This window comes from Penicillium brevicompactum (genome assembly GCF_028827555.1).
Source record: "Penicillium brevicompactum strain IBT 35665 chromosome Unknown utg000001l_segment0_segment0, whole genome shotgun sequence".
Taxonomy (NCBI): Eukaryota; Fungi; Ascomycota; class Eurotiomycetes; order Eurotiales; family Aspergillaceae; genus Penicillium; species Penicillium brevicompactum.
Window position 1 is genome coordinate 346,604 of NW_026623203.1, and position 139,624 is coordinate 486,227.

Consider the following 139,624-nt stretch of genomic DNA (forward strand, 5'->3'; position numbering starts at 1 on the left):
TGCACACCTTTCGGCATTACAATCTCAGCTCGAAGAACGGACATCTGCTCGATCCGCTTCAATGAAGACAGCCGTGTGCAAACAGGAACTGACGAAAGCTCAGCTTGCCCCGGGCCGGATGTATCTACTTGGATATTTCTTGATCCAGCATTTTCTCAAGAAATATAATGAGGGGCGAGTTGATGAAAATCTAGTGAATATGCCCGATTTGGCCGCTCTGCTGATTGACCAATTCCATTGCCTGCGCGAGTGATTTTATTCATTTCGTGTCTTTTGGCAATTTTGGGTGGAAGTGAGGTCGACCTATCGCTTTATGGGTCATGTAGTAGAATGATCGTCTTCCAAAGAAATACACCGAGAAATGATCTGATTACGGCTGATACTACTTCTCCACGATTTCATACGGCAACGCGACGTACGATGTTTCAAGTACTCTGAAGTATATTTCTTAGTAGACAACAGCCTTTGGCATAGTAGGGGAATCACCAGCGCACAGGATTTAAAGACCACCTCCCTGCTACAATTGACTGTTGTATCATTGTCGCCTCCCTGGACGGTAAGCTCTCCCGGGCATATACGCCAGAACAATGCACTCGGTTTTAGTGAATTACAGGAGACAGTACCTCATTTCACATCTGATATAGAACCTTTCATAGTGCCAAGAGTGCGGGCTTGAATAGTACCGCTACGTAGAGATAGAAGTGAAGCTCGACTCATCAAGTTCGTGATGGCTATGAGACAAACTGCCTCAAGTGTAAGACAACAACGTGTAGAACAATCAACCTCAATACCGAACTTCTTCCAAGCTTGTTCCCAACGAATATCCATTCAACAGCGAGCCACACTATGTACGTCTCACTAGCAATTACGCGCATAACGAATTGTCTATGAAGAAATCCGAGGAGAATATACTAAAAATTGCATAATTCACTCTATTTTTCAAGAATCAGTGCTTCTATAGATTTCTTAGACAATAACAGAAGCGTATTAAATATGCTTGAGATACAACAGAGGGACAACAGAACATTTATCACACACCTCACACACGACATCTTACCCTTTAAAGCTCTCCTTCACCACTGCCGTCTCGATCTTTCAGCTTGGAGATTTGCTCTTGCAACCAAGCCATTGCTCTAGCCATCTGCTGGTCATTTTCACCGGTCCTCTGTCTTTTACTCCCGATGCCCATCTGCGAGGGCACACTCTCATACTCAGGATACTGATTCTTGAGGTTGGCATGAAGCTGCGACGATGGATAACCCACGTAATGCGAATAGCACTCGCTGGGATGTATGTGTCGCCCATCCATCAGTTGGACACTGAAGTTATTGTTAGAAAGACCCGACGAAAATTCCTCAAAGAAACTCTCATCGATCGGTAGTCCGACGCTTTGTGTATTTTCCCCTAGAGTGATATTCATGACACAGAACACCGTTGGCTGATTCGCTGCTGGAGTAACAGTTACCACATTGTGAGCCAGAGCTGTTGAGGCGGCGAGAGGAATCTCTGTGACACTGCCAGAATCCACATCCATGTCTGGAATCGCTGACACGTTCCTACCAACATCTCCTTGATTGAGCTGCTCGCCGTGATTCTGAATATCGGTGTTGTTATCGGCAGGATCACCACCGTGTATTTGGCCATTGCTATTCCACAAATAGCCAAAAAATGCCTTGAAAACAGACTGTCGGAGGAAGCCTGCTGTCACGCGAACTGGAATCTGGCTTTGCTGCAGCGACTCTGCGGACAGGGCGAATCGATCGGCCTCGACGGTATTCGAGTATGGCTTTCCGCATCTTTTCGTGACATCTATCTCTTCGGATATGTCTTCTGGGTATTCACACGGACTGGGGGATGGTAGCTCCACTGTTGGAAGTGAAGTGTCGTTTGGGACCGGTGCTTGGAATGACCTTGCTCTCATCAATGCAAACAAATAGCGCCATATTTCCTGGTTCGGGATAAAAGACGATTCGGAGCTCTGTGGATCAAACGGATCTTCGGGATCAAGGTCTTTTGGCCATTTCAGGCGTTGGTGATCTGTCAATTCAAATCCGTACTGGAAACTAAAGCGCCAGAATTCGAGTAGGTCGTCTCCTAGCCATCGCTGTCTCAACTCCATCGAGATGGGAACCGGATGGTGAAACTTCCTATACAGACCTTGGTCAATGGTAACCTTTTCGCCCCGCGGCTGGACGAAAAGTCGTTTCATGACACATTGAGCGACCTCAAGATAAAGCCGATCTTTGAAGAATGTTTTCAAGGTTGGGATTGGATAATCAATCTCAGTCAAGCGCGCCCATATCCCCCGTTGGTCTGCTTCTGAGAAGTTCGGAAAAAGCCTACCTTTCTTCATATTATCCTCAAGGAACTTCAAATCTGCGCTGGAGACCTTAGGGACGCGAGATTGGAGCAGATCGACCGTGACTCCATCTATTAGTGGTAGAAGCTCGTCTCTTCCCCCAACCAATGTCGAAAAAGTGCTGAAGATCAATCCCCAGTAGCATGCGATTGGCTGTATTTGCAATAAAGTTAGCTGAGATGAATCTGATTGGATTCGGACATTCGATGAGACTCACCTCGTCGCAATGCATGGCTGTCACTTTATGAAGCAGTCCAATCTGCATGCCTTCCCAGAGACCCGGAATAACTAGCAATGAGTTGAGCTTTTGGTGTAAGGTTTCATGCTTGAAGAACAGTCTCAAATATTTTCCCCTCTTACTTCCCGCGACTGCTTCCAGCACAGCCCACCAGTTTTTCGCAGCGAGTGGATCCCGCGGTGTGTTGAGATGGCCCTCGTAGAGGTTGATACGCTCGTAGATCAGTCCATCGGGTGGCCGATTGTCGTTTGGATATCGCTCCTTTAGGGAGGACGAACTTGTGATGAAGAGCCTCCGCTTCATTTCTGTGGTCATCTGGCGAGGCTAAAAAATAATCAGCGGGCATATCCGAGTACTTGGGTTGAGAAAACTCATCTTCTTCATTATCTGTCAGATACAAATCTACGATCCACCACTGGTTGTCGTGATCAAGAACGCTCCTTGCAGCCGTGATCAGGTTCTCGTGGTCGTATGCGCGCAAACGATAGTCCAACTCTACGTCCAAGCTAGGAATCATTCCACTGCCAGATCGCGGGCGTACGTAATCTTGCCAATGAGTTCTGGGAACTATCACTGGCACATGGTTTTCCCTAATCAAACGCTGACAGCCTTGAATCTTCATCATTCGTTTCAATCGATAGATGTTTTTCCGGCTGTCCATCCGTCTTCTGAACCCGGTCTCAAAGACAAGGTGCGAGAGATGCACTCTGGCAGATAATTCGAAGTGACGTTTTCGATAGTCGTATAACTTGCGCTCCCAATGTTCAACTTCTGACTGTCTGGAAGATGACATGATAAGCGCGAACAGGTTTTTGAAGTGTACAGATAAGTAAATGTATAGAATTGCGAGAGGACAAGTCCAGACATTGGGGAAACCATATGCGATAGGTTTTATAGCAGCTTGAGTACTGACGCTTACTTGATTTGTGAGCCTTAGCCTGATTCCATCGACCTTATCTTTTGGTATTGTATATCCTTCTTTTTCGGCTGTCAAAGTAGTCAATTAGTTGCCTGCCCAAATGCAGCTGATTAGTATGTGAAGCTCATGTTTGCTGGTTTATCCGCCGCATTTACCTACTGCCCATGGAGTGACACGAAAAATTGCATCAGCCTCAGGTATTGATTTGCCGAAGAGGGTTGAGAAACCATGAGCTGGTCATATCTTAGTATTGTATATAAGAGCCTGTTTTCCCTGATTGTCGAATGCTGGCACGCGGTTAAAAAAGACTGCTTCAGCTTATCGCTGTCAGTATCATGAAGTTCTCCACTAGGAGCAGATTGGATCAGCTAGTTTCAACCACGGCATTGTCATTTTCCGTCGCGGTTTTGGTCTGTCTATCTTTTGTCTTTGTCGGATGTTCGTCGCCTTCCTCTCCAAGAGGTCTACATTTTTTGAAAATAAGATACGCCTGAAAACATTTCGATTTATTCGCCTGGCTAAGCATTTGGCAGGTAGACCTGGAAGAGTTTCCAAAGCTCCGTGATTTGCGCATTCGGAATTCATTCAATATTAATGATGCGCCTATCACCAGAGGGGGAGAAATGCCGTCGAAGGCGTGTTGTCTAGCATCGATACCAGCCCAAAAGACGCAATCAATGCAGCAACATCGTCTGCCAGCGACACCATTCAAGCTCAGATACACGATTTGAAGTCTCATCTTCCTCGGTACTATATTGTTGGTCTTTGGAGCTACTGCAAAGCCCAGAATGGCCCGGAGATGGTTTGCTCCGATCCTAGCACCTCATTCTCTTTTGATCTATCTGCGGTGCTTGACTCCGCGCCCAAAAAGGTCAGCGACATACTTCCAGATATAGACCAGAGTTTGATTTTTGGCTACCGTCGATTTTCCCAGAGTGTGGTCTGGTTGTATATTTGCGGGTTTGTGACAACCACATTAACGCTGGTTTTGGCTGGCCGCAAGCTTTTTTTGTCAAAAGGCAGCAGGCTACTTGCTATATTTTGCGCGGTATGTGATACTCGAAAAGATATTGGAGAAGGGTGCTAATAAACCAAGCTTTCCTCGATGCTGATTACGACTGCCACATTTGTGGTGACCGTGATGTATGGGGTTTTTACTTCGAAGATAAAAAGCACCTTGCAGTCTTATGGTGTCGAAGTTACCCTTGGAGCCAAGATGCTTACCACAGCATGGCTGGCGGTGCTTTCTTCCATTGGCTGTTCAACCATATGGCTAGTCCATCTTTTCTGCTGTTGTATCTAATTCCCAAGCCCGGAGACCGTCATCAGGCTGGGAGAATTTGCAAATTGTCTATGTGGTCCATAGCTGTTGAGTCATAGGAACAGGTGTTGGTGAGCTCCTAATTAGTATATAACCAAACTACTGTGGTATATAGGATTCATTATTGTTGTCTTCATGCAAATAAATAGAAACACGGAGATTTCGTCTTTGTGAATATTACTCAAGTAGAGCAAGTCTCCCTCCATCGACCCAGGCTACAACGCTACCTGCAGATGTTCCACAGTCAATCCCTGCTTTGCGATGAGACCTGTGGGTCGGTGTACATCCTTCTGATGGGCTCCAAGACATCCCGCGCTGAGAATGATGCATTCACTGAGCAAAACTCTTCACATTCCGCTTGGGCTTGGCAAGCCTTTTCAACCAAGGTGCAGATTGTGTCCTGGAAATTTTGGAGCACTTGATGCACAGAATTGTTGGAGCGCTCGGTGCCGGTTTTGTGAAGCCGTTGTAGTTCGTTGGACGTGTGCTCCGTGAGGTCTTGGAGTAGCTTAAAGAGGGCATAGCAATCACGGTAATAAGCATTCTGTGCTTGCTGTTGACCGATCTGACGTACAATTTGTACAATGTCTTCCATTCTGTTCGTTTGTCCGAGGTGCTATCATGCAAGAGAGAAGGAAGAATTACATTTGATTCTCAGGCCCTGCCTTGCATAATGAGGAACATCAATTACACATACAGACGTCGAACAGTTTGGATATCGTTGAGACTTAGACACTCTTTGGCAATTCAACATAAAAAATCTCTTTTCTGAGGCTCTATCCTACCCTTTGAGGTGGTCATTAAAAATGTGACGGTACCTCACTTATCGTTCTGGTGATCAACACCGTACAAAGCGTTACCCCAACACTTCAACGGTCATAGCAAACACCTATTTCCCAGTTATGAGTACAGTCTGAGCTCCACATCTGTCTATAAAACCACACCCTTGCCCGAAGAATCCTACCCGAAGAATCCTGCCCAAGACGGCCAGTACATTTACTTTGACTTCGCAAAATGGACACTCTCGGTTATCGAAACCTGCGCAACTACGCCATCGGTGCCATCATAGGAATGCTCGGGTTTTTCTACTTTGTGATTTACCTATTGATGTTCTTGATTTTTCATTTCCCTTCAACTCAAGAGTCAATCCCATACGCTCTAGCAGTGATCGCGTTTGGTGGAGGTATTGCCCTGTGGTATCTGTGTGTTGTCTTCCAGAATGGCTTCTATGCATTGCACAAGGAAGAAGCTGCAAAGGAGCAAGATTCCATGTGGTCTGTAGGTCTGTTTCTGGTATGGACCACAGCACTTCCGACGATCGCTTTTCTATTTCCGGCCCAACCGTTGCTACAACTTGGATACGCATCGGCTTTCACCGTGATTGCTGTTGGAAGCCTTTCAGACGCTTATCTCAAAGAGATGAATACTGGGACGTTTTCCGGTCGGTTGTCTCTCCAATTTTCGTCAGTGGGCCTGTTGGCCTTGGTGCCAACCATCCACGCATTAGCGGAGCCGCTCCACGCTCCCTCCCCACTGGCCGCTGCATTCGGCCGACTGGTGCTCAGCAACCTATTCGGCTGTGCTCTCTACGCTTTGCGCCCTCTTGAGAGAATTGGAATAGCCCGGTCTTGGCAGCCGAGTCTCCACGGCATGTACTCGGTTTTGACATACAGCCTCGTGGAGTATTCCAAAGCGGTCGTGCAGGTAGCAATTCCTTACATGTCTTGATGCCGAGCTGCGGGCAGTCAAGAGCAATAGTGGAACTGAAAGGCCAGTACGTGTAAAGGCCTATTTGCTGTTGTCTGATGGAGGGATTATTGCCGGTGTTTCGCCTGGATCAACCACCTACCTACACCTACGTGACTTCATCATCACTTGGGATATTTGATCCATTTTGATGATACTATTATCAATTTGCTTTTTGCTTGCTCCTTATGTCATTTAACTTTGTCCTAGTTTTGGGGTTCCGCATTCATTATAGAAGCAAGCAAAACTGTGAATAATTTGACACAATATAGTTTCGGAGCAGATGAAACCAGATCTGAGATAGTAGAGTCATTTGCGTCATGTTGATCGACGCTTATTTGCATACGACAGGCTGTAGATCAGGGAAAATAATTAACAATACCCTTTCACCAGTTACCTGAAACCTATTGAGATGTAGGCGAGATGAGAGAGAGTAGTCTTAACCGTTTCAGGGTTTGGCCATTTGGCGCTGTTAGAACAAACATTCATCGGCTAACAAGGTATAGGGGCTCCCTGACCCATCATTAAGAACAACGAGATTCCAAGATTGAACCAGCAGCGCGTGTTTTGTTTTCTTTTGAGACTCTATAATGTCGCTATCCATTTTGTCGCATTCCATGGTGTCCCGACGGGTCTCGAAGCACTATAACGATGGTGAATGAAGCTTGTAGCCTCTGATTCTGCATTCCGATCCCAAGCCCTTTAAAAGAGGGAAGCGTATTGACTTTTGCTAAAGATGAAACTCCGATTAAAACATGGACCATCAGATAAATGCCTCTGTTGTTTCAGTCTCGAGCTGATAGATATCCCCTGGAGCCGAAATGAGCAATGGCAGAGCGAAGTTGCGGGTTACATTGCAGTTTGAGTCAAAGGATCAATGATGATAAGGTGATAGATTTTCGGCACAGACAGGTAACCATGGCTTGCTAGAACTGTCAAGGAGAATGTTCATTACATGTATCCATTCTTTGGGGCATTTTATTCAAAAATTTGTGAACTTTATACTATTAACCAGCCATATTAAATGATGGAATGCTGTTTTATCAGAACCTTGGGAGACTTCCAGGCGTCGTATCTAACACGGACTGTGTTTTGGAGGGTTTGTGGGCTGAGACCTGGAAGAATAACAATGAACTTCAGCGGCAGGACTGGTATTCAGATATCTATCAACCTGCCGCATTTCTTCGATAGCTGCCGGATAGGAAAATGCTGCAACAGTAATTCGCAACTCTCAAATGTTTTCTAGATACAGCTTTTGCGTAATAAATCTAAATTTAGATGGTCATTTGCTTTTGACGGCTTGATTAAGCATGATACATATTGGATAAAAGATTATACCTAGGCTTCAACACGAAGTCTATTCTTGGGTCCGCACAAAGACTGAATAGACTACCGCGAAGCCTCAACTGAGGGGCCTCAAATTCGTCTTTCAGTGCCAAAAGGTTGAGGGCAGCTATTTTTTTTTAGGTAGGAAGTTGAGTACGCTATCCGTCAAGAAAATTTTACAACCAGATGAAGCGATCCTGGGAATTACACAGTACCAATTGAGCATTCTATCTCTGTTTGAGTATATAAGCCTCAAATGCTCAGTCAAAAAAATGCATTGGCTGCAATCAATCAGGGCCATGATTTCAGAAAACATCGTTAGATCCGTTCTAGTGACCGTTCTTCTGATTCTCAGCCTCGGAAGACTATTTGTTTTGTGTCGGTATCCCTCCAATTGGTCATGGCACAAAGCCGATTTAGCTTTGTGTGCCTTGTCTTGTGTTTTCTTCGCTCTTCTCACTGGATTGTTCTGGAGCAACAGGTTACCAGCATGGGGTGAAGTGCTCTTCTGGGTTACTTCGATCTTTCCACCGCTACACGCAGTAGGTGGACCGTGCATGGAACTTGATTATGAAGAGTCTCATTTTAGGCTAACCATGCCATAGTATCTCCGTATAATCTTCCAGCAGCGGGAAAATACGAACACGCCTCAATCACTACGCATCATATACCCGTGTTTTGCTGCTCTCTCCGCTGTGGCTAAAGTGGCATTCTCTTTCATTGGAACCTTTCTCCTCAGCTCTGTTCATCTGGGTGGCCTTTTTATTCTCTCTGTGGACTACCTCGGTATAGCCGCATGGTATTGGTGGTTGTTTCAACAGTCAACACTAGGCCGAGCTCAGCTGCGGTGTATCTCGTGTTACCTCTCCGTCCTAGCACTTCTTTTGCTTGTGGTTGCCATCATAGGCATGCTAGGTGAAACATGGATATTTGCACTGGAGGTAATCACAATCATTCCCACATTACCAACAGTACTGACACTCGGCAGATCGAACTGGTCCTTGCCTTGGTATCTTCTTTGCAGTTGACCAGGTGAGCCACGGAGATGTAACTTTCGGTAATCTGAAAATGGATCACGCCATGTCGAGGCCATGGGCAGGGTGACTCAGGCAAGGCTTTTAAACCAATATGGGTTTTCGCCTACATGTGAAGAAATTCGCCAAGGAGACTCAAGGATAATTAGAGATCCAGCCTTCTCATTAGCTAGAGCAAATTAAATTTCCCATGAACTCGGGAGATTTACCGTAGAGTACTTAGTGCTTGAGGTTGCTTAATCACATATAGTGTTATCACTTCTGAACAAATTTGTAAATACATGTACGCTCTTTCAGAATCGTGCATTTAGATCGCAATGTACTTCTTTTGACAGCTCAATGGTGTTCCCAATCTCCAAGACCTTTATATTTCGATATGCAACTGTCTACGAAATACACCACAAAAGCAGAGCAAGGATCTTCTTACCGGCTCTCAATTTTATGTACAGGTCCGCTCGCAATGACTTCCACCACTTGATTCTTTTTGCTTATTCTTGAATTTTGGCCAGACCCACTTTAATCTATACCCTAGATCATCTTGAACTGTCGAATAGGAAAAAGGCTATGATCGAGGCCTATCTTTACTAGCTACATTCAGACTGGCGCCACCAAAGATAGTGCTTGCAAAACAATGAAACAGAACAGGATAGTGGAACTGATTCCGAACCGCCCTATGTACCAATCGATAAAATGCCTGGCACGATGAGCTTCTTAAAAGAGAGTCCCTCTTGACGGGCTCACCTATCGTGCACGGTAAACCCAATTCATACTCATTTCTTAAGAGAGATTTTCATATAAAATAACACACGGACAAAACTAGACATTGAGATATGCCACCTACTGGGTCTTCATGCGTGCCCTGTATTTGCCTGACCTAACAACGTCTATGGGGCTTGGGACGAAGTCGTCGCATCCAATCCAGTCGAGTTGCCTCTCGTTCGGAAACCGCTCGCTTCTGGCGCCAGCCTTTCTTGGCACTCTTTCTTTGGGATTTGCCAAGCTGTCCTGCTAGGAGCGTAACACGCGAGCCATGGGGTCGATGATGAATCCTCACTCGAAGGATTTTGTTGGCTCGCCGCGAAGAAGGTGGGCTCGGCGAGTCAGCGCGAATGTTGCAACCGGCATTTGTATCATGGCGAGTGGCCATCGTTGATGATGGAAACTCTGAGAAGTCACACAGCAATGGCGTCAGATCGCAGTCGCTTGCTAGGTTTTGGTGGCGCAGCCGGCGAACTGTTGCAGTGTTTGCCATTTGAACAGAGAAGCGGCAAAGGCAAATGGCATTGACCTGGCCCTGTGCATTATATATCTCAGATGCCTTGGTGAATATTTTGAGAACTATGTTAATGAACCCTACAGTCTGCTAAGTGGCATCAGTTTTCAACCCGCCATCAAGTCACTATGGATTCCGCCGGAGTTTTGAAGGCAGGAATGCGAGGCAGCGTGAAGAGGACCCAAGTAAATATATTCTGGTGTTTTGCTATCAAATCGCTATTAAAGCGATGTTTAGCAGAAATTGAGGGTCGCGGGTTGTGTTGTGTTTTGTTGACGCGTCTAGTTCATGAGGCATCAGTAGGTGAAAAGTCTTATTAGAATTCTTTTGGAGGACCTGAATCGTCCTGCATCTCACACATCACTTTCGCTGTGTCCACGACGTGGGGCGCCCCATTTTTGCCTAATAACTTTCAACCGATTCTCAACAAATTCAGGTTCATCACAAACTTTGATCTCATCCAATAGGAACCGACAACTCGGAAAGTGGGGCACCCTACCCATGGGCATCACTTTCTACCTGAGCAAAGAACGAATCATCGATCCTAGACCGAGCCAGTCGAGCCAGAAGTCGATTTCTTAAACATAAATACCCGCGGAATCTCTTCCTTAAATTCGTACATACCAAACGTACACCACAATGTCTAAAAGCAGCAACGAAAAGCGTTTCAAACTAAGAAAGCAATGTCGAGAAGCCCTGGCGGCTCATATATGTATTTGTAATCCCATTTTGCCTCTAACCCAGCTAATATTCCTAGATGATCGACTTCGCCTCGTTGTCCCTCCCGAAAAAGTCCGTCTTCAACCGCGGCCTGAAGATGGATACGCTTGGTCTGTCGCGGGAACGAATGCCGATTTGCTCAAATCAAGTCTAAGCAGTGGCTCGACCAGACTTTACCAGTTGATTTGCAGTAAGCTCGGTCGCTCACTCGAGGCTGTAAACCCGCAGTCCTTGGACACCTCGCAATCCAATACTGTCGGCCTTCCAAAGGAGGTGAGCTCTTTGCCAGTTGTCCGCGATATAGCCATCTGACGGAGCATGAAGGCACAGTATTTCAGTGAAGGAACAGTGGATGGTTCTTTCACGGCAGAGATTTGCGAGCTCAAATCTACCAAAAGCCGCATAGAAGAGGAATTAGGACGCACTCGTTCTCGACTGGATGACAGTCGTCGCGAATGTTACACGCTCCGGGCTGAGGCCAACGAACTTCACCACGATCTTCAAATTCTTCAGTCACAAAATGAAAAATTGCATGATGAGCTAGTGCAAAATAAAGTGGGTATCGCTGGGGCAATACAGACATTGAGTTCGTTGCGTACAGAAGAAATTGAGATCACACTTGGCACCCATGGCAGCCAATCATCAGCCATTGGGGCTCACGCGGTAACAAACTCGGCCTGAGCTCAGATAAAGAGCAGACGACGGATCAACGATATGCGCTGAAAGCGCAATGAATATCCCATTTTTCATCCATTGCATAGTCTGCATACCACCGGTGATACGCGCTACATGTTGACACCAGACTTATCAAGATTCAAGCCGTCGCCAATGTTTTAGCAAAGAAAATATGTCAATAACTTTTGAAGGAAGACCGCCAGCGAATGAGTAGAAGCAGTCTCGAGTCGGGTGCTTGACAGACACGATTTTCTGAATGATATAGGCTGAGGCCAATGACGTATGTGTAGCTTATAAGGATAATTGTAGCATGGTTGGCTTCCGTGGATTTCGCTTGTGATTGCTATGTTGTGTCTGAAATTCCAGTCAGTGAGATGTTCGGTCTATTGAGGGCAGAAGTGATAGTCAACTTCGTCCAATCAAGGACATATTTGGAACTGTCAATTTCATCACAGCATCAAGGCAAGATTCTGGTTTCTGCTCAAACTATTGTTTTGTGGTAGAATTACAGATCCTTGCGCCTCAGTAGTGTCTCTTGATGATTACCCCGCTTAGCAAGAAATGCGTCCATAGTTGCACTAGTATGGAGGAAAATATGTCCAATGATCCTTGCTAATCGAACCTCATGTGTAACCACAGGTAACGCCTTATTGGAAACCCCTAAATATGCGGACGTAAATCTTAGAATTGTGTGAACGTCGCAGTTTCTTAGATTCAATCTACGAAGTGTTGTGGAAGCTAGCGACAGTTACAAAACAAGGTTTTTTATAGACAATATTGAGTCCTAGAGCATCTGGGTGGTATCCCGGGGCGACTCAGCTTTTTATCATGAGATAGAGTTGTCTGCATCAACGTGCGTCTTTGTGCGGATCTGTTGATCGCGTACTCCATGATAAAACGGCAGTTATTTTTTGCGTTCCGCCTACGCCCAGCCCTCAATAATTAGGTTTGCGAACCTGTTTTTGGCACAGCTGCTGGGCAGGAGGAAGAGCACCTTCATTTATTTTCAAGTCTGCGTCTAGGACTACACCCATTACTATATAATACCATATTCTCGACCGTCACTGCCGATAGTTCTCTCAACCATTCTACATCCCATTGCTCATTCTACGATCGAACAGACCGAGCATGGCAAAGGATCACAGGCCTTCTGAGGAGCAGACAGGCGACAGGTCTGACGAAGTACAGCTGCGTGCTGCACCGTCGTGTTATTCCGTTCGGTCTACTGTCTCCAGATCCAAAGATGAGCGGAACCCTCTCAAACCGGTGACTAGGTCGCACAAGTATACGGTACCAATCCCTACCTTTTTACCATATGCTCTGACTCCTTCGTGACCAACACTATGCTGGCGGCGTAATCTGATGTACTCTACTGACTATGCTAGACCTCCTGTATCACGAAAAATCATGCACCGAAGCATGATAAATCGATCCATAGAAAATGTCTCCAGATGATGAGCAATATTGAGGAAGAAATGCAAAAAGCACAAGAGGAGAGGGATGAGGAGAGAAGCAAGCATTGTCTGTTGCTGGACCAACTTGAAGCCGAGAAAGTCGAAGAAAATTCGAAATTGCAGCTGGCTCTCACAGCACGGGATGCAGCATTATCCGAGAGTCAGCGGATCGGGCGAGAGATAGGCAAGTTGCAGCAGCAGCTGAAGTCCACAAACGCCGCTCTGGAGGACCAGGTTCCGTGGAATGATATTCAGCTGGTGTTGGATCAGGCACACGGAGACCTGGTGTCGACGACCACTCGATTTTGGAACACGGTCGACGCCCTCCAGAACAAACGATTAGCATCTTATTTGCCGGGATCTGGGGTCATTCACGCAGACTGGCCCGAGCAGGGATGCGTGGCTACTCAGGGCGACGATTTCCCCTTCAGTTTCTCCGAACCGAATGTCCCGCTTCCCGATCAGCAGGAACCCTCTGGAACCAACCAAAATGGATCTCTAGAGGGATGACTATGTCTCTTTAGGCCTTCTTACTCATGTAGTAGAGCTGGCTATTTAGCATATAGCCAGTACACAAGTAGTTTATGACAAATACCTGGCAGCATTCGCAAAGTCTGGAAAGGACAGCTGTAAGTGCTTTAGTTCTAGAGCTAACGTTGATGGAAGAAGGTTCTCGTCTTTAAGAAAGTGTCGACCGATTTCAAGTTATTTGCAAAAAAGTGTGATCTAATACTACTCTGAACTTTCGTTGCTCCGGGCAAGTCTTTCGATGATCCAAACCAGAGTATGGAACTGATGGCCAAAAGTACAACTGGTCAACAAGGCTTGAACTGAAAAAACTTGGAAGGCTTGCCTAAATTGTCTTATTCTATATTCGGTTGGCCTTGGGAAATCCTTTCGGTACGCTAAGTTACATTTCACTCCTAGTCCTCAGATGTTGCGTACCTTGGTGGGGGATTGGCGAAACAAGAGATCCCAAGGCACAATGACAAGATATCACAGGAGTGGGCACATTGTCAATTTGAAATAGAGCCCATCGAGACATATTCAGCGGCCGTCAATGGACGGGCTTCTATTGGCTTGCTCGCAGTTTATTCCATTTGATCTCTTGCAGTCGAGCCATGTACAGATATCCACCTCAGGACCAACACGAGCCGATGTCTTGCTTCGGTCCACATGGCCACAAATCAAACTCTAATCACCGTTGCCCCGACGCAGGGATCGGCCGGTGCTCTGGCGCCCTGTCGCTTTGCTGTTGCTCTGCTTTGCAACTTTTTTCATCTCCGTCTCCACGATCGCCAATCGAGCAAAGATATCAGCCAAATCGTTGCGAACGGTTTCGTTGCAGGTGCTTTGGGCGTACCATGAGCTCTCAATAGACCTGCATAGAAGATTAGTGATGAATGCTACCACTCGAAGGTTGATTCACAACTGACTTCATTCGGGTATTGAGTCTGGACGTTGTCAGCAGGCAATCCCGATGTCATATTTTGTGATGAGCTCAATACTTACTCCGCCACACATTCGAGTGCTACTGCATTGCCTTCTCCGTGGAGCTGAGTCTGTTTGGGTGTTTCCAAGTCTTTATCACGTTTCCGCTTCATTCTCCGCTCTCGTGGAGCCTCCTCACTCTCGTCGGCTGAGTGGCTGTTTTCCTGGTCGTCAGAGTCATTTGTGTCCTGCAAGGCCTCGTCCTCTGTTGTATCGCCTGCCTCAGATGGCGAGGGAGTGCTCGTTTTCTCAGACTCGGAGGACGACAGGGACAATGCACGTTGCAATCTGCTCCGAAAGTCCTGTCGTTGATGAGTATGCGACACTTTTCGAATTCCACCCATGCTTGCGTTTTAGCCACGAGTAGATGGCGAGTGTTCCCGATTATGTTCGAGTGTAGAATAGAAGGAGAAGGTCCACCGGATTTAATATATATTTGTAGTAAAACGGAATTGAGTGCTTTGCTTGCTTACATTGGGAGGCGCAAGGTCAATCAATTCCCACCCATACTTTCCACAACCGGGGCCTTTTTTTGAATGAATCTTAGGCCATGGCTCACTAAATGATCTTCGACTTTCATCGTTGACACAATCATATGAATTCCACATTTCATGTCAAACCAACGTTGGTAGATGATTCAATGTGGACGATGGACAAGAAGGCAACGAATGTTGTACGAAAAGGCGGCCTAGAAGCAAATGCTCCAACAAAGCGGTAGAACTACGCTGTATGGCTAGGAAAGAAGGGCCCCAGCATTGTTTTTGCTTCAACGTTCCTGTGCCTCAACAGCCCTCTTTTTCCCAGGGTGCAATAAAAATTGAGGACATGTTTGGACTGGTCAACGATGAGGGCCTAAGACCAGCTCACCAGACTGAGCCATGGCTCACAATCAAACAATAGTCTTTTTCAATGCAACGGTAGAGTCTTCCCCAGTTGACTCGGCAATAAAAAGATTGTTCAACTCAACAAATCTGCACCTTTGAGTTCACATTGTGTTGTCTTCTCCACCCGTTCTTCTCTTTCCTACACCTTGCCTGAGCATCACCATGTCACCGCGTAGCGCATCTGGCTGGCCGGAATGGGAGGAGAAGAATCTTCTCTCTTGGCTGGATGCCCATCAAGAGCTATCATGGAAAGCCCGCTCCGACGCATATTACGAACAACACCGGGTGGCCCGAAGCGCTGAGTCTCTAAGGGGGAAGAAGTACCATATTCTGCGGAAAAGCCGTCGCACACGCGCCGGAGCTTCTGATCGTTCAGACAATCAAAAACCATCAAAAGGCGCTCGTCACTCAACCGGCCAAAGGGCTTCATTGGCGGCCCTCCCAATCAAAATTTCTGCCAAAAGTCACATTGACAAATGGTTTGAAACAATCTTAACGGCTGAGGAGACCGACAGCAATGGATCAAGTCAAACAGAAAGCTCCAGACTAGGTACGAAATGAATTTCCTGTTATCACCTTTTATCATTTACTCATTACAAGCTGAGCCTCTGTCACAGGTCGTGCGACGCGAGTATCAAACCCGTGTTGGCCTGAAGAAACTCGATCGTCATCTTTGATGTGGGACTATGTGCACCGTGTTTGTGCAGCCAGGAAACTTAAATAGCAGTGGACAGAACGCCCATGCTAGCAGCAGATTGTCGACACACGGTTTACACCGGGATACCGAAGCAGCAGTGGCCAACTATCTCTATAACTAATCCTTGTACAAGTTGCTATAATGAACGGCTCTGATAGCTCCGCAAGGAAGCCGCAGCATGTGAAATTCCGTCGTGGCTGTACATATCCCTTCATGTAATTATAAATACAACAGAAATAACTCTTGAAATCACAACAGCATCAAGAGTGTCCCAGATGTCAAACCTAGTCAGATGGAGCACTTTTCCGTGTGCCTTCGAAACAGACCCGTCTATAGTGCTGTTATAAATCAGCTATACTTGCACATTCTTCATGTTTGTCTCCAATCCAGGCGAATGTCATCGGAGTCCCATGCGGCCTGGAAAACGCTTGCGGGTAGTGTATACAGTCTCACATTACTAGGATTGTCCTCGGAACAAGACCAGGTCATGGTAGCAATGGGGCCCCCTGTAAATTTTCAAACCCCACTTCATTCTTGTCAGCTGGAGGTATTATCTTTGCTTGCATCTTCAAATGGATTCGGTTAGATGGGTGGTCGAAGGCAGAATGATCTGTAGAGTAGAAGCTGAGGTATACGGTTTATTTTCGAACTACGCACTAGTCATATTTGCCGAGAATCAAAGGTTTTCCGAATCAGTCCAAAACTGGCAGACTCGAGTCATAGGAAAAAGTTAGAGTCACAATGACCTTGGAATAGTGGGCGGGACCGTCGATCAGTAACCAAATCCCAAGTCAATTCGGCAACTAACTTTCGATGAACCATGGAAACGCTCGCTCGGTGAGAGAATGCGGTTGTCAGAGGAACTTGATCGAAAGCTTATCTATAGTGTTGGATTGGCGGCGTGATTAAATCTATATCATAGTCCGAAAGTTCAGAGGAAAGCTCGTGGTACCCTCTCCAAACTTAGTACATTGTAGCAGGAAACGACTTTATTCGTAAATTATCTCGCTCGCCAGGTTGATGGTCAAGATGCACCGGGTGCTTGAAATAAACTTTGTGGGTCGGCCGGGACCAATCGGTTTCTCGGCCTTAGTGCACACACCGGAGACTTTGTTTAGATCTACCATTTTGTCCTTGCATAATTAGCATAGTTTCCACAAGCTATCTGCTAGCGATATCAGACTGGCGATCGAATTTGGCAGATGGAGAGGATGGGTCGGGCTCAAAGAGAGTCTACTTTCTACGAGGAAGGTGCAGGACAGAAGACATAGCTTCTAGAACGTTCTATAGGCCAGATAGAGAAAGCAGCAGCTTCCCACTTGACGGGGGACCAATCACTCTCTTGCGAGGGCAACTGAACCGCGGATCAGATCTCTGTTGCCGAAACTCTGTGTGATATTCCAAATACTCTCCTGCCCAGCAATACCCTTTAAATAACAAAGACCGCTGTTCCATCAGGCCCTAACGACCGTCAGGTTTGGGTTTGCGGATCGTGTCTGGACCCCTGCAAATTCTTCCAATCTCTTCTCCGGGCCACAAATAGAACCTCCATGATCTACTGTCCCGTGGGTCGTCGCCGGGATCTACATCGCAGAACCGTACCTGCGTCTATCTAAATTCACGCGCGGTGTTTGATTGGTCCGTTGGGTGCTATTTGTATCTAGGGTCTCATCAGTGTGATAGCAGCGTTGCAATCTGGCGAGGGGGTGGCGATCACGAGAATCTAGCTCGTGAGCCATGGTAGCTGAAATAGCTCGCTTCATTGTCCTGGAAATTGGACTCGGGTTTCTATTCTGGGCTTTGCAACCAGGTCTAGACTTTGATTCTCCGTCAAAGGAAAACAGCCAATAGCCTGGATGTGGTAGTATGTTCATAGCGTCTGTACCGACAGTTAGCAGAAGTATTAGTAGAGGCAACATCAGTTGGTTGCAAGCAACACGGAAAGTACCTTTCGAGTAGCGCGAGGCTAGAAATAGGCAAAGAGGTTTGTAGAGGGATCAATGGGAGGCACGTCTTACGGCCAACCACGGGGACATTCAAATGTGACTATCTGCCAGTCTCCAACCCATTATTGCGGCATCTGTTGAAGCACTTCAACCCTCATGAAAGAGACGGTGACCGTGACTAGTGACCGTGATTAAAACGGGCAGATGTAGAGTGCCACCGCGTTGAGCGATATAACTGCAATTTCAATGATGTGAGAATCATTTTCATGCGGTATTACAGTCTTCTCAACAGTTGATGAAAGTGGTTCACCATACTCAACGCAGGTTTTTGTAAGCAATGAATCCAGGTTGAAAATTGAGTCTATAGGCCACAAGGTCTCCCAAAACCATTTCAACGATGTTCAAATGTCTTCAACGCCAATAACAAAACAGTGGTTCTCGCTACCATCTGCGCAAGTGGCTCCTTGGTCGAGACTTAGCCGAAAAATTATAAAAGGAGCCGGATTCCCAGCCCCAAAAAAATCAGGACTTCGGTCCTCACACTCCGATGTGTCATGGTGTCCCTCTTGCTTACGGGCTTGAGCGTCTCCGTGGCCACGGCTGTCGCTGCCACGAGCCCAGCGATGTAAGACTGTGCTCCCTCGCTGCCACAAGCCCTGCGAGTGTAAGAAGGTGCTTCGCAGGATAGACTCTGCGTTATCAACTGTGTCTCGCAGGATAGGCTCTGCGATAACAACTGTGTCTCGCAGGATGGGCTCTGCGTCAACAACTGTGTCTCGCAGGATAGACTCTGCGTTATCAACTGTGTCTCGCAGGATAGGCTCTGCGATAACAACTGTGTCTCGCAGGATAGGTCTGTGTCAACAAAAATCCTCGCAGGGGGGGCTGCGTTACCAAGTGAACTCCGCAGGGGGACGCTGTGATGACAAGTGAGACCCGCAGGAGACCGCTGCGTCAACAAGTTCTCCGCAGACTAGGTCCTGCGTCAACAAAGCGCCTCGCAGGGACATCTGCGACACCAAGAGTCTCCGCAGGGACATCTGCGACAAAAAGACCCTCTAGCCCGTGCAGGCACCTCTTCGTGGTGCTAGGGACCAGTATTCGAGTATCAAGAGTACTCGAAGAAGCAAAGACCTGCGCACCATCTTCATGACGTATTTCGTATTTCAAAATCAACATTGGAGAAATGAAATGAGCCTTAGATAGAAGCAAACTAATTTTAGAATCATAACTTCAAGATTCAACCTTCGTTATCGAGAGCGGTATTCCCAACCCTCCTGTCTTCATGGTTTGCGGTCGGCTAGTCTTCCCGCCGCAATAGAATGTATCTGCCATCAGGGCGTGGAGTGAACAAAATGGTCAGATTTTGGTGCGTCGTGGATATGTTGACCGGGCGTTGATGAACGTTGATGAACGTTGATGGTCGTTGATGGTCGTTGATGGTCGTTGATGGTCGTTGATGGTCGTTGATGGTCGTTGATGGTCGTTGATGGTCGTTGATGGTCGTTGATGGTCGTTGATGGTCGTTGATGGTCGTTGATGGTCGTTGATGGTCGTTGATGGTCGTTGATGGTCGTTGATGGTCGTTGATGGTCGTTGATGGGCGTGGACGATAGTATGGACGAGGTGTTGATGTGTGTATTGTGGTATATGGCCAGGCGGTGAAGTTGAGTGATGGTCACTAGACTTAGTGTCGGAACGTGGTCGTTACAGTACGGACTAGTACGGGCATAGCCAATTGAGTACTTGAGTGTGTGATTTTGATATACTATAGAAAGTGCAGAATGAATAGGGGATGAGCTTACTAAGGTCGTTGAGAGCCTTAGGATCATCAGGCAGAGGGAGTGCTGAATCTTCCTCGGGCGCACTAGTAGCATTGCGACCCTCTTTTGTTGACAGTTTCTCGTAGAGCTATACCACGTGATCTCATTAGCGTATCTTATCACCACATGACTATAAGAGAGTTTTTTGGGACAAGCTCGAAACAAAACAAATCCCTCTCAGTACGATAATGTCGCTAGAAGAGAAAGAGCCCCAAAAAACCGACTCCTCCGCCGAGACTCCTCCCACGATTCGAGAATCATGGGCGCCGTTGACCGAAACCCTCGAGCCTATCCCTACGCAGTCCCAGCTCACGGATGAACTCGACACTCAAATTAGAGAGGCCCATGCGCAGCTCGCAAATCTCATACGGCAGCGACGGCTCATTGAGCTCAAACAGCAGGTTTTTGATGAGCAGGTAGCGCTTGAGGTGGCCCGGAAACGGCTCGCGGCCACCTCCAGCAAAGATCGCTCGCCCACTGTCATGAACGACAGACAAGACAGGGTATTTGTTACGTCGATGCAAACTGGGTATAGCAAAGCTGGTATTACCCAAGCTCCAAACACTGCTCTTATTGCACCATCTGAGCAGACTGTCCGTCCTTCTTTCCGTACGCCCCAGCCTAATTCCTCACCCGTTAAACCTGAGAATACCGCTTTGAATGGCCCCGCGAATTCAAAATTGGAAATATCAGGGGAGCCTGCTACAGCTAAAATATTGGCCACATTACCTCACCAAGCCCCCACCAATTCAAACAACCAAACTTCTCCAGTCCCGAACATACCAGTGTACCATGGGCGTGCTCTCGGCGAATTCAAAAATTACGCTAGGAGCCTGGAATGTCACTTTGAGAAATATTCAGGCTGGTACATCACCGACGAGCGCAAAGTCACCCGGGCCCTAAAGCACGTTGCCTTCAATCTACAGAATGGGTGGAAGCGACAGGTACGCGACATGTCCAGTGAGCAGGTTACATTTGGTGGGCTTTGCACTTTTCTTATTTACCAGCTCCAAAATGGAGTCTATCCGGAGGTGGCCAAGGCGCGCTACATGGATAGCTACCAGCGCCCATCCCAATCTGTTACTGATTTCTCCAACTGGATACAGCAGTGGGAGCCACATTTCCACAATAATTTGTCAGAGCGTGACCGCATGCGCCATCTCTTCGAACATCTGTCGAATAGAGTCCGCGAAGAGGCTGACAAAACTCACCTGGACTTCACCCATTATTATGATTTCGTCGTTTACCTGCAAAGGATCGAGGACTCCATTGATAAACGTGCCGGACCACTACGCAAGAAGTATAGCAACCCCAGGAAGCGACCTCACTCCCGCAGCTGAGTCAACCCCATCGACCTTGGTTGCGAGGCAGGTGTTGAAGTGGAGTTCGAAGGTTTCGAAGGCCGCTGGATTGATGGCTGCTGGGCGGAAGGTGCGGGTGAGCTGGCTAATTGAGCGGACGACGTGGATGGCCGCTAATAGAGACGTGGTTTGTTGGCTGTCGGGGATCTTGCCTCTCTCTATGACATATTGTTCGGCCACCAGGCATGGAAGATCGACAATGCAGTCTTGGTCGCTGACCAATGCCGACGTCTCCGCGTTCAGTTACGTTGCCGTGGAGAATCCACATCTAGGTGCCGGAATGTTAACCGGCTTCCCTTTCGGCACACGGCGCACGAGGGCGTCTTTCAAACGGAACTTCCCTATGCCTTAGGATCGACTAACCCATGTCCAACTGCTGTTCACTCCATATGGAACCTTTCCCCACTTCAGTCCTCAAAGTTCTCATTTGAGTATTTGCTATTACCACCAAGATCTGCACTAGAGACCGTTCGACCCGGGATCACTCCCATGGCTTCGTCACGGACCTCCACGCTTCGAGCGCGAATAATCCATCCCAGGCATATAGCCCCCACCATACGTGCTTTCGCATCTCCCCTTCGACTGCAGGCCAGGGCCCGGAGTCGATATGCAACCCAATCTCTTGGGCCACGCGCACGGCTGAACCAATTCACACCCAGCTGGCCGACTTTGAGTTGACCTCGTAGAGAAAGATGCTTGCCAGCAAAGCGGCCCGAACTCGATCCAGATTAAAGTTGTCATGCCAGGCATTGATAATTCCACAAGATGTGCGAGTGTATTTCTTACCTTCCTCTTCGCTGTTTTGCTCCATCATGTGAATAGCACCGCAGGCGAATACGCCAAATAGAAGAGCCGCCCATTCAAATGAAACCCCAATAACGAGCCAGACCGATAAACCTTCTCATACTCCGAGATGAAAATGGGCCAGTGAAGCACCGGCAGAACTGAATGGATACAATTAAAGTGCGCCAAGAGACGGTCTGCCAGGTGCTTCTGTGGTAGATCCACCGCATCACCTGTTACCAGTGACTCTGCACTCCGCACGCGGCAAGGGGTCGGCACATTCAAGATGCCACGGCCATGATAGCGGAGATTGGAACGCACGTCAGAGAAATCCTGAGAAATTGGCGCATCTGACCGACGCATGGGGCGGTGCTCGATTTCGGGCAACTTAATTATCGTCTCCGGAACGTCTCCATCCATACCGGTCATGCAATCCGGCCAGATCATTCTAGTCTGCAGGTGCTGTAACTGCTGTTTGGAATTCTGCAGCTGCTCCTCAAGATCTTGGACGTGTTTGATGGACGACATGCGACGGTTCGTCTCCTTGGTAAACTGACAGCGGACCCTGCGATTGTTGCATTCAGTACAACTAGATGACCCCGAAGCGTCGCATTTGACCTTGCGCTCGCGACAAGCATCGCAACTAGAATCCTTCCTACGCTGGCGATGTGCGCGCTTCTGCTGTAGTTGCGTGGATGTCGGTTGGCCATGACCGACGGGATTGATTTGGTAGAGATTGCTCGGTGCTGGCCACAATGGCGGCACACCAGAGATCGAGCCACCCTCATCGGGTGAGCATAAGACGGAGTCGTGGAAACGCTGGTATGGTGGTGTCACTGGCGCGACTGATGAATGGTGTGGCAAGGGCTGTGATAGATGAGCCTTTTGCATGCCACTCTTTGGTCTGCTCGGCGGAGTCGCCACGCCGGCTCCTTCCCGATTCGGTTTTCTATACAGTAACGCCGCAGAATTCCTGCCATTGTTCCCATAGTACTAATTTATGTTTCACGTATCAAGGATCATGCTCTTGTTCCTAGAGGCTACGAATAGTCTGGGATCGGTGTTCAAAAGCTCCAAGGGGTGGGCATCCAAAAGAATCATCTTCAATAGAAAAGCGAATACTAGCGTGAAAATTCTTTTGTAATTGACATTGATTCCTCGTTTTTCGTACGCAGTATAGTAATGTGATGGCCACCCACGCACCACCACAGCTTTTCGCCAAAGCACCCATAACAATCTGTTGAGTAGTAGTTCACAGCCCCGTTGGGCAACCTTCTCAAATGTTTTCACGCAGAAGACTGGAGTTCGGTGATGAGTCTCTCGATGCGTTGACGAATTTCGTGACGGATAGTCCGTACAGCATCTAAGCCTTGCCCGGCGGGGTCATTGAGTTGCCAGTCGAGGTAGCGTTTGCCAGCGAAGAAGGGGCAGACATCGCCACAGCCCATAGTGATGACAACATCGCTGTCTTGAACCGCGTCGGCAGTAAGAATCTTGGGTTTTTGGTTGCTGAGGTCGATGCCTTCTTCGCGCATAGCTTCGACAACGATGGGATTGATGGAGTCGACTGGGGCCGATCCGGCAGAGCGGACTTCAATGGTGTCGCCAGCGAGATGAATGAGATAGCCGGCGGCCATTTGGGAGCGACCGGCATTATGAACGCAGACGAACAATACGCTGGGCTTAGCCATGATGTGCCTTTATTGTGATCGGTTGGGCGGTCGTTGTGGAACGGTTCGTTGAAAGAGGGACTCGATTGTTAAAGTAGCCTATAATTGGCGGGTACAAGTGGCAAACGTCTCTTAAGATAATCATGAAACGAAAAAAAGCTTTATAGGCGATGCCTCAATTCTAGTATAAGTAATCGTGCAAGAGACTGAATGGAGGCAGCGCTTGGGGTTTATATACCACGTGCTAGCTTGTAAGAGAGGGAACTCAACAATCCATTGATCTAGAACATTCTCTTATCTAGCGGAAAAAGCAGTTTTTTGTAATACCTCATTCACGAGAGGCCGTTGCCCCACAGTTTATCAAAGCGTTGATTAGTGATATCTGTGATATAGTCACAGTGTGTGCAAGGTTGCATCTTGCCGACGTTGCTGGATTAGAAACCAAGCCCGGCCATTCGAATAATAGCCTCAGATCTTAAGTAGTAAGCGATTTAAACTGGCAGCAAGCGGTCTTATTCTGTTACGAGGCGAGAGGACACTGCTATTGAATCCTATTCTAACATGGGCAAAGTTCTGTGCCAGCCATGTACATGTCACTCGAACAATATGACTGGTCGAAGTTTGTAAGAAACACAGAGACTGCATTCTATTAATAATAGTGCTCTGAATAAGGTTGAATGGCTCGTTCGAGCTCGTCTAGCTTGGTACTATTTGTCAACCACAGGCTGCTTGCCACTATTCAAATGGCCACTTAAAGCCCTCATTTCATAATTTCGTAGATAAAGTTATGTAACATGCGTGTGGAACATGGAACAAGTTCGAGCCTCGGAATCTTACATGCCAATGACAAGGCAAGGGTCGCCAAGAGCGGTATGTCACTACTTTGTGGTGATTGGCTAATGGTAATAAAGTGTCACTCACCTGTTTTGATTGGCCACCAAAATGCCCTTCCTGAATTAATTTGGGCTAGTGTCGCCCTTCTAGGCAAGTCAAAATCTACATATATTACAGACCACTCCAGGGGTTTCTACAAATCACTGGCGTACTTTTCGATTTTCCTTCGAAGTATTCATTGAGAACAATACCTTCGCAGATTCCAAACCATATACGCTTTTTGAAGCTGGATATGGCCGCCCCAACTCATCAGACAAGTCTGCGCGCGACGGAGGAATCGCAATATCATAACCCAATACTGGATAGCCAGCCGCCAATACCTACTGCCGAGGATGTCGAAAAGCAAAAATCGGAAGAGACTACAGTCAAGGAATCAGCCTTCAAAGGTCTTGGCTGGTTAGATCGTTTTCTGGCCTTGTGGATCTTCCTTGCCATGGCCGTCGGAATTATCCTAGGCAACTTTGTCGAAAACACGGGTCCTGCCCTGCAAAAAGGGAAATTCGTTGGGGTTTCCATTCCAATCGGTATGTGCGCGTGAACTGTGAATTTATCAGGCCTTGGCTAATCGGTGTAAGCAATCGGCCTCTTGGTCATGATGTATCCTATCCTTTGCAAAGTACGGTACGAATCTTTGCACCATGTATTCCGAGAGCGTGGGGTCTGGATTCAAATTGGGTTCAGCATCTTCGTCAATTGGATTATTGCTCCTTTATTGATGGTGAGACTAAACCCACTCATCATGGTGATGTGTACTGATATGATCCAGCTTGCACTAGCATGGGCTTTCCTGCCGGATGAGCCAGAGCTTCGGGAGGGTTTGATTCTCGTTGGGTTAGCCAGATGCATCGCTATGGTAAGCTACCCCTTTCTATGTTTATGTTGTACTGGAGTCAGACTAATTGATCATGATAATAGGTTCTCATCTGGACCGGTCTCGCTGGCGGTGATAATGAATATTGCGCTATTCTTGTTGCGGTCAATTCACTGCTTCAGATGGTGCTCTTCGCTCCCTTGGCAATCCTCTTCATCAAGATCATTGGCCACTCGGGCAGTCAAGTTACACTCTCATATTCTACCGCTGCCAAAAGCGTGGCGGTGTTTCTTGGCATTCCATTAGGTGCCGCAATCATTACCCGCGTTGTACTTCGAAAGATAGCTAGCCCACGTTGGTACGACCAGGTTTTCCTGAAGTGGGCTGGCCCGTGGTCCCTTCTTGGGCTCCTTTTTACGATCCTTGTGTTGTTCGCATCTCAGGGCCGCCAGGTGGTTCATCAGATTGTATCGGTCGTTCGAGTTGCCGCTCCGCTCATCGTTTATTTTATCGTCGTCTTCTTCGTCACTCTTCTTGTAACTTACAAGCTCGGGTTTGGTTACAAGTTGTCTGCTACTCAAAGTTTCACTGCTGCCAGCAATAATTTCGAGCTTGCTATTGCTGTCGCTGTCGCAACATTTGGTGCCAACAGCAATCAGGCGCTTGCCGCCACTGTCGGGCCGTTGATTGAGGTTCCGGTACTGCTTGGCCTTGTCTATGTTGTCAAATTTATAGCCAAGCGAGTTGGCTGGAAAGACTGAACCGAAAAGTAAGAGGAAAATTTGCGACTAAGGCTATGTTGAAGCGAGGGGACTGATCTCGAGGCGTACAGATAGGCAGTGCACTTAATAATAATAGAAACAATCATAATTTAGAGGTCAAAATTTGTCTGGATCAGTCTGAACATACGCCATATGACTTCCCGGGTGATATGTCCGATCTGTAGTCTGGATAATTCCGGTGACATGGATAAATTATTGAACATGATTTGGAGTGCCAATGGATCTCTAGATGGCTTTGCGTTAAGCGAATTATGAGACTTCATTTTTTTAACGCCTAGGTAGCGTACATACTGAGGCCAACCGTAATCTAGCGAATAATAGAAGTATACCCTTTTAGAGGATGTACCCTTTGATAAGTAAAAAGAGAGAAGAGGCTAGGTTGGAGGGTGGGAGAACTGGAGACATTCCAAGGCAAATAAACCCCATCCAATAAAGTTCAGTGAGTGACCACCTGAACACACTATTCCCCCGCAAGAAACTGGTGGCGGTCTACACTCCAGCTTATATCATTGCTTATTAAACAAAATATGGAAAAGCTCCCGAGTCAGCACAGCCCAGACGAGTCTTGTATGTCACAACTACAAGGTAACTGGTTACTTCAATAATGTCGAAGTCGTCTGGATTCCAGTCCCTGGAGCTGGAGAAATTATGTTTGCCTAAAGCTTCTGTGTCTGTCAAATTCATCTGTGTCCCTCTCCTCTCCCCCTCCCCCCACCAGCCCACAAAAGACGCTTGATATCCATTATCCATCGCTCGTCTGCCCTGATGAATGAGATACTATGCGAGAGAGCGATTCAGCTATTAACAAGAGCACGAAGACCTTTCCAGCATGAGCCCCGGCTTATCGTTGTTGGCATTACCACAACCCGCTGCTGTAGACGATTGTTCTTCAGCCACTAATACCATTTCTAAAACGACACCTTCTGTTCCGAACCCGTTATTGCCATGCTCGTGCTCTATTTCTATCCTGATGTCGGACAACATTCAGCGCAAAAGTCAAGACGACGTCCACTCACCAAATGGACCTCTAGTGCATCGGTTGTACTCAAAACTGAGACTTTCGCAGCCGGGGCGACGGTGGCATCCCAGATCTGATGTCAAGTTGCTGCCTGCGAAGTACGAATTGACTGAACCGTCTGATTTGGTGGTGCTTATCTCGAGCATGCTCATGCAATTGATTCAGATAAACGACAAAATGCCACTGCACCAGGGTCAACAGACAAAGTTTCACTCTCGTACCGCACCCCAAATTTCTGTGTACAATTACCTTCAGCGGTTGGCTACGCATGCTAAGCTCTCGTCGGCGATACTTCTCAGCATGGTCTATTATATTGATCGGCTCTGCGTGTTATATCCTGCTTTCACGGTTTCCAGTCTGACGATTCATCGATTTCTGATTGTTAGTGCGACAGTCGCCAGCAAAGGCCTGAGTGATAGCTTTTGGACCAACAAGACATACGCTCGAATAGGCGGAATCAGCACGATGGAACTGGCAATGCTAGAACTTGAACTTTTGTTCAGGATGGAATGGCAAATTGTTCCAAATCCAGAAGTGCTGGTTGACTACTACCGACATCTCGTCGATCGGTGTGAGAGCTTCAAGATCGATGATCCGAATTCCAACTCTAGCACCGTGTCAGTGTTGAGATAATCCACAAACACATAGGCGATATCGGTAGGAGAGGAGACAAATGTCTATTCCTAAGAGCTTTGTTCTTAAATAAGGCATTAAAGGGTGGGCCGCGGCTGGATCACAATACCAGCATCGATGGAGGATTACACTGCGTCTGTTTGGACGCAGCAGTCTTTTGCTTTGGTTAAGGTTACTCATCGTAGGAGATAATGAGATAGAAGACTAAAGTACGACATTTACAAAGCATGGTTTCCACAGTAAAAGTCTATACGGTTCTTTACTGTATCGTCCACTATTCACAACCTGTCTTAAGTCATAACTGCCTGAGAATTCCTCTTCGCATCTTTCAATCTCTTCTCCTCTCGTTCGCTGAAACGATCAGCAAAAAGTGCGATGTGGGGCTGCATCAAGATTGTATATTTAACAAATTCCTCCAAACAATCCCCGGTTGCCACTAGGCATGAGCCGCTGATCCCCTGGTTGACCTTCATCCGGAAAATGGGTGTACGTCTTCGGAATTGACAACTGATTTGTGATGGTAACATACGCATCCAGCGACCGAGGATACGCAAGGAGTTAACCGCATTAAACGATTGTGATCCACCACACACCTGGGCAATGGCGAGCGTTCGGCCTTGAGTCGGACGAACGCTTCCAGTACTTAGAGGAATCCAATCAATGCATCGCTATGGTAAGCTACCCCATTCTATGTTATCAGACTAATTATCCATGATAATAGATCGTATTGTCTCGCTTACTGAATCTGCCAGAGATTCATGGCTATCACTTATCCAAGATGTCGAAAATCGACATATTTTTCACCATGCAATTTGATTCCGAATCACATCCAAGTTCGGATCGCACATCACGAAAGTCTGAATGATTTCGCATACTTTCGATAAGACTTGCTGCAGTCACGCACGATGTAAATTGACCTGTATCCTGAACACCGCCAAAGTGCTGTAATTCAGGGACAGTTTCAGCTGTGACAGAACCGAGCTCGACTGCTCGCCCTGCACTTGATTCTTGGATATTGGAGGTATCCATGCTGATCTTTGGATCCGATTTGGGCGGCGAAGATCTCATCTCAAGAGTTTTAAGCGAATGCGATGAGTTGTTCACCTCCCGAGAAGACAGAGTTGCCAGTGAATGGTGGTGATCCACGGAAGGTTGGCCGTGGGCCGTCGGCAGGTGCAAGTTTGCTGATGGTAGGGAGACCACTGATGGACACTGAGATTGGATAGAGCTCGCTGTTTGTCTTTGAGATTCCAAGTATTCTTCGATTTGTATTTCGGTGACACCATGGATCATCAGCAGGTATCGGAGAGAAACATTTTCTGCCGCGACTTTTCTTCCTGCTTTTTGAACATCCTGTGTCGCCGCTACGCCAAGCCTTTCGAATGACCTTAATTGTTGCTCAAGTTGCTGGGTGTACTCCTTGCGCCGTGTGCGAGAACGCCGTTGATTTTCGCGGATTCGAGCGGATGATGCGTCACCCTTCTTCATATTTACAGTTTTCTTTCCCTTCACCCTTGTGCTTAGGAATGGGAATGCGAGTAGTGAAGGTACAGATTTGGGGGGGGTATAGTTGAACTCTTGGAGTCTGAAGATATGGTCAAGCTGAAACGGAACTCGGTGGCGACATTTAGTCATTTCTTCTAACTGACCGATCATCAAAATATCCGGCTAGGTGGGGCAAAAACATATTATCTGGGCGTCTATTTTCAATATTATTGTCCAATCACATTTCGCTAGTGACATACTCCCTTCCTTGGGGTAATTTTACTATACAACTGCACGTGTAGTCAATTTTGTCAGGATGAGGAATTGATGTACTGGCTGGTACTGGACATGTCCAATAGAATCAGGTGATTGATTGTAGGTGTTAAAGATCGGTTGAACGATCTCAGGGGTCTATACAAATAAGCTTCGGCGTGTTACAACACCGTACTTCCGAATGTGCCCGGAATACCGTACAAATACTAGGGGGAATTGGGTGAACGATGAATAAGCCTGTCCCAAATGGTCCTAGTGGTATTTGACCACTCTCTCAGTTCGTCATGTTCAACACTACACATCTATATAACGCTTTCAAGTCTTTCTGTTCTAGTATACTATGGCGAGTGATAACTAAGTAGAGATAAAAGTTCATGGTTAGTTTATCAGTTGAAAACATTCATTATCTTCTCTCGCTGTAGCTTGAGGGATCAACCAATTATATATCATGTTAGCACGTTCGTTAGCGGTCCAGCCTTCAGTAAGGGTAACAGTTGACTATCATGTTGAATAGTGAGCCACCTTTCTCCATTACTAAATTCCAAGTAACTTGCGTTTTTCTCGAATGATATTGCATAGATAAAGGGCTTCTTCGTGTTGATACTTAATTTTCCCCACCATTTCGCTTCCAGTCTCCTTTGAGTTCGTGGTCACTTCGGCGATACTGTAGCATATTGCGATATGTCTTTTTCCCTGTTTCCTCGCGATGCCCGACCGGCTAGATCTAGCACTATTCCTCCAAAATTCGAGCTTCAACCCAAATTTATCGGTCGCTCGAGTTCTAATAAGTATCACAAGCTTCTGATTAGGTTTTATGAAGTTTCGTTACTTTTGCAATTGCTTGGGCAGAGCCGCGGCGATCACAAACCGAAGCTGCATGATCTAAACAGAGACCAATCAACTCGTCGGGGGTTTTTACAGAATCTTTGCTATATTTGTGACTTTGACAAAGGAGGTGATTCCTGCACCGCGATCGGCCTTGAAGAGCTCGACACTCGCTACAGATTTTGGGTCGCCTCAAACAAAGGCACAGCTGAAATCACTCGCTTCCTTGAGAATGTCCTTGAGTCACTGCGTAATATCGATGATTTGCCAAAGACAGCGTAAGCCCAAAAAGGAAACGAGTTTTCGAAATTGTGTATCGACTTTGGAAAGAAACGCATTGCCAAGGAAGAACTGTTTGTACAATGCCGTGGCTGCTTGTCAGCAGAAGCTTTCAAATTCGAGTACATGCGAAGGTATCTAGCCCTTTCCAAAGGCTTATGCTTACCGGCTCTGATATTCTGGTAGCTGAAACACTGAGGCAGTGGTTCAAATTGCTTTTGAGCCATGACGATGATCTCACACTTTGCACGTTTGCTTACGATACCCGGCATTCGGAATGTTTTTCACAACTGCAGATCGGTTCTGTACAACAAAAGGACATAGGAGGCCCGGAAAAAGACTTTGAACGTTTTGCGCACGTGAGGCATCTGCTTGGACGACTAGCCCATCGCATACGGGCATCGAAGGAGCTTTTTGAAGCTGCTATTGATGTGAGCTACATACTCGAAGCTTTCGATATTCTCGCCGTGGAGCCTCTAGCATCTGTGCCTCCTCCACAACCCGACAGACATACCTACCTTGGCGGTGTTCTCAACCGTATGTTACCGAAGAACTCTAACAAGCGACTGGAGGTCGAACGCGGTCTTTTCAAATTCAACGCCGTGATATAAATCTTCGAGAAGTTCCCACGCAAATATCTGAATATTAAGCCGCGAATTCATGCGGAGGTACAAATACTTGAATACTTTCACCGCAACCAAATGCTACATGCGAAGAACGACCGCTATATTGCGTGCAGTAAGCCGGCCTGTTTATGTTGTGAGATGTATTTCAAGTACCACCCAGCACGAATGGTTGTCCCCGAATCGCACCAAAATGTGTGGACAAATTGGGGACCTCCTCTGGTGGAGAACTTTACCAAATTCAATGCGGCTGGAAGACAGCAGTTGGATGTACTGAACAGAGTGACACAAGAGCTTCGTGAACTTGTCATCAATCAAGCCCTTAGACAATCCTCGGTTGGCCATAGACATCCTGATTCAAGAACAGGAATCACAGAGCTCTGCCACAATAGCTCTGCCTTTACGTCTACCATTCTCCACCAACAAAGTCCATCTGCAGAATGCGAGGACGCCTTCATTGACCGGCTGAATGAAAAGTTGAAAAATGGCTCGGGTGGACGATCAAGTGGCTCTGATATATTGAGAGACATCGACGAGGAATCTGACCTGGATGGCGGAGGTGCTTCAATCTATGTCTAGATAAATTGAGAACAACCTGCAACATTTCGATCGTTATAATACGACAGATTATGTATAGCACAGTATACTTAAAATTGAAAAATAAAACTAGTACTGGCTGCCTTCCTCATCATAATATGTCTAAGGCCGGAGATAAAATATCATAAATTGAATCGCTGCTTTATTTGCATATATTCATCTTTTCATGCCTCTTTAGATTATCATGTCGCGTGAAGGGTTTACTACATTGGTCGCAAGTGAAGTTTTCCGCCACCCCTGAATGTCTTTCAGCCAACAACCTGCGGTAAGCTTTGACATGCCGATGCATATCCACTTGTTCAGCTGCACGATAAGCACAGAAACCGTTCGCACATTTGACAGGCTTGAGGTGTTGCCGAATATGTCTTCTGTTAGACATCAGTAACGGTATTGAGTTCATTTTAGAGACGTGTTTATATCTCAAATTTTGTTTCCCATCCAATGGCCTCTTCCATTCGCAATTCTGATATAGGCAGCGATACACTCCATTGGAAAAAGACATCAAAAGGTCTAGCGAAGGCAATTCTGCTTCTTCAAACTTGACCCTCGACTGTGATACAGTAGTCAGCGGTACTGAAGCGCGTCCTTCTTGGACTCCCTCAAGGTTGGAACCCTCCGCAAATACCATATTCCGGGCATCGTCTTGACATAGTTCCCTTTCATTAGGAATGACATCCGATGGAGCACTCTACAGAGGCCAATTTTCGGAGTAGTTCCCAGTGAAAAGCGATTGGTCTAAGGTAGCTGTATCCGCGAAGTCGTAACTATTATCCGGCTGCTGAAATGCATGAAATGTTGTTTCTGAAAAAGGTGCTGCACCACCTTGTGGGTTGGGGACCATTGAAAGATCAAACGTTTCAAATTGATGAAAAGACAGGAATGAGTCGGGCAGAAAATCAAGGGCAGTACTTGAAATCCAATCCTCGTTGTCCTCATCCTGGTCAGAAAGTGGTACTTCCATAGCTATTGATGGTATCGTGGATAGAGACTCAAGGAAAAACCCACGTTAATACTACCAGGATATATACAGAACCACGACCGAAGTAGTGCGTCTTTGGCTAATTCATACTAACTTGCATTGATTGCGTAACCAATAGGGAAGAGACACATCTTTTGGTGCTCGAAACCAATTCAAAAATGGCGCGCTAAGCAGCGACTCCACATGCCGATCAGCTGCTGCAATGCATAGGTACCCTCATCCACTCGCCACTATTCACCGCTACTTCAGTTGGAAAGTAGAAAAATCAATGAAATACGCAGCATCAAACTCAGCTACAAACACCCATCATCTACCGGCATATTTTCCAGATTGTGCACCGTCTTGATTATCTGGAGGACAGAATATGCCTACGAAAATGTAGTTGCTCTAGCAATTCAATCTTATTGTTCTCATATTTTCTATTCGGAAAACCTACTCGCGTAATCAGGATCTGCAGGTAAGCTGGCTAGCACCCAGACATGAAACAAATACGAACTGAAAGACTTCAAAAATGACCAATCTGGTTGGTCCACATATTGTTCGATGCTTCACCGCTTGTTCTGATGGGATCTTCTCAGACTTGAACATCGCTATACGCCTTCGATCTGTGGCACTACGATGATTGATGATCTCTAGCCATCACGGATGGCGCATCTTACGGGCTGACGTGCAACTGGTATTCTCTAGTAATATAATGCGGCATCTTTGTGATAGGTGCTAAACTTCTAAAAGCTGAATGGTATTGCATGTATCGGACTTTGGCTTTCGCACATGTAAGATAGATTCAGGTAGCCTCAATGAAAGCCTTCTTCATACCACTCAGCCAATATATACAGACAAAGCTCGGACTATGCTCGAACACATCAACGCGAGTGGTTTCTGACGCCATTGTACATACATGTCTCCGTAAGTTCCAATTTTTGTATATAAATAGCTTACTGACCAAGCCAAATTGGTCCGGCTCCAATATATCAAACCAACGACCTATTCAATTTCATTTTCCAACGTGAGAATCCACGACTATGGCAACTCGCCAAGGTTCAACTAACCACGAGGCTCTAATTAGTGGGTCTTCTTCACTTACTCCTCTTCAGATATATTGTGCTCTAATGCGAGACAAAGACCAGCTCGTGGGAGAAGAGATGTTTCGCGCAAACATCACGCTGGCCCTAGCTCAATCAAACAGCTCCGACGACTTACTGGTTGGTTGTCTGATCCTCGAAAATTCACTCGCGACTGACTGAGTAACAGTCGGATACTAGTCAAGTCGTTGGGTCATATAACTATTCTGCAGGAATGCAATACCTGCAAACAATGCGTATTGCTTCATTTTACGATCAAGTCAGAGACCCGAAGACTGCTGTGTTCCAACTTCTTGGCTTTGCTTTTCGCTCGCTACCGGGATCAGAAGCCCATGCCCTGATGTGCAGCATGCTTCGCTGGAGTTACATAGGACACCACGTGGAAGCCCGTACAGATAGTACAAACACAATGGCTCCTCTCACCACTGAATACCCACAGTTACGGTCTCCTTTGAGCAATTTGAGTACCGAATTAAACGCACCATCTGACTCTCACGATGAAGACAACCTACCAAGGTACACATCTGCTTTGTTTGAAAGAGGACAAGAAGACGGCAGAGTACTCCAACGTACATATTCAACGCTCACCTTAGACCCTCCTCGGTTCAAAGTGAGCATAAAGTTTGGAAAGTGGAATGGATCGGGAACCGGACGTAATAAGAAGATTGCTGGCCATTTGGCTGCAAAGGACCTTTGTGATCGACTGGGAATCACGATTTGAAGGCAATGAGGAAATCCTATGTATGAAAGCTCCTTCTTAGTGCATATTCAACACTTCGCTAGTCAAGCCTAAGATATACATTCTATATATCGTTGCAGATATCTTTCTATCTAGTCTTGAACACTTACGGACCGTGAGATTGATTTTGCTTTACTGGTATATATTCGTTACCATCTCGAGGCTTTTCTGCTCAATATGAGAGCTGTCCGTTTCCGCTTACTGTAGCTCGAAACAAAAGATCTCAACAGAAACGACAGAGAATAGGGGGATGTGCGTTCCTGTGGAAGTGTTCGGTAGTTTGTTGATCAATAGCAAAGGATAAATTTCTTGTCTACAGCAAAGTGATATCGCGAAAAGACCGGGGCAAACTGTGTCGGTATCGGGAAATTTTCTGGGATCACTATTTGGTTTGAAATATTTTATGCACAGTCTACCACCCGTCTTGGAGACGATGAGAATATCCTGGGCCCCGTTTCACAGGTCACCTATATATACACGCGGTGACTCCTGGGCCTGTTTTACAACCAAGCATCAGAGACGGCTTCCGCGGCCGCCGATCTGAAGGATAGAAATAGCTCCTCTAATTGAAACATCCTTACCGAGAAAACGCCTATCAGAATTGCCACTGAGGCAGGCAAAGCATGAAAAAGGCACCTATCACGGCTCACTATGAGCTGGGCTATTCTTTATTGAAGCAGCTTTTTTTTTGAGAGAGCGCATAGCACTTATAAATTCACGGCGCCCGGAGATTGACCTGCTTCATCATTCTGCCGTTGTCCTTTACTTTGTTTGATTATTTTATTTACTTGCACGAAACCTACCTTATCTTCCTGCATTCGAACAAATCCTTCCTTGCGGACACAATGCCCCTGAATACTTCCGCAGCCACAATTCGGATGCGTCTTGCCATCATTTTCCTTGCCATCACCTGGCTGGCCCTTGGCGATCTCAGTTCCGCCATTGTACGCTTTGCTGTCATTCTGCGAGACCGCGAAAAATCTGACATCGTCACCTCGAGCGACTCTATTTTCGACATCACGTTTCAAACCATTATGGAAACGTCCTCGTGGGCATGGTGATTGTGGCCCTGGTGTCAGCCCTGTTTTCCATCTTCGGGTTTGTCCTTGTGATCTGCCCGAAGGTGGTACAGCAAACAGCACTGCTCAATTCCACTACAGTTGCATTCAAATCGTTGTGAGTGTGATTGTTCTCTCCTTGGGGGGTTATGTTGCCAGCCACGTTCACGGCTTTGAGACATCCTTTGAGCTTTTTGACAGTGCAGGCCGCTTTCCATACTACAAGATTATGTATTACGGAGCCGTTGGCCAGTCCGCCTTCAGATCTGGAGTGGTCATCATGTCTGTTGTATGTTTTATCGTAGGTGGCTTATGCGGTCACTAGGAGAGTACGCGCACTGAGTCTACCAATCAGTCAAAGTGGGGGTTCAAAGATCTGCTCTGAGTAGGGCCGTGTCAAGGAATGAGAGAGAGAGAATTAAGATGGAAGGTAGTGAGAGATTTTCATGATGGCTCTTCGAAGGACGACGGAAGGAGATAGAATTTGGAGCTATTGGGAAAAGCTGCCGGATGTGTCATGCAAGAAATTATTTTTATTACAATGATGCTGAGATGATTTACCAATCAGAATTTTTGTCCATCCAAGCATGCTCAGTTCTTGATCTGACTACCCCGCCCACTTTGGTCAATCTCAGAGTATCCTCACGTTAATGCTCACCCTTGGAGTAGCTCGATGTATGAGAAAGGTCATGATCATCGACCTTTTCTGCGTAAAGTGAACCAAACCGGTGTTCGCGAAGACTTCAAGAAGCCAATTGTGGAAATGTGAGCCATCCAGGAATGACAGCCACAAGGAATCAGTTGTAGCTTGTAGGTCTTTTTATCTCGACTTTCCGGAAATCTTCACGCAACTGAATATGATCCTAGCAGCACTGGGAAAACACATCTTGGCCCTGGGAGTTTTTCTGCTCCCAAAGGCTTTAGTTCGGCTTCTAGGAGCATATGGGCCGCTTCTAGGAGCCATATAGTCCCCAGGAGACCCGCCGTAGCTTCTAGGACGTTGTCCATGTACCACGGGGGATCCCCGTCAAATTCCTGCTGATAGCTTATTAATTCCTAGAACCTTGAGTGCTGTTCCTAAAGCCCTAGGCTAGGCGTCTGGGAATAATTAAATGACTCAGATTTGTGCGAAGGTGTTTTGTGAGTTAGTACCCTACGCTGGGAGGCAGAAGATTGACTCTAGGATTCAGAGATACGGCCCTAGGAGTGCAACGGCTCCCAGATCCAGGCAATACAATCCCCAAACCGATTTCGTGTTCATTCAGGAACGTAGAGCCAAGAATCCAGGAGTAGGTTAGCGTCTTAGGATAAGGAAGTAGCTCCAGGAGCTAATAAAGTAGTTCCCAGGGGATACGCCGCTCCTTTTAATGATTTTGTGGTTTTCAGGATCAAACCCTATCAACCCTGGGAATGAAGGCTTGGCCCTGGGAGCTATCTTGCTCCCGGGGGCTTCAGTGCGGTTTCTGTCAGGGATATACATGAAGTATACAGGATGTTTGGAGAAATGATCTGCGGGACCCACATGGTGCATGTGGGTTCCCCTGAACGCGAGGAAGCCTGTTCCTTTTGCTTCCTCGCGCTACGTCTTGTATCTAGAGTCGACTATAGCTTTCTTTAATATTGACTATTCATCTGCGTATACGTGAGATCCTCACGCAACGGAGATGGAAGAGTTTTGTGAGTCAATAAAATATCCTGGAAATGAAAGGCAGCATATTGATTCTCGGATGCAGAAATACGGCCCCGGGAGCGCAATAGCTCCCAGATCTAGCCAATGTGTTCCCATAACCAAGTCTTAATTCAGCCAGGATCGTAGATTGAAGATCCCAGGGTAAAAGCTCGGATTCCTAGAGCCACGAAATCGCTCTGGGAGCTAAAGAGGGGTTCCCTGAGAATTCAAAGGTCCTGGAATTCAGTTGAACGTTTCCAGGATCGGTGATGTCGGCATTTACTTCGGCCGCCGTTGCTGGGTATAGGCGATTCTTTCCACCACTGATTTTCGAGCAAAAGCATCACTAGAATGAAGCAGCATCTCATCAGAAGTTTTTGGCGCAATATTTAGCTCTTGAAATTGTGAAAACAACGCTATGTTTATGTGACTGGCAATAGATGTGTTAAGTGGTACTAAGACACATGCGGTCTGCCGCGCCCTTGACACGCCACTAGGAACAAATTCGCTGCTCCCAGGAGCTAGACTAGAATCATCTGATAGACATGACTAATACCTGTCACCATCAGTTATTTAACCCGCCAACCCTGCTTTTGCAGTCTAGATAACCATTTCATCCTTTTCGTCTGAGAAAAAACTGTCAGCTTGGTAGTCTTGTTCAACCACCTCAATGGCACAAATACGCCAACAGACCCGCCAAAAGGCAGACTCTGGCAACCAAAAAAAGGCCACACTCACTTCTCGCATAAAAAAGCCATCTCATAGATTGAAAGGCCCAAAAGGCACGATTTCCAAGTCTACCGTTCCCGCGAAGCCAAAAATCGAGTTTCTGCCAGCCTTGTTGTTGAGCGTGTGCTACCCGGATGAACATACAACTCTTATACGACTTGGAGACTACGTTCTTGCAGATTAAGAAGCGAAAGAAAGCGCTGAACAGATTTATAATCTCATCAAATCGGTTCGCAAGCTCGAAGTGCCAGATTATACATCTCGCCAGAACGCTCTAGAGGTTGAGATGAATGCCGAATGCGCAAAGGAACCTCAAGAGACAGAAGTGGAATATGAAAAGCGGATGGATTTTGCGAGCCATTGGGTCCAATCCTTGCCTGTTCGTAAAGCAAAATGGATATGGAGAGCTCGGGTGGTGATTGAGGCGATGGGTCTCTTTCTTGGGTTGTCTGATACCCAACATTCTGAGCTTAAATCGGGAGCGCTACGTCGATTTGACCCGAAAGCATTCTACATATATTCATGGATTTGTCTGACAGGGGGGAGAGGTGTTAGGACTTGGGGGGGACGTGGAGGTCCAATACCTCCACCGCCTTTATTATCAAAAGGTCTCTCTATCCAGGAGCAAACAAAGTGGTACTACACTATGGCGCTTTCCCTTCAGGAATATGTTTTGAACAAATGGGCCAAAGGACAAAAATTGAGAGAGGTGCTTACGATCAATACTGTGAGATCAGTCGGGTGCCCACATGTTTAGAGATCACATTTCTTCTCAATCCAACTTTGAATCATCGAATGGATTTTTTCTGCCATTCTTGATATTCTGATTTTATTGAATAGCTGTAACCTCAACCTCCTCTTATTTCATTCACGGGCCCTGCCAGATCAACTCTGAAAGGGTGGTTCCTCTGCAAGCGTTCGTCTCTAGCCCTCAACATCGTGAGGTTTGATCACTTTCCCCGACCAACTATCCCTATTGTTGAATACACCGTCAGCAGTCCGCTGAACACGTAAAAACTCCAGCCAGAATTTGACTATTTCGATTGACCGTTGCAGTAATTGTAAACTCAGTCCACAAATACCTGCGTCCATATAGTCTGTAAGAGGCACAAATGCCTGATGGAGATGGTATTGTTCACACCTTTGACTTTATCCTGTGGACAAAATGGACGCACAAAACAGCTCCACAGCCCAGGAAAATTAAGATCACCAGCCCAATGAAATGCCAAACGTTGGCGAAAACGACAAGTTACAGGAAATATCTGACTATGTCCGATTTGTAAGTGTGACGACTGGGCTTTAAATATTCTTGCTGGCCATTGAAGTCCTCCCTCTCACAACAGAAAGCTGATACAAGACACGCCCTAGCGACCGAGCCCATTCAATATATTCTGAAGGAGCTAGCAGACCTCGAGCACGACGATCCAAAGTCCGCCTTTCCCGCAGCTCGATTTGTTGGACTCTATCGACGTCTATGGGAGTCATGCGTGTCCAAGCACATCAATGGCCAGAGGCTAGAGCAGGAGAATCTTCTTTTGGAGGAAGCTGGTGCGCACCTGAGAAAAAAGAGAGATGGCCTTCAGCTTCGCCACGACAAGCAGCTAGCCCGGCTGCGCTTTTTGGAGCAGGCATTGGATTCATCCAGAGAAAGGCTAGTTAGCGTACTCAATGACTGGACATACATTTCAATCAGACGCCTCTTTTGCTTTCGTTGAACGCCTCAGATATTTGAGAAATAGAACATTGTAGAACATAATAATCATCATCAAACAAAGAAGTTCAAAAAGAATGCAAAAAAGCAAAAAAGGGCATCTTTTTGGTCATAACTTCGAAAATTGAGTGAGTGTTGACAACGTTGGGCTAACCTTCAACGGGTTGACAGGTCGCGCACATACTACTGTGACCTCGCTTTCCACAGTCTGGTCGGACAGACCCCAGCTCAACACAACCAACACCACACTAAAGCGAGGCTAGGGAAAAAAGTCCATAATTTCGAGAAATGAAGTTGTAGGCGGTTTTCGGTGATTCAACGTTGAGTTACTCACAGGTGAGGTATCAGAACAAGAAATATGAGCCTGTCATTGCGGACGGAATATCTTCCACAAAGCCTCAATTTAAGAGGGCCCTGAAGGATTCGGCAGTGAGCCATAGTTTCTTGACCGACTCAACATCCTTTTTCCCAACACCACTCTAACTTGTCTCTCTCGCTGAGCTAAATGCATAAAAATTGTCGCTGCATGTCGCTGCATGTCGCTGCATGTCGCTGCAAATAATTGCGGTAAAAAGAAGAAATGGGGTTCAACAGGCCTCAATTAAGAAAGTTGTTCCTCAACGCGTTCTGCCAAGCAGAGCACTTATGCAACAGAAGGAGCCGAGAAGTCTTTAAATACGTCCTCTACCCCCGGCAATTTGCTCTTCAATTTATTCACCTGACTCTGCAAAGCCGAGCAGGCTTGTGTCTGAGTCACTTGATAAGTTCTTCCCCTTGACCCGGTACTGAATTCCACTGTACTGACATTCATAGAATACATCGTGGATAAGCAAGCCAGCCAGTGCCTGTGAGAGATACAGGTATGATTCCCACCAGATGCACTGCCATTCACACCAGCCGATTAAAGGTGTATATGCAAAGATGCCTCCACCACAGCAGCCGACTGAGCTGATCTTCTGTACAGCCTCTGTGTATTTCCAAGAGAAAGTGCGAATGTTCACGTCGAGGTATGTGAACCTTAGCCTGACCTGTCTCACTGATTCCGAAGACGATGCGATTTCAATAGAACCGAGGACAATTGACCACAATACACGAGCGCAAGAGTCACAGCTCTTTGCCGTATCTTCGTCCCTAGTTTTGGCCACCAGAGCATGTGAGTCATGGATTATGTCGCCGATGTACAAGCTAATGAACGATGGTGAACATCGACATTGCACCAGAAGTCCCCGAGGATACAGCACCCCCGTTAGTGCTCTGCACAAAGCCACTGTCTACACACTATTCATGGCCCCGTCGCATCAAACCACGCAGCAAAGAATCAGGTGAAGAAGGAACGGGCTAATAACAGGTGCGGACATCCGATCACGAGTTTCGCTGCGCAGAAGCTTGAGACGTCCATTCTTCATGAAAATGTGAGTGATTGATCACATCCTCTGCTGCGCTATATCAGTTGTTGCGAATTTTTGTGCTCTAAATCACCAATACCATTACTGATTTCTATGCCACTATAGGAGCAGCCGTCGCCACTGTGAAAGATGCCCGTTGAGAGTCCTATCGCCGGATCGGAGATAAGACCACGTCACGACGACGCGTGATCCATCGCGTCTTCCGCCTCAACCTCACCGCCCTCACACCATGAACGGCGGAGTGTACGAACCTCTGCCGTCCCCATCGCGAGGTCTTATCCCATTACGACTGTACGCTTTGTCGTCACAGGTATTCCGTCACGCGCCTTTGGCTCTCAGAAGTTGCCCGGTGCACCCAGCGCGGCTTATTCGAAGCGATAGCTGGAGAGTGCGACGAATTGGATACAACATCATGTCAACATGCCATGAATGGTGACGCATTGATGAATACAATTGTAAGTGATCCCGTCGGTAAGATAAGGCCACGAACCTAATTGATCGGTTTGTCTCAAGCGAACGTTCTGCGAACTTTATGAACAGGTAAGTCATAACTCGTGCAAGTGGTAAGCCTTGCTGACTCGGATCCTACAACAGCGCCCCTCCTATTCCCGTCACTCGAGTCGAATGCGAAGCGACCAATCTTGTCTGCTCGAGCTTCTCTATACCGATGCGATCGCAAGCTATCTGTCCCTTCCTCATGAACACTGGTGGCATGGACGAGGAATGACTGGAAGGTTCACATCGTCTCGGCCCTTCTCTTAGTCGACACTATGCACCAGCCATGTGCTGATGTGTCTACCGATACAACGACCAAGGCATAATGGGCCAAACCACCGTCCGTCTCGGTGTTCGAACATCGCGAAAGAATAGGTTCCTTGTGGATCGAATTCCTGGCGTCCAATGGGTGATATTCATTGTCCTCGGTTGGAATCTCGCGTCTTAATCCTGGAACTCCAAAAGACCGAGGAATGCTGGTGGTTTTGTCCACAGCCCGGCCTTTTGGAAGCAACGGCCGGAGAGCGCGGTGAACCAGAACACAACATGGCATGAATGGTGCTGCATTACCTTGTCGAAGAGGATTGTAAGTGATCTATTTGGCAAGTTCATATGACCACGAATATCGCTGATCGTCTCGTCTCAAGCGTACATAGCGTGCCCTCTGCGAACTCTATGAAAGGTAAGTCATAACAACTCGTCAAGTGGTAAGCCTGGCTGACCCGCATCGAACAACAGGACGTCCTCATTTTCTCTGCTCGAGTTCCCCTATACCGATGCGATCGCATGCTGTCTATCATTTCCACACAGCTACTGGTGGCATCGATGATGAGCCAATATAAAGTCCAGATCGTCTCGGCCCTTCTCTCAGTCGACTCTGTGCATCAGTCATGTGCTGATGTGTCTACCCGATGCGAAGCCCAAACCGTAATGGGCTTATACCACCGTGTCTCGGCATTCGAACACCGCGAAAGAATAGCCTCCTTGTGGATCAAATTCCTGACGTCCAATGAGCGATCCTCATTATCCTCGATTCGCATCTCACGTCTTTTGATGCCTGGCAGCTCGACAGGCACCGGGATGAGCTCATGTTTCGGTCTGGCTCATGGCGGACGAGTCCTACTTTCACCGACGAGCAGGCTGTGGGTCTAAGTCTGCGTGCAAGGAGAGGGTGAGGCGGGACCCCATTATTTCGAGCCTACAGATGAACATTGGCCATATCAGGTACGGACCGATAAAAGGAGATGGTAGGGTGTCCCGAGTCAACTAGAGAGCCACGAGCTACGAATCACCGACCCATACTGTCCTATCCGATCCTACTCCGCGTTGCCGAGCCGGTCGATGTATTCCAGCGGGTGGAGCTACCAAGCGGAAACGAACAAGTGAAAGTGAATCAACCGGACATGCACGACGCTGCATCAAGAGCACCGTCAGAACTGCTGTGGTGTCTTTGGATATACGCTGGCTGGATCTGATGCCTAAGCACCTTTTTTCTATCAAGCCGAGTTACGTGTGCAAAGACCATTTGCCCTGGATGTCACTGCATCTCCAGGTTAGTCAACCCGAGCGCGTGTATCTCTCACTGAAATCGTCTTCTGACATATCGCGTGCAAGCGGTTTTCTCTGGGAATGGCCGAGCTCTCTACGTCCCCTACGTCGCCTGTCCTTGGGCATCAAATATATTTTGTCAAAACTCACCGCGCCCTGGCCGACATTTGGCATATCACTGTTCAAGCATATCCTTTGTAAAGGTGAGTTGGATGTCTGCACAACTTTACTCAGAGCCATCCTCTGTGCGACCTCTCTGACTATCTATGACAGCCTATGCTCAAATTTCTACCCCTAATCAGCATTCATATGATTGCTTTCGGCGGTATTGGTAACGCGCATGTCTGCTGCGGCTCCAATCCAAGTCCGTCGTAAATGCTGGCGGAATCGTCTTTATCAGATCTGGTCAAAATGGCGCTTGCTAGACCCGATCGGGCTGCAACTATGTTCTCTACACAGTAGAGTATGCTCGATCGCGTGAACTCGAGTACTATACCCAAAAGCAATGGCGATCGCTTTGGGTGCAGTAGTGGATGATGATAATGGGAGAGGACCGGCGATATAAATCGTAGTTGCTTACGGGATTATTCACGGGGTTGCGACGGTTCCGATGTAGAAGCAGCCAGTCGGAAATTTTTGAGCCAAGCCCCTCAATTTCTTAGCTGTCTTTATCGGGAATCCACTTTGACTCGCGACCGTTGTGGATGTAGGCATTCTACCAGCAGAGTGAGTGACTTGCAAGCCGCCTGAAGCGCCAAATCCGACTACGCGAGGAACAGTCTATCGCATCACCATAATTGTCTGAGCAACAGATTGTATTTCGAGCGCTCGTTCAATGCTTCATCTAGACCTGGTAGGTCTGATCGTGGGTGTTTTGCCAAATTATAGCTTCACCGAGGGATATTGGTGTTTGCATTGAACCAGCTCAATCGAACTGGAGGCTGTGTGCCACAAATACTGAGTAAACACCAGGGGATCATCGTAGCAAGTGATGCCAAATGGTGCAGAATGAAATGTCGAACTGAGGGGTGGTATTTTACCACTAAGAACAGGGTTATTCATCAAGTACCCATTCCCTCTTTGTCTCTGTATGGTAAACGGGGTACGCTCGGCATACCAGCGTTGTAACACGCTAGGAACGACTCCTGAGATCTGATAACACTTCAACAGCAAGATCCAGATAGAACAATGAATGCATCTCAATGGGACACCTTAATACTAGCACATACCAGTATCCGTCAATCCGACATAAAATGAAAACGTGGTTGTTAAGATATCAAGTTGTAATTTATCCCCATTTAGTATGGTGTTTCTAGCTGGCCGCTCGCATGTGAATTATGTTGAAGTTACGATGTAAAAAGGATAGATGTGCAAAAGATGCCTGGCATTGAATGAGGTTGTTTAAGTCTCTATCCCTCCAAGAGGTCACTCTCTAGCTATTTATACTAGTAAAAGTACTTTTGAAGAGGACACGGTGGTTATTTCCCATGTTATTGGCATAGGCGAATTCCCACTATAATTCGATCAGGCGATGGTTGCATGAACCTCGGAAATTGATGCATTGCCCGTACGGCAAATAGCTTCATATTTCAACAAATTATGTTAAGAATACGATGCCAAGATGTCGACAAAAGAGGGTCGCTATTCTACTAGTGCGCCCGAGGAATATTCAGCACCCCCATCTGCCTGATGATCGTTAAGGCTCTCAACGACCTTACTAAGCTCATCCCCTATTTATTCTGCATTTTCTATAGTATAAAAAACACACTCTCAAGTAGTCAATTGGCTATGCCCGTACTAGTCCGTACTGTAACGACCACGTTCCGACACAAGATTTCTAGGCGCCTTGCTATTTCGACCCGTTACATTAATGCGCTTTCAAAAAATTCATGCGCGAGGGAGACCCACACGTTCCTGGGATCATATCGGGCCCCAGGATCCATAGCATAGTTCCCAGGTACACCCTTGCTCGCTCCTAGGGAACAGACTCGTATTTCCCAGAGGACCTACAGCCCCCAAGAGTAAATGATATAGCCCCGGGGGAAGGTAAATCAGTGAGATCACCCATCGGATAATATTTCAACCGATAGCGTGACCACGCGTTTTACATCTGTGCCTTGGCCCACGATATTCACTAACAGGCTTACAATCCTTATCTCAAAAGACAGATGTCAACACCCAGAACCTAGACGCCCCCACGAATAGATCGATCGTCGGATCACATTTATTGCAGAAAAGACCACGGCTTCAAACCGTCGGCGTTTTGGGCGTTAATATTAGGGTAAATCATTGTTTGTGTAGGATGCGAAGCATCAAGCGATCCCTCGCACCCTGCGACAGCCCATAGCCGAAGAGAAGATTAGTGTCGGAATATATCCTTCTATCTGAACAAGCCAGCGGTGACTTACTGCTGGCGACTGACGGATATCATCCCTTGCTTGGTGAACGCATTCTTGCACCAGGCTGCGGCTCCCGTGTTGTGACCGCCGAGGGCCAGCGTGCAGGATCCAGGGGTGTTTTCCAACTAGACTGAATATACACATCTATCTACATGAATCAATTGACTTTTGCTTTTTGAGCATACATGCTGTCCACTTAACTGTGTACACAGTACCTAGCTGGTGATACCAACAATTAGTTTTATGTGAATTGGATTCCGTCGACCGGTCAGTGGGCAACTCTACCATGGATATTGGCCAATGGAACATCGCACCTGTCCCAAAATTTACTTTCCCGGATGCCTTTTTCAGAAGTTATCAGTTGCAGCAGTTTGACCCATCTATATGCAAGTGCGGCGTGCCCAGAGTCCTGATCAATACCAGGTGGTCTTGGCAATTTGGTAGTGTCTATCTGATAGGTCATCTCTCGTATTTCCACTTGGCTAACAGTTTTTCCAAGCCTTTGTGTTACCTAGTCAGCATACCCCAGGTATTAATTACTTCTATAATATGAAAGAGGCCGTCGCCTTTATATTGATCTGCCATCGACCCCCGACGTACAGAAATGTTACGCAACTTTTCTGTCTCATCTTGGGTAAGATTTTTGTTCTATTTTGCCACCGTCTCTCCCACCAAACTTGTTCCACAAAGCGTATCTCAGCATGTTATTACGCTTCATGTTATTCACGTGCAAAATCTACCTGGCCTGGCATGCTGCAGTAACTCTGTCTCAGGCGCATGACTACGAGATGGCAGGGGTAATTTCAAGCAAACAGAAGCAAGTTGGCTTTGGTACTCGCCACGTAAACATCCCGGCCTTTCCATTATATTTTTCCGATGCAGAATATCTCAGGATATTGACTCTAATTCTTATTTGGTGCGTTCGCTTAAGTCAGGTTGAGAATGCCATTACTGAGTTGAACAGACTTTCGACTTCTCAACCCGAAACGGCGCTCTATTTGCCAACAACGTCTCTATTTTCCCTTCGTCGCTCCCGATGCAGCTCAACGCCGTCCGCCATTGGCACTCCGGTCACCAGAACATTTCTTTAGCATACGATCTCCACGCTCGGTCTATCCCATCAGGGCCTGACGGGCTAGTGGGATATATGTTTCTCCTGAAACTGAGATTCTCAGATTTGCACGGGCGGCCAGCCTCAGACTCCATGATCAGCATCACGTTCAACCAAGGGTCCGACGGAAACTTTATTATCTCTCAAGCTGAAACAGGTCTTATTTCAATCACGAAAAGCCACCCACCATCTTGAATGGCTCACCTAATCCCGACCTTGGCGCCACATGAAGTAGCCGCACATAATCCCCTTTCGTTCACAAAGTTTGCTATGCCACCCCCGAAACACCTTCGTACCCAAATCACCGGTCCGCATTTCCCAGAATCAGGTCTACTATGACAGACAGAAACACTTGGTTAAAAATGAGAAGTAGTGCAGTCTATATGTGCCATTTTGTTTTCATATGCTTCCGGTATTGCAGCGGCCGATGCTTTTCGAGCGGATGAACTTATGCCGGAGGAGTCTTCTGTTATATTTAGGTTTACTTATGGCAGGACTAATACAGGTTATGTGCAGAGAACCAATGTGTCAAATTACTGGAAGGACATACTTGTCTGATTTTCCATGTTGTATTCCCAATGATTGAAGCCAAAGAGGACTTGAAAGCATAAAAAGGATGTAGAAGCACAGTAACGGAGTAGGAGATTGAAAGCAATATTCGACCGATCGGAACTCGGACACATTGCTGTTGCTTGCCAGCTCCAATTCGCCGACAGCGGGAGACATACTTTTGGCAATGAAAAACAGTAAGGCACAGTAGGACCCCTGTACTCGTGACACATTATCCTCTCAACACATTATTTGATTTCAGGTCAAAAGTCCCACGGAAATTGATAAGTGTATGCCAAAAGCCAGAACCTAATGGGCAATGATGAATGCACTGGCACCGACAGTAAGGGTGAACATTGCATACATGTCGTAGGACCTTATGTCTTGAACATCCCTGGCGTGGATAAACAAAATTTTAGTCATTGCTGTCTGTTTTAAAAGCAGCAGTAGTTGATCTTACAATCAACTCAACGTGAAGCTGACGCCACCTGAGATCAAGAAAAATGCAGCAATGATCTCCGTCGGCGGGCGCGCCGGGAGATATGAAGTCGACGGTTTGATGAACAATAGGAGGTAAGTCATGCCGCGGGCCAGGGCAAAACCAACCAGCATGGTATCCCATCTATAATGCAACAAGGTCGGATTTCTGCAATCCTGGTATCGCGAACGCGTGATAAGACCAAACAGGAACATGACTAGAACTGGTATTGGGTTCAGAGATCCACACTGTGAGTTCGAAGGTTGCCAGGCTTCATCCAAGGAACCTTGAGCAAGAGTTTGGAGGATGGTATTGTTAATCCATCGGCGAATATAGGTTGATTCAAGCAGCATGCCGGCCTAGTTATGTTATTAGCCACGGTGTACTAGACCCATGAGAAAACAAATCAAATGGAACTTACCAGACCGCCGCCAAACAACAGCATGGAAACAGAAGCGCGCTGAAGATCAGCAGCAGACCACACGTCACCCCACTTGGATAAGCTTTCCAGGAAGATACTAGTCACACTATTTAAGAAAATGACAAAAGATTCCACGGCCTCAACAGAAGGAATCCTGTATCTCCTGTTCCCAACGATATGTGCGGAGGGTCTCTTGTTCCACGCCCAACCAAAGTTCGCCCAGCAGCCAATAAAGCGCCCAAGCGTAAAAAGGCCGTAGCAAATGATAATGCTGCCTTTGAGTAAATGTGCAAGCCAATTGAAGAACTCATGACTTCTCATTATGTCATCGTAGGCCATAGTTCCAGTCACAAGAACGATGAACCCAAATGGAAGGATGGTATAATCAACAACATTGTACACTACACTCAAGATGCAAAGAGCCCAGCTCGACACTATGCCAGGCACACGTTTGGATATGATAAAACCATTACGTGTGCTTTGTGACAATTCACGTGTGCCAGTAACCTTTGTAGGTAGTTCTTTCAGCTTTTCACACCCACTCTGGCCAGCGGGCGGTTCGTAGGGAGGTGCATTAGCCTGGCCACGGCCAGCGTATGCGAAGATCAAGGCCAGACAAGCGTAAGCGCTAGCGACACACATCGCACTCCAACCGAGCGTTCGGTGCAAGTCGCTTTTGTTGGGATCCAAATCCGGGATCTGGCTGTCGTGTAGATTTCCGAGCAGCAAGCCCAAAGAGTTAAGAACCAGGAAGATGAAATGGGACGGAAGTGCGACCCGTGAGCGCAAAGTTCTGGGCAAGACCACTGATAGTGAGGAATTAGTTTCTTCCTCATCCTCTGCACAGTTCAAGAACAAGCGAGTTAATTACCGATAGGGAGAACGAAACACCAGCCCAGAACCAAGGGTGCGATGTGGGCCGTAATAGCGCTGGAATACTTTTCGAAGAAGAAATAGCTTGTTGGGAAACCCTTGCTAGTATGGGCCGCGGTCGTAGTTTGAGTCATATTGACGCTCATATGAATTACTTTCCAATGTCTGTTGATTCGTCGCCGCCGGGTGGTAGCGCAGTCGTACGCGACCCGAGTAAAAACACCACTGCAGAGGCGGAGAAAGTATCCATGTACCGGGTCGATACTGCGGTGAACGTAATACCAAGGACACAAATTCTTAAGCGAAGAAGCTGAAGACCAAAGCTTTCATCTAATCGTGACGTAACGATGCTGCCAAGCACTCGGCAGTAGCTATGTTCGCCCTTTGGTCTCCCAAAATGAGATGGATCTTCCAGAAGATGTTATACACGGGCCGACCTGAGCCTGATGGTCGCCTGTGTGAGGCCCAATAAAGCCGTAAAACTGAGGGACGTATACCGAAACAAGACTATAGTCATTAGGGAAGAAGGAATATTTTTATAGGAATTATAGCCAGCCGGTAGTTTATAAGGATAACTACGAACACGTGAACGACACGTCTATAGCTACGCAATAAAAAGCCCTTCAAATCAAAACCAAGTACGCCGAAGCTCGCCATCAATGATTTCTATGATGATTTTGCATCACATGCTCTACTGTGAGGTGGTTTCTGGTTTTAATTTTCGGGTTCTCTCGGATATAATTTTAGCGTTGCATTGTAAATGTAGGCGACCACGATAGATGCTTCGTCGTTTTTCTGCTTTTGACCAACCCTTTCCAGGTGAAGTGCTTGGTTCCATTTCTGCATTCATGCGTTCTGAACAACGGAGGTAGCTTGCTTGGATATCTCTGAATTCCGATCCTTTTCTGGCTCTTTACTTTCGAGCGACTCAGGAACCCAAACTAAGCTGAAAATATCGTTTAAGCGGAGAGACTTCATTGGCACAGATTGTACTCGCCCAGAAATGTGGGCCTGTAGTGCCCAAGTATGTAAGTTTGGCCCATAAGCGCCTCCCAATGACGCAACCGATCGCTGCCACATTGGGATTTGGCTGGTTTTTCCGCTGCCCCACCCAAAAATAACATAAATCAGGTTGCCTAATCTTTCCAGTGGATGCAAGAGTAGCAGCTACGACAGGGTGGGGTGCACGATCTGTCCATAATTGAATTTGGGGGACAACCCTCCTTACCGGTTTCCGGTACTGCGACGCAGGTGTGCCCAAAATGTTGCGCATATTCGATATTGTAAACTATATAGGGAACACAAATAATAGGAGCGAGGAAAGCCAGAGCCTATCCAGCTCGTCATGCGACGTCGTACGGCAGCGTGCAATTGAAGGGAATGCCTAATTCATTGTGTTCAAACTTTGGTCTCTCAAACCAGTCTCTGCAACCCATCCCGGCTAGTGAAGGGGCTTGGCTAGGAACGGAGTGTTCATGTTGAGAGAATTTCATTAGGAAACAAAGTTGGCGGATGGAATGCTATGCGGCATAGATCTCATTTTGGGTTCTGCCCGGGCAGAAAACTTCCTTCCTATTGTTGCAGAGCAAGCCACCCCACTACAGACCAATGAGCGTAGCGGCTCATATTTTTGCTGATACGCAGTAAGATAAAATACCAGTTGAACTTGCAGGCAGAAGTTATTATCTCACCCCCACAGTCGTCTCGTGTACCATCTCCGTTCCAAGTCCCTCTAGATTAAGTGCAACCTCGGTCACGTTTGGATACTGTATTATTTGCATGTGATGCTAGCGTTTTGGATTGTGGATAGGAGGGAATCATGGATACCCCACGTATTTGATTAAGCCCGAGGTGTATGGATCTGGTTGAAGTGTGGATTTGTAGCATCCGTGGCTGCTGACAAAAGCTATTTTAGCTTTTACTGCAATACTACTATAGTGTTATCATTAAAAGCTCACTGAGGTGTGAAGTCAATACCGTTGCAACGTAAGAATGAAGCAACTCTCTACATTACCGTGGAAAGTCAACCCCTAACGCAGCAATGTCGTTCTCGCTGAAACCCCCAAAAAGATATAGGATAGAACTTCCAGGGGCCAGGTCCATCCCTTAATGCTCGTGCATAAGGGTTTCAGGAAGGGGAGGGCCAATGATCAGCGTGAAATACTCTGCGTTCGTATTGGCTTTTCACCACGGCATTACTAGAATGAAACCGATGGTTGTTGGTGGATTGGGTGAATACCAGTCTGCCGAGCGTTGTGAGATCCTGGTTCAACGGCCTTCCCCCGATTGACGATTTGAACTTAGTCCTGATGATGGGTCTTCGCTGGCTCGAAACGGCCTATATTCCTTCGACTCCATCGCAGACGAAAGGACGGCATCGACTTTCAATACCTAACAGCCACGGAAGTCGTTAATTCCCGAAATTCGATAAAATTGTGAGAGAAATGGCATTATACGAAGTTGTATTCCCCCGCATTCCTCTCATCATCTACACCTCTCGATAACGGCTGTTTAGCGGTGTTAAAACGTTCGTATGGTCGGATGGTTGAGACAAAATTGCAGGATGGAAATAATCATATCGACAAGATTCACTTCCTCGAAGCATACCCTCCGTACGAACTAAAGCTTCTAAATAGAGACTATTCAGAATAACTTCAGAGCTCCCGGTTTAGTCGAGTCGGCAGGCGATTGAGACCCAAAAACACCTTCGAACTACGTCAAGCTACAAAAGCAAGCTTCGTCGATTAAGATTTACTTCGCGCAAGATCAAGAATCCTCCATGCCCGCTTAATTGCGTGAGAAATCAGTTTTAACAGTCTGCCGGATCAGTATGCAATCTGCCGCTGTTTTTGATCAAGAAGTGAGCAATTTACGTGCTGGACACGCGAAAGAGAAGCAAAAGTGAGCTAGGTCCCATTCCAGCTGTAGAAGAAGGCCTCTCAGTTAAGAAGCCTCTATATTAATTATGCAGCCTGTGGATGCAATTGAACCACATATTCGGGCAGCACCAAAGTGTAGTGGGTATGGAGAAATAGGGCATAAAATCAATAGATGTCTAGATATACAACGTTGCCGTCGAATCAATTTAATGGCGACATCCTTTTGATAGGGATAAACGCATTTAAATTCAATAGGTTGGATTGGGTGCGCTACTGGCTTGTCGGTACGTTGCTTACCTGTGTTTACGTCAGCAAACAACTGCTTGCCTTTCCTTCCTCCCACCAATATTAAGCCTACTTGGAAACTCGACACGATCCTACTTTACAGGGCTTTATTCGCTGATGACGAAAATATACTAAGGATTGACGCAATGATATCGCTATTCTGATTTTGATTTGCCCAGCTCAGGCAAGATACTGCTTCCGCAGTTCGCTGAGATATACGCAACCGCTCAATCAAATTCTTCGAAAGATCCACATTTCACCAGTGCTTCAGGTCTATGTAGACATCGTTTCCGCCTGCATCAGCTGGCAGAACGACGACGGGCCAGCAAATACGTTCCAACGAGTAGAAGCCCGGAGCATAGCAGGAACCGGTTCTCTCGACTAATATCCCCTATTCATGTGTGAATTAGTGACTGACTGCGGGTCCCCAGAATCCCAAGGGTGAAAGCATACCTTCATGTATAGAGATCAGAGAAACGAATACAAATACGTTCAATGGCACCCGAATGAGCCCATATGTCGTGGCCCTGTGCGCATCTTTCACGAAATGGCCTCTCAGATAGGCAATGCTGGGGAAGTACAAGCCGACGCAGAATTCAAAGACACAAAAAGCGATGAATCGAACCGATTGTCGGCGCGATGCCACCACGACTACGAAACAAAGGGCTGACAATGAGAGTGCCAGTTGGACGAATGAGGTTGAAAGCTGCCGGGAGTTTCCATCGCGGGTGGAGTAGTCGAAGAACATCGAGCCAAGAGTGAGCGCAGACATGAAGCAGGCGAATATAATGCCGAAAGGGGGGTCGACGTTCGCCGATTCCCATGGCCGGGCTGTGCTGATGGCTTCAGGCCAGGAGTACACCATGACGTACATGGAACCTTCCAGCAGGCAGGTTGCATAGCCGATTAATAAAAGATCAGGTTCTAGAATAAGGTCATTAAATGGCTTCTTGGAAACGTGCGGTGACATACGCAAGAGTTCACTGACACCGGCCCTTGGAGCTGTTGTTGCTTCTCTTATGCTATAATCAGTTCGTGACCGATGATTCTCGACCTAGGTAGGGTACAATCAGTTGCGGTACCCAACATTGACGAATTCGTTAGAAAACCCACCCAAAGCGTCGAGATGAAGTAGCAGGCTACTACTAAGCAGACAATACTGGCCATAAAAGGGGCCTTTTCTGAGGCAAATATGGCAACCAAGATCTGTGCGACCACTCCACTACCGACAGCAATAAACCCATTAACAGCCGACATGGTCCCGTACAGTGAGCTGAGGGAGCACAATGTATGCGTCAGATCCTGCCGGTGGAACTCGGACACCATCCAGGTTTCAAACGCAGTAAAGAGTATTGTCGTGCTCACGCCCCCCAATGCTCTTCCAAGCATCAATATCCAAATGTTTCCGGAGAGCATGGTGAGGTTTGAGAGTACATAGGCCACACAGTATGCCTGGCATGCCTTTTTCTTCCGAATCGATCAGTAAGAACGCCAATAAAGGTTCCACTCACACCGGCACAGAGAAACCCTGCAGCGAAAAGCGCAGCAATGGTTGCCTCTGGCACCTGATGTGTGTTCTTATACAGACTGTACATGAAAGAACCCTGTAGTCGGATTTAGCTCAGAACCAGCGGGAATATGTCGACAGAGTACATACCTGAAGCCAGTCTGCGGCAGTAGCAAATACGTAGACGATGAGGAATTGATTACGCAAGACCATGAACCGTTCTGTAGCACTTGACTGGTGAACATTGTGCAGTTCCTCGTCAATTGCTTCATGTCTTTGGTGGACGGTGGATTGCTTCGCAGCACATTCGTGAGTTCGCTGTTGCTGTTGATAGAATGCAAAGATAACACACAGACCCAATGCCACTAGGCTGGCAACATATGAGGACATGGCGGTCGACAGTAATGGGAGACATACAAGGATCAAAGTAGCGAATTATCCGTCCGCCAACAGAGGCTTCACCTCTCGATCTTGTAGTGCTCACATGCACACTGCACCCTCGTCAATAGCCAAGAGCACGCCGCGTAAGTGTGGAGCGATGAAGCTGCCAAGACATTCAGGGTGACTTGGCGATGTTAGAGAAGCAGACTGAAATACGAGGGGTTGTGGCGAAGTGAGAAAGGTAAAAAGGGATGGATTGAAGCTCAGCTCTCCACAACGACTCGCAGCCTCGGTATACATCACTCTATATTCCGTTTCATTCCCACCATTGCATGAAGTACAACGTTTATCACTTGTTCTGGTCACTCGTTTGAGATAGAAAGCCTTTGTTGATAAATTTCCCAGTCAGCATGTACACAAGACTAACTGCACTGGTCTCCCTGGTTGCAGGCGCATTGCTTCTTGTGGTGCTGACCTTAAAGATGATTCACCTCCTTGGGGGGTCGCAGGTCGCCAACACCCCATCATTGGACCTGAACCTCTTCAGCGTCGACCCTCACCTCCACGCCAAACTCGCCCGAGCCGAGAAGCTCTGGGAGCAAGCCGTCGCAGACCGTGAAAAAATGCGAGAAATGTCTGGCACGAGGGAGTTCCCAGACGGTTATTTATACCCATTCAATGTATGGGACTTTGCGCGTCCCAGCTTTTTCTGCCCACACGATCTAGAGCGAGTCGGATCCCTAGGTGATGGAGGCAAGGTGGTCTGCGGCATGTCCCGGTACGAGAGAGAATCCCCAGGACCCTCTTCCGAGACCAGCGCGGCCCCGGAACTCATTGTCTACTCGTTCGGTATCAGCGGCGACTCCTCCTTCGAGTCTGCTTTGCTTGAGCGGACAAACGCCGTGATCTGGGGCTACGACTTTTCGGTGGATGGGTGGGCAAAGGATATCACCGAGCAGCAAGCGACACGCACAAATTTTAAGAAGGTCGCCATCGGCAAGGAGACAGACGAGACGCGGAACCCGGCCGTGTGGAGCATTCAAGACCTAATGAAAGTAAATGGACACTCATATATCGACCTGATCAAAATGGACATTGAAGGAGCTGAATTCGATTCTGTCTCGTCCTTCATCTCCTCGGTCATGGCGAGTCACGGAGGTGCAGAGAATGTAACTTTACCCGTCGGCCAGCTCCTGGTGGAACTTCACTTTATGAATGCGCCGCCGGGCTTGACGATCCCAACGGACTTGGACTCGTGGATGAGGTGGTTCTCTGACATGGAGAAAGTAGGCTTGAGGCCTGTCAACAATGAAGACAATTGGATTGGCGACGCCGGCTCAGGCAAGCCGAGGTTTATGGAGGTGACTTGAACCAAAGTCCCTTGCAGGTTATACATCAGAAGCTAACTTGCGTGATAGTACACTCTGATTAATGCCTATGATAAGCAGAGGAATAAGTTGTTGTGGGCGTGATTGGTTATTGGTCATTCGTCGTCTCCTTGGAATATGAAACAAGGTGGACTACTATATAAAACAGTGATTTTAGAACTATACCCAACCCATACAAAGTAGCTGAGATACTATTTTGAGCAATTCAACTTGGACTACTAGACTAGTAGTATGTAGTGCTGCAAGGTCAAGCTTACTTGCCTTACCAGAATAGCTTGAAGGGTTTACTTTAGCCACTGCTTTATTATACGCAAAGGTTCCCTTGAGTATATTCCAGCCAACCCATCCAGTATAAAGACTGCGCTCGATAGGAACCGGCTAAGAATCTGTCAATTACACAGACAATATTATGTGTTGTGATATGAGGTAGTTAGTTGCTGCTCAGGAACGAAGCCGCGGCATCGGGAATAATTCCTGCCCACCTATATGAAGACCAAGTTGATCGGTCTTCATGTTGTATATATAGCCTCGTGTACTATATAGCCTCGTGCACTCCAATAAGTTGAGCTGGGAGTCTTCGAGTGATAGATGTTTAGTCTTTTAGACTTAAAATATTTATCTAGTTTACAAACTGTAGACGCTGTGTACAGTAAAACAGGGCGAGCTACGCAGATTTTGAACTTGCTACGCCAACCAATGTAAGAGACTGAGTTAGGTATATGCAACAGGACTTCTTATCCCCCCAGCCATACTTCGTATCAAGACACCAATAGCCAAAGCGCGTCTCACATGCAGCGTATCTCTGCACTGCTGACGTACTTGAACTCTGGTCCTTCCCATAATTGAGGAGTCGACCGATACTTTGCAAGATGGAGGGTGATTGCTCGTAAATTTCACCTGTCTGTGGGCGGGCGGGCCGTTTGACTGTCGGCCAAGGGTCCTCTTACAGAAAGCACATCAGTCGCATGATTCTCCATACTTATCCATAAAAGTATAATGTTTTAGCCACGTGAGTGTCCTATATACTACGTATTCAATGATTTGAGTAGACGGTATATGATGAATGCGCTCAGCTAAAACTAAGCTTAGTAAAGAACTAAACAATTTATCAAGTTTGAAGTTGAAAGTGTGACCCGAAATACGTAGAAATAGTGATGCTGTCGTATCAGTGTATATATATATATATATATGACTATAAGATTATGTTGAACTTACAAATACACTCACAATATAAGTTACTGCGTACCAGTCGCATCAATCAACTTAGTATAAACATGACATTTACAATACGCATAATAGGATACGCCTCTAATTTAATCAAATATCTACTATACTAGTGGTTATTGACGTAAATAACCGGATACTGATGGTAACGCATCGGACAACTGCTGTTTTTCGTGCCCACGTGGCTATTATTCGACCCGCACTACGACGACCGATAACCCTAGTTGACTCTGCCGTCCCAGGTAAAAGCACTTGGTTACTCACCTTCTTTGCGTCATGGATTTGGTCCCCATGCGACGGTAATTGAATGGCCGATTACCATGAAAATACGCCCCTCCTGTATATAAAGAGTTATTCGTTTGATTCCAATCTGCTCACCTGTCATCAAATTTGCCCTGGTTACCCTTAAAGTGTGAGTGAGCGAAGCAGGAAACAACGTGCACGGCTGTCACATTCCCTTGCCCTAGTTGGACGTCAAATAATATCATAACGCCACGTTACACGCCGCGTTACAGCCGAAGCTGGGGGGCCTAAGTCCTAGAAACCACTTGGACCATGATATAGCCCGGGCCTTCGGCCAACTTCGTCATATCCTACCCTGATTGATGAGATGGGATTTAACATGACTCCACCATACGTCGACATGCAAACCCAAGAGGGCCCAGTGACTCTCCAGTTCGGCGAGGTGACCCCTCTAGGCACTGCTTTCGATACACATCTCTGTCTCCTGCCACACTACCGGACGGTTTTGGCCAATGATTCCTTTCCGACGATGAAATGTCTCTTGCGCCTCGTGTGTCCAACTCGGCGGACAGCGAAATCCAAAATGTTCGAAATGAAGACCTCATTAAGACCAGCAATGTTCAACGGAAGCGACTTCCTCGAAGGCGAGAACCACGGAAAGGGGCACTGCCACTTCCAGAAAAAGACAGGACTAATGGTGCCGGCTCTCCGAAACGAGATACTGAGGCATTCGCTATGCTGAGACAAGCGGATTGAAGGGCATTTGGCGCAGGTGATGCAGAATATGTTAGCGTGACATCATTTTGCTACTCAAAGCTCAGACTATGCCAGTGACAAGATAGTGCCTATTTGTCTTGCGCTAATTGAGATCTCGACCATCCAGAGCGAGCGTGGGGGATATGTCTATCTTCTATTTTTCATCCCTAACGTCATGGGCGTAGAGACTGTTCACAAGATGATAGCACGTGTGACCCAATTAAAAGGGGGTTGTTTTAATGTGACATGAGTAAGAACGGGGACGAGATAAGTCTTTGCCTGCACCTGAATACTCGGTAGTGGCGTAGCAACTAACTGCTCACAAATCAGTCGCGTAATGTGTATAGTCTGATGACGAAGGGGGATCCGAGACGCAATCTTGAACCGTTTGAATGAATGTATGGTACAACAGAGCAAGGTGAAGATCACAATAAGGAGTTTGATAGGAGTGTCAAATATACGGCAAGCACTTAGTCTGTCCCTTGGAGACGTATGCCCGAGACAAAAATTGTCCCACATATTGCTATATTTATCCTCAAAAGGGAGATTTCTGGGCTTGGGGATGAGTGACGAATTGATGACAATGTATTGACTACTATCAACAGCAGATAATTTCGTTATTTCAGCTTCCAACTAAGATTTTCCTGGGAAACTTTCGTTTGTCGGGAGGTCTGTAGGTATGAACAGCGGTAATATCAGATGTCGCAGCCTGAAACAAGGAGAGTCTGTGGACTCGCGGATGGCGGCAACCGTCATTGTATACTTTCAGTGGAGAGTATGCATCGCTTTTCCGTTCACTGCGTCTTGCAGCGTTCGGTATCTTGAGTTCCAACACGTTTCCATGTTGTATTCTTCGCTATGGCGCCATCAGTCACCAGTAAGTGCACATAATATTTCATACCCTAATTCCAGCGTAGTAATGCTTGTTTTGCATTTAAAATTATAAGTGGCGTACAGGAAAAACCATCGGCCGAAACAGCATCAAAAACAGTAATAGACTCACGATTCGTGATAGATCCATTGAATAGCTTCTTTTTCGGATGTCTCGTGATGATAAATTTGATCGCGACCCACACCGATTTGGAAGTCAGTTTCGACAAAATTGTAGATATCCTGTTAGCAGACACCATGCTCAGTCACCACACATTGGTAGCCTTGAAACCACGTTTTAACCTCTGAGATATCAGGTGCAGCACTTCTTTCAACGTCGAGAGCCTGCCGGTGTCCGGGTGCATGGCGATTTATCCAACGCTTATATTCAATTAGATCTGGGGAACGATCTGAAAGCCTTAAGCATTATAGTTATGACAGTTAGTTTATCTAATACTGAACACTTCGAGATGGCCAAAATTTTTGGAGGCGGAAAAGGTCACTAATAAACAAAAAGATATGGGTACCAGGAATATATTAAGGGCCACTCATGCCACGGCTGGCTGTCTGTGGGAAGAGCCGCAGGAGTATCGTGGCGGCTTGGTTTGCCAACAGCCACCATATCATGGAATTCAGAGCTAAGGAGTCTGCATAGCTTTCATGATTGAATACTCTATCAGACTCAGACATTGCTCTATTTTTCCCTGGCCACTTCCAGGCCTCGAATCTCTGAAGCGAGAATTTCTTATCCCGCGATGTTAGCACTGCTTCCTCACCAACAGCAGTAGTAACAGATCCGAGCTCCTCATTGTGGTTTGTCTGCCACCAATGTAAATGGGTTATGAATATAATGCTGTGATCGTAGAGGTGTCAATAAAACGCATGCAAATCTGAAGATTTGGCTTAAAAGAAACCCATGAATGTCCCTACCGCAATAATAAGGGCGAGCAAGTAAGATGCCGTTAAGAATTTTCCTGTTTCAGAGTCTCCCATCATGCGCGAAATGTGCAGTCTGAACGTTAGGCTGTGCCGCCGGCCTACAGAGTTGATCTATCTTCCCTATTTTAACTCTGGGCTTCAACACGAAGCTTACGCGGCAACAACGATATTACGTAGTGCTGGCCTAGCAAAATTGAGTCACCAAGAAGACATTCGAACTTTGTATACATTTAGTTCGAGTAATTAATGAGATTTATTTTGCCATTGAACTGCAGTATCTAAATTAAACTACATGGGACATAAGGTATGACGTGTCACATAAAAAAAAGATTCGACACGGGTTCGGAAAGTCCACGTTCCCGACTCTAAACTTACGCATGCCCAGACCAGCAGTCCCTGCCATCTTGCCAATCTATGTTGGGCTTGCCTCCACGGCACACTATTGGCAACCAGGCGCATGTGAAGTGGATGCCTGACCTTCTCTAAGCCGCCTGGACTAATTGTACTATGGATCCAGTGGCCAGGAACTACTAATTTACGATGGCATAGTACTTGATCTCGCCTAGTTCTCAGTAGCTTGCTGTTTCTCGGAGATTGAAACTCTCATGTTAGCCCAACTGATATCCGCGGATATTATCACTAAATACGACCAACATGATGCTTAATTGTGCACGTTGACGTCGTCGAAGACCCGTATATACGGGTAACTGCTATGCTCTTCCTGAGGAGAAACATCCTTTTATCTTGTACTTGATGTCAAATTACTCGAACGTCATCCTCTTTGAGTATATCGCTGGGGTCAGATAAACAAATCCGTACTTATAATTCAAATCTACCAACCAGCCGTCTAACAAGATACACCACAACACTTTTGACGGCCCTCATCATAATGCAGCTTCGTGTATGTCCGAATGGTTCGTTTCTCCTCGCTCGAATATTCCGAACAATTCAGATTCAGCAAGATGGAGTGAGATCAGGTGAGATTGTACTAGATGGTGATTATTGGGTAGTGAGCTCTCTGATTGTGATTCCTGTGCCTCGGTCCCATCCTCTAGATCTGTAACTGATATGGTCAATGTTGAATTGGTAGACTAGAGGGATTTTGCCTCACCTTCTCCGTGCACGTGGACTTTCATTAATAACTTGACTGTCTGCCAAGGTACGGCTCGCCCGCCATGAAACAAGACGGAAAAATCAGAATTCCTCGGCGTCTTTCGGATTTTTAAGCTTTGGACATTGGACACCAAGTGCATGCGCCATTTGACGGCGTTTGAATGCTTAGCGACAGATATGAGTCAGACAGTGGTATACGCTCATTAGAATTTTAGGTCTTGTACGAGATAGACACGTCGAATAATGACCTGACGCACAGAATCCATTGGGAGTAAGGGGCCGAGGTAAAGCAGGTGATGCGAAACTTTTGGTGGCTCATCGTCGATAGTAGTCATGTGGAAGGGACCAGCAGCATGCGATCGTATTGGTATAGGGGAGCTTGACCAGACAAGACATGTGTTCGCTTCGCATTCGACTCTAGTGACATAAATGAGGGCGTTATCCGGTTGTATGATCCGAGTCAGCAAGAATTAATCCTGTTGGACGAGGTGGTGTAGCTTACCTGTTCATAAAGTCCCCAAAGTGTACGCTTGAGACGGGACGAACGGAACGAACGGGGCTAACAGTTGGCATATTGATCATATCAGCTTACCAACTAGATCACTTATAATTCTCTTCTGCAATGTAGTCGCCAGTCATACCATGCCGTATTCAAGGTCATCGCACTTTCTGACTGTTACTTCAACAAAGCTGCGCTGGGGTGCACTAGGCGATTTTCCGAGACAGCAAAGTCGCGTGACGAACCCCCTTAGGATAATAATTGCACTTCCATGGTGGATGAATGGATCGCGATGCGGACGGCCAGAGGTTCAGGCACTCCATAGTCAATGATGTGAAGGCAATGGGGACGAGGGCGCAAGACGCGATGAAGCAATCGTAGTTCCTGCCACCTCGGTCTTACCTCTGACCCGGCGGAATAGGTCACTGAACACAAATATTTTCCACGGGTGACCATGGGTTACTCCTACAGTGGCATGAAGATGTCAGTGGTGTCCGTGGTTTGGGGAACAAGAAATGGCAGAAATAATCGGACCCGGCTCAGCCTTAGCGGAAGGCGCGATAACTCACATTAACGGGAAGAACGGACGACACCAAATTCTGCGCAACGAAGTTCGCCATTGGATGTCCGCACTATGCTGTTGGCCCTCTTTCTTGATACGAAATCTTTCACCCAGTGTATAGTACACGGTCTGAGGGGACGGGCCAAAAATAGTATAGCCATCGTCTGCGTGGAGCATTGACAGTACTGCTGGATCCTCGGGGGCAAGTTTGATACGCTATTGTATTGGTTCAACGTCAGACGTCAGCTAGGACAGTACGTAGATCAGCGAGACAATTAATGACTGACATGTTCCGGTGGTCAAAACCAAGGAGGAAGACACGGGGAGATATCTCCATGGTTTTGGCACTCGTGGATAGTAGTCGGCGTGGCACAGATCTGATGAATTCGCATTGCCTTCCGGTCTAGTGGAATGTCAGGGTGGGATTCACACATCCGCAACCTGAACCTTTGCAGTTTTGCCTTGGTATGCATCTAGACGCAGAAAACGGCAGTGGATCAGTTCATTTGGGTTGCTATGGCAGAGTGAGATGTGTTCGCATAGAAATTTTTAACCAGCCAACTCAAGTATTATCTCTTTTATCGCCTGAAATCGGCCGGATATCATATCCCCTACAGGCACTTTCTCACTTGCTGGTCCACGATGTAATCTATAAATCTTAGTATGGTGGAAGTTTCAGTACTGAATCAAAGGGGAAGAACTTAGCAAGTGCCTTGGACACGGGGCTTGTTCGACTTTGCGTAATGTAGTAATCAATTTGAAGGGCAATGGCTGGGGACGATCTATGTGAGGTCTGTTGGGATCCATGTCTTCATTTTACTTTCACTTTTTGCTGCGACTTTCTTGATGCCATTTTAGATGCTCAGTGGACTCGACTGAGAGTCATGTTGAGAAATAGTGATACTGAGTCGGTTGAGGAACGTTGTCCGGCATTCAACCCCTCCACGGCCTTCTAAATTGAGGCCTTAGCTATTCAACCAGCCATGACGTTGAATCAACTGCCACTAAGAACCACCAAACCGTGCCTACGATTTGTTCACTAGGTGCCATGGATTAGTCTTTGAAACCTCGCTTACTAGATGGTTTTGTTGGTCTGTGGGCCTGTCCTTTTAGTCGCCGTCGCTTATGCAGGTACCCGACAAGGCTCGAACCACGTTGAGGGCCGGCCATACATCGACTCATATTTTTGACTTGCAACCATCATTTGAATTTAATCTATTCATTGCTGTAACTCCCACGATGTTTTAACTATCCGATTCTTGTGGCTTTTAACAAATATGGAAGTGGTATTGTGTTCAAAATATGTCGCAACGCGCATTCATCACTAATGAACTGGTGGATATGAGATACATTTTCAGTGCCAATGGCGTCGCATTTACGTATTCATGGCATCCCCAGGGAGCAAATAAACGTCTTTAGTTACACAGTATATACGCATTTCTTTTTCGATTGAATATCTGGACGAAAATAAGTCATTATGCTGTGATGATTGTACCCACCCTTCAATACGGTCACGCGGGCTTACAGCGACTGTTGATGGTTGGCCAAATTTGCTTAAATTTGCTTAAGCCTGCAAAGGTCATGGACCAGAATACTTGGGATCTAACCCTCAACGCAGTGAGGCTTGATCAATCCCTTTCCGCTGCCACTTAAAAAAAAAAAAAAAAAAAAAAAAAAAACTAATATAGTCAATTCGACCGTTCTACATAGGGTAGGGATAACAGTCGGACTTCTCGTTTGAGCCACCACCCTACCACCCTACCAAGTGGACCATGGGCAAGTAGAAATTAGCTAGGCTAACCTGATAGAGAGTTCTTGCTGTCTACCAACTACTAAGGTACAAGAAGCATATGAAAATTCAAAGACTAGGTGCGGAGACCGCATCCATCTGTTGACAAGAACTGGTTTACCAGTGTTAAAGGCGAATCCCACCACTCAACCACCCTCACTTTAAACAAACCTGGAGGAAAAGAACCAAATACAAGCTCCAAAGCCTCGGCTAGAACTGAATATAAGATCAACCAATGATATATAACTCTTTCTAAATGATCAAAGAACATGCTGACGAACTGTAAAACATTCAGGCAAGAAATGGTGGAGCGAGCGCAAATGATTTTGCAAGTGGATTAATGCATGGCAACATACCAATTGCGGGGCATCAAGGCTTTCATTGGAAAAGCCTCTTGGAACCGATCGGGGTTGGATACCATTTTCAAGGAGACTCCGCACTGATAAATAAATCCACGTCTGATTCTTGTCCCGGTTGTGGTACTTAGCAACCAATATACTGCACGATACCGCATGGACCCTAACATGGCTTAATAGAACGAAGGCGTGCATTATAATCTGTATTGGTCTTGTTGGAGCTTATCGGTAGTTTACACTTCATTGTAGCTAGCTTTTCGACTCCTCCCTTCGCAGGTGATGTTTCGCAAGGTCGGTCGCGCTAGAACATATCAGCGGTCGGTTTGTCACATTAAGACTTTTCGATTGCATAAGGGCGCAGAGGACTTTTCGCATCACCCCTTGCAACTTTGTTCTTCTAGTTCGTATTTCTTTCCACCGAAGGCTACGAACCCCAGGATCCCGCAGGATCGCGATATCATGCAATGCGCTCTTAAACACAAAATAACAGGGGATCAACTTGTACAAAAATGATGCGAAGATACACTCAATTATCACCAACGGCTGAATTCGTACGAAGCCTCCGTGATACCGCCTAGTCCCTCGTCTTCTTTGAAGACGCGGCGGATGATGGCGGGGACAGTAAAACGCGATCTGCGCGTTGGAGAGGTCGACAGTCGCGGACCGATAATTGCCGGAACTTTCATGTAGCGGTATCGGTATTTAGCTCCTAGGAGCATAATTCGATGGTAGCTCCACCACAGACAGAAACCAACGAGACCGGCGATGCAGAAGCCGCAAACAGCGAGAAAAAGCCAGTGTTGGCCCATCTTGTTCAGTTAGCGATTATTCTCATTGGAATTCAATCGTTATGGTAATTACCCAGAAAATCAAATGCGCGTCCTTGCCGTGCCAACTATTTCCATGGTAGTGGGTAAAGAAGCTCCACGAGAACTGACTATAACCATCCTGCATGAGGATGCGAACATGGTCCGCGTCGCTCGGTTTATCGTGCATATACTCCTTCCAAATAACTGACAAGAAGAGCGGACCGGTCGAATACATGACGGTGATGTAAGGCAAGAGCCAATGGCGATCATACTGCTGCAGCAGTTTGATGACTCGCAGGAAGAAAGGGTGCTGGGGAACGGAGCCCATAGCGTCATTGGAGATACCTGTTGGTACAGTACGGCGTACCCACGCGGGGTAAGTGAGGAGGGGATCCAAGCGGCGGTTGCAGCCCTGGTTTTGTTAGAGTTGGACGTGCGGGGTTCACGCGGTGTACTCACATCGTCTAGGTCGATGTAGATTCCTCCGTAGTGAGCTAGCACGAAGTATCGAATTGAATCTGCGTGCTGGATGGGGTGGTTGTAGCCATCGAAGGTGCCCAAGAACCAGGGGTATTCAGCGGCGATGAAGTGGCGAGACTTTTCATTTGTCCAGAGCTGCGCGACTTAGAATTGGAAGCTTGTTAGTGTATGGTAGCACGTACGATATATTCATAATCTGGGTGTAGGTCGATACAACTTTGTTGCGCCTCAACCCAGACCTTGGGGATTGTCTCATTCTTGTAAGTCTGGTGAATGATCTTTGGGATGATGTGGGGGCGTTGTTCAATCAAGCTTGAATTCAGGGAGGGGAGTTCTGCGTGGTAAATAGCGTCTGCTGCGGAATTTTTGACTAGGAGGGAGAGAAGGGTCGAGACACTGCGGACGAGCAAAGAGAGGACGAAGAGGTTGACGAGGAGAAAGATGAGGATACCGCGCCGCATGCTGGAAAGAAGAAAATATTGAAGCACGACAATCAATACCAATAAATGCGTTAAGTCATCTAATTTGCAAACCCCGGGGGCGGGGTCCAAAGGCGTTGAGAAGAGGATGCAACATAGAAAGGGCGATTAAAGAATGCTAGAGACGAAATGAGTATTAGAAGCGGAGACTAGGATAATGAGGAACGAAGTGGAGAGAGACTAAAGACTAAAGAAAAAAGGAGGGTTGAATTGAGATATTCTGAGGTAAAAAGATCAAGAGAGACATAGAAACACACTCAACCTCACCACGTCATCTACTACGAAGTCGTCTCACCATACAAAGCCGTTTTCGGTATCGCCAACGTGAAACAAGCGCTCATCGACCGCACCCAGACCACGCTGCGCCATGTGATTGGTGCCGGTTAGGGCCGATCCTCTTCCCCCTCATTTTCAGGTTTTCCCGATTTCTCACTTTTTATGGCAACTCCATATCTTGACTTATGTGATCCCCCATATTATTCCTCCATTCCGCCGTATCCCGCATAATGGACTGGTGCTTTTCTTTCTCTTATTCTTCTCAGTTCAAGCAGAGGTTGTTTCATTACTATCAAATACTACGGAGAGCCAACCCACCGGGTTTCGTATTTATCTTCACATTTCCCAAGCCAAGGCGGCTACTCTGCATTGCTCCGTGCATTTGATCAACCAACAACTATTCAAAATTGTCTCAATGTCGTATACTTTCAGTGTCCCAGCTGACGGTGATACCGGTGGCACAGGTGACAGTCCAAACACTGGTTCGTATCCCGACTCTACCTTGTTCAGTCCGTTGACTTTATCCCCCAGCCATGATCATCCTGTACAGTATCACGGGTATCATCACCGCACTATTCCTGGGCAATATCATCACGGGTGCAGTCCGGGCTCATCGCCATCCAGAGCGATATGGCCCTCGCCGGAGTGCCGGGCGAGTCCGGCAAAGCCGGTCCGGAGGTATAGTTCGAGCCCATGTTAGACACCATACCACTCGCCAAGTTTGATGCCAAAAATGATGACGTGGAGGCCGCCAGAAGAAACGTCGAGATGACCATGGGCCCTGTAGATCGCGAGCACTTCCAGCCCCAGGACGATGGACAAACCGCGGAGTTATCGATGCCCCGCGGATTCGAAATGCCAACCCAAGACGATAACGAGCGTCCCGCACCCACAGCCTTCAGAGCCAAGGCCAAGATGCCCGATACAGGTAACTTCTCGTGTCCGATTTGCACAGATGATTTCGTCAACGGCCAAGACCTACGTGTACTGCCCTGTAACCACCAATTCCACATGGAATGCATTCATGACCTGTCCGCAGATATATGCAGTTAGTTATATCAGCGGGACTTCATGTCTGTGCTCGCCGATTGAATGCAGATTTGGGAAAGTTCCTGCCATAGCCCTGGTCTTAAACACCCAAAATCTTTGACCAGAGTGTCTGGAGCATGATCGCGATAGTCTGCGCTATGTAAGACTCCAGGTTGATATAGATGCATCAGTCGTCCATATTGGATACCCGGTAGTGGATAGCACAGCTAAAAGCGTGGTATGGAGGTATTTGGAGCTTATAAGGAGTAAATTAGTGACCAAGTATGTCGACCTGAATGTAGGACGAGAGATCAATTGTATACTTCGGATCTAGTCTAGCTTGATATCGTCATACTGCGCTCAGAACTTACTACCACGGCCACCACACCCAGCCGCTAATTCCAATTCATTGTATTTCCATGCTCTTCTAGTTAGGCATAGTACCTGCAGAATTGCTTTTGCAGATAAAGAGGCTGAATATTTGCCACAGCCCTGGTGGTTAACGATGTTCATTGTATGGTACAGTAGCCGTGTCACAGGACGACCCCCACCCTCTCGGGCAGGGGGTGTCCCAGCCATAATGCAATTAACATCCAGAACGCAAATTTCCTACTTCTTCAACCTCCGCGTATTCCTACCCCATTCACCGTGGGGCTCGAATGCCTGGACATCCACTTCGAGGCGCGCTTCAATGGCTCTCTGCCTCACCGCCCCGTTGAGGTGGGGCTCCACCAATGGGTGGATGTCTGCCGTAATTGGTTTGCATACTGTACTTGAATAGGCAGTCAGGACGCTGAAGATCGCCCGACACAACATCCCAGACCTGTCTAGCTTTCAGGTACGAGATCATGAGATGTTTCCGTAAAAGAGTTATTTTGTGAGCTCTCACAGTTAGTATACAGAAATTTCAAGGCTAAAGTCACCGATGCCATACTATCCCAGCCCCCCAAACCAACCCCTTAGGTATACAGATTCTCTGCATTAATGAAATTCTCAAATATCGAATAGTTGGCCCCGTTCACGTCGTATGGTACGAGGTCATCAGTGACCTTGGGCAACACAGTCCAGTCGCACCCAAGATAAGCGCCGGGATCGATTATGTTATTATTCACGTCATTCACCGCGACCGATTCATCCGAGTATGACCCGTTCGAAGAAGTCGGCGAAATGCTGGGTTCTTGCATAGATTGGTTGTTGAGGACGGTTTGGGTCATCTTTGCGAGTTGGACGTTGATTCGGTGGTCTTCGCACTCGGCGTGTTGGAAGATGATGTTTTTCAGATCCCAGACTTCTTCTTTGAGACAGTTGAGCTGGGCCAGGAGGAGTTCTTTCTTTTCTGTTTCATCGCTGAGACGGCGCTCAATTTGTTCGTATTCGCGCTTCTTTCTTTCGCGGCATCTGCTGGCGGCGATGCGGTTGCGTTCTAGGTGCTTGGCCCCCGATTGGGCCACGGAGGTGTTTCGTCGTGCAGTTCCCATGTTGGAAGGTGTTCGTTGGTCTTTCTGATCTTAAAGAACGGAGGTATTTCATGTAGTAAGTTATATAATAAGAGATATGGATTGGGTGAACTAGACTAATGAAAAGTAGCCAGTGCGATTTAATATCATCTTCTTCCGCCGCCGGCCTCCCAACACTATATAGAGAGGTGGTCTGGACCATCATCAATGACGTAGGATCGACCAGGATCTGGGCAAGCTTCAGCTGCAAACTGTCCGACCATTTCCGGTCGTGCCGACCAATCACTATGGTGGAACAAGGGAGCTTCAGTTCCCACCTGAAGTAGACAGACAACAAGGATAGAGTGTGAGGAGAAGAGAGGTGGCGACGGGTTCTCCTATCTTGTCTAGATTCATGTAACATGTAGGAACAGAAACTAAGTGATTTCTCTAGTCCTGACATCAACTGGGGGTTTCCAGAATCCTGCACACCTTGGCCTAAACTTGCTCTAAAAACTGGGTCCCTTGCAGACAGGCAGGCTTGAAACCAGTCGCGGTGGTCTGCCTTAATAGTTGCGCTGGTAAGTAGGTTTCGATACTTTATTTTGGTAGCCTGTACTTTACTCTAGCCTCTCTGCCGACTAGGCCTCCGAAAGGAATAAAGGAATGCGAATATGAATATGTTGAGTATCGCGGTGGTCAAAGCTTATGGCGGGACTAGCGATGGACGTTTAAATAGATGAAATTCCCACTTCTGATAGCAACCTCACCAAGCAAGAACAACAACTACCTATTCTAACATGAATATTGCGAATATGAATAAAGGGCTCAGTTGGGATAGGTAGTTGTTGTGTTCTTGTTGAGTGTACTATCAAAAGTGGGAAACCCGTCTATTTAAATGTCCATCGCTAGTCCTGCCATAAGCTTTGACCACCGCGATACTCAACAGGCTCATTCAAATCCATGTTATTCGTATTCGCAAATACTCAGGAATATTCATGAATAATCATATTCCTTTCGGATCCCTACTCGTATACGAGAACGAAAGACCGATGGTAGGTTTTGTTACATCGAGCGTGCTCGGCTTTAATGCGTCTAAAGTTTTAGATATTAGCTATGGTAAACGCTGAAGGTAGCCATTAAGGAAACAGCAGGTGAGTCTGCAAAAGCCAAACGTGAGACCGATCCTCCTACAATAACAACTATGCTACAACCGATGCGCCAGCCTTCCATCTGATGTCAAGCCCTTATCTGAGGCAATTGATCCAGTCCCTCATGTCAGACTGTGAGAGACTCGCAAAAAATTATAGTGATTACATGCCCCAGGTATGACTTCAAGGATGCCCGCCTACAAACATTCCAATTTGCTGCGATGCGCAATATCTTGAATTGTTTGATAAAACAACATGCTATCCTTACCTACAAGAAATCATGCTTATAAGGAACTAGGCATGTTGCGCACTTTTATGTCGACATGGATCACGATTTTCCCCTATCTACGAGCCGGACATGCACCTCGAAACAGTCCCAAATGTCTTTGATTATTGTTTTGTCCTACAGTAAACACAACACGCGACTCATTATAAATGAGAACAAACATCGTTCCATGCTGTAAATGAACCATGCTGTAAATGAACCATACTGTAAATGAACCATGCTGAGTATAGTACCCCAGATTAATGGATTCTCAGCGTCTCGTATCTGGCGTCACCACCTCCGCGCGCCGATTGTTTTCCGAATCATGATGCATTTCAGTGGCACCTGTAAGAGAAGCATAGGATACCTTTAAATGATAAACAGAAGTCTTTCTCGTTGCCAAGGAAATTTATCTCAGACTATTGCTGCAATCGGTTGGTGCTCCCCAACACAACCAACCAGTTCCTTCCATACTCGGTCGATCTCTTATCTCGATACTGATTTGCGGACAGTGTGTTGGTTGCCCTCTTTGCTCCCCTCGGTATATGGGATATTTCCTAGATGGTTCAGCGAGAAGGAGTTGGACGTCCTGTTCGACGTCAGAGTGGACAATAACGCAGTTATGAGTAGCATGGGCGGTCCTCCCGATTTCCTAGGGTTCCTAGGTCCGACAGGGCCCGGTATGAAGATTTAGAAGGCAGATACTCAGCTCCTCATCCCTAGTGATGATTTAAGTTGTACCAAGGCCTGTCAGCTTCTCGCGTTACTTTCAGCCATGCCTCAAAACCCTGTGCGAAAGAGTAGATACGTGTCACTGCGCTTAGCAGGACCTCTTCCTCTTTTGTCCACCGAATAATATCCTCAAACACGATCCCTTGCCCCACTATCAGCATGGACGTCTTTTCTTGGTGACACTGACTTCTCTGGCTGCGAATATCGGTGAGGGGTTTCCGAAGCAGGAATCGCAACGTCTGGCTCCAGCCCATTCGTGCTGGAAATATTGCAACTGCATCAGCCGCTTGAACCACACGGATGCTGTCGTTTCCGTAACAGCCGATCAAATCCTCAGCTAAACCAACTGCCTGCCGTAGTGCATGCTTGTCACCTTTTGAGAAGGAGAACTTTGCCATATAATCTGTCTTACTGACATTGCTCCCCGGCGTCCGCTCCTGGAAGTAACTGATGACCGCGTCGATGGCCGGGTATCTCTGCAGAGACGTAGATGTCTGAACACTATCCCACTTGCTTTCTCCTGGATTTCGGAAAATACTCCCGTCTTCGGTGATAATGCCTATTCCAGGTGACGCTTGCATCGGTCCCTCCAACTTCTCTTTCGGCAAAGCGCTGACCACATAAACAGTGCTACCGCCGTCATGAACTGCATGGTTAAAGAAGTCCATGAGTTCGTCGTTATCGTTCTTTGTCAGACCGTGGTCATCGCTGAAAATGATAATTGACGAGCTGAATGAGTGCTTGTGCCATGTCTGAAATGGGTTCCTCTTGTCTAATTGCGATACCTCGATGTGGCGAGCACGACTGACCTCAATATCTTGTAAAGCTGACAAGAACCCTTGGCACCAGCGTGCGGCATCGCGTTCGCAAATAGTGTGATACAAGATCCGACATCGCCTCTCTGCATCCTGCGGTGTCAATTCCAGGGCGTCTTTAAGTGCATGCGCGCAGGCCTTACGGTCCCAAGGATTGACCACTAAGGCAGCCTCCCCGAAATCAGTAGCACTACCTGCAAACTCACTAACAACCAGAGCACCACGGTCTGAGGATGCTGTTGAGGATGCCTGGCAGCAGATAAAGTCGTGCGTCACGAGATTCATAGCCTCTTGAAGACTAGTGACTAGACAGACTTTGCCGATTGTCAGGAGAGCCAGATACTGAGCAAAAGGGATTTCATGGGTGAGGAGAACTACCGGTTGGTAGGTCAGGCTCGCATGTTTCGAGTTGATCCGCATAGCAATAGAAGATACTTCGGAAAAGACGCTTGACGACCCAGGACAAGGCAAAGCGACTTGCACAAGCACGACCTGTCATAGCCATGTAAGACAACTGCAAATAACAAATACAGCAGATTCTTCACTAACTTTTCCTACCCATTCAGGGTACGAGTCGAGGAAATGTTCGTATATCAGGAGTTTCTGCTTAACACCAGTGACGCCGTCAAGTCGATCTCGACCAATGACTAAAGATTTGCCGAAGTATTCTTGTTGGAGACTTTTGATCCACTCTCCGGTTATCTGATTTTGGAATGTATCTAGCAGCCTGGCAATATCTATGCCGATGGGAAAAGTGCGTGTCCTGATTACACGGCCTTCAAAGTGGACGGTATGAGCAGATACATCCACACTCAACAGGCGACGACAGCTGCGCACGAAATGCAAACGATGCTCATCGGTTTGGAAGCCAACAATATCAGCGCCTAACACACCCGCGAGAAAACGCTCCCGTTCAGCAAGGCAACGAAAGACCTCCGATGGTGGAAAAGAAGAGTGAAAAAAGAATCCGATGACGCTGTTGGGGAGTTTTTGCCGCATCAAACCCGGTGTCAGTGCCAAATGGTAGTCGTGGATCCAAACGAAATCTCCTGGATGCCACTTTGCCATTATCTCATCGGCAAAGGCCTGGTTGACTCGAACATATTCCTCCCAGAAAGACTCGTCGTATACGTGGTTTCGCGGGCAATCGGGGATCTGGGAGTTAAGAATGGGCCATGCCAGTCTTTGGCAGTAATGTGCATAATGCTTGTCTAGCATTTCTGGCTGTATTAGCACCAAAGAAGCATTGTGCACATGCTCTAGGCTGGTCTTGATTGAGGCTACCGTAGTAGACGTCATTTCATCGGCCCCGATACCCAGACTCCCGATTAGCCTCACGTTCTCGAGTGGATGAGTCCGTTTAAAAGCAAGGACTGCATTGCGTAGCGACCCATTCCCATATTGTGCGATTTCTAATTTCCATGGTTCTTGTTCACCGGATTGGGGCCAGTCGTCGGGCGAGCAATGTACTGCGTCGCCTACACCAACGTCGTTCATCCGGTCACCTTTGCCGGATTTCACGGTATAGGGAAGAAAGCTGCGAGTTATACGTTAGGAAACAGCGGCAATGATAATGATGACATCGGGATGTTTGGGGCTTGGAGAGGGTGGGGAGGGTTTTCCCTTCTAACATCGAAACTATATGAAGGACCATGTTTGATGGTGTGTGAAGCTAGAAGCTGATATCGTGTGGCAATTAGCCTATGGAGATATAGACACTCAATATTGTCTTTTGCATGTTGGGCCAACCAAAACCGGCATATATATATATATATACGTGAAGATAAAAGATCTTACCACAGATGTTGCACGATATGTAACAAATGACGACACGATTGCTCACTCTGCTCAATTAGGACTATCCATCGGACGTGGAAGCTTTAAGCAACTTAAGTGTTGGATGTGAGATAGCAGAGCCGTTAATCGTATTTGCCACTTTCGTATACCATTAATTAACAATTGGCATCTCCTCTGACTCGATAACTCTAGGCGGAAATTGACGGAAATGATCTTGTTGACGTATATCATACGCAAATAAAAAGTTAATGCAAGATTTGAACGAAAATATGAAAAATGTGACGTGGATGGCACCAGCTCGATAAACCACATGATCGTCAGATGAGGAGGCCATACGTCACTGGTGTTTGCCAGATAGCTCCGAGGCTAACTTGTATACCACGACAGACTTCTGCATGTTCCTTCCTCATCAAGGAAGAAGAAGGAATGTCAACGATGCCCGTGGGACAATTGCCAAACGAGGGTATACTAAAGGAGAGAAGTCCAGCCATTAGAGATCTCCTACCCGAATGAACGGGACGTGTCGGGTACAATGACTGACATTTTGTTATAGATTTCATGGATCATAATCTGAAATTGGCGTGCCAGTGGCCCGCGATCCCATTTGTGATGACGTTATCATGTCATTGTTGACGCCGTCACTTACCAGTGCAAGATGATTTCGGCGATCTTCTGGGAGCTGGACATTCCGTAAAAATCGCGAACTAGCTAAACGATCCATCTTGGGTTTCTGAGAGCGGTGACCCGCAACGCATTGCTCCGGAGGAAATCCAGGCCCCCGGGGCTAGTGACGTATTCAAAAGGCCTGAGGTTCGATCACCTTGAGGTGCTTATGCATATTATACCACAGTAGCGCAATCTGCATACCTACTCTTTCTATCCTATCTTTATATACCGCGATGGATCTCCCGGCTTCCACGATTCTTCCTAAAGGATTGGAAGGCCTGTGAGATTCCGTCAACCACTTTTGAACGAACTTAGCGTCGCATGAACAGTAATATTCAGGTAGTACTTGATCTTCTTACGACATCCACTTGGCCTTCTTTGGCCAACTTAGAAAGCAACGTATGAGAGTCACCGAGGTTACCGGCCACCAGGACTGCGGTTGTGGAGCCATAACTCCTCAGGTGGCGCTTCTTCAGAAGAGCCTCCAACGAACGCTCAAATTTTTCCTTAAATGAGTTCGTCTTTATTTGGAAACAAGCTGAAAATCTGTTTCGCTGCGAGACTGGGGATCTTATCAGACCAACTGCGTAGTACTAAATTGGACAAGGAACCTAATAGTTCTACCAACGGCATTTTGGAACAACAGAATCTCAGACATAGAGTAAGTAACGAACGGAATAAGTCTGCAGATGAGACAAACTTCGTAAGACCATAACCCTTACTTTGGACCTGCCGCTTATAACGTTTTGACCCGTACGTAGCAAATACGAAATTTGAGTGCGCACTCGCAGCAAAGATCCGAACCCACGGGATTTGGTCTTCTGGTGTTATACAACATCACCAATCATATCCAAGTTTGCGTTTGCGGTACGTGATCGAGGCACAGCGGTATATGCCATCATTTCTTGTATGATGTATTAATTCCAACAACAGAACATGCCAGGCACCCACCCTCTTGTCTCAGAAACAGTGGATCCGGGCGAAGAGAGGCTCCTTTTGATCCATGACTATCCGACATCAATTTCGGTAGTAGCTTGTATTACTAGACATAGAGATCAAATAATGAGTCCAAAACCACTATCAATAATCTCTGTTGATTTACCTTATAGGATACCTTATTCCTATATGTGACAGTCGTTCGAAAAATAGACCAACTCCCAAAGGGACAAAGTACGCAAGGAGAAAAGTAATCAAGAAGGGGAACCCGAATGGTCGCGTATGGTCTCTAAACAGAAGCAGGCAGTGGCCTTACCTGCGCGGATTTGAGATGATTTCATTAATTTCACCGCCCTCCACATTGGCCGCCACCTTACACAATGGATTACATGGAGTCCCAACGACGAGCGGTGTTATACGATACTGATATAGATAGGAATGTAACCTTGGGAACGTTCATAGATCCTAGAAGGATGTAGAAGCACTTAGACATAGTGCTCAGGACAAGGACAGGGAAAATTCACTCTGGATAGGCCCATGATGCCAGCATACACCCCTACTCAGCATTCAGTTCTCCCAAGAAGGAGCGACACCATTGGGAACTGAATCAGGTTAGCAGCTGCCGACAAAATGTCCCCGGCCCAAGAAAAAGGTATTGCCTTCGTCTCCCACTTTGCTTTCCTTGGAACGTACACGGACAATGAGATGCTTCCGTACCTCGTAAATTGTGAAACGTATTTCTGAAGATGCTGAAACCTTATCCATCTTTCACCGGCTGTCATGCAAAGCGACGTCTCATAGGCATCTTCAATCTGACTTGCGTCCCAAGGGTTGACGATAATGCTGCCAGATAAACTCTGCGCGGCGCCCGCAAACTCAGATAGGATAAGGACGCCTGTATGCATACTATGTCTGTTGTGGGAAGCAATGTATTCAAGAGCAACAAGGTTCATTCCGTCCCTGGTCGATGTCACAACGCAGACGTCGGATACAGCATATAGCGCCAGTAACTCGTCGAATGGTAGTGAACAGTGCATAAAATGGACGGGCATGTATTCCACCGTGCCTATTATTGTATACTCCGTCAGTCTCAGGTTTATAGGGTGGGGAAGGAGTAAAAGCGAACCAAATCTGCCATTTATCCTTCCAACCTGCTCATTGACAGCTGATCTCAAGAATTGGTAATCTTCTACCTCTGGTCGGGTGGGAATGGCAAGCTGCACTAATACTGCTCTGCCAACCCATTCCGGGTGGCCCTGGAGGAAATTCTCAAACGCATGCAGTTTTTGTGGGACACCCTTGACATAGTCAAGGCGGTCAATTCCAACGAGTACTTTTTTTCCCCGAAATTTCTCCCTCAGCTGCAGGATCCGATTCTGTACTTTTTCAGTGCTCAAATGGCTTAGAAATCTTTCTGGGTCAATGCCGATGGGGAATGCTCGGACCCGAGTCTCATGTTCAGAGCCCACCGACACCTTGATCCCATCGAGGGTCGCGGGAACGCCTCTGTTTACTTGGTTAATAATCAACGGAGGAGACGTAATTCTAGAACGAACTGGAGGAACAAATACTCGAAATGGAGATGTGGGGAAACACATGACTCACAAGATTTTCGAACAACTTCGCAAAAAGTGTTTGGCATAGTCATAGGTGTGGAAGGCGACGAGGTCAGAACCTAGCACTCCCAGGAGAATCTCTTTCCGCACAGGTAAGATTCTGTATATTTGGCTGCTTGGGAATGGTGTGTGCAGGAAGAAACCAATCTTGATATGTTTGCCACGCTTCGCGGCTTCTGCTCGGAGCAAATTAGGCAGTAACATTAGGTGGTAGTCGTGTATCCATATAATGTCGCCGTCCCGCAGCCCTTGGACGAGGACCTGAGCGAATTTACTGTTTACATCTCGATAGCTTTTCCAATGATCTTCGTCAAAGGAGAACTCCGCCGGGTGATAGTGAAGGAGTGGCCATAGCACTGTGTCTATAGTTGGTCAGCATCCATTACCAGCAAGCCAGCAGTATGGAACAATGGGGGGTTCACACTTGAGAAACCGTTGTAGTGGCTATCTGCCAAATCTTCTGAAAGCCACACCGGTACGGCATGGTAATCCCTCCATAATTTCTCTTTCACGCCATTTCTTTCCTCCTTCATTATGTCAATACCTGGCCAGCCATACCAATGAAAGGACATTTTGGATGATATCCCATTTAGTCCAGATACCAGCCCCCCTGCAGAGGCCGAATATTCAAAGGTCCCATCTTGTGAGCTCTTCACCGTAACTGGCAGCCGATTAGACACGATTATGAGTCGTGGATTACTCGATGATTGAGCCATCAACTCCGTCATGTTCAGCGAGGCTCCGAAATACGTTTTAACTAAAGTCATTCTCCTCTGGGGAAGAAATCCATCGGACAGCGCTTTATTCGACCAGCTGCGCAAACACACATCTAATCGGGAAGTTGATGTGATATCATTCTTACCCTCACAAGGAGCTAAAAGTTGCAATCAGACGTCATTGATATGAGGTGTGCCGCTGTTCACATTCGAGGACATAGAGCAGCCATTTGTTCTGCTTAATGTCAGGAAAATATATGACGTCCTGCAACGCGTCACGCTAGTTGATTTCTTCTGTCTAATTGCCCCTTGAACAATCTCTGGCTGCGTGTATCACTCACGTGTTAATCGCTGTCGAGCGAACCGATACCTCCACGCTCTGTATACTCCATCTCGCCCGATGGTCGTTGTACAACCCTATGTAGTACGGTCTCGAGTGGGAAGAAGTACTATTTTTTTATTGCTAGTGTGAAAGAGTTGGGATGACAGTATTGTTACCTTCCATTCTAAGCAGGCCCTTCTGCCCGGGCAGATCGCAAGGCCTACCGAATGATTGGGTGGCAAATTACGGCATGAAAACCGCATGCCATTTCTTACTTACAATGCACTATTCTCTGGACAGAATCAATCATTGTAATCAAGCTTATACACACCCCTTTTAATTCCCATCTCTTTACTCGGCCCTGATTATGCGAGTTAGGCTCTAGCTGAGCGACAAGAGATCATTTGGCATGACATGTTACAAGACGCTTTTGCTCTGCTCGGGCAGATTACTGCAAATGGCGGTAGATGTGGGCCCTCTCCCTACTAGGCACATACACATGTAAGGGCAATTTAACATGTTGATGGGCGTCCCTTAAAATTTGCGTAGTAAAACCCGGTCCATTTTCAGGGTCGGATGTGGGATGTTTTCGCATCCGGCTCTTGCTAACGTTATGCTGTGCCAATATGACGACCGATAACCCCAACTTGCCGCGTCAGGTGCGAGAAGTCGCATGACTATACCCTTACCATGGGCTCCTACGGCGCAGGCGAAATCGATACTTCCCCCCTGTATGGGGAGCCAAGACTTGCTATTTTTCGAGCGTGCTTCGCTAGGGAAACCCACATTTGCCATGCGCTCTGGTATAGAAAGCAACAAGGCGTGAGGACATAGCGACGTGGCGATATTTCGTCTTACAGAGCCGTCCCTCAGAACTTTATTCTTTTATCAGCGCAATAGAATGCCATTCCACTAGCTTCAGCAGCTTTTGCAGTCACTTTTTAGTGGGTATGGATATTTGGAACGGCCCCACGTGGTTCCACACTCATCGGATCACAAGGCCTACCCTCCCACCTGGGGGAACTATAAAGCTACAGATCCAGGATAACCTCGACCTGACGCAGAGGACACACCCAACTCAATTAATTTACATAATCATAACCAGGCATTGTGTAGGTTATCAAGGCCACCCTTTCACTCGTGAACCAGAACGTCCTTTCTTAGGGGAAAATCGCATTACGACAACCAACTATTACCTATGGAATCAAGCCAACAAAGCTTATTCTCAACTCTACAAACCCACTTTTAAATTATAAGGGCTGCTTCTACCGGAAAGAGAAATTCGATCCTGTTCTTGCCTACGACACCCTCAAGAGCCACAGATGGAATGTACAGTGGGTCACCAAATACGGCCGCCACCAAAGGTCGCATTATCACGCCGAATCCCATGAGACGATGGTAGTATTATCTGGTTCTGGTGTGATTCGGTGGGGTGTTGCAGATCTAAGCGACGATGTGAAGGAGACCACCTACGGCGATTCCTACGAAGGTGGCGGTATCGAAATGGATGCCAAAGTTGGTGACGTTTTTGTAATCCCGGCCGGTATGGCACACAAAAGTTATAATCCTCGTTCAAAGAATTATGACTTCAGACGTTTGACTGGAGAGGCGCGTGTTATTGAACCGAACGAGTTCAAGAATACGGTAGAGCATTTGCCGTCGACTGAGTTTATCATGTTAGGTGCGTATCCTCATGGGTCTACTTGGACATGGGGTGGAGAGGGAGGGGAGCATGATGGTCAGTTTGAGTCTGTATGGAATGTTCCAAAACCAGAGTTTGATCCTATTCTTGGTGATGAAGGTGGTACCTGCAAATACTGGTAACATCACCTGTCATTGCTGTCATACTACGGCGCGCTTTCCGTTGTGTTTACAAGATGTCTAAGGAGAGAGATCAGGTTCAAGTGCAGACAGGCCTGAAGCAGGTGAGGTTTGGAATTCACCGGTCAGGAGGGTCGGGACAACCGCAGTTGGATCCGCTACCATCTGTATCTATACAGTAGTGGTTAAACATGTTGCGATATCAGCATTTTATGCCTCCGGTTTATCACATCCAGGATTCGTACGCAAGTGCCAGCTAGGGTAGCCGTGGACCTTTCATCAGTACTAACAATGGGAGAGGGGGGAAGTGTTGGAATAGGTGTTGTTGTTCTTGCTTACTATCAGAAGTGGGAATTCGATCTACTTAAACGTCCAAGATCAAGGAGAGGTGTTGAAAAAATCAGCTTGTGCCAAGCATAGGCACTCTTGGCAATGAGTCCGACAAATCTGCCCGAGCAGAATAACACTCTTTGTCTGGACCCACGAACGGTCATGCAGTTGGTGAAAAATGGTTCACTATCACGTTTTCGTTGATTTACCCACCCTTTCGAGAGTAATCCCGATGTTTTCAGACATACGAATAAAATGATTCCTAAGGGCGCTCAAGCGCTTCTTCGGTCCAGTAACCGACATAGTAAACTCGGTACTCATCGTACCTTCAACATCCCTGGACGACCGATCATGAGTTCGCTCTGCTACTTATGAATGTACGGGCGAACCGCGGGACAAATTGTGCTGATGTCACTGCCTTGCGTGAAGACAAGCAACCTGGTCGTCATCTCTCTTATATCAATCAGTACCTGCGCTCTTGTACGCCATAAATTCCGGTATTGTCGGTAATCAATATCTGTCCGGCGATACTGTTAGCAAGTCACCTTAGTCGGCCACGAAGCAATCCTCCAAGGCTATCAACGGATCACTGCAATCTAAAGTGTTGACAATAAAACCGATCAATATTGCAGCTTTTTCGCCTCCCTCGACTATAGTGCTGCCGCGGTTTTATAAAAGCCTTTTCATCCAACATCGGCTCCTCGGCGAGTAGTGTCTTTCAATATCGTACGGAACCGGTGTCATGCATACTGGCGGCAGTGGGGATAATTCCAGCAGCAGTGGGGGCGGCGACAGCCGGAGTAGTTGTTCGTGTATCGATTTCCACCATCTCATGCCTTGCTTAACTATTTGCAGTGATGATCATTGTCTACAGCATTGTGGGGGTCGTCACGGCTCTTACCCTCGTTATCGTTATCAGGGGCGCTGCCCATGCTCATCGGTATCCAGAGAGATGTGGACCTAGCCGGACGACAGGCCTTCAAAGACAGAGTAAAGCGCGAGGTCTAGCAAGCATCTTGCTATATACTCTTCCGATCGTCAAATTCGGCGAGATCAACGGTGTTGATGTTTCCAAGAGGGATATCGAGATGCCTATGGACTCTGAGGACCTTGCCCAGAAGTACTTCATATATCTGGAAAATCTCGAGGCCGGCCAAACAACGACCCCGGCGCCTGCATTTTCGATCAATAAGAATACCGATCAACGTATAAAGGCCGATGCCGCCCCTGGAGCGGGCAACTCCTCCTGTCCTATCTGCACTGATGACTTCTTTGATGGCCAGGATATGCGTGCCCTACCCTGCAGCCACCAGTTCCACCCGGACTGTGTTGACCCGTGGCTTGTAAATGTTTCGGCCACTTGCCCCCTCTGGTATGTCCTCGGAATTCCCATTTTGTCACCAAGTCAATTTCACCAGAGCTAAGAATTCCGGCTAGCCGGGTGGACGTCAACATCTCTACAAGCGAAGAGAGCAATGCCAAGCACGCCAGCGAAAACGCTGAAAATACGGGAGAATCTCTAGCTGACTGCAAGTCCACTACAACTGATGATACAAGATGGCCATACCACCGTTTGACAAACTACCTGCAGGGTAGGCACGATGGCGACGATACGAGAACTATTGCATATGGCGCCGCGCATCTCAATTGTAATCGCCTCACCCAGCAACTCGGTGAGGGGCGTCGAACTCGCACTCCTGCTCACGGCGAGGTCTTCAGTCCGAGTGAAAGCGATACCTCGATGCTGATGGTCCCAGCGCCTGCACACATTTCTCCACCTCACTAGTTTCCTGTCAGAGCATGAAGCAGTAAATTACCGCTAACTGGTGATTGGTCACATGGGATATCGACCTGCTTTATGTTCTGTATGTAATTTGGCGTCATTTTTCAGCTCTGGTGCGTAACCACCGAGTATCGGCGTATTAAACGCATAGACCCTCAGGGTATTTCAACATGCCCTCGATCGCATATTCTATTCTTCAATCAATCAATCTTTTCATCCTGAATTAGTTCCGCTTGATCTCATTCGTCCCGAATGCATACTAGCCTATACACTTTTAGTGTGTTCCGACATTTCCCCTTTACTCTTAGGCCAAATTCGCAACCTTGTACAGCTTGCAGCTTGCAGCTTGCACATAATCAGTGTCCAAGTACGAGCCCTGCCACGCGTTACTTGCCGACCTGTCGTTCCACCTTGTCTTGTCTGAAGTGTGGTGTCATCCTTTGATCATCATTACAAAGAGCGCTTCTACCCGTTTCTAGATAGCATCTCATGAGAGATGATAGCATAGATCTAGCAGTTACTGGAATGCGGTAATACGTGCTCCCGTTTACCTACGGATTGTGCGATGGTTATAGAAGTTGTTGCATCATCGATAGCCTTTGCCAAGCCTAGCCCCCCCCTGGCAGCGGGTTCAAACCTTTGCTGCTCGGGCAGAACAACAACGCTGAGGTATCGGAATCCGAACACTGAGATTGCGAAGCAGTCTACTTTCTTCCATATGCCAACCATAATAGCTTATATGCAGCGCTTAGCTCGTCTACAATCAAAGACAGTACTTCAACTTTCACGGGTAAGTAACCGTCAGCGACTGGCAACAGTCATACTCCATAGCCAATTTGGTGAGGCTTCGCGCGACAACTCTTGTGCAAAATTAATTAGAATTTCCTTCACAGCTTCCCAACCCTTGGCTAAGCGGACACCGAGGATTTTCGTAGTTTGGATTGAAAGATCAGGGTTACGGAAGAATAGCCGTGTCCAGCTTCCAACCGCCTGACGTTAAGCCTTATTCCCAAATACTAGAATCCTTGTCTTACGTTGTCGCATATTGTATTTGTCCTTCCGACAAATTCTGCAAGAAGCTTTGTCTATCAAAGTCTTTGCCAAGGTCACACGACCCGACGGCGCCTAGTATTCAATTACGCAATATTCGAAGCTGTAACTGTTGAGTCCGCGTCTGACATTCTCTCAAGTGTAGTTTATCACATTTGTTGCACACGGATAAATCATAAGCCGCCAATAAGCTAGCTATGAGTCATTCGCAGAAATCGTGCAGTGTGTTATTCGCGAACCCAAGAAAATCTTCTCAATTCGACAAGACGAAGCGCGGTCTTGTAAATCTTGTCCCGACTCGGCAGCACGGGAGAGAATGATTTCCATTCCCATAATCAGGGAAGTCGCGGAAATCCGGATGTACGGTACCCGCTAGATGCTGACCGAGCAAAACCTCGAGCTTCTTCATCTTGTAGATTCGTGCATCTCCGATAGTAAACTATAGTGGTTGCCTTGATTGAAATCCTGCCCGCAAAAGTTAGAGAATAGCCAGGCACGACGGGAGGATACAGGTAATCGCATTCTTCCGCATTTGAGACCTGTCGTAGTCACGGTCCCACGGACACGGAAGTATGCACTTGAAGTTCTTTTGCATCATTATGAGTAGCCCGAAATAGCCGGTCATTCTAAGATTTAAATTGAAGAGCACGTCCGGTTTTCTTCTTTTTCTATATTAGGTTTTGTGTACTCCCATATCCTTTACTTTGTCTATCTTCCAGGAAAGTCAACGACAACGCCATGCTGGCAAACCAAACCCTCTCAAAAGCACGACTGCTAGGGAAACATCGCTGGCCCAAGGCATACCATTGCAGAACCATTACGCATGATCTGCGGCCTCTCCAACAATTCGATGTGCGAAAGAAGGTCATAACGGTTACTGGAGGTGCAAGGGGTCTGGGCCTTGAGATGGCGAAACAACTATCCGAGGCTGGTGCACACGGTAAATTTGCCAGGCTATTTAGCACCGCTACAATTTCTGACCATGAATAGTCTACTGTTTGGATCGACTAGATAGTTCCGACACCGAAGCTCCATTCACTGAGTACCAGCAGAGTCCCTTCCGTGGCTCGCTGCACTACATAAAGGTTGATGTGGTGGATGCTCAGAGTGTGAATAAAACCATTTCTTCGATTGCCGAGCACCACGGGCGTCTAGACGGCTTGGTGGCTGCAGCGGGAATTACTCGAACAGAAGCAGCCCTCAAACTTTCGCAAGAAGACCTGGAAACCGTCATGAACGTCAACTTTTTTGGCGCATTCAATAGCGCTACAGCAACGGCCCGACAAATGCTCAAATTCAAGACACCAGGATCCATTCTGTTGGTAGCTAGTATGAGTGGTTTGATTGCAAACAAGGGCATCTTTTCACCGATCTACAACGCATCCAAGGCTGCAGTTATCCAACTGGGGAGAAACCTGGCTCAGGAATGGGGGCCTGTGGATGCTGAAGGAAGGGGCGGCATACGTGTCAATAGCTTGTGTCCAGGCCACATACACACGCCCATGGCGAAGAAGGCAATGCAGGATAATCCCCGCGCGAAAGAAGTATGGGAGCAAGAGAATATGCTAGGAAGAATCTCCGAGCCACACGAGTTCCGGGGTGCCGCACTTTTTCTCATGAGTGATGCAAGCAGCTTTATGACAGGGAGCACCGTTGTTGTTGATGGCGGGCACACGGCCTGGTGAGTCATCGCTCCACATACAATTGTCCGAACGTTGAGTTGTGGAGGATGGGTCTATCGTCAATAGTCGTTAATGGAGGGAGGTCACAAATTACTTCGGTGGCATTGTTTTACGCGTTGAGGCTGTAGCTAAAGTAAGGTCAACAAATATAGCAAAGAGGCACGCTTCATTTCCATGTCAATGCTACCCAGTATGCTAGAGTTAAAGGTGTATCACAAAATATATGGATTGTAAAGCAACTTATCGTAAATGATACTTATCGAACGGTGCGTCTTTGTGGACAGGTGAGCTATTACGGCCAAGTTTACCTCTAATGTAAACAGCCGCTCACACTCTATCCAGTAGTTTCAGCTAAACTAATTCGTTATTACCTCAAATGTTTACTATGAATATTTCCCTCGTGTTCTCCAAACAATGCCTCTTGCCCTCGCCACGACGTTACATTTAGGGACTGACGTAACAGTCTACTTTTAGCCTATCTCAAGAGTTCACTGCTAGAATAGGTCGTGGGGTACTTTCAGCGTGTAATATGAGGCACCTGCATACATTCAGACTGTCTATTGGACGAATGCCTTCGTGAGAAATTAGGTTCCTTATCTAAGTTGGCTTTGAAATATCTTGAAACAAAGCCGTTCTAGAAAAGAGAAACATGAGCGTACGTTGCAGTTCTAAGTATATAAAACGCCCTAGGATGGATCTGAGTAGGCTACATTCTGGCATAATACCAAATATCGTGGAAACTGTCTTGACCACAGCAGTTTATATATGCCATTTGAGCAAAGAACCACTGCCATTGCCAAAATTGTTGTTTGAATAATAGACAACAATGTAGGTAAAATCCGGCCGTCTTAGTTTCGCGTATGCCTCATCAGCGTACTGACAAATATTCTCCCCCATTCCGCACTGCACTTTAAATTCTCAGTCATGGTAAACACGGAAAATGGTACGTAAGACTTGATCATACCTTGTGCGGGTAGTGATGGAATCGCGCATGCGCGAATATCTCCGTAGTTGTTCATTCTCATCCATAGTATATCCTGGTATATGGCGTGCGATAATTCAGAAGCGCTTCCGACTCGACCAATATGAATACCGTGCAACTGCATCTCTTTGCGCTTAGGGTTACCGGAGCTGCCCGGGCGGAAAATTGAACTTGCACGAGGGTACTGGTAAGTACTACGTAATTGAACCATTGGGATGCAGTGAGTCGAGCCCAGTAGATAGGAAACAGAAATCAACACTTTTTTCTGATCATCTTTGTTATTCCCCTTTTTGATTCCGTTGCCTTTCGCTGGCCAGTAAATCCGGTGTATTTCCACAGCTATACAGAACACTTCTGATAGATTGTTTCATACTATAGAAAGTGCAGAATAAATAGGGGATGAGCTTAGTAAGGTCGTTGAGAGCCTTACGATCGTCAGGCAGAGGGGGTGTTGAATATTCCTCGGGCGCACTAGTAAAATGGCGACCCTCTTTTGTTGACATCAGGGGCTTGCTTCTTAGTAAGCTTCTCTTGTGGATCCTGTCCAAAACGGGCTTAGTGGTGAACTACCACTGACAACATACCAGGCTTAAGATACGATGGAAGGATGCGGAATGAATTACATTTGCAGCCGATATGACCATATACCAGACACCGGGGACAAGATAGATATGACAATTAGTAGTTGTCCTGATTGATAGCAGCCTTCGCCTCCTTCTTAGCGAAATGCTTGGCCTTCTCAAGGTCCATAAAGTCAATGCCCTTAGTCTCGAACAGATTGTCGATTTCAGCACCGGCGATACCAGCAATGAGCTCCTTGGCCATAAGGTGATTGTCGGGCTGGCCTAGTATGAAGAAGGATTAGTTACGCGGCGAATCCCAGATAAATTGATTGGAAGGGGTCTTACCACCGTCGACCCTTTTGTCCTCGTATAGCTTCACCGCCTCGAAAACGGCGGCAGCACCGATCAACTCGTGGGACCAGTGACTCTTGTAGCCCTCGGTGCCGTAGACCTCCGCGTGAGCGCGTGCATACTGATGGTTGTTGCCTGTTAGTCACAGGTAGTCAGTACCTATATAAACAGTGCATGCATGTAGGGGGTCGAGAAAAGGTTGAAATGGTGGAGTAGACGCACTGAAGAAGCTCATGCTGCGAGTTGGAGATATAGATTGGAAGAAAGGGCAGGGAGAAAGAGTGCTCAGATGGAGATAGAAAGCGGAAGATCGTAGGTGTTAGGAGGGGCATGTGTGCCCCGCACTCACCGTCAAGGGGCCTCACCCAATAATGGAAAGTTAATGGAAAGTCTGGGGCAAATATTTCGAATATCGCGCAAGGATGCAAATTGCGGTAGTCTGACGTCTGTCGGATATATATTGACGGCGCTGGTAGCTAGGAAAGCTAGAGCCAGAGATAGCAAGATGGGGTGGAAGGATCAGAGTTCAGTTGGTAGTTACAGAGTTGAACTTGGGATTGAGAATGAACTGCATGGTCCTGAATATGAGTTCTTCTTGAGGTTGACGAGGCATTCCAGCTGTTTGTTACGTAGTCCTTTTGGAAATACTATGGCATAGTGACGGAAATGCGGCAGAACAACAATATACTAACCTCAACGGTATTTAACTTACAATTTGTGCGGACCTCGATGAGTAACTAATAAATAGGGGATGAGCTTAGTAAGGTCGTTGAGAGCCTTACGATCGTCAGGCAGAGGGGGCGATGAATATTCCTCGGGCGCACTAGTAAAATGGCGACCCTCTTTTGTTGACAAATTATAAAGATATTGAGAAGTCCAGAAGTCGTCTCCAATGTGAGAAATCTCTGGGTCTTTAAGAGAAGCAGGTGGACAAGGGAGAGAGCCTGAGGCAATAGGACGGGGTAGTTCTGCGTTGAAACTAGTAGCTACTTTTCCTTGGAGCAGCACACTGCGAATACAATCTGTTTGTCACGAGAGCTGTTTTTCAAACAAAATAGCGCGCCAGTATACACCGCTCACCGCATGAGAGTGGCCCTTAGGGTTGGCCTTATGGAGTGGGAGTGGCACTGTCCATTTTCTGCCCGGGCAGATCAAACGAGCAAAACCACCCGGATGAACTAGCGATAAAGTGTAAGCTCATCGCCTGGATCCAATGACAAAGACTACATAGCTACCGCTGCCCGGAATGTATGAAATAGATATAGAATAATTTGTGTTGCCTCTAGGAGCTATAGTCTGGTGTTCAGATGGCAATCATCTTTCCGTAGACATATTGTTGACGATTGATAGATCGGTAAGCTCTCATACGTAGCAATGGATTATCTGTCAACAAAAGAGGGTCGCCATTTTACTAGTGCGCCGCCCGAGGAATATTCAGCACCCCCTCTGCCTGACGATCGTAAGGCTCTCAACGACCTTACTTAGCTCATCCCCTATCTATTCTGCACTTTCTTTAGTATATAAAAAACACTCTCTCAAGTACCCAATTGGCTATGCCCGTACTAGTCCGTACTATAACGACCACGTTCCGACAGCTTTCATAACCCTGCTGATTAATGTTGGTTTTTTGTGCATGCTGTAACTAAGCCCAGATCTCGGCCCGACATTTTCCCGGCCCAATCCGGTGGTTCAACTACTCCAAGAAGCAAGATATCAAGATTCAACGGCAACAACCTGGTAATAAAAGTCATGGAAAACAATGGCGACACTGTAGACCCGCTTGCATAGGAACTACCAAGAAAAAGTCGAATTTTACCAGGATTTTGTACTGTTCTGGCACTTAGAGAATTCGTGACCGTCAAAGCATAGATATATATATTTGTCGGATTGACGGATACTGGTATGTGCTAGTATTGAGGTGTCCCATTGAGATGCATTGATTGTTCTATCTGGATCTTGCTGTTGAAGTGTTATCAGATCTCAGGAGTCGTTCCTAGCGTGTTACAACGCTGGTATGCCGAGCGTACCCCGTTTACCATACAGAGACAAAGAGGGAATGGGTACTTGATGAATAACCCTGTCCTTAGTGGTAAAATACCACCCCTCAGTTCGACACACCCCCTCAGCGAGTGCCCTTTCTGCTCTTGCAGATGTGTGCGTTAGACCTCGCCCATTACCAGATGTTGCCGTATATCCTCCATACCCATCGATTGCATGAAACCGAGATGCTTTTGGCGGGGTAGTAGCTTTGTGAGACCATCAGCTATCATATCGGCGGTTCTCACCCAGTGTACGTTGATGCGCTTGCTCTGAACTTCTTGCCGAAGCCAGTGCTGGTGTATGTCAATATGGCGGAGCTTCGTGCGCAGTTGAGGTGTTTCTTTTTCGAGAATCCCGATAGTCTGTTGGTTGTCGCATCTGATGCTTAGCTCGTGCTCAGGATCGAAGCGTATTGCTTTGAATAGCCGTTTCCACATGGCCACAGTCCTGGCAGCTTCTGAAATCGCAAGGAGCTCAGCTTCGGTTGTACTGGTAGTCACCGTACGCTGCTTGCTGGCCTTCCAATCGACAGGTCCTCCAAACATCATACATGTGTATCCTTCAGAGCTTTTTCGATCAGGATTATCGGCGAATGAGGCGTCGCTAAAGAACTGAACTGCCTCTGGTATCTGACTATTTTTCTGTGATCGATCGCGCGCTCTGTACGCGATCGCCGATGTCCGAGTGTTGTAAAGGTACGAGATGACTCTATTGATCGCATCAAGGTGCTGGGGACCGGGATTTGTGAGGAATTGAGCGAGTGTAGCCGTCGCTTTCGCCGAGTCCGGTCTAGTGATTGTCGTTGCATATTGGGCTGAGCCAACCTTCTCCTGGTACTCGTGAATCTGTTGAGGCGTCGCCTGGCCGTCAAATGGCTTGAGTGAGTAACTAGGAAGTGGTGTATCGTATCTGCGAGATCCGGTGAGATGGTAACGGTGAGCCATCGAGGATATATATGAATCCTGACAGAGCCAGAGGGCCATCTGTTGTCTGTCACGGAGAATGCGTATCCCGAGGAACCACTGCGCCTCTCCCATATCTCGAAGCTCCCAGTGTTTGCTGAGCTGTTCTCTTAGGTTTTCGGCTGCCGTATGCTTTGAAGCATGGTTTACGATGATGATATCGTCAACATAGAAGAATACGATGATGCCGTCCGCTGCAAAGAGGCAGATATCTTCCTGTACTACCTGCAAGCCTAGAGATGTGAAGATCTTAGACGCTTCTCGTTGCCATAGGCGTGGAGATTTCCGTAGGCCGTAAAGAGCTCTAAGAAGCTTCCAGCACTTGGTTTTGCCATCTTTGTCAAACCCTGGTGGTAATGAGACGTATACAATCTCATCTAGTAGGCTGTTGAGGAATGCGTTGACAGCATCGTATTGGCGTGTGTCCAGATCGAATGCAGCGACCAGCGCGAATACAGCACGTGCGGTTCGCACTGCGAGAGTAGCTGAGTACTTTTCTTCTGCCGTCATCCGTTGGAGATCTCCTCGTACGCATAGCCTTGCTTTCAGCTTGCTCAGGAACCCATTGCTATCAAATTTATAAGTGAAGACCCATTTGAGAGGTAGGATCTGAATGCTGCGGTCTGTTGGACGCTGTACTACCTCGAAGGTGCTTTTGCGAGTGAGTGTGTCAACTTCAAGGCCTGCAGCGGCAAGAAAGCCCTTGTGATATTGATGGTTGATCATCTCCTTCCAGTTCTGAGGCTCTGAAGGCAGATCATCGCGGTGCACGAGGTTATGAAGGTGAGGAGCGTTTAGTCCTGTTGCGAACGCTGCTAAGACACCTTCATGATAGTCTTCTGGCTCTTCTAGCGCGGCGGTAAATGCCTGGTCCACTGGTTTCCTGTTCCGTGCTCCAGTGACGATGTTTTGATCCGATACATCTCCAACGATATCCCTTGGTGCTCTTGGATGTGCTGTCTCATGTTGTGCGGGCCTTCGATCTCCGGGAAATGCTCCTTGAGATGATTGCTGCGTCTGAGGCGCCGGCAGAAGCTGTGGCTCTGCCGAGGGTGTTAGAGACGGTGTGACCGTCTGTTGAGGTTGGCCTGGTGACTTTGGTGGTTCAAAGGCATTTTCCTGGCGTTGAACGTCCGGTATGGCCTCTGGTGACTGCTGAGTACTCTCACTAGCTGGCTCGTTTGTTTCTGGCTGGTTGTCAAGCTGTGTGAGCTGCTCGATATCCTCATGCTCGTCTTCACCAATTTCCCATGGCATAGCTTCGATTACGTCGCTAATAGGTGGCTTTTCTAGTTCTTTGGGGTCATATCGTAGATTCTCATCGAATACTACGTCCCTGACCTCTCGCACGGCTCCTCTGCGCGGAAACCACACTCGCCAGATGTTCGAGGCTGTGTAGCCTACTAGATATCCGATATCCGCGCGCGGCTCCATCTTGTGGCTCTTTGGAATATCCTGACGGCGCACGTAAGCGCGACATCCGTATAGCCGCAGATTTGAGAGGTTGATGCGTTGTTTTGGCTGTGCGTGGTCGATTCCTGTTGCCTCAGCGTATGGAATAATCCACTGACCGTTTGGAAGCTTAGTGGGCGATCTGTTGATGATGTATATAGCTGCTTTGACGGCTTCTGGCCAGAGAGCCTTCGGAAGGCCTGCTTCTAGCAGTAAGGCTCGTGCCCTCGCAATTATCACCCCCCCAGATCGTTCACTGAAGCTGTTCATCTCTGGTGTGCCCACCACACTGTGTTCCACGATGAAGCCACATTCACGAAGGAAATCTTCTACCGTGCGGCCGGCAGCGCGCTCGTTATCATAGCGAAAGGCTCGAATTGGCAGCTTCAATTGTGTTATTGCGAACGCGACAAAATGCTTGACTGCATCCTGACAACCACTCTTCTTCTCGTGTGTAGAGGCGGCATGTAAGCGTATCCCTTCGACGTAGAAGTGTGTCATCCACTTATCATCGTTGTATGCTGTCTCGATCCGCACAAGGTCAAAGTGAATTCGACCATATCTGCCGTACTTGGTTCCATGAACTCTTCTCGAGATTTGGCGCTTTGCGCTAGTCATTTGACAGACTTCACATCTCTCAGGATTGCCGATAGCATTATCGATATGTTGACCAGTGATCTTGATTCCATCAACGAGTTCTGCAAGTTTCTGGATACGCTGATCATACATATGACCTAGGCGTTGATGCCAACGCTCGGCCGTGGCTGAGGATATTAGTGGTTTTTGTGAATGCTTGACTGTCGCGAACCCAGCCGGAATTGGCCGGTATTCGAGTACGTATAGCCCACATTTCTCCTCGAGCTTTGCAATAGGCTGACCGCAGTGAACGAGTGCTAGTAACTCGATATCCATGATGAATCCCTTGCTCTTCAGTCTCGACGCGGATAGTAGGTTCGTGTGGAATCCTGGCGAATACCGTACGTCCGAGACCTCTCCGATAGAGGTCTTTCCGGTCTCGGGGTCTGTGAGGTTCACTCTCACCGTTCCAAAGCCTTGAATTCTTGTAGAAGCGTCTCCGGTGATGACAGTGTAGTCAGCAGGAGTGAATGAGACGAATCTCTCGCGATCGTTGCTGATGTGAGTATTCGCGCCGGTATCAACGATCCAGCTATTCTTTAGCGGAAACTCATCACTCTCTTGCGCCGCTTGTACCGCAAGATCATGCGAAAACATAGAGATGATCTGTTCGATCGACCGTTGATCTTCTGAGGCTGCAAACTGAGCTGATTCGGTCTTGGCTAGCTTTGCGATGGCTTCCTGGTCCTGGAGACTCATCCTCTTGATGAATTCAGGGATTTTCTTCTCCACAGCTTCGTTCGGGTTCCAGCCTTCTGGCCTCAGCGATTTGTTGAGATAGTAGCACTGCTGATACGTATGGGCGCCATTACCACACGGGCACCGTGTACGGTACGTTTTCTCCGCTAGTTTGGACTTATTTTGACCAAGTCTCGCCTCATGCTGACCATCTAGCGTGGCAAGTGCAACCTTCGACGATCCCTTCTTCGCTGACTGTCCAAGAGCCTTACGACGTGATCGGTATGAGGAGATAACGTCATGGAAGGATATATCGTGTATGAGGATTTTCTCCTGCCACGCGGTGCAGAATACGTCATCTATAGGCTGAATAGCGCGCAGGAAGTCTCGGATAGCGTACTTGACACTGTATACCACATCAGGCACATCTGCACACTTTGCTTCCTCATATAGACTCGTCCACTGAGTGAGCCAGTGATCTGTATTGACGTTATTCGCTGGTTGTTTGATCATGGCTCTCCACGCAAGTCGAAGCTCTTCGGTCCGGGTCTCTGGCTTTGGCTTGAATTCACGAGCTAGCCTGACAAGTTTCTGATGCGGCGAAACCTCATCGACAGTGAGATAGTGATACTCGGTTGCGAGAGAACGTGTGATTAGACTGTTCATGCGTGCCATCACCTTCAGCAGACGCACCCGTTGAGTCTCACGTCTATCGTAGGCTTGAATGCGTCGAGTCCACTGGGTAAATTCCTTCTCTGTGAGTTCAAACTCATCCTCCACGTCTTCGCGAATACTGCTAGGTTGAGGCTCTTGGGCGGCCTCCGGAACCTGTCGTACGCTCTCTTCGGAAAGATCTGGATTCAAGTATTCCCACACATCTTCGGAGATAGCTGCTGATCGTATATGGCCTATCCAGACTCTCCATTGACCTTCCGACCGTAGTCGCTGGTCCTGAGGCACTGCCCTCAGTTCTTCTGAGTAGAGGCTTTCTGACATCCTTATACTGCTTTCCCTATTATATCCTATCGTTCTGTTCGCAATCGGTCGTCGGCAACGCTCGCATGTGCCGTTTGGGGGTAACCGGGCGATTCAGGGGTATCCGAGATCTGCGGAAGATTATACGCGCTGCTAAGATATAGAGCAGAGAGGTCTGATATATCTTAATGGATATTGCAACGGGCAATCGGGCTCATAACTGTCGGATTGACGGATACTGGTATGTGCTAGTATTGAGGTGTCCCATTGAGATGCATTGATTGTTTTATCTGGATCTTGCTGTTGAAGTGTTATCAGATCTCAGGAGTCGTTCCTAGCGTGTTACAACGCTGGTATGCCGAGCGTACCCCGTTTACCATACAGAGACAAAGAGGGAATGGGTACTTGATGAATAACCCTGTCCTTAGTGGTAAAATACCACCCCTCAGTTCGACAATTTACTTTGGGCGAGAGCCAACCACTATGTTGCATGTGTTCCCACTACCCCGCCTACATGGGACCGTCTCGCACTCGGACGACCGGGGTCGTACCACTTCGCAATACCACCTGTAGATGCCGACACCTGCGAGCACCTATTTCATAACTTCAGTTGCTGGTATATTTTGCGAATTATTGAGCGACCAATAAATGTCCAAGAGAATGCAGCGTCTGAAATGGCTGAAATTGACAGTATAGCACCTGACCAAACCGTTTCCATCTCGTGTTACCCAAGCTGTGACGCATACCACCTGCATGATGCGTTGTACTCGCATATGATTCCAACTTATAACTGGTTGAGCTTTAGCGGGCTTATGATTGGTAGAATATATGGTTGGTAGATTATGTAGATAAACAGAATGCCTTGGAGAAAACCTCTACGATTCCTCGAGAGTTTATTTTTATTTTTTTCTAACATTTCTTCTTTTTACGCACTTGAGAATTAACTCGGGCTCTTTTGGTACCGTACTGTAATGCCGTTTGGCCAACGAGTTGGCTACATGATCAATTGGCTTCACTCTCAACCTTTCTCATTTTCCCATACAATTTTAGCCAATCGAACATCCAATTTTGTTGCAATGACCGACATATCTGAAGCAAGTGCCCCTGAGTTCGCGAGATCGTATGTAAAGTTACATTCCTGTGAACGATCGCCTCTGACTTTTCTACAATATAGCTTCCTTTCATTCTATCGCGGACCTTACGTGAAGATACAAGTCAATTCTGGAAATCATGAATACACGGTGTCAAAAACTCTTCTTTGCAGAGAGTCTGCATATTTTTCCGCGATGTTTGAAAATGAATTCAAAGAGGGCCAAGAGCAGAAAGCCACCTTGGACAAAGTCGAAGGTGTTGTTTCAGCGCAAAGTTTCGAGGCTCTCTTGCAATGGCTATACCTCGGTAGGGTGAAATTCGAGCTGATGGTACCCGAAGATCAAATTTCAGCTGCAATAGAACTTGCGAGATTTGCTGATATGTGCCAAATCACTGGATTGGAATCCGAAATGGCCCGATACATCGAAGAGATACTTAATGCAAATCCGGAGCCCGAGCCATTTACAGGACGACATGTCGATATAAATACCTATTGTCTCGAGCCTCGGCATATTATCTCGGCAACGCTTCTGCCTGGAGGCCATTCAGTACGTCAGATTTTAGCTAAGGCTTCGGTTGGGGGATATCTTCGTGACGAAAACCACAAATTCAAACAAGAGACTGGGCAGCATCCCACCTTTGGCTCTGAAGTTCTCCAAGAAGTAAGGAAGACTTTGAATGGACTGGAGGTCTCACAGTATGAGGCTACTGTTAATGATCCCTTAAGCGGGAGGCGAATAAAGCTCAATTCTCCTTTTGTTTGATTAAAATCACAGCTCGTCATAAATAAAGACTTGTCTACTACTGTATAGGCCTATTTCTGTGCAATATCCAATTTTTATTCGATTATGAAACCGAACTACTCAAAAGTTTTGGAAAGCTTCTGGTCTGTGTAGCTCCCGTTATCTTAACATCATCACAAGTATCGAAACTTCACAGAGTATGAGGGTTAATAGAGCCTATGTAAATCTTTTCTCGGCTAAGCAGACTTGTAGTAAATTCGCAGCATTTGGAATTTGACCAGAAGTCTTTCAGGTGAAGGTGTGAATAGCCGTAGTAGATAAAACAATAAAGCAAGCGCATAAGCATCAGGCTACATTTCATGCTGTAGGTTTTTCATAACACCAAACGGCAAGCATAAAATCAACCAACAGATGTAGGAAACGACTCGAGCTTCAAGGTCACGTCTTGGCAAGAAATGTAAAAGGCATTATCCACCGGCAGTTCATATAGGGTTTCCTTTGTCAATCCTAGTGGATCAATGACGAGCGATCCATCTGGCAGTCTCTCATCTCCACCATTGTCAATTCTTTCAATACTGTATATAATTGAATGAGGCGTCAAACATGAGCCTGGTGTGGTTTCCATATAAATATGGACTTCAAGGGAGCCGGAAACAAAAGTCGCTTCTTCGCTGGTGCATAGGATGCACGGAAAACCTTCTACCGATCCTATTTTGTGGCTCACAGGCACAGGTTCTGTTGACGACAAAAGCTTCTTTGCGATAGGCTCTCCAACCGCAGTGGGCTGTAGATTTCGTGAAGAAAGATGTAAAGAGAAAGAACTTCTTGTCGTTGGCGAAAGCGAAAGTGGCAGTAGAGTGCTTTCGTAAGGGGGTTGAGGATGGATATGTTTGTGACCAACAATTCTCGCACCTATAGTGTTTCGAGCCAGGTTCAAAAGCACTTGATTGAGTTCCTCCTGCAACCCCTTCATTTGCAAAAGATTGGGTAATCTCCATCCGGGGTATAATCTCCCATGGGTTCGTGATGTGTGCATCTTGCCATGCGTTTTTATAAAAGCATTGCAAAGAAAGCAGGCGTCTTTGCTTGACGCAATGACACGTGGAAACAATTCAGGTGACGACTCAATCTCACAAAAGGCGATTAGCTGTATTTCGGAGTGGATCTTTGACTCTTCCAAGGCTTTCTGTGTTTCTTGTGAAAACATCTCATGGGAAAACTTAATCTTAGAGGGTGCCATGCATCGCGATATCTGGGAAACATCATAACGGTGACCATTAATGATGCCTAGCAGTGGTACCAAATCCTCGAGTTTCGCGACGTGGCTGGGGCTATTAAGCCTGTCGTATGCCACTTGGGGGAGGGTAGCTAGCTGAAGCTTCATATTTCGCACCACGGGGTGTCTTTTGGCGATGTGGTATAAGATTCTAGCTGCCTCATGATATCTTGACACTTTCCTGATGATGTTGCAGAGGCAGCTTGCAAAGTTTGAATCCTGAACAACTCCATGTAAACCAGTCGGAATAAGGTGCAAGAGATCGGATAAGTTTGGTATTTCATTCAAACGTCGAATCAGCCCCAAAAGCTCAGTAAGGCGAGATTGCACCCGATGATTAAGCCAATTATTCACCAGCCGAACAGCTTCCTTTGAAAGCGATATAAACCGACATGAGGTGGCGGTGAAGCTTGAATCTCGGAATTTTTGGGGGCTTATTCGCCCAACACCATCTATTGCTACTTGCAATAACTCTTTGATTGATGGCCTAATCCCATTTCTTTTGCTTGGAGTCAGACGTAGCCGACAAAGAATTCTTGGGGAGCACATTGCAACGATTGATTCAAGGATTTCCTCTCTGGTTTCTGTGGATCTTGCGCGGCCTAAATAAGATAAGCAAACAATCTGGAATGGTAGTAGAAAAGACATACGTACGATCAAATTCTGCGTTACGAAGAATATCGAAAATGACTTCAAATCGTGCTTTTATGGATCGAAGTATATCATCACCGTCATTCCAGGTACATTTGTTGACAGCCAGAAGGACCTTTAAGTGACTAGCAGCCCGATCTTGCTCCACGCAGACCGATGGGATGTAATCTGAACCATCCCGACTCTTGGAAAGATAGGATAGTATCTCCACCAACTCGCGCTCTGTCGAGAATGGCAATTTGTATTGTTTATTGGATGAGGTAGGTTGACTCTTCCGTTTTTGGCTTTTGGTTTCGGGGAACTTATGTAGAAGAAAATTGAGCGCTATCAGCTGAGCGCAAAGTACATGAGACATTTGGAAGTTCCTATTAATATCGCGGAAATCACCGAGTAAACCTTGAGAGGGCGAGAAAGTATTCCGAGATTCACAAGACGGCTATGCTGTTACAAAAAGAGAAAATAGGACTGCAAGGCCAGCATAAGAACATGTGGGCGTCGTCAGCAGCAAATAAGTATGATTAGTCATATGTTCAACTCGCGCAGGCAAACACGCAGGCAGGGAGACGTGATACCATTCCACAGGCCCCCGAGCGGCCCGCCCGCGTCACAGCTAATTGGACAGATTGGTGGCTGCACACTACTTCTGCGCGAACACATGTACAAAAAGAAAGAAATCACGCAGACAATCCTTACGTATATGAAATGAGACGAAAAATGCAACAAGGGGTACAACGAGCGAAAGCCGAATTGTTTGAAATTAAGGCAGTTAAGACGTAAGAGCGATTTCTGGCATGAGAACAGAATATCAGCGTTGAAGCCGGATAAGAGGTCAGATGAGCTTGCTTCTATCTTGACTTTGCCTGAGGGCTTTCCTTCTATTGAATTTTTCTAACTTACCCCTTATCGGTATCAGCTAGTAAGCACCAGGGTCAAGTCCTCCGTGTCTCTAAAAAGCTGCAATGGGATTTCCAAACCCTGCCACGTCTCCAGCTGAACTGGCATCGTATGTTTTGAATTGTTGAATCAGCGTTGTAGAAACTTCAAAGAAATTATGATTATACCGTAGTACAGAAGCTACGTACACTGACTCAACACCGCGGAAGCCAATAAGCGCTGTACTCGACCTTGCGCCCGGGCTTTGACTACCGATTTGATCAAGCAGCGCGTCGCTTCGGACAAAGTTTGGATCACACGTAAATGGCACAATTCGCACAGGGCTGGGCGGCGCTTACGGTCACCCCAGAGAGAAACGGCAATTAGCCAGTCGACCTGTTCGGTTCGGTTCTCTGACTTACCCGGAGGCAGATGAAACTGTGCATTGATCGAGCTACGATTATCGCCACAGAAGTATATAGATCCCTGATCAAATCAATGTCTGTTGAGTTCAAACATGATCGTGCTTCGGCAGGTCCCGATCGGTTTGATCACCAGCAACGGCTGAATGCTGGCGAGAGTGAACTAGATCGCCTCTCACTTTGACCCTCGATATGATTTTTCATAGCGACACTTTACTATCCTTTAATCACGGTAATGGATGTAATGTGACTGCAAGGTAAGTCATGGTCGTATACCCCAAATTCATTTTGGTTCGGGGGCTTTTACGTGATTGCAGGTCGTGCTAATCAAAAACGCCTAAATAACGGAATCCTGAAGGCCAATCATTTAGCGCCTAGTCAGGTCAGCACACCCTGGGGTGACGGGGGTAGGGGGCTTTGGTTAGTCAACAATTTTCCTGGCTCTGCTGACGTATCTGTTTGCTCACCTTGGGTGGAAGAAATCAGTCAGGTCGATCATCGAACGCTCATTAATATGTACATTGATAAACATGGCTGGCTCAAGTCTATGCCCTGTCATTATTCGAGTGCCACAGAAATTGAAATGCATCATGTCTAGGCCAAAGTTTTACTTTATCGCGGAATTGAACGGATGGAAAAATTGAACTGTTCTAAAATTGAAAGTGGGGTAAGAGGGTTACTTGACGGTTATCAGGAGAAATATTAGGGCGCGCTAAAGCGCTGAATCATACCGTGTGGTTGGCAGTCCAAAATCGAACGGAGCTAGGCGCTCCGCGGAGAAAATGCTCATCCCGCCCCCCTCCCCTTCCCCCATGTGCCGGATTTAGCTACAAATAACAATCTCCTCGCAATCATAGTAGAGGATTATTTATATTATTTATCTCTTTCGTTAGTATCAAGAATGTTGACTAAAGGAGAATCAGCTCGACAAAGTCTAGCAAATTGTTTCTTGGATCTCAGAAACAAGTTGCGATCCGGCGGCTCCAATCCTCGTTTGAATCAAGGCCAATTATCCGATGTGCAGAGCCTTATGGGAGAGATTGAAGCGCTAGAGCTCTCAATTCGCATGCTTAATAAATGGGGAGATCTGACGGATATGCACGACATATTGTCCTGGCTTGAGCATGCCTGTCGAGAGCCTATTGCGGAATACGACCAGTTGGAAGAAATCCTCAAAGGATCTCGTTTGACCATCTGCATCAGGGCTTTATATCCCATTATGTGAGGCTTCTTAGCAACTTCTGTGGCCTTTGCTAATCTATTTCCAGTTGCTCGGCGTTTATTACGAAAGACATCAAAGGTCAATACCAGCAGCTCATCACAAGCGCCATTAAATTCTTTGAAAAGAAGATGGCGGAGGCCGCGTTCTCCGAGATCAATCTCTTTGGTCAGTGCTCAGATTTCTGCGGAGCCTTAATTCAACAAATTCGACAGGTGACGGCCTATGATTCGGAGGATCTTAACTTCAATCAGCGAGGCTCGGCTCTCTGCCTGTATTCCGAGTCAGACCAAGCTGGTATATGCAGCAAACTCAGAAGTGATAATGTACCCCCCGTTGGAATTTATAAATGGTCCGAGGAAAAGAATGCCGTGGGGGTTTTGAACTTGCTATTACATGACAAGGTATCTTTCAAAGACGCAATCGAATGGTTCACACCGCTCATTGTGGTCGCGGCTCAACTATACAACACTCCATGCATTCTGGCGCTGAAAGATGAGAAATTCGAAGCTAGCACCCCACAGGGTCAAGGAAACGAGTGCTTCATCTGTGCGGACAAGCTTGATGAAGACAACATAATCTCTCGGTTGCCTTGTCAACATTACTTCCATCGACAATGTGTCGTATCTTGGCTTTGCTACAAGGAAACCTGTCCAATGTGTCGCCATCACATATAATGCTTGAAGATCAGTACCATGTCAAAGTACAACGATGGAAGATGAGCATTTGACACATTGAGCAATCTACATAGATTTTGGCTCAAAGCTGCCACCAAGAACATGAAAGAATGGATTTATTATAGCGCACCGTAGCATTGCTGTGACCCTGAGTGTTGCAATTTTCCCGAGAAATTATTCATTTACATCAGCCATGCATGAATTGTTTCCAAGTTAAGCTCGACTGACCAGCTGGCTAAGGACGCCGCATTGCCCAGGCAAAACACACCTTCCGCCCTCTGCTCACGAAAGAGAGAGTATTCATCCGTGCTCAGTGGAGCAGGGATGGAAGGAACCCACCAAAAGTGGTCGTCTACGAAGACTCGATGCCGTAATCACCTGCTTGCTACATCAACCCACCCAGCATACTGCTCAATATTGGCCACGATTGGTTGGCTAGTCAGATCAAGCGATGAACACGCTTTACTTTCAATCAGGAGATCTAATGGTAAACCATCTCAGTAACTTTGTAGTAAAGTCAATTACTCTGCATGACCCAGACATCTGCTGGCTTCGCATTCGACTCGAGTGACGGGAAGCGAGGGGGGTCCCACAACAGCTCTACGACGCGTGCTCCATCGCATCTTCCGCGTCTTCCGCCCTCGACCTCACTGACTTCACACCGAATGGCGGAGTGTATGAACCTCTCGCCGTCCGCATCGCGAGGTCTTTGCTCATTACGTCTGTACAATTCCCTGTCACAGGTGGTTCGTCACGCACCTTTGGCTCTCAGAAGTTGCTCAGTGCATCCAGCGCGGCTTCTTCGAAGCGAGCCGGGGAGTGCGACGAACTGGAGACAACATCATGTCAACATGACATGAATGGTGACTGCATTGATGGAGACAATTGTAAGTGATCTCGTCGGTAAGATATGACCACGAAGTCTTGAAACATCCACGGGGAAGTCATGGCAGCTAGACAGAAGCCAGTTCGAGACGCGCTGTTGGTGAGCCAGGTCTCAGGCCAGCACCAGTTGCACAGCTCAATGTACAGCGAAGAATGAGACCTGAGATCTCGCAGCTTATCAGGAGGATATACCCCAAGCTCGAGGACCATGAAAGCGTGACGACTCTACCCAATGTTGTTGGGATGCGTAACAACCTCTTTGGCTGGGCCATCGTTGTGCCGAGGATTGGAAGATGACGGCAGCCGTGTGAAGTCTCATAGCAACCAATGGGAGGTCGACATGGCTACTGCGCTTGTTCAGCATCTTTTCCGGCAGGGAGAGTACACAAGCGCGGATATTGCGCTCTTGACTCCCTATACCGGGCAATTACGGAAACTTAGGACGTCACTCAGCAATGATTTCGAGATTTGTCTTAGTGACCGGGACTTGGAAACTTTGGCCGCGGATAGGTTTGAGAAGGCTGAAGATGAGAAACCTGAATCAAGTGGTTACAATGCAACCGAGAAGAAAACTTTGCTCCAGACGCTTCGCCTTGCAACTGTCGACAACTTCCAAGGTGAGGAAGCAAAGGTGATTGTTGTCTCCCTAGTTCGCAGCGACCAAAAGCGGAAGGTTGGCTTCCTACACACCGAAAATCGCATCAATATGCTCCTCAGCCACGCTCAGCACGGCATGTATCTCATCGGAAATACCGAAACATTTCTCAATGTCCCCATGTGGGCCGATGTCCACTCTCAGCTATCCCGTGTGGATGCCGTCGGCGCGGAGTTGGCTCTCTGCTGTCCTCGACACCCCGACACGCCTATTCTATGCTCTGAGCTCGCGACTTTGAACGGAAGAGCCCTGAAGGTGGGTGCAGTCTGCCGTGTACCCGTCGACTTGAGCCATGTGGTCATCAATGCCAGGCCAAGTGCCATTCGGTGGTCATGCACGACGGCTTTGCATGTGGAAAGCCCTGCCCCCGTATCCGATCGACCTGTGAGCATGAATGCCCCAAGATTTGTGGTGAAGATTGTGGCCATTGCATGACGGAAATCGAAAACGTGGAGCTCCCTTGTGGTCATATCAAGAAGATCATCTTTTGTCATCAAATACTTAACTTGAAAGTCATTAAGTGCGGCGTCAAAGTCAAAAAGGCTGTACCCAAGTGTGGTCATACGATTCAGGTTGGCTGTTTCAAGGACGTTACTGCCCTGAGCCATGCACGGACATTCTCAGCTGTTGCCACAGTTGTAGTGATTGCTGCGCAAACTGTTTGAAGGAGGTCCATGACGGAAGAAAGATATTGAAGCACTCGAATTGCGCGAAAATATGCGACCGTCCACATGGTGCTTGCAACCATCGATGTCCCAAGACTTGTCATAACGGGGAGAGTTGCGGCTACTGCGGAGTAAAGTGCGAGTTATGTCTCAGTGGAATCCATCACCTCATTATCGTATCGAAATCTTAATCATATATACAGGTTCAATGTTCACACTCAGCATGTGGCTTAAACTGTGGAGTGGCATATGCACCATGCATTGAGAAATGCACATGGTCCTGCACTCACCAAGGCTCCTGCTCAATGCCTTGCGCGGCACCATGCGATCGACTTCCTTGTGATGAGCGGTGCGCTAAGATCTTCAAATGCGGTCATCAGTGTCCGAGCCTCTGCGGGGAAGATTGTCCAAACAATCTGTGCCAAGAGTGCGGTGACAAGGGAGATGCCCGTGTTGACCTCCTCGAATGGAAAACCTATTCCGAAATCAATCTCCATGAATCTTCGATCATCGTGCTTGGATGCGGTCATTTCTTTACAAGCGAATCGGTTGATGGATTGGTTGGCTTGGATGAAGTTTACACGAGAGATAAGGATGGAAGATTCGACAGCCTTCGAGACGTCTGTTCTCTCGTCACTGCCATGCCGTCGTGCAGATTGTAAGCAGCACATTCGTCAGTTTGCGACGAAATGTTACAAATGTGCGATCAACCGCGCTGTTATGGATGGGATTTGTAAGGGGTCCCTTACCAAAGGTCGCACCGACCTCGAAGTCCTTGAGTCTCGTCTCAATGACGTTGAAGACAAGCTTAAGTCTACGGAAGCATTTTTGGCAACGGGAGACGCTAAATCACAGCTCAAGGCACGATATACGGCCTGTGAACACCTTGAGACGGAGGCTACAAGTCTCAGCAAAACCATGGAGGCCGAGAATCAGCCAATGCAACGGCTCAGGGATGCAATTACTATCTACCAAGAATCTGCAAGGGACAAAGTCGCCCCCCTTTCAACCCGAATGGAGCCTATGAGATTAGCACCAAGAGAGCCTGATAATGAAATCTCACTCGACGCACGGCTAATATCCATCAATGCCCCGGCAGTCGTGCTCAGCGATATGTTTAGAGTGGTACATTCAAGCATAAAACTGCAGCAATACGACGGCTCAGATTCACCAAGCCATCATCAACATTGACTCCAGTGTTGAAACAGTGTCGAGACTTGATCACCCAGGCCAATGGAAGAAGTCTCTCTCGTATCGTCATCAGAGCAACCATATCATTCGCCAAGATCGCCCAGCTGGACGCGTGGTATCACCGCACTCATCCAGTAGAAACGACAACAAATCTTCATCCCCAAGAAGAGTACACGGGTTTTGAGAAAGTCGAAGACCGCACTAAAACTACCCGTTATCTCCTCATCGTCGCATTGAAACTATGCGACGAACTGCGAAACTGCCCAGAGCTTCAAGAAAAAGTCCGGGAAATGACCCGTCTCTATGAGGGGCCACGTTATGAGACCGTCACTTTAGAAGAACTTCAATCAATCAAGACGGCCATGGTCAACGGTCGATGGGGAATCGCTACACACTCTGGGCACTGGTACAATTGCGTCCGTGGACATCCAGTGAGTGAATTCCCATTTTTCTCGAACTATCTCGAATAGTTTTGACGAAGCTGAATAATCGAGTTTCTAGTTTGCTATTGGAGAGTGCGGTATGCCAATGGATCAAGCTAGATGTCCGAGTGTGGAGCACCAGTTGGGGTCAGAATCACACGGCTGTTGAAGGCGTATCTCGAGCGCGCGAGATGGAGTAGTTGGTAACTTTAGAGTGCAGTGGTAGTAGTAGTATTAGTTCTAGTATCCATTTATACTGACCCCTCGCAAAGTTGATTTCCCAACTAGATCAAAATACGAATTCGTCCCCAGCCTAGTGGGTTGTGGGTTAAAATCCAACTTTGCGAGGAGTCAGTGTAAATGAATTCTACTACTACTGTATATGAAACCCACAACTATATCTCAGTAAGTCCACATGTAGAATTTTCGACTCTATGAACTCAGAACCTTACCAAAGCCTTTCGTGGCCTGACCAAACTGTTTAAAATGTGAGGGGCAGTACTATATCATTTGACTAGCTAGGTCAGACTCGTGCACCTCGGAATTTTGTAGAATGAAGATTCGAGCAAGCTAACTCTACAATTTTCAATCTTAGTGTTACAATTATCATGGGTTTTCAAAGTGGCGGTCTTAAAATGGTCCTTGGATGAGCCGATAGCCCTGACTATTCCATCCAATTCAGACTGGTGGCTTGAGTATGTACATAAAAGGCCATTGTTAACGAGTAACAAATGTCCCCTGGACCCAGTTTACTTGCAAAGGATCCCTGTCCCGGCGGTACAGGTATTGTAGGTGTCGCCACAAGTCATTTGATGTTCCCACGGCAATATATTGACGGCTTTCGATGTCGTACACGATGGTGCGACTATATTCATATTAATGGCGATAATTTATTAATTTTAAATAGAGTTATACTCACACCCAAAAACGACAGCCAGATCCTCCACCAGAGAACTGATATCGATGGCGGAAATTTCGGTAAATTGTATCAGCGACATGTCGAACCTCAATAGCCATAGTAACCGGATAGTCCCAGTGCCGTATCGCCGAATTTGTGAGGAGATATGTGAGATTTGACCATTCAAGACGTCCATCTATTTCTCCATAGTCTGTCACCATATTCACACGCACTGATCCACCGGTCCGAAGAAGGAGATATATCGACCAATGGTTGTCCGACCCATCTGTTGCAGCACCGGTGTGAACCACAACTCTTATGTGACTAATAAGCCGGGCATCTGCTATAACTTGATTTTGATTCAAATTGACCATATTATCTTGAATTCAATTTGGTCAGGTATGGAGGAGGGAAGGCAGGACAACTACATCGCTCATCTAGCTATCATTTTGGAGGGGTTGGGAGACATCGGACTATCTATTATCCGAGGCGATAGATCATGTGCGTCAAAGCGATCGAGACCATCGTTTTCTATCCCTTTCTTACTCTGTTTACCCCGCCTTCTAATGTCTGGTGCCACCATGTCTGTTCAATTAGACAATCACCAGTCGATCATTGACTATTGCCGTTCATGTCCAGAGGACCAGCTTACTGGAGGCTTTAGGTCTGGTAACCAGGTCATTAAGCTACCAGATTGTGACTTGGTAGTCAAGTTCGGCCCGTTTGTCTCCTCCCATGAGGCAAAGAATCAGCAAAAAAGCATACGGCATAATTAATCCAGATATCGTTACAGTCCCTTCGGTTCATAAATTTTTTGTGGACGATGAGGGTTGGGGCTACATTATATCGGATTTCATTCAGGGCAAGATTATTGATCCTCTTTCAGATTCTCACATTCAAAGACTCGCCCACATTGTTGAGTATTTTCGCTCTATTACCGCGGATAGGGCTGGTAGCCTGTGTGGTGGCCCTTCAATTGGCTTGCTCTGGCCAGATACAAATGATCTGACCATTACCAATGTTCAGCAAGTGGAAGAATGGTTTAACAGCCGGCTTTTTCCCGGAGATGGTAAGGTTCATTTTGATCCTACCCCACTGGTGCTCTGTCATTTAGACATAGCCCCCCGAAACATTATCTGGTTGGATGATGGTCGTGTCTGTTTACTGGACTGGGCATCAGCAGGATTTTATCCGAGACTGTTGGAATTTGCCAGTCTATTCTTTCAAGAATACCATTTCAGCGAGATGCTTCTGAAAGCAGTCGGTTTCGACTATGGTCGTGATAAAGAAGAACAGCAGAGGATCTGCCAGGCATTGTATAACAATGAAAGGTACTCCTTGTAAGTCAGAACCGACCAGAATTGTCTATCTTTGTCAAAGTTTCTGACCCAGAAAATAGTCGTTCGCGGGATATTCGAGAAGGGTCCTCACACGATGAAACAGCTGGTTGCATCTTTCCTCTTCCATTACTTCCGGAACCGCAAAAACTTCCGACTTGACCGGGGGAGGGGAGGGGGGGGATGGTACTAGAGAGTTGTTCTTGCTGGTCGTCGCTGTTGGATCAGATGAATGCTTTGAATGAATCGTCTTCAGCCAATTATACTCTCCAACTGAATCTAGTTCGCGCCTAGGGGCGCTCCAACGTAGAGGAAGGAGCCGGAGAGATTCCTACAAAGGCTTGCAGATCAGGGTCCCGATACAAAGATCTAGACTAAGTTAACTCTCTTTTGGAAATGCAGCTCAAAGCATGTTTGCTGCAACATAGCCGCCTTGTCTAAAAACAACGTTCTTTGCGTCTTCAAGTCATCGGCTGATTGCATCGATAGTCAAGATGACTTGATCTGTTCAAAGAACCTACCTAGCAAACCCCAAGTGGAAGGTCACGCGGTAGGTTCCACTTCGCCTTCTACGGCAGTGTCGAGATCGCATTGCACCCCGTCCGCTTTTCGCACTCAACTGGTTTGTTTGAGTTGCTCGGCCGGAAAGAGACTAGAAGATATAGAATCAATAGCCTGCTCGATCCTGCATACGTTCTATTTTGCGCTTTCCTCACCGTTGCTGGCAGCAGGCGCCTCCCTGGTATCCTTGACAAAGACAGCACCACCTAATCAGAAAAACGACCTTGCATCTCAGCATATTGACCGACTTCGATTTTTGGAACTAGAATCACGGATAATTGGTAACCGCATTATGTTGTAGGCACATGGGAGCCGTAGAATTGTGGTTCAACGTTGAACATGAATTTTGCGAAACGCACCTTTTACCATCGACATATGGTGTATCACTACTGTTGATCTGTCGCCTGATCCTAAGAAGCCATAATATGAGCCTTCTGATCGTTTCTCACCACAGTCGATTATTGCCGCATGGTCCCCCCAAGCTGCCTTTCACTGTCGAAATGAAAGCACTAGGTCAGCGTTGTTTGAACAACCACTTGAAAAACAGTATATAAACCTGCTAACGTCCAGTGCTGCCTCTCGTAAAGCATGCCCCGCCTCACCTCAAAGTTTGCCGAATGGCTTGCGAGAGCTTCCGTCCAAGATATATTCAGTCTCTGTGGGCTTCTCGCTCTCGTATGCTGGCTGTCTTATAGCCTCGGGCGCCGATACAGCCACGGCCTTTTGAGGTTGCAGCACGCGATATCCTGGAGACGTTTCTTCCAAGCGCCAACACCAGGCCCGCTCCAGCGGCTGGATATCCCATCATACTTGCAAGTGGGGATAGTTGCGGCCCTGGTAATTGCCAACATCATTGCAGTCAGCGTTCATGTTCGATCATGGGCGGAAGTGCAGAAGCGAGCTGGATGCTTGGCGGTCACACATCTTGTTCCCCTCTACTCCGGATTTAGCTTCAGTCTCCCGGCCCATGTCCACCGCGTGGAACGGGGCACGGTGCAATGGGCCCATCGGTGGCTAGGCCGCATTTGCGCATTGCACTGCCTGCTTCATGGGTCCGTCTTAGGCACAGTCGCTCGGAATACAAGACTTGCAGCTCCCCTCGTCATTCCGCTCGTGGTGCGTGAAGCGGGCCGGAGAACGGCAGCATCCCCAATTTTTCAGCGATATGCTAGCAAGAAAACTGGCTAATGTTGAACAGGCTGGTTGTAGTCTCCTGTCGATCCTGCCTTGGACGCTCGCTGCGATTCTTCGACGTTGGCCGCAACTCGGCCTCAAGGTCCACCATGTGCTTGCTTCCATCACCACCGGCGCCCTTGCCTACCATTTAATCGATCGTGCATCGACCTACCGCTGGGTTCTACTGGGCGGTATTTGGACCGGATTGGGCTGGAGTGCTGGGACATGTCTGCATACCATGTGGTTCCACAGGTCGTGGCGTATCACCTCTCGACGGGCGCTCGCGCGGTCTTTCAACCGGCTCTTATGGCTTGACATTGCGGTTCCCATGGAGTGGGTGGCTCAACCGGGGCAGTATGTACAGCTCTGGATGCCACGCTTAGGCGTGAGGTCCTCCTTGCAGCTTCCAGCATTCTACGTGGCATCCGTGGACACAGTACACAATACGCCAGGAGCACCCACCACTCGCATGTTACGCATAGTGACCCGACCCCGACCGGGCGTGACTGGAAGGATCGCACAAGCTGCAGATCATGCGACGTCGTCGACGATTCAATTCCCGGTCTGCGTGCTGGGTCCGTATGGGCATCCACCAAGCCTTGGCCAGCACGGGACCGTTGTCTTTGTACTTGAAGATATAGGACTCTTCCGCGCGTTGCCGTTCATACGACATCTCGTTCAAGAAAGCCGAACCCGGAAGAATACGGTGCGACGGTTAGAAGTCCTGTGGCAAGTTAGACTGAAGAATTTCAGTGAGTCCCCCCTCCCTCCCTTCTCGGATGCTTTGCGGCGTCGTGTGCTTACCGGAATAGACCATTCCCGCTGGGTGGGGGATGAAATCTCGCAAATCCTCGAACTCGACCGTATGTTTGACCGAAACGATTGTCCCGAGCATAGACACTGTGATGACCGGGGATTCGATGTGAGTAAATTTTCCATCTCCCTACTGTAGGTCGGCCTTAACTCGGTAGCAGATTCTGCAGTTCACCGCACATATTCTAGATACCCAGCCCGTGGACCGCATTCGTTATCGCAACCGTACGCGCTTGAAATATCATTTCCACGCTATCAATATCGACAAGGATCTGGCACGACTAAGGGACGGTAGAGGCGGAATGACCGCGGTTTCGGGTATGAGCGCTCCCCCGTTTACCACTTGGGCTTTGCCAAGCTAACTGGTATTAGTGTGCGCAAGCAAGGCGATACGCGCAGCAGTACGCCGCATCGTTCATTCCAGAACGAGTGGTGATTGTCGATTGATTGACCTGGAGCTGGAACCCTCCCGTGAGTGGTGGGCAGACGGTGACCCTTTCGTCCATGACACATCCGAAACGATTGTAGCGCCAAGAGAACGCTCCAATACTGGCAGGGTGTTTGAGCCCGGTTCAACACTGACTGCTATGCCCGTTGCACATGTTGTTCCTGAGCAGGCCACTCGGCTGTCCGGAGAAACCTTGGTGAATGATAGACGATCTTGGCAGAGTGATGATTCGGCGGTTAGAGGGCAGAGTGCCAATCACAAAAAGTGGGTTCGGCAGAAACTTGACGAAGGCGGCGTCTAGGGTAGCCAGTCTTGGACAAAACTGGGGGGCCTTGGATGGCCGGGCGGTGAATGGGAACCTCTCAATGTGCAGAGGTTTTTGTTGTAGTTCAGAAGTATGAATTGACTTATTCTTCCGGAGGGATACATGAGCCTACATATACAGCAATGAGCCCGGTTGATTGGAAATCAACTTGGGTTGTCCATATTGATACCTCGGACTTAATTCCGACCGTGCGGCTTGGTTCCTGATCTGCACCAACCTCATGTCACAACAGTTTTCTTTGCAAGTCACCCATGCTAAACGACACGATGATCAGCATTCATCTTTCTGTTTCGTAGCCACTCTACTTTCGTAGCTACTCTACTTCAATTAACGACTTTCCTAAAGCAAGAAGACCAAGCCGTTTCATATGGTCCATCTTCCGGACGCGAGATTGCGGAGACCCGACCAGCACAATATTTATATAAGGAAAACATTCCGTCCATGAACACTAACTAGTCAGAGCTACAATTTGTACATCAACATTCGGTCCCTCGAATTCAGTCCCTCGAATTTCCACTGCAGCAAAGTCTCGAAATTATACAGTGTCGGGGTAGGGAATTATTCTGTCCCGATTCCAAAGGCCGATGCCAGGTTCGCAATACTAGTCATTGTGCGAGCTGCATCTTTCGAGGCTCTACTAAGACCATCTTTTGTTTGAGTTGTTAGCAATTTAGTGAGCTAGGAAGCTGTCCAGCCTGGACTCGATGCCACAGCTTATCTCGAAAAGTGTAGAGGCCACTCAAAGTCCAATCAACAAGTCGCAAAGCCACTATTCTTTTAGGAATGTCATTCAGAATACGGGATATCGGACGCTGAGCGGGGGACTATATGCTCATTCAAGCTGCAGTTGGGGAGACGGACAAAACATCGATAGATGATCTCGGTGCGAGGAGGTCCCTTGTCGGAGAAGGGTGACGCGTAATGGTTACTCCGGATGCATAGTAGTCATCTACCCCTTTTAACGTGGTGGAGGGAGACTTGCTGAAGTCGATTTTAATTGGTAGCCAAAATTGCGGACTATCCACGGTCCGATATAACGGCACGTGACTGTTGTGTAAAGTTAGGATGTGGTGCGGGACGCGATGCAACACGCGCAGGCGTCTGAGGTGCCTTGATGCCCCACAAATTGACGAATCTCTGCTGCTTGACAAACGGCCCTCTGAAATGCTTCACCATGCCACAGGTAAATCCTATCTCGACAATCATTCGCCTCAATGCGTGGAAGGAGTACAGCCCTTCAATTTTATGCACGCGGAAACTTGACTCGTGTGGTATGAGAGTTAGAATCCCAATTAGACCTCGCCATATTGCTTTTTGGGCCCATAGGCTACCCCCAAGCCTGAAACCGCCCATTCATAGATATAAATACAAGATCTATATAAAATAAATGATATTGACTCTTAGATCCACGATGTATTCTATCTTTGTTAGTACAGAAGATGCCCGCGGTCAACCTACTTAGAATGAACTTAGTCCGCCTTGGATGTTTTAGCTGCTCGGGTTGAACAGTCGTGCAGTTGTCTTGTTGCGCGGAAGCCCGTGGGCAGAAGAGGTATTTTTAGACTTTTCGTTTGTCATTTGCATGCTTTTGGTTGATGTCGAACGTTCAAGCACAGTTATGCGGATGGCTAGTAAAATGAGGCCTGTCGAGATACCTGGATTCGATTCTGATGGTATAAAAGACACGTTCAAATCACATTCTGGCGGGCGACCGAGAAGATACGTTATTGTGAGGAAACGTTGACCGACTGGACGGCCCAACGTTGACTCAACGACCACACCTCAAAGCACCACAAAATGTCCTGCGGTCAAGGTTGGCGTAGCACAAGAGGCAGTTTCTTTGTAGATAAGATTGCTAGATAGCGCGAAGAGGCTGCGAAAAAGTAGGCATGGTCGGAAAATACAATCACAGCATGTTCCCTTCAACGGCCGTGCCATTCGGGAGTCTATTGTTGTTCAACAGCAGCAAGATGAGGTCGCTGGTAATGACCTCGACAATTTTTTATCAACACGATCATCATAGAATCAATGTAGCAGTTTTTCCTCCCGGCCCCTTTTTTTTGGTCCCTCATATTTCACGACGAATGCTGAGCAGAAGTTACTACGAAGAATATACAAATCGACCAAAGAAAGTAGTCGATCCAGATTCATAGTTGAAGATAGGTGTTCAACGATGTCTTCAACATGTATTGGGTCATTGAGTCACCTTGAACGATTCCCGCCACCCTTGCAACATCATTGAAATAACTGTTTGACTCTGGACCGGCTATAAGAGAGACCAGTGCCAGGGAAAATGTATACTCTTGAACGCTAAACATTTGCAAGTGAAAACGATGGATGCCCCAGAACAACTACCGGACCAAGATATGGCAGACCGCCAGCCAAGTGAAATGCCTATCCAAAGTGATGAGACCTATCCACAGGCCATCTCCGATCCCAAAACCCCAGTGGTAAGTTAGGTCGACGACACGTTCTATACTGTGACTGATCACTGAATTCTCTCATAGCAGCAGGAAACACGCCCAAAGAAACCCCTGGCGATCGAGCAGTTTCAACCCATATTAGAAACACTAGCAGATCTCGATCGCGATGACCCGAAACTCGCCTTTCAAGCGACTCGAACCGTGGGACTGTATCGACGTCTATGGGCCTCGTATGTGCCGAAACACCGAAAAGGTGAGAACCCAGACGAAAATGACAAAACTTCGAGGGAAGTTACCACCGAACTTAACAACGAACGAGATGGGCTCCAGCATCGTCCCGGTGAGCAGCTATCTCGCCTGTATTCCTTTGAACAGGCTTTGGAACAGACCCAAGAACGACTGATTGGCGTTCTCAAGGACTGGAATCAATGCTCGAGAAGTGATCTGGCTGTGTTGATGGATATCAAAAGGCGCGCGTGAGGGTCTGACACGACGGTCAACAGATATATCGATCAAAGTCAGAAATCATGAAATTGAAAAATGTGTTATTCAAACTTAGTTTCAACTTTTGACCGACTATCTCTTGGAATATTGTTTAAATTAGAATTTGAATACGTGTTACTATTGAAAAGCCCGAGAGAAGCCACCAAGCACTATAAATGTAGTCACGCTGCATTCACCTATAACTTACCGGAAGGTAACACAAAATGATGGATCCAGAGATGGCATCATGGGTAGTGTTGCTAGCGGGGAAAGGGTCGAGTGACCGGAATACGGCAGAGGTTTCATTCGCGGCCACAAAGACAATCGGAAACACGGGGATGTGGCTCCAAAAGCAGCTTGGGAGACCATGTCCAGCATCTGCTCACGCATCCGGTGCAAGTTTCCCATCATGGTTTCAATTCTTGGCAGGAAGAATAGATGCTCTCCTGCCGTTTCGTCGGTTGATTGATCAACTCGTGCGAGTCGGAACTCTACCCAGTATGTACACGACTAACTGGAGGTTTAAATATACTGCCAGATGCCGATAATTATTTCCAATGTGGCAGAGAGAAAAGCAAACTAGGCATGAATTACTCAGAGAGGGCAACACTGGGAATGAATTAAATAGTGGTGAAGGGCTGGTACCCCGTCACCGATCAACGAAGTATCACCGTTGGTCGTATGGCTGCCTCACCGAGCATCCACGTTAAGATTGCCCCGTCTACCTTCACACAAAATCAGCGGCTACTATTGCATTGCAAGGAGATTTTCTTCCCACTTAAATACTATAGTTTGAATCATGAAGCTCTTGTTGCGCTTCCTTGGTCGTAGGTCTTCGGCAAGCTTGGCGGCAAAGCACTCCGATAGGCAAAGACAAGAATCGAGAAGCTTAAAAATTGTCACGGCGGCAGGGTGCTATACCGTATAATCTTCACCAGCTTTATTGAAAGGAGACGAGTTGGGATGAAGGGAGTCTATTAAAGATACTTAGTTTCGTTCGCTTGATATGGGGAAGAATCTGACCTTGAATATTGTTCATGCCCAAATTCACGGTTGTTAAAGCTTAGCTTCAGGCCCAAGGCCGCTAGGTGCTGGAAACCTGAGCGGGAGTCCATCAAATGATAGCTGTCCTCGGTACCCTGGATCGTAGTCGGGGCTCGTCTCGTCGAGGGTAGCAACATAACGATTGCGACCACCCCGTCTCGTATGTGTCTTTGTACAATGTGCTTTGAGGGTGTCACGGCGTGCAAATCCCCGGTGGCATTCAGGCACCCAACATACATGGGGCTTTTCCTTTGAGTGGCTTTTTATATGGCGCTTGAGGTGGTCCTGACGCTCAAAACCCCTTCCGCAGCCAATGATGGTGCAATTGAATTTTCGCTTGTGCATATCATATTCTGGGTCCTCAACACCCAATTCATGTCCGGGCTGTTTGCGATAGATGGGACAGTCAAGCAGTGAAGGGTCGCTTATACACATGGTAGTATCGTCGATTTTCTCGGAGTTCTCATTTGGCGGGTCAAGCAACCGAGTAGAGGAGATACCAGCACCAGAGGGGATGGGCCAGGCTTCAGAAGCTGTGACACGACTTTCTCTACAACTGAAGGATTCAGGTGTAGTTGTCGATGCACTAGGAAAGACCAGCGCAGGGTTGATAGTTAGTATTGTCGAGAAATCAGTCCCTGGCGTCCGTTCAACCATATTGGGCACTGGCTCTGAGTCAATTCGACTCGCCAGAAATAGATTCAGTGGTGGCACACAAATTATTGAGGCCGCCTCAAGCGGAGGGTCTGCTTCATGGGAGTGGTGGAGGCTGAGAATGACATGGTCCCCTAGCGGCATCCGTGTATGACAATCAAAAACCGGGGGACAGTAGTAGGCTTGGATGGCCCCATTCTCAACCCAGCATTCACGTTTCAGCGGTGCAGCATCAATGCGATTATTCCCCCATATGCTCTGACCAGGTTTGGGCCAGCGTGGCACGACGTGTGAGTCCATATGATTGAAAGAAGTGGTAGCTGGCGTCGGCGGCTTATTGGTTGAGAGATGCGAATCAGCATAAAACTCTGACAAAGGCAGAGCTGGAAGTAGCGGGCGCAAAGGCTTTTTCTGTTCCAAAGACATTTCAAGCCCAGGGAGCGCGTAGAACAACTGGCGCTGGAGCAAATATATTGACGACAGGAAAAGTTTCGAGGTTTAGTTTCCAGAGAAAGAAGGGAACCGATCACCGTGGGCGTGAATTACACAGTCAGCATAAGGCAACCAATGATGCGAGTGGGAAAGACGCAAAAGGGTACGTCAATACTGGCTATCTTTATGATGCTCCTGATGCACATATTGTCAACAGCATCTCAAAATCCTTCTTACTGCAATAGTTAATCCTGATATTCTCAACATTCCGAGCAGAACTAAACGCACTGCTAATTATACACCGTGGCACACACAGACTCGCGTTTCCCGTTGGCTTCGTTGACCTCCGTGCTCTACCGTTGAGTCGTCCAATATCAATCATATTTTTGTCACCAGTGTACGATCAGTCCACCTTCTAGGAAAAAAGCAGTCTAATTTCCAGAGAGAACTATTTCTTGATGGGCCTAATCATCCACCAGTTGACAAAACTATCATACATGATGGGTTATCATTGCAAGTAAAGTATCCGATATTGGATTCACTGAGGCCTCCATCAATGATTTGGCACTCCATATCTGTACACACACATGGCAACAGGACTTGGCTGTTGATTTTCAAAAGACACAGATTCAGCAAGGTCCCATATCTATAACTTCGTAAAAAGGTTCCGTAAACATCCGCTCATTGCACGGGCCTGGTCCATCACCAAGCCCAACCAGCGGCATCAACCGAGCGGAAAGGCTGGCCCTCTTGCCAATTATCCCATTGCTGAGCAGGATTAAGTGGAGTTCAATATAGACCCTTTTCTAAGCTACGAAGAGCAATAGGTAATCGGCGTGATAACGTCATCTTTTATCACGCCGGTAGACCCAACAAAGTAATACTAGCGAAGAAGATATGCCACAAATTTACCATAGCATAATTCCTTTCTTATCCCTTGAGCATGGAAGTTGGAAGCTGAAATTGTATCATGGTCGATAGCCTTGACGAATAGCTAGGTGAAATGCGTCCGCATTGTGTACGAGCGGGCGGGAAAATTGAAAATCAGGCCGCGGTGCATCAAGCACTTTTCGGGTTGAATTTGTACTCGCCTTCTGGTTGAGCAGGGAGATCAGATAAGGAAGACGTATCATAGGGTCGAAGCTGATGAGAACCAGCATATGGTGATGGGGTGGCAATTCTTCAGCAGAGGTAGAGTATATAAGCGACCGCTCATCACAAACGGCCCGAACAAGACTGGTCGACTTATCTGGGCACAGCAGTTCCAGCAGCCTTGAGGGGGAATTCACGGAGGGCCATAAGCAAACACCACGGGCGTGAAAATAACCTTCAGAGGCTCCTTCGGAAGGCCCGTCTGCCTGCGACTGCCCTGGGTCTAACAGCAGACTGCGATGTCGTCCCACGCCCCTTTCATCAAAACGGTCGCGATTTCGTGATTTCGTTCGCAGTCGCAAGCAGTGTTGGAAGTGCACCCCATCAGCTTGGGACTTGGGGTCATTGACCAGATCAATATAGGTCGCCGCCGCCAAGTGGTAGCTACTGTGTCTAGTATATGCCGGGATAAAATCGCGTCGTTGGTCCAGAGGATCGCTTGTTTCATGTTCAGCGTGACAATCGCGAGCCAGTCGCTTTTCCGATGACTGTCTGTGCTCATCATCCGAATCAACTAGACCACCCTGGTGGGTAAGCCCCTCTGCTGATTGCATTGCAAGGGCTTCGTCTGGTGTAGGAAGAGGCGTAGTGTAGTAGGTACGATGGTTTTCGCTTCCTCCGTCGAGCCATTCACGGCGGCATTCGACGATAACAGGTCGACCCTTTCGCTCATCCACTTGTATGGAGAGATTAGCCCACATCTCGTGGATAGGGCCCTCGCGATGATCACGGCGCCAAAGCCGTCCGTTGCCCTTCTTGCTTCCACGGTTCGGGGCGTAGCAAGACCAGTGGTAAAAGGAAGACTCTCGGTCGTCTATAATTAATACCACATAAAGATGTCCTTGGTAGACCTCGAAGCATATTGTCTTGTCGAGCTCGCCATCGACAACACGTTCCACGGAAAACTCGGTGCGTTGAAGCGTTCTAAAGTCCATGCCCCATACTTGCCATGCAATCCCTTGGCCATTGGCGGAAGTGAAAGTGCCACACCAGATATACAGTCCGGTGTGTCGGACAAACATTGGATCCGAAGAGGAGACTGGTTCTTGGAGAAGCAAACGTCTCCGTCGAGCCTGGCCAGGGTGGGATTGTAAGTCAACCGCGATCAGAATACCCTCATTTGAGTTGGTTTGATTGACCAGAAGGATCAAGATCCCGGAACTGAACCGTAGAAGGGTGGTTTGTTCTCCCACATCCGAGAGAATGTTTTCAATTCCGATAATGCGACGGATCACATGGTCGAGGTCCAAAACACGCTCTTTTTGGCCTGCATCGTGTACATTCAGCAAACGAATTTGGTTTTTGAATCGATAGCACAGAAAGCCTTGGTGGTACAAGAAGTCTGTGGCATAAGCCAGCACTGAAACAGAATATGGGGACGCAGTAGCAACTGCCTCATGAACATCAAAGCGATGTTGGATGGCCTGATAATAGCCGACCTTGCCAGCCCAAGCCGCTTGTCCTTCCTTACTATAAAGCATAATATTCTTAGATAAGATTCAGCACTGTGAGCTGGTCCATAGCGGGTAGAAAACTTTTGTTTCCTCATTCGTTATTGCTCACCTTGACAGTAGCCCGTGCAATGATGGTATTTTTCATTGAGCTAAACATTGAGCGGCTCGAGTGACTGAAGTGTATATAGTCTCGGACGTCGAGGAAGGCTGCTATCTGGAAGAGAATGTCAAATGGTAACGACTCCAAGGTAGGTGATGGCGACATGTTCGTCGACAGAGCCCGAGATCGAGGGCAGAATTGGGAGGGGGTAGTACAAGACGGCAGAAGTGATCAGACATCAAATGGCACAATGATATATTTGGCCTAGGAACCTAGTCCTGGAGTAGGGTTCCCACAATTTCAAGCTAGCCATCGAACCCCTGAAATTTCACCGGCCAATGGTATCTCTATCTTACCTGCTGGGAATCGATTGGCCAACGGGGCTTGTACTGGCGCCGATCTATCCCAGTTTGAGATATGGATGTTCCTAGAACCCAAGGTGCCAGGCAGCGCCATTTGACGGAAGGGACCCAAGATGAATCAAGCACCAAAGGTACATTATTGAACAGGACCTCGACCGAGACGGAAGCCAGTGGGAGGCTCTTAACCATTGGATATGTAGAAGCAGCCACTGATAAATCTAATCGTACTTGACCCTGTTCTTTCTGTATTAGAAAATATGCACTGAAGGTGAGACTGGTAATACCGTAGGAGGCTGCCGAGCGTGCATGCCAACCTTTCATGTAACTAGTTTTCAGCGCACAATGCCATTTTGGTCAATGCAGGCTCAACTGGGACTAGACATCCGGTCCTATCGTGAACCGAGGAAATACTAGTCTGGTCGGACAACACTCAAATCAATGGCGGTTATGGAGCTTACGTTGAATCCTACAAATGTAGACCCGGATGCCTCAAATATCTAATAAGGTACGAGTGGGACTTAGTAAGAGAGTGTCGCGGGATCAGTATTTCTATCGACCGTTGACCAACTATGAAGAATTTCAACCTTGAAACATCAATTTCATGACGACAATATATGACCACGCTCATTCCGCAGCTCATGCTGGCACAGATAGAGTCCCTCAAGGATTCACCCTTTCAATATCTGCCATCTATCTCACACAGGCATCAAGGCCATGGTGTCCAAAAATCACAAGGACTTCGTCATATAGCCTTGTGCAATGCCCAACAGCTGCAGTGAGCGGTTGCTTGCAAAATAATCTGCAATTCGGATAGAAACTTACCTCGGGAACCGACTTGATCAATGTGTATTCCTCTATCCAGAGTATCTTCTTAATCAAGGAACAAGCGCAGTCCGGCTTGGTAGGCTGGCCGACTAGTGAAAGTAAATGTAGAGGTATGGTCAGGAGACAGAGGCGGCCAATCTCCTGTCGGGCTTGAAAGGTCGTTCGCGGATGAAAGTGTATGAGGTGCGGAGGGGGTTCCTCGTGGAGCTCAGGTCGCAGTTCGTATTTTGACCGCTGGTTCGCTTTTGAACTGATTCGCTATGGTCTGTGTCAGTATTTCAGTTCCTGAAAGCATTCAACGCTTTGTTGATTCCAACTTCTCTCTCTCGGCCCTAGCTAAAACGAGTATGTTGAAGCCCGTCTCCGTTTGATCTGGTGTTGACTCACCACGTCTCTCTTTTGTGCGCTTGTGTCGCATTTTATTCTTTCGACGTCTTTAAGCCTCAGCGCGTCACTTTCTCTCGGAGCTTTCGGCATCATGGTCGTTTCGGAATGAAGTGTGGGCTCTAGCGATATCTGGGATGCAGTGATGGCGCGGATGGCGTTGCTAAAAGGAATTGGATAATTTTGTCGGAGACAAGTGGTAGGCTTGAAAGCCATTTCCATGGAATCTGTCGCCTATTTCAGGGAGTTCTAGGCGATAAACATGTGAGCCACTGGAGGGGCCTATGTAGCCGGATGAGAGATCTTCTAGGGCGTCCATGTTAATCCGGTGTGAAGGCTCTTCAGCGGATGCATTAACAACCTCAAGTATATTAGCAGGTGAAGAAGAACTGACGAAAACTTTCTCTCGGCATCAGGTAGATTTCATGGCGGAAAAGAGAAGCAATTGTTGCGCTATGGGCGTGGAAGCTGGTCCTCATCTATTGTTGAGTCAGGGAGGGTTCAGTAAGCTTCAAATTACCGGAAATGCAAAGAGAGAAGGGAAGCTTACAGCATAGGCATTGATTGTGTCCTTTGGTAGGAAGGCTGATGGTAGCACGAGACAAGTTTGAGCAGGATTGTTGGGTGCGCCAGGGTAGGGTGGCGAGCAGGCGACCCAACTGTCCCTTACCCAAAACCGACAGTCAGTGATACATTTCTCCTTTCACCATGCCTCCTCCCTCACATTCCCAGGATTCAGCAACAACGTGTACCAACTCAAACCAATCGAGGCCTTTTGTTTCTTTGAAAAAGCCCACATGCGTTACCGAAAACATTATCTGACACCTTTCGAGCAGCGATCGCACCCGAAGCAAATGCCACGCAAGCGAAAAACTTTGCAGACCCTTTCAGGCTACTACTGCTTGCCTGTACAGCCAACGAATGCAGTACTGGTAGAAGGATCGCTGTTGGAGAGTAAGTCATGAGAGGTCTCTCTTGATTATCCATGTGTGCAAACTCTTACTGGACGTCCGCTTCCTATCCTTCACCCAAACTTATTTCCCCTTTCTATCCTCTCGCATCTATTCAGTTCCTGCAGACTAACTCACATATCTCTAGAGCTAGCTGGCCTCCTTCTCCGTATACGAAGAGTTGGCTTCTTAAACGATTGTCAAACAAGCACGAGTCGGCAGTTTCGACGAACGCCAGATGGACCACACGCTATGCAAGAAAGCCATAAAGCAAGTCATTCTATTAAATCCCACACTTCCTACCCACCGTGAAAATCACCAGCTAACAGACTTGACATTCTACAACAGTACTTACGCGAACGAGTCGATCCGATCAAGTGTACCGCACACCATACGAATGGGAAGGGTGAACGATGAAACTGTGCACCAAGCATACTCCTGCTATCAAATGTGCAAAAGAGTGTTGGGGATGTGAAGTGTAAATGAGTCCTTTAAAGGTACCTCTGCATCCCCAAGATCGGAGGCCATCACGGTGGAGCCAGTAAACACTGAAAGTGTACTATTGAACCCAGGGTTGTTGGACTGAACAATATACATTCTGTCCCCCAAGAAAAAGTGATGGCACTGAGAGGAGCAAACGGGTGGAACTCTCTGGAACATCGTCTTAGAACTCGGTTTAGAAAAGGCAGAGTGGCAATGTCTCAATACGGCCAGAACGGCATTGAACATCTTGACTGTGGGACATTAAACAGAATGCTCACAAGATGTTTAATGTATTCAAATGTGGAAACAAAAGCTGATAGAAAGTTGTATGGAAAGAGCAACAGACTACTGGCGCTCTCCGGGAGAATCATATCATTTACCTTGCTCATCATGGTTGCCAGGGCTAAGTCTTTCTAACCATCTACCAATGTCAAAATAGACCCGTGTATTCTGGAATAAGTGGTACTCCTCCGCATATTTGTGTATATATTTCAACAACTCGAGCGCCTGATCCCTGATAACAAAGCCTCGCATGGGGCTGAAGCAGTGAGGCATTCCGTGAGAATGAGACTTAGGCTTTCGAAAGGAACAATAATCTGAGCCACAGTGCTTGAAGGAACAGGAATGAGTGTTGCGTCAGCACCTTTGATCTCTGATATCCAACCATCGATTGTCTCAAGTTCCAGATTCAATGCACGGAAGCTCCTGGCGATCTCGCGCAACACCTTGATTGATTGTAAAACCTGAAGCTTCAAGGCTTCCTGAACAGCCTGTGGTGGACATTTAGAAGTGCCCTCTTGTTGATTTGCAGGTTTATCCGGCGACCGAGAGTATGGGCCCTGCGTGGCTGAATCGTATTTCGGCGCTGGCGGTTTTTTTGCTGTGCTGTAAAAGTCCATTTAGCCATTGCAAGGAACACCGGTTCGGAAATACAGCCATGCAAACCTCATTTTATCAATGATCACTGGTTGATCGGTCGTTTCAGCAGCCTCACATACCGCTGGACGCGCCTTTTTTAATGTCCTTTGAACCTGTTCGTGGTCCGACTGTCTTTGGCGCTTCGAGTGTATCCCTCGCCCCAACTCACGGAGCTGGATGTGTTGTTCCTCTGTATGCGCCTCATTTGGAGCTACTGTGGGCACTGGTATATGTGGCGGTCGAGGTCTTATTTCTCGATATCTGAAATTTGGCCGGCGAGATTGAGTGATGGTCGAAGGTGCAGGTGCTGTCATCCAGTTTTCCGCTTGTTGAAATCCCCAAAGATAACCACTTGCTGGATCAATGGCAGAAAATGAGTCCATTAATGGAGTGTATGTTTCGCCATAGGGGTAGTCTGTCAGGGCTCCCATTAACGGGAAGCTTCTGTTGATGTTTGATGGATTTTCGTCATGGTACATTCTGCCACAGCATTGAGTAGGGTCAGATCTTGAAATTTGAGATAGCTCACGGTGTTGGCTTACCTGGAAGAAATTTTAGTTGGACGAGTAGGAAGAAGTTTGGGGCCTGCATTCAGGCCAAAGAGCACGCGCGGATCGGAAGGCGTGGTCTGTATTCCTATGCGTGAGGCTGGTCCTCCCTTCTGGCGAGAACGACACTGAATGAGCCACTCTCTAGTAGGTAATTTAGTAACCAGACTTGCAAGGGGTCAGTGGATCAAAGGATAGGCGCTCTTGCCTCAAATAGGTGTTCCGATGTGACCCGGACCGACCCCAAGTTTTCTGGTCTGAACCTTCTCTTCGCCTACAGCCTTGGCCTATGAAAACCGGCCCATTCTGTGGCCGATCCATTTATAAATTGGCAAAGTGGTAGGCTCACCATTATTACGGTTGAAGTCCGTCATAGGTAATGAATGCCAGACATAGGCAGACTATTTCCTTCGCCTTCCACACTCTGCCGAAATCTTTTCTTTGGTACTTACGCTATTGGCAGTGTCTAGCCGATTACACTGCTCCTTCCTTTGGGACAGGCGGAGCATGACCTGACCATCATTGGCCACGGGACATTGATACCCAGAAGGCCCGTGGACTTCGGTCTTCGTCCTCTTACCCTATCGGTCATGTTGGCCGGGCGTCCCAGTGGCTATCACTTTCGCTGCAGGCCCACACCTCAATTTTACAGAACATTCCATAGCAGTGTTATTACAGTGTATACGCCAGTAATGTGAGTGTTCAATTGGTACAAGAGGCGGCCGGCCTCCTTTTATCTCCACTTTCATCACATTTCTTCCTCTCGCCAGTTTCATCCCTATCTACTCAAAATATTCCGACCTTTGACTCTATAACTTCTTATCATAACTATCGCATACAAGGAATCAGAGATAACTCTTCGAGGTGATCAACCCTCCCATCAGGAAGTACGGGTACCTAGGGAGGGGATGGTGCAATCTTAGGAGAATGAGGACAACAACGTATATTTCTGCTAATCTATTCTTGCTCGTAACGTATAACTAGCTATTTACTATAATAGGCTACTTCTCTAGGCTTCGAAAGTAACCGGAACGGCGAACAAAACATTAACCTAGGTCGTCCACAACCCACCATGAATACTTTCACCGAACGCGTCTCCTGATTACAAAACTCTTTAGGCAACACCACCATACACTCCATGTCAAATTTTGTCGTTGATAGCAGATCAATCATGAACGGGACAGTTGAAAGTATGGGGGACAAATCGAGACAACGGCCGAAGCAGAACAATTGGATGCCAATTGTGGTGGAATCTGTTTCGCTGGACCAGAATATTTGCACCGTATGATACCATTTCCCGTGATCAATTACATGGCTCGACAGGTTACTCACTTCTTGCTGTAGGTTGGGAGTATACAGAAAGGCGCAGAAGACCCAGCCTCCTCTCACCAAATGAACCACGTCAATGTTAGCCGAGGTGCCAAGTTTGTGAACCACGACTTGAGTGCAGACGAGTTCTTAGAATATTTATGCGGGAGAAAGACTTGATATGGGTAGTCGACAGCCTGAAGCTCTGTGGCGGCTACTACCTATGGGATACTCGCGCATTTCGCTGAGAGGCACAAGTCAGGGTTGATGTCTTTCCTACGTAGTGGTGGAGAGTCGTCTGGAATGGAGCGCGGTTGATGAGCAGGTCAGATCGATTTGACAAGGGGCAGGACTACAAGCGATATGAGACCGTTAAGAGTGAGATTGATGTTGTGATCCGCCGGTCATCAATCTTGCAGCTAGGAATACTATCTAGGTGAAGCAAATTCGTCCAACCCCTGTAAACTGCTCAATAAAGATTACCATCAGATAGTAGCTACAACCTAGGGAGCCCGGCTTGCTCTTCTATTCTGGTTCGTAAACACCATACCAAACCAACCATGGCTCAAGCGAAATGTCGAAAGAAGAAGTCGCAGGTCGCGGGGGGCGAAGGCTTCTGGCCTTGGGACATTCCATATATGGTATGGTTCAGATTTCATACCCTCCCCAAAGTGCTAGCAAAAACCGGTATCAGGTCAAACATGTGGAACTTGGGTCCAATACGGCAATATGGCCAACCGTAAGCCGTTTCTTCCTGTGGGTCCTGATCTGGCTCTGGAGAGACCGATATCTTGATAATGCTCTAATTGTGATACGTCGCGCATGTGAGCGACAAAGAAGAAGTTTGGTAAAGTGAGATTGACTTTATTATTCGCTGTGGCCTAAATTAAACGGTGGTTTAATTGATTATCGAAATAAATATACACTGAGAATTTTTCAGATGCCCTCCTATGGCTCTGATTTCAAGTTCATACCAGGAGACAAGTGTGCACAGCCATACCAAATTAGTGGCCTTAGATATACCCTATTTCTGCTTCGTTGATCCCCTTATAAAAAAACAGGCCCAAATTCTGCCACTGCATCCTTGCCTCCATCCATCCCAATCACATCGGTATACGTCTTGGTTTTCATCACAGTCTTCGCCCCATCAAATACCATTTCAATTTCCAAGGTATCAATGAATGGTTTTTTGAACCCCTCAATGAAAGTGTAGTTGATGGACCACACTTTGACGACTTGAGACCGGGCAGCATCCACCTTTCCGGGCCTGGAAAACTCCCTGCCTTTTTCCAAATTCGGAGGTACGCTGACAATGGAGCATTCGCTGTGTAAATTCATCATTGTCTGTGTACCAGGGGTCTCTGTTGTTGTGACACTTGTTTTCTAAGGCTAGGTTCAGCATGTGCCAGATCAGAACGGAACGCCCTTCTTTCATACCTTCGGGATACCGAAGCACTGGAGGAATTGTAAGATGTACATAGCAGGATGGGATCCAGAGAAATAAGCCAGAAGATAGAGAGTCCACTTCAGCATGTGCAAACAAACCATCGAGATGTAATCAAGGGTTGAGCAGCATGATTAATAAATAGGGCAGCGACGAATGCAACTTCGGTACTCAGGGGTGATGCACTAGCCAGACGCGCCGACATTGAGATTCCATCTGTGTCTAGAGCCAAGGTCGAATTCCTGCGGTCAGTCTGATCTATACTGCTTCTGGATAACTATCTGACAGCCCCCTCAACCTGCCGAATCTAGGCACGCGGTCATTCATCTCCAGTAAACACCATGCCCCCAGCGACCGCGGAAAGACTACTCAAAGACTTGTTAATACAGCTGGATTTGTTCATTTGCTTTCTTAGCCTCGACTTGACCTCTGTCATCTTAGAGGGGAGCTTAGTACAAGGGGAAATACGGCGGGCTACCGAGCTGATGGCAATGGGAAATAATACCCAATGCTGCATACAGCGGCTCCAAAATGTCCACCACTGGACCAACCTAGCTTTGCGGGAGCAAGACTGGCTTCAACGGACTGGAGGCAATGAACCTACGCCATGCTCAGGGCCCCATCGCTTCGGAACCATGGCTGCGTTTATCCAAGAAGAGGGGTTGTCTGACAATCACAACACCAAAAAGGCTCTCCAACATGGACGCAGGCTGGTGCGGTTTGAACGTGAATTTGGACCTGGAATTACACTCCTTTGGCTACCCGTCCTTCCCGCCTTGTGTTCTCTATCCTTGTCCGAAGAAGCCCGAACAATGGAAATGCTGCGAGACGGTGATTTTGCATGCGTCGCGCATCGGGCGCAACGTCTAACTCGCCTGCGGCTCAACTACCAATGCATCCATGGAATCTATCCCGGTAAGCTACATGGACAATCTGCCTATATTCCCTAGCTAAGGTATTCTCGACAGAGATGCGCTGTGCAGCACGAGAGATTCAACGAGCAACTCGAGAGTCTCCAACTAGATCTTCATAAAAGCAAAAGCTTCAGGGGCTGACGGATCCATCCCCCACGGATCCTCGGAAAATCCTTGCCACGCAAGAAAACCCCCAGCAGGCAGTGAAATCTCCATCTTGAGTGCGCCTCGCACGAATAGTACCTCGTTCGATCGCAAGTTGAAAGTTCTCGGTGTTCCCCTTTCCTGCGCGAATTCGGCACTCGACAAGTGGTGGGAGATGGGATAGAGCTTCAAGGTTGTCACTCTGTCCTCCAGGTCACCCGACAGGGTTCGGAAGACGGAGACCCCATTTCGGACCGGGTGGGCGGCATTGATTCCCCAGTTGGTTGGAAGATTGGGCGAGTGGACGACGACCGGGCCTTGGTGGAGAAGAAAAGCGGGCCTTCCGATCACTTCTTCGATCTTTCTGGTGAACTTCCGTGGATGTTAGCTCTGTATATCTGCCACTGCATGGAAAGACACACTTCACCATCCTCAATTCCGAATTTCAAATAGCTTTCGCATGCATCATGGTCTCCTCTCCCATATGTAACGGGCCCTGACACTAAAATTGGTCGCGACCGGAAAGACCTTTCCACCTCTGTGGCCATGTCCTGGGGCGGGGCGGTGGCCTGTAGTTTGGTATATCCTACAACCTCCATGGCGGAGTATTGGAAGTTGCCGTTGTACCACATGCCCTGGGTGGATATCATATCTGCGGAGAAATAGGGACTAACCAGAAGAAGCCTAGTTCCAATTTAGCAGGTTCGGGTCTTGCACTGTAAAGGGAAAGATGGAATTTACCTATAACACCTTTCAATGATGGGGGAATGTGTCCCTTATAATGTCTCGAATGAGTAGCACGACTGGTGTGGGCACTACAGAACGTCATCTAGAAGAAGGTAATGTAACTACGTATCAGGAAACACTTCATATTTCGAGCACATTATCAAACCATAACATTTCTAGTAAACGATGCGGGCCCAACACGCGACTTCGCTGAGGATTGTACATTGTGAACTTTCTGCTTTGCCCTTCGGGGTGTTCATACACTAGATGTGTGGCAAGGTTTGGGGGCCGTCTCACCTAGCCATGTCTATCAGGCTGGCGCGAAGAAGAGAAACTATTCGGTCAGCTACGATTTGAATACAGTTGTGAGGCTGTAACAAAAAGCCAACTCTCACTCTATCAACAGTGGAGGCATGCTGCCAGCTCTGCGAGATCACCAAATCTCACTCCAGGAGAGCAGAAATCTTCAAATTCCACCTGAATTGACCACAAATCATCCACCTTTCTCAGATCCACCAGTGTTCCTGATTTTAGAGGCAGATCATATCTCCAAGGACATTCTATCAGCACCCCACTGGTGCGAACAGATACCCTCTTCTGAAGCTTTTTGGCAATCTTTGCTGAGCTTTTGATGGTGCTGTCCTTGGAATATACCATTTCCCAATCCAAAAACTCCAAAATAGCTCTTCCGGCTGTCCCGTTGAGTGTGGATTCACGAGATGTCTGCATCATGCCCGTGTAGATCTGTGGGATGGAAAACATAGGGCATTCACTAGGAAACAAAACTTCGCAGTTTTTTGAAAGCTCTCTAGTACATGGGCAAGCAAAATATTGTTCATTCGACTGTGTAACGATCGCAATCACCACTACAGTCATTAGCTATACCCCTTTACTATTTGATATTCTAGACGAACCTTGATCGGTGCCATGGTAAATTGTCCACGAAAGATTAGCATTTGGAAATGATAGCGTAGGAATCATGAAATCAAAATCACAAGGTGCATCATGGTGCTCATCCTTCCTGAAAGCAGTGTCAAGTTCAGGCATTGAAGGCGCTTCGTAGATAGAGAATTCCATGAGAAACTGAATCTTCTGTCTGACGGGTACGAAAAGATTTATACGCGTAACCTGGAACAATGATCGTACCTTGTTCCGCCTAAATGAGACCGGAATGGAAAGGAGAAGATTCTCAAGGGCAGGAAGCTAGCTAACGGAACTGCAGGTCTGGAAAACTGAAACATTCATTACCTGTCAAGACTAATTTTGAACACCGATTGGATGCTGGGGTAGTCCTCCGGGTGCAGGTAGTTACTTTGTGGAGTTTAAGGACTTTTCAACACGGAAAACCAACTAGGTCTAGACAAAGTAAAGAATGACAGTTTGAGAGCACTATTTTGGTATTTTGGGTGGTGATGCATGGCAGGCCTTAGGTGGTGGAGTGATTTATCCGCTTGATTACGGTAAAGAATGATCTTCATAGTTGAAGAGCAGTAATAAAAAGGCTCTATCTCCAACGCTGCAGGGGCTACCAATATTACCCAATCCCCTTGGTGGGACCAAGATCTTATATGTTCCTCCTCTCCAGAACTAGGCTCTCTTGGAGAAAACTTATAGTACGTAAGATTCTTAGCTCTGTTGACTGCTTGGTGAATCCTGTGCCCTTCGACTCTCATTTTGGTAAAGATCGCGCGGAAAGTAGGACAGGCTTAACGTCTTTGTTGCCAACACATCATCCCTCCTATCGGCTTTGTAAAGCGTGATAGAGTTTGACATCAATTAAATGGTACTATTCACAACCAAAACACTTTTCGTCACCTCCATCTCTCCCTCGAACATTCCTATGGTCTCAGATATCTTCATTCCACTTATAACAGTTCCACCACGTGTGAAACCCCATTGCCGTATTTTTTTATCCATGATTTTATAAGCGAGATGAAATTTCCAATCTGCTCCCAGGTGTGTCTGAATCTGTCAGACATGAAACAAAATCATCAAGGCTACATACCTGCTGGTTTTGAAGCCATTCAAGTGCACATCTTGCCATAACAAACGGTTCGCTTCGGTTCATGATCATCTCACGGTGATGCCTTGTGAACGAAGTCAAGGAGGCAGGGTGTATGGATTGCCGAGTGACGAGACTGCAACTATATGTTACTCTTCACTAACAATTGTAAGCCTTGTATCCAAATGGCCGAGGCAAGCATACGTAAAACAAGGATTCTCGGATGTGGCGACAAGTTATTACGCAAAATAGAATAGTAACGTAAAGTATTAAAGAATGCCATATGAAAGCGCCGAGGGAAAGGGTTTCCAGCTCCTGGTCACGCATGGTTATGGACATGCCAATGTGGTATATTTCGGTGTACTTATATTACTCGTGAGAGGAAACTCACAGCGCGCAGCACTAAATGTTCCTAGGAACAAGATTCCCGCATGCAAGTACTTGCATACTTCCCTTGTATTGTGCATTCTAAATTGCTCGTCATCAAAGCTCTAGATTTGCTAAATAAACTGCCATCGTAATCCGAGTCCAAACCTTTCTGGTTGAAAAATCAACTGCTGGCATAAATGGTTTTGTTCGATTCTAGATGTAATTCGTGATTATTGGCTGGAAGAAACCCTAGATCAAAGATTTATACAGTCATCAGAATAGATTATCCAGACTTTAATTGATGCCCCTTTTCTGTCTCTAATAGTAAAACGGTATTGATTCGCCCAAGTGACTCTCCGTTTAGTCGGGCAATGGGAAACAAAGAAATGTGCCACAAGCTCTCTAGTGCTGATCAATACCTGCTAGGTTTCGAGAAGCAGCAGATATCTGTAAATGCGCCGGTACAGATTGTACTCCGGAGAGTGACTTCACTTCATTATGGGAAGTTTCTTACATGGTCTCAGATATGGTAATGATATGAATTAGCGTAGATGACACTATTTTGATCACCGGATATCTGGAGCATAACAGCTCTTGGTTGTTTTCTTGAGACGAACAATAGTGAAGAGGAGAATACCTTAAAGTCCATGCCCAAACATTGTCTTAAACAGCACCCTCATAGTTCGCCTTCTTGCTTCCCCAATTTGGACTATATCCCTTCGGATCAATAGTAACCGAGCTTTTCTAGGCGTCTGCCAATGTCTTGCACTGTGTCCTCATACCAGTCCTTCAAATTCACAGGCATCTCATATCCCAAAACTTTTGCGAGACTTTGCCTTCTTCCATACTCGTACAGATATTTTGAATGTAGGCGCTGGAAACAAAGACCCTTCTTCGCTTCCGGGTCTTTTGTCGGTTGTTTCAAGATAATCGGATCGTCACTGCTCAGAGGAACGAATTTTGGAATGCCATATTTCCCCCAAACTCGTGAAATACCAGCCTCGAGAACCGCAAGATCGACTGGAAATGCATCCATCGTGTTGCCATGGTCATCCTGGGCTTGATTCCTAGCACCAAATTCTCGAAGAGCAATGGCATCAAGCACCACATCATCGAGGCCATTGTTTTTGACATCTTTCATGATTTCAATGCCACTGTGAGGAAACCAAATGCGCATGGTCTGTTTGGTTAGAGGCTTGTGTGAACATGAAAGAGATGAGCACTTACGTGCAAGCGTTGTGGTACTGGGCTCCTTGCAGGAACACCAGAGCTTGGAGATGAAATCAAGATAGGCTGTTCTTTCGACATCGTGGGAATATCTGACTTCATGGAATCGAGGATCGAACTTCGATTGGAATCTGGTCCTCCGAATAGAACAGTCTCACGTCGGTTGCCTGGGGATAGGATGCGCGGTACGAAGGTTGATAGCAGGCTGCGAACGCTTTCTATGCTTAAACAGGGCATAATCTCACATTTGATAAAATCTTGATGGAGATTACGAACTTTTAAAGATTCTGAGGAAGCGTCTTTATAATACAATCAGCGACGTAGGCTTGTGCTCCTTTGGTTGAGGCTTGAATCAGGGTGGCAACATCGGGTTTATTTCTCGACGTGGTAGTAGGTAGGAGAGATAATAGGTTCGGCTTGATTTACAGACTGGCACCAAAATAGCATCTGAACGTTCATAAAACAAGCCACAACAACCTTTGGTCTATAGCACCCAACACAATTTATCCACGCGAAGATAATGAGTACGTTTGAAGTATCGTGCAAAAGAGACTGTTCATGACCCAGTATACCTTGGAAATATGTAGAATCTCAAGATTCTTTTCGGGCTGTCACTAATCCTTTGTTATGCCAAAAAGCTGGAACTGACCTTAACATGCGGCTGTCTGTGTTGCTGAAATTATCCTTTACTGAGTAACTAACTAGTTAGCTAGGCGAGGTGACTAATCAACTATGATATATCGGAATAAACATAACCTGGTAAGTCCGATCTCTGACAGTTTCTCTAATCACGTGTAAACTTCGATTGAGATCTTTTTTTTTTCCGATGGAGGGAGGAAAAGAGGAGATGAATTATTCGAATATACTACATCTTCAGTTTCAAGCTTAAGGTCAGTCCCCAGGTCGTGCCCATAAATCGATCTTTAGATGTTTGCACCAGGCTCCCAGGAATTGGATAACAGTCAACCCGGGCAAGTCCGTCAACAACTGCACCAAAAGAGTGATGGAAAAAGCCCAGCAAGAATATTCCTGACATTCAAGGCTACAAATAAAACAAAGTAGAATTAGACATATTCCCTTTCCTATATCCCATTCAACCCCCAATCCTGTAAGATGGCACTTGTCGTGTCACTTTTGGCACTAGTCCATTTTAGGCGGATCTCTTGGTTGCAACCAAGAGATCCGCCTAAAATGGACTAGTGATGGGGCAACAAACACACCTGAGATGTTACTGTAATAAACATTTTGTGATATGCTCCTGTGCGTGATCAAAGATCAGTTGTAAAGTTCTGTTGGGAGTGCATTCTGGCCTCAAATACCAAATTGCTCAGCACATCTAGGTATCGGTCTGGTATTCAGTCAAAAAATTCGAGTCAATCGGCCTCAATGCACCTTGATGCGTTCGCGAATCTGCAGCAATACATGAGCTAAAATATATTTTGGAAATGCCGCGACTATACTGTCATCTGGGGATTGGCAGTTTGAAGATAAACGTCCTTCGAACTGCAACCCCTCTTTGCTATTTGCCTGCAATTTCAGGGATCATAGGTCATCCATTCTAGCTCTTCATGTTCTTCTTCAGGTCATTGAAAAGCTTTTCGACCCTCGCCTTTGCATCCGACGCATCAGATGTGTCAGAATCAACCGGGACATCTGCCTCTGACCAGACCTTGTGAGAGTCTTTGTTTGCCAAATCTTTTAGAGTCGAGTTCGCTGCGTTCTTGTTGATTTGCCATTTGTATCTTCTGTAGTCCTTTCCATCTATCTCAATCTGCTCGCTGTGATCGAGACGAGATCCGATACTTGCATCGTTCTGACCACTCTGAGACGGAGCAGCTCTAGTGCCAGCGATGCCTTGACCTTGGGCCAGTTTTGTGATTTGCGAATTTCGTCCTAGCACCCAGTTCTTAAGCTTTTCGAGGGATTCCAGTCTTGCGCGGTTCATCTCGGCTAAATTTATCAACCCATGTCTCCAAATTGGGCATCAAATGTGATTACTTACTAAGTAAGAAAGGTACGCACGATAACCAAGTATTCAAATATAAGACCGAATCCCAAACTTCTGCAAGTCAAACTGTCCACTAGCACAAGAGTACATAGAAGAAGAAGCAGCTTCCCCGGTCCTGGCTCTGCTTAAATATTTTTAAACAAGCCAAGCAAATGAGGGGTATACGCATATTCAAATAGTATTATTAATAGGCTAACTGTAAGAGTGGATGGCCTGGTGTATTTGTTACTTTAATTTATGTTTTTATTCTCAGAACTAAGCCCAATCAACATCGCAGGAGCATGCACAAGAAAAAGAAACAAACAAACTACCCGAATGCTCCGAGTCAACTGCCAAATGGCCATAATCTTCATTTCCATGCTCGCTCTTCTTCAGAAGACTTGAGACGCTTGTATGTTTTGGCCTTGGCTTGGTTCAGGAGCTTTATTGTATCATCGTACTGATCATGCCTCACGACTCCCTTTTCTGGCCATAGCTCACCTAGTGAATTCTTGGTATCCGCCAACAACTCCATACCTCGAATGGCGCCAGAAACATCACTTTCGAGTGAGCTAATCTCACCATCGGAGAGCTGCACTGGGAAAGGAGGATTTCCGAATGCTTGAACGCCTGGTATATCTGGCCATTCTTTCTCCAGATCCAGAGCATTGGCCTGGTATAATGCCTCCCCGTCTACCAAAAGATTCTGGGCAAGTAGCATCATTTCGAAACATTTGGTCTGCCGAAACCCCATCGCCCTGTAAAGTACCGGATTGTCGCGATGTGTAAGGTTCTTGTATAATGCCGACAGAGACATGCTCATATAGAGCTGTTTTGCTTCCAGTTGTTTTTCCAACGAAAGTTCGGCGAAATTCTCGGGGAAAGCTGGCGGTACAAGGCCTTCGACGGTTGGTCCATCATAATCCAGGAAATACGGCTGGCGAGCATGTTCAAATAAAGGTAATAGTTCCGTTGATTGCCAATCTATGATCCCTGAAACTTCCGTGGGGCGTTCTGGGTTAACGAAAATGTTCTCCGTGTGAAGGTCGCTATGCCACAGGACGGACGCCATAATCGACGTGTCGGTTGGTAAGAGGTATCGCACCATCTGAAGGTAACTGTGTAGAGCAGCTGCTTTCTTAGCCCGAGTCGGGCAGTATGTACCGGGTCCATAAAGACTCAAAGGGGATCGGGGGAGTTCTGCGATGCTCTGTACGCAGGTAATCTCTCGAAAGCCAACTGCGCGCCGATACTGAAAAACATCATCCCCTAGAAGCAACAAAAAATCTTATGTGAGCAATGTAAATGTAAATCAATCCAAAATGACGACTCACATGGTCCGCGGTCAAAATCAATTGATACCCGCCCATGATCAACTTGATCTCGACCTGTCGATGGCCCAATAGCAAAATGAGGCTCTGTGGCCCGAGTGCCATCGCTCTTTATTAAAACACATTCTTTCTGATGGTCGGTGTCGCTTGAATAGTAAAGGCTCCCATATTTCGTGAAGGAAGTAGACAACCAAGATTTTTGATATCCTGAGATCGCTTTCACAATTTCAAATCTATCTTCGATGCTCATATTGTGCCAGACGTGACTTAGCTGGACACCTGCAACCTTTTCCATAATGATGTATTCGGCACCAACAGCATTCTCGCCTGCTTTCGAACTCCAGGCTAGAACACGTGGAACAGGAGTACCCAAGACATTGCGAGCCTTACGAAGATTAGTGACCATCAAGAAGCAGGTAAGCCGTAGAGTAGAGTCAAGGGCGGCTTACAAAATCCATTGTTGCCACCTCACTAGCTGTCGTAAGACAAGCCTGTCCGGCGTTGGGGTTTGGCACCTTTGCGACCACTTCAATGCCATTTGCCATGGTGAACAAGAATGTTTTGTTGAACATGCCATCAGGAAATTTTTTGATATGAACACATCCCCTTGCGCCGACCGAATCAGCGGCAAGCCTCGCAAGTTCGTTCATATCAAATTTTACCCGGCGTATTGACAGTTCATGTTTTTCATCTGATACAAATCGTCCCCTTGTGTACTCGAAGAACTCGTTAACCGAGTTCCAGTTTTTTTGTATTGACCTGCTAGAGCCTCGTCTGAAAAGGAGGGAAAGACGTAACTTCTTCGAGGGCCTGGCTGATTGAGTGAATAGCCGGCGCATAGCTGTGGTAGAGTTCAAATCAATGAGAATGCTACAGTGATGCGAGAATGAAATAATGAATGGAAGATGTAAGTTCACGCGCGAGGATTATTGACCGCCTAGGAATAACAAAGTCGCTCACGTGAGCAAACGACTTGCTGCTTAGGTCCGGTCCGGTAATCTGCGTATCATCACGTGAGTTAGTGCCTAACGTTGCTTTCTCTGACTTGACTGACCCCTCCCCCTCCTTAGAAGCTTGAAGATATTCTAAGGCGAGGTTCATTCTTTCCTTTTCCTCAAGGTATGCAGATATTGATTATACCAGAAATAATTTTTTCTCTCTCATGACTCTTGAACCAGCGACCGTTGCTGATCCCTACCACTGCCTTCTTCGGTAGCTGCTACATATCGCCAAAATGGATCCTCATGAACTACCTCGGGCCGCAGAAGAAATCCGACAGGAAATAAAGGGAATGATACCCGAAACAGCTATTTTGGAAGATCAACACAGCGAAATTCAAGCGATGATTCTCGAGGAGGACGAAAATGGGACTAAGGCTTACGGGGGAGATCCACTTGCGGCAAAGATTTCGCGTTTGACGGGCAAGATGGGCATCGGCATTGTATGTACGTCTCATTGTATTCAAGGTCTTGGACTGATCAAGTATTAGGGTTGGAGATTTCGTCTTGTTTACTGGTCGGAGCCTACCAAACTTCTTAATGACCGAAAGCAAGGATATCTCATACCATTAAAAGAAATCACTTTAACGCCTGGAGGAACGTTGAAAGAACGTTATTACGTTGAAGTCACTAATGAGCCACTTCTTAGCTCGGGGGCAGCAGCTATTTTCATAGTTCCAGCGTGATTAACAGAAGTGCTCAATTAGTATGTACTTGTTCAATTTATACATGTGATATCTTTTTTGCCACAAATGACTGCATAGCTGGCATGCACAATGGCAAGTTCTGACTGCGAGTAAAATCATTTCACGACGACAGGCCACTGGATTTGCTGACGAGAAATGCTCCAGTGGTATTGTGACGAGATATTGGGTGTTTCAATGGAAGTTTGGGATTCAGGATCTCGATACTCAACCGCGAATGGCTCCACTGCACCATCTGGTCCGAAAATATCTCGATCCTGAAGCATGTCCATGGATTCTCGTGGTATTGGGTCGGCGTTTTCATGCATGCTCAATGTGCTGCCCGCCCAAGCAACGGCTCGCTCGTCAATCGCGTCCATGGGCTCCTGTGGTATTGGATAAGCGTTTTCATGCATGTTCAATGTGCTGCCCATCCAAGCAATGGCTCGCTCGTCAATCGCGTCCATGGGCTCTTGTGGTATTGGATAAGCGTTTTCATGCATGTTCAATGTGCTGCCCGTCCAAGCAATGGCTCGCTCGTCAATCGCGTCCATGGGCTCTTGTGGTATTGGATAAGCGTTTTCATGCATGTTCAATGTGCTGCCCGTCCAAGCAATGGCTCGCTCGTCAATCGCGTCCATGGGCTCTTGTGGTATTGGATAAGCGTTTTCATGCATGTTCAATGTGCTGCCCGTCCAAGCAATGGCTCGCTCGTCAATCGCGTCCATGGGCTCTTGTGGTATTGGATAAGCGTTTTCATGCATGTTCAACGTACTGCCCATCCAGGCTAGGGTATGCTCGCCTACCATGCCGATGGACCCGGACTGCACCATTGGTGCGGAAATTTCCTCGGCAGAAAACCCAGGGCTATCTCGGGCTATCTCGTTACCGTCTCCGTGGGTTGGAAGATGCGCCGCGGAATTACTGACTGCGATATGGAGATTCGAGGTGGAAGTGGACGGAACTGGAGCTGCTGAGTGTGGACGAGAGTGTCCTAATGGATACTCCACTTCCCTCGTTTCTGGGCATGTCGTGGGATAAATTTGTCTTTCCACGTCTTGCCTTGCAGAGTTTCCTGCATGCTGTATTCGGAAAGATCGCGTCTGTTGGAGTGCCCAATCTTTGCGAAGCCTTCGTCAGTTGGTTTTGACGGGGAAAGATTGCAGCCTACTGACCTTGACCTGTTCCCGTGAATTGGGTACCCCGAGATATTGAATCTTCGATCTTCTCCCATAGTTTGCCGAACATGGCATCCGCTAGGTCGTCTATGTTATTCTTGCCCTCAACATCCAAAATTCCACGAATCTTGAGACGTCGAATTTCTTCTTCCCTGTCCGGCCCACTCAGTGGTATTGCTCTGATACTATGTTGAAGTCAATACTTCGGTCAGATTGTCATTATGGAGAGCTTACAACTCGTCATGGACATCTCCGGGAAAGCAGAATATGTTTCCAAGATGGGTGTCATTCTTTGCCTCAGCACACCCTATGTCTTGACACAAAGCATCAATCCTTCTCCCTTCATTTGTCCACCCGGTCACTTGACGTGTGATGGTTTCCAAGTCACTACTTACCAAACCTGACTTCAAAATTATGTGAGCTGCCTTCTCCACATTGTTGGGACGCATTTGATCGATGCATAACCTGTTTTTCAGTCGATGATACATCACTTTGAGGAACCTTGAGCGGATTGTGTCAGATTCTCTTCGCTCATGCACCTTTGTTAGGTACTTATAAGATTGTGCAAGTGGTAACTCGTCAAGATCAAGTGTACTGTCATCTTCCGTAAAGAATAGGAGTGGACGTTCTTTCCAGCGGAGCACATTTTCCCCTAAACTTTTCAGGGATAGTAATTTTCGAATCGTGTGCTTTCTTAACTCGTTTTCGAGGTCTTGTCGGGGAATTATGGCACGGGGGGCGGCCAATGCTTCTCCTGGCACCCACTGGGATTTGAGACCAAAGGCATCGCAGCGAACTGATAAACTGTCCTCTGTTAGTGTCTTTGTCTAACAGGGTATTGATTCCAAGCACACCACTTTGCTGGTAAGAAGGTCTTCAATGTTATCCTTCTCATTTTCCTCGGCCTCCGCGCAGGCAGCAGAGAGAGTTTCGATGACGACTCTACTTTCAGAGACACCCATGGTAATCTTGATGAAGACAGGTGGGATAGACGATGATGCTAGGTTTTGTGATCGTAGGTGCGAAAAGCAATGTATTGTTCGAATTTGGCGAAAGCGAGGGAAACGGGGGGGGAGGGGATAGTCAACGAGAAGATCTTCCTTTAGTTGCACTAAATTACATGAGCTGCGGGGCGCTATTCCGAGGCGCCTATTGGTGCCTCATGATTGGGGCTTTGAGGTCCCTCGTGCGGCGCGACCCGTTATAGGAATTCCTGGAGATAACGCTCGTTCGTAAGTATGATGCAAGCCCTTGGCTTGCCCTCCGAGCTAGGAGGAAGATACGGATAACATAGCTACTGTACATTTATATGAAAAATATATATATATATTTGGTTATAGCGTCATTAGGAGGTGTTGTTGGCGCTAGAACAGAGCGCATGTTGAATATTGATAATTGGTACGTGCTAACGCTGGATTTGACGCATCATGGCATGGGTTGCTCGGCAGCAACGCTGATGATTGGGCAATGATCACTCGAAGCACCGTGCCAATTAAACTCATAATATTTTACCAGAACCAGTATTGTAATTTAGCCAAGAGGTCAGTGCGGTAATACGTGCGGCAGTCGCGCATGTGCATCATGATTATTTGCGACCTATCTCGTACTGTTCCTCCTTTCCCCTTTGAATATGAAACTATATCGCTTTGTTCTGGCATCAAATCCCGCAGGCTTGGATTAAGATTTGCCAGGCGGCCAGAATCCATTGTGGTAGTTCCACGAGATAAGCGGATCAGATTAGGGATTATGTCCGTTTTATATATTCCAGACTATACTGTTGTAGTTCAGAGGTGTAAATTGACCTTTTATTTCAGGGTGATACATGTGCCTATATATATAACAATGAGCCAGGTTGATTGGAAATCAACTTGGTCCTCTGTATAGACATTTCGGAGCTAATTCTGATGGTGCGGCTTGGTTCCTGATCTGCACCAGCCTCATATCACAACATATACGTATACGGAGGCTTTCCTACCTGAGGTGTAAAAACCAACACATGAAGTCTGAAACATGATAGATCCTTTTGAATTTGCGGGACCCTCCCCACATATCTATCACGCTTCTTCCGATGTGCAAAAAGGTTACTGGCACCAGGGTCGCATCTGTTGCTGGCAAATTGATCATTGTCTGAATTTGTCAGTTGACCACACCATCTATTCCACCTCAGACAAACGAAGAGCTGAAGAATGGTGGCGTTGAAAGGAGATCATTGTTGGCTATAGTGCATAGACAGGGGTTTTTAGAATGTTCCGATTGCGCCTAGTCTAGCTGTGCGTACGAGATCCTCCATGGGCTGTTTTGTGGCCCCTGGGGCTTTAAAACTCCCAGGGCCATACATGCTGTAACAACTCACTATCATACTGCACTGAAATCAATCAGTGGGGGACGGGTTTTCTTTCAGATCGAACATGATTCGTGTCAGTATTTTGTGCTTCGACGTGCTCGGTCGTTCGCTCGATTGTTCGCCCTCTTCGCCCTCCACTTGGTTGTCCGGTCAGGCGCTGCCCCTTCACTGCCCCCAGAAGGAAACGAGAGACTTACGCTCTATGAGCTGGGTCTTTAGTCATGTTTAATTGGCTTTGATATTCATCAAATGATAAAGTGTCGGGCAAAGCGAATATTCCATCAGACTTGTGCGTTATCTGTGGCTTAACCCGCATCTATGGCAGATAGATACTCACAGAGATATCCAAAAACAATATAGAAAGGTTATTTCAATGTGTGGACTCGAATCTCAAAGGTCTTCTAGAGAGGAAAGGGAAAGCGTACCATGCTTCCATGCTACTCAACGGCTTGTGTACCACAGCTTGCTCCGCCGAAGATCACATGCATACCCCCAAATCTCGCCGCACGATCCGGCTCAGGATTCTCCTTCAACAGATCAAGGACCGCCTGAAAATGGTATGTGGCCAGCTCGGGTTGCTTCATTTCGTTCCAGAACCAATGCCATGTTCCTGTTGACAGTTGTCAGAGATATACATGAAGCATGGAGAAATGATCTGCGCGGGACCCACATAGTGTATATGGGTTCCCCTGAACGCGAGGAAGCTACCTTTCTTTTGCTTCCTCGCGCTACGTCTTGTATCTAGAGTCGACCATAGCTTTCCTTAATATTGATTATTCATCTACGTATACGTGAGACCCTCATAACAGTCTTATCAATTCCTGGGACCCCAAGAGCAGTTCCTGGGGCTATAGCTTTACTTTTTCGGGAAAAGCGAATTACGCAGGTTTGTGCGCAGGTCCGGTGAAGGTGTCTTGTGAGGGCTTTCCGCGACCTCAGAGGGCAGAATATTGACTCTAGGATCCAGAAGTAGGGTCCCAGGAGCGCGACAGCTCCCAGATCCAGCCAATGTGTTCCCAAAACCAGTTCGTATTCAGTCAGGATCGTATAGTGAAGATCGCAGGGGTAGAACTCGGTTTCCTGTAAACAGGAAATGGCTAAAGAGGAGTTCCCAGGGGATAAACATTTCCTAGAACTGCTTTTGGAGTTTTTAGGATATATGTGTTAGTTCCCAGAGTCATGTTAATCTGACTGTCGACTAATATAGATGGGCTGGTTTTGCTACGTCGTGAGGCGGTACGGATAGAATTGTCGACACTCCCTTGCCGACCCGCGAGCTGTGTTTTCTGCCTAAAATGTCCGCTTCGCGCTTCACAAGGCTCAGCTGAACTCGCTGTCGGCATTATTTTGGCCGCTGGCGTTAGGTATGATGTACAAACAACTTGTATCTATTTGCTCTCGGTTCGAGTTGAGATAGTTATACTTATCTCAGATTAGTAAAACTTCCAGTGGCATTTTTTGACTAATCAACATCTAGCACTTGCGAATATGAATCAGTGGCGAAGTTGTTACCGCTCCGCACGAATTTTCGAACTGTTCGAAGTTCGCGAATTTCGGCGAATCGAATCGAATTCGAACCTTGGTTTCGGTGCTTCGAATCTATGGCCGATTCGATTCGTC

The 139,624-nt window shown here is 47.1% G+C and overlaps 31 protein-coding genes across 31 annotated transcripts; 16 read left to right on the forward strand and 15 right to left on the reverse strand.

Annotated features, from left to right (window-relative positions):
- Window positions 1–20,094: 20,094 nt before the first annotated feature.
- On the forward strand, window positions 20,095–21,246 carry N7506_000082 (uncharacterized protein; the record flags this gene model as incomplete). Its single annotated transcript, XM_056949378.1, has 1 exon — window positions 20,095–21,246. One exon carries the CDS (start codon window positions 20,095–20,097, stop codon window positions 21,244–21,246), a length of 1,152 nt encoding a protein of 383 aa, XP_056815293.1.
- Window positions 21,247–22,077: 831 nt separating this feature from the next.
- N7506_000083 (uncharacterized protein) lies at window positions 22,078–22,941 on the reverse strand (the record flags this gene model as incomplete). Its single annotated transcript, XM_056949379.1, has 1 exon — window positions 22,078–22,941. One exon carries the CDS (start codon window positions 22,939–22,941, stop codon window positions 22,078–22,080), a length of 864 nt encoding a protein of 287 aa, XP_056815294.1.
- A 395-nt stretch (window positions 22,942–23,336) lies between these two features.
- On the reverse strand, window positions 23,337–23,741 carry N7506_000084 (arsenate reductase ArsC; the record flags this gene model as incomplete). Its single annotated transcript, XM_056949380.1, has 1 exon — window positions 23,337–23,741. One exon carries the CDS (start codon window positions 23,739–23,741, stop codon window positions 23,337–23,339), a length of 405 nt encoding a protein of 134 aa, XP_056815295.1.
- Window positions 23,742–24,846: 1,105 nt separating this feature from the next.
- N7506_000085 (arsenic resistance protein) lies at window positions 24,847–26,186 on the forward strand (the record flags this gene model as incomplete). Its single annotated transcript, XM_056949381.1, has 4 exons — window positions 24,847–25,138; window positions 25,190–25,332; window positions 25,381–25,467; window positions 25,530–26,186. 4 exons carry the CDS (start codon window positions 24,847–24,849, stop codon window positions 26,184–26,186), a joined length of 1,179 nt encoding a protein of 392 aa, XP_056815296.1.
- Window positions 26,187–27,177: 991 nt separating this feature from the next.
- On the forward strand, window positions 27,178–27,858 carry N7506_000086 (cyclin family protein; the record flags this gene model as incomplete). The annotated part of the gene is made up of 1 exon (XM_056949382.1): window positions 27,178–27,858. The coding sequence occupies one exon, from the start codon at window positions 27,178–27,180 to the stop codon at window positions 27,856–27,858; it is 681 nt and encodes a 226-aa protein (XP_056815297.1).
- Window positions 27,859–28,623: 765 nt separating this feature from the next.
- Window positions 28,624–29,346, reverse strand: N7506_000087 (bZIP transcription factor; the record flags this gene model as incomplete). The annotated part of the gene is made up of 1 exon (XM_056949383.1): window positions 28,624–29,346. The coding sequence occupies one exon, from the start codon at window positions 29,344–29,346 to the stop codon at window positions 28,624–28,626; it is 723 nt and encodes a 240-aa protein (XP_056815298.1).
- Window positions 29,347–31,421: 2,075 nt separating this feature from the next.
- On the forward strand, window positions 31,422–31,922 carry N7506_000088 (uncharacterized protein; the record flags this gene model as incomplete). Its single annotated transcript, XM_056949384.1, has 2 exons — window positions 31,422–31,458; window positions 31,507–31,922. The coding sequence occupies 2 exons, from the start codon at window positions 31,422–31,424 to the stop codon at window positions 31,920–31,922; spliced, it is 453 nt and encodes a 150-aa protein (XP_056815299.1).
- Window positions 31,923–35,585: 3,663 nt separating this feature from the next.
- On the forward strand, window positions 35,586–35,801 carry N7506_000089 (uncharacterized protein; the record flags this gene model as incomplete). The annotated part of the gene is made up of 1 exon (XM_056949385.1): window positions 35,586–35,801. One exon carries the CDS (start codon window positions 35,586–35,588, stop codon window positions 35,799–35,801), a length of 216 nt encoding a protein of 71 aa, XP_056815300.1.
- An 11,923-nt stretch (window positions 35,802–47,724) lies between these two features.
- Window positions 47,725–49,437, reverse strand: N7506_000090 (uncharacterized protein; the record flags this gene model as incomplete). Its single annotated transcript, XM_056949386.1, has 5 exons — window positions 47,725–47,844; window positions 47,899–48,252; window positions 48,315–49,120; window positions 49,186–49,289; window positions 49,343–49,437. The coding sequence occupies 5 exons, from the start codon at window positions 49,435–49,437 to the stop codon at window positions 47,725–47,727; spliced, it is 1,479 nt and encodes a 492-aa protein (XP_056815301.1).
- A 3,213-nt stretch (window positions 49,438–52,650) lies between these two features.
- Window positions 52,651–54,248, reverse strand: N7506_000091 (uncharacterized protein; the record flags this gene model as incomplete). Its single annotated transcript, XM_056949387.1, has 6 exons — window positions 52,651–52,742; window positions 52,805–53,275; window positions 53,324–53,405; window positions 53,465–53,818; window positions 53,863–53,955; window positions 54,009–54,248. 6 exons carry the CDS (start codon window positions 54,246–54,248, stop codon window positions 52,651–52,653), a joined length of 1,332 nt encoding a protein of 443 aa, XP_056815302.1.
- Window positions 54,249–54,649: 401 nt separating this feature from the next.
- N7506_000092 (uncharacterized protein) lies at window positions 54,650–55,609 on the forward strand (the record flags this gene model as incomplete). The annotated part of the gene is made up of 1 exon (XM_056949388.1): window positions 54,650–55,609. The coding sequence occupies one exon, from the start codon at window positions 54,650–54,652 to the stop codon at window positions 55,607–55,609; it is 960 nt and encodes a 319-aa protein (XP_056815303.1).
- Window positions 55,610–57,628: 2,019 nt separating this feature from the next.
- Window positions 57,629–57,850, forward strand: N7506_000093 (uncharacterized protein; the record flags this gene model as incomplete). The annotated part of the gene is made up of 1 exon (XM_056949389.1): window positions 57,629–57,850. The coding sequence occupies one exon, from the start codon at window positions 57,629–57,631 to the stop codon at window positions 57,848–57,850; it is 222 nt and encodes a 73-aa protein (XP_056815304.1).
- A 6,661-nt stretch (window positions 57,851–64,511) lies between these two features.
- N7506_000094 (glycosyltransferase family 32 protein) lies at window positions 64,512–65,728 on the reverse strand (the record flags this gene model as incomplete). Its single annotated transcript, XM_056949390.1, has 4 exons — window positions 64,512–64,787; window positions 64,840–65,199; window positions 65,247–65,384; window positions 65,450–65,728. The coding sequence occupies 4 exons, from the start codon at window positions 65,726–65,728 to the stop codon at window positions 64,512–64,514; spliced, it is 1,053 nt and encodes a 350-aa protein (XP_056815305.1).
- A 709-nt stretch (window positions 65,729–66,437) lies between these two features.
- Window positions 66,438–67,075, forward strand: N7506_000095 (Zinc finger RING-type; the record flags this gene model as incomplete). Its single annotated transcript, XM_056949391.1, has 3 exons — window positions 66,438–66,504; window positions 66,573–66,700; window positions 66,743–67,075. The coding sequence occupies 3 exons, from the start codon at window positions 66,438–66,440 to the stop codon at window positions 67,073–67,075; spliced, it is 528 nt and encodes a 175-aa protein (XP_056815306.1).
- A 935-nt stretch (window positions 67,076–68,010) lies between these two features.
- On the reverse strand, window positions 68,011–68,529 carry N7506_000096 (bZIP transcription factor; the record flags this gene model as incomplete). Its single annotated transcript, XM_056949392.1, has 1 exon — window positions 68,011–68,529. One exon carries the CDS (start codon window positions 68,527–68,529, stop codon window positions 68,011–68,013), a length of 519 nt encoding a protein of 172 aa, XP_056815307.1.
- Window positions 68,530–70,622: 2,093 nt separating this feature from the next.
- On the reverse strand, window positions 70,623–73,934 carry N7506_000097 (trehalose-6-phosphate synthase; the record flags this gene model as incomplete). Its single annotated transcript, XM_056949393.1, has 3 exons — window positions 70,623–71,942; window positions 72,000–72,987; window positions 73,894–73,934. 3 exons carry the CDS (start codon window positions 73,932–73,934, stop codon window positions 70,623–70,625), a joined length of 2,349 nt encoding a protein of 782 aa, XP_056815308.1.
- A 1,475-nt stretch (window positions 73,935–75,409) lies between these two features.
- On the reverse strand, window positions 75,410–77,193 carry N7506_000098 (trehalose-6-phosphate synthase; the record flags this gene model as incomplete). The annotated part of the gene is made up of 3 exons (XM_056949394.1): window positions 75,410–76,394; window positions 76,455–76,827; window positions 76,890–77,193. 3 exons carry the CDS (start codon window positions 77,191–77,193, stop codon window positions 75,410–75,412), a joined length of 1,662 nt encoding a protein of 553 aa, XP_056815309.1.
- Window positions 77,194–78,129: 936 nt separating this feature from the next.
- On the forward strand, window positions 78,130–79,327 carry N7506_000099 (cupin domain-containing protein; the record flags this gene model as incomplete). Its single annotated transcript, XM_056949395.1, has 2 exons — window positions 78,130–78,162; window positions 78,668–79,327. 2 exons carry the CDS (start codon window positions 78,130–78,132, stop codon window positions 79,325–79,327), a joined length of 693 nt encoding a protein of 230 aa, XP_056815310.1.
- A 1,069-nt stretch (window positions 79,328–80,396) lies between these two features.
- On the forward strand, window positions 80,397–81,440 carry N7506_000100 (RING-H2 finger protein; the record flags this gene model as incomplete). Its single annotated transcript, XM_056949396.1, has 3 exons — window positions 80,397–80,460; window positions 80,510–81,026; window positions 81,092–81,440. The coding sequence occupies 3 exons, from the start codon at window positions 80,397–80,399 to the stop codon at window positions 81,438–81,440; spliced, it is 930 nt and encodes a 309-aa protein (XP_056815311.1).
- Window positions 81,441–83,225: 1,785 nt separating this feature from the next.
- On the forward strand, window positions 83,226–84,172 carry N7506_000101 (uncharacterized protein; the record flags this gene model as incomplete). The annotated part of the gene is made up of 2 exons (XM_056949397.1): window positions 83,226–83,427; window positions 83,478–84,172. 2 exons carry the CDS (start codon window positions 83,226–83,228, stop codon window positions 84,170–84,172), a joined length of 897 nt encoding a protein of 298 aa, XP_056815312.1.
- A 1,657-nt stretch (window positions 84,173–85,829) lies between these two features.
- Window positions 85,830–86,639, reverse strand: N7506_000102 (DUF3759 domain-containing protein; the record flags this gene model as incomplete). Its single annotated transcript, XM_056949398.1, has 3 exons — window positions 85,830–85,996; window positions 86,060–86,186; window positions 86,607–86,639. The coding sequence occupies 3 exons, from the start codon at window positions 86,637–86,639 to the stop codon at window positions 85,830–85,832; spliced, it is 327 nt and encodes a 108-aa protein (XP_056815313.1).
- A 649-nt stretch (window positions 86,640–87,288) lies between these two features.
- On the reverse strand, window positions 87,289–92,829 carry N7506_000103 (uncharacterized protein; the record flags this gene model as incomplete). The annotated part of the gene is made up of 3 exons (XM_056949399.1): window positions 87,289–87,302; window positions 88,269–88,950; window positions 89,599–92,829. The coding sequence occupies 3 exons, from the start codon at window positions 92,827–92,829 to the stop codon at window positions 87,289–87,291; spliced, it is 3,927 nt and encodes a 1,308-aa protein (XP_056815314.1).
- A 1,265-nt stretch (window positions 92,830–94,094) lies between these two features.
- Window positions 94,095–94,566, forward strand: N7506_000104 (BTB/POZ domain-containing protein; the record flags this gene model as incomplete). Its single annotated transcript, XM_056949400.1, is given in 2 exon segments — window positions 94,095–94,448; window positions 94,465–94,566. The coding sequence occupies 2 exon segments, from the start codon at window positions 94,095–94,097 to the stop codon at window positions 94,564–94,566; spliced, it is 456 nt and encodes a 151-aa protein (XP_056815315.1).
- A 477-nt stretch (window positions 94,567–95,043) lies between these two features.
- On the reverse strand, window positions 95,044–96,925 carry N7506_000105 (nucleic acid/nucleotide deaminase domain-containing protein; the record flags this gene model as incomplete). Its single annotated transcript, XM_056949401.1, has 2 exons — window positions 95,044–96,521; window positions 96,574–96,925. The coding sequence occupies 2 exons, from the start codon at window positions 96,923–96,925 to the stop codon at window positions 95,044–95,046; spliced, it is 1,830 nt and encodes a 609-aa protein (XP_056815316.1).
- Window positions 96,926–98,766: 1,841 nt separating this feature from the next.
- N7506_000106 (uncharacterized protein) lies at window positions 98,767–99,761 on the forward strand (the record flags this gene model as incomplete). The annotated part of the gene is made up of 2 exons (XM_056949402.1): window positions 98,767–99,086; window positions 99,134–99,761. The coding sequence occupies 2 exons, from the start codon at window positions 98,767–98,769 to the stop codon at window positions 99,759–99,761; spliced, it is 948 nt and encodes a 315-aa protein (XP_056815317.1).
- Window positions 99,762–100,878: 1,117 nt separating this feature from the next.
- On the forward strand, window positions 100,879–101,736 carry N7506_000107 (C-terminal helicase domain-containing protein; the record flags this gene model as incomplete). Its single annotated transcript, XM_056949403.1, has 1 exon — window positions 100,879–101,736. One exon carries the CDS (start codon window positions 100,879–100,881, stop codon window positions 101,734–101,736), a length of 858 nt encoding a protein of 285 aa, XP_056815318.1.
- An 824-nt stretch (window positions 101,737–102,560) lies between these two features.
- On the forward strand, window positions 102,561–103,627 carry N7506_000108 (uncharacterized protein; the record flags this gene model as incomplete). Its single annotated transcript, XM_056949404.1, has 2 exons — window positions 102,561–103,091; window positions 103,142–103,627. The coding sequence occupies 2 exons, from the start codon at window positions 102,561–102,563 to the stop codon at window positions 103,625–103,627; spliced, it is 1,017 nt and encodes a 338-aa protein (XP_056815319.1).
- A 27,414-nt stretch (window positions 103,628–131,041) lies between these two features.
- On the reverse strand, window positions 131,042–131,428 carry N7506_000109 (uncharacterized protein; the record flags this gene model as incomplete). Its single annotated transcript, XM_056949405.1, has 1 exon — window positions 131,042–131,428. The coding sequence occupies one exon, from the start codon at window positions 131,426–131,428 to the stop codon at window positions 131,042–131,044; it is 387 nt and encodes a 128-aa protein (XP_056815320.1).
- Window positions 131,429–131,840: 412 nt separating this feature from the next.
- Window positions 131,841–133,346, reverse strand: N7506_000110 (uncharacterized protein; the record flags this gene model as incomplete). Its single annotated transcript, XM_056949406.1, has 3 exons — window positions 131,841–132,739; window positions 132,805–133,186; window positions 133,251–133,346. 3 exons carry the CDS (start codon window positions 133,344–133,346, stop codon window positions 131,841–131,843), a joined length of 1,377 nt encoding a protein of 458 aa, XP_056815321.1.
- Window positions 133,347–134,035: 689 nt separating this feature from the next.
- Window positions 134,036–134,485, forward strand: N7506_000111 (uncharacterized protein; the record flags this gene model as incomplete). The annotated part of the gene is made up of 2 exons (XM_056949407.1): window positions 134,036–134,242; window positions 134,291–134,485. The coding sequence occupies 2 exons, from the start codon at window positions 134,036–134,038 to the stop codon at window positions 134,483–134,485; spliced, it is 402 nt and encodes a 133-aa protein (XP_056815322.1).
- A 116-nt stretch (window positions 134,486–134,601) lies between these two features.
- Window positions 134,602–136,622, reverse strand: N7506_000112 (uncharacterized protein; the record flags this gene model as incomplete). The annotated part of the gene is made up of 4 exons (XM_056949408.1): window positions 134,602–135,455; window positions 135,658–135,845; window positions 135,895–136,464; window positions 136,513–136,622. The coding sequence occupies 4 exons, from the start codon at window positions 136,620–136,622 to the stop codon at window positions 134,602–134,604; spliced, it is 1,722 nt and encodes a 573-aa protein (XP_056815323.1).
- Between the last annotated feature and the right edge of the window lie 3,002 nt (window positions 136,623–139,624).